The 105,282-nt window shown below is 39.4% G+C and overlaps 1 protein-coding gene across 4 annotated transcripts; it reads right to left on the bottom strand.

Annotated features, from left to right (window-relative positions):
• Positions 1-6,398: 6,398 nt before the first annotated feature.
• Positions 6,399-85,015, bottom strand: ATG10 (autophagy related 10). 4 transcript variants are annotated; one of them, XR_014619308.1, is made up of 9 exons: positions 84,899-85,015; positions 84,227-84,352; positions 78,046-78,165; positions 34,852-34,981; positions 26,735-26,832; positions 7,793-7,890; positions 7,386-7,505; positions 7,127-7,292; positions 6,985-6,997 (listed from the first exon to the last, which is right to left on the bottom strand). XR_014619308.1 is itself a non-coding variant. In XM_084305444.1 (8 exons), the coding sequence occupies exons 2-8, from the start codon at positions 84,350-84,352 to the stop codon at positions 6,985-6,987; spliced, it is 705 nt and encodes a 234-aa protein (XP_084161570.1). In that variant the 5' UTR covers positions 84,899-85,015; the 3' UTR covers positions 6,399-6,984. The 4 variants fall into 4 exon arrangements, 2 of the variants coding, with proteins under 2 accessions (XP_084161570.1, XP_084161571.1); XR_014619309.1 differs by lacking the exon at positions 84,899-85,015 and adding an exon at positions 84,590-84,719; XM_084305444.1 differs by lacking the exon at positions 7,127-7,292 and having other exon boundaries at positions 6,399-6,997.
• Positions 85,016-105,282: the final 20,267 nt, after the last annotated feature.

The following is a 105,282-nucleotide window of genomic DNA, read 5'->3' as shown; positions in this document are numbered from 1 at the left end:
GAAGAGGCAGGCTCCAGTCAGCCAGCTGAATTTAGAAACCATGCTCCTGTGTATGCTGATATTCTGCACAGCCACTGGTGTTAGGATGCCAGGTCAGCCTCTATAGGAGCTACATTACCTCACCTAAGTAAATCAGCAGCTTTGGTTTTGTTGTTCCAGCAAACCGAGTCTCTTCATTTTTATTTTGACTTGCCTTTCTTGCTTAGCAAAAAATACTAGAGTGGCTTCCTGTGATAGTGCCTTGATGCTGCAGCCAGCAAAGAGGCCTCTGTATGGTTCAAACTCTGAATTCAGTCACTCTGGCAGTAGAGAGGAGACAAAGGTTTACCTGGGGGTAAGCGGAGCTAGGCCGGTTTCAGACACGAGGGCATTGTCGTGAGGTAGCCTTGCCACTAGATGTTGCTATGAGCACGAAAAAGCTGCGGCATGGAAAGTGCCAACCATAAAGTTATATGTGCACTTCGACAAAGCAGGTCTTCGAAGTGGTAAATTTAGCTTTTAACTGATTCAGTGAGTTCTCACTAGAAAAGCGGGACACTCACTGCCTTACTGCATTTGTGTACCCAAATGGGGGATAGGATAATGCAAGAGCTTATGGAGTAAATTCACCATAAATCTTCTTAGATCAGAAACATGGAAGAGAAGAACACGGATTACTCCATCAGCCATGTGCACACTGCACAGGTTTGGTTAAATTAAGGAGCTTTTTTTAGCTTCTTGTGGTGTGTTACTAAGATGGGTGAATATTATTCATTGTAAGAAGTGAGAAAACACAGGGAACTGGGAACAGAAGTAGCCCATGAAGACATTAAAGCTAGTTGCACATCTTGAGTTGCAATTTTTGTCACTTGTTTCACAAACATGACAGCAAGTAATGTCTGGTCAGCCCTTGGGCACCAGGATTCTTCGAGGGTACGTCTGTGGGTTCTGCCACTGCCCAGGATTGCATTACCCAGTGTTGTCTGGATGATGCAAAGAAATCAAAGGAAGAAGAGCCAAAACAAACCTCATCACCAAGTCACTAGTAAAGTGGCTTGAAAGCCTAACATAAAAGTGTTGGAACTATGTGTTATTCAACCAAACCCTCTGAAGCAGAAGGCAGACTGCAGAGATCAGTGGTGAGCTTGTGCGATAGATGCAGCAGTCCCTGTTTCTTGTTCATTAACAAATGTGTATAAATATTGAAGCACTTGGCTAACCATATAAAGCCAATGATACCTGACTGCTGTATGCAGGAGAATGAACCTCAAAAACACAGGAAAATCAATATTTGGCCAAGTAAGGCTTGCCTGGAAGCCACCACAGGTCAGGATTTTGACCTGGATCAGGTGCAAAGGACAGAAGGATTAGCTGGTTTCTGCAGGTTGCCAAAGCTTTTTGTGCCTGTGCTCAGCCCACGCTCTGGGCTCAGGGCTCTGCCTGCCCCTGAAGTGGAGTGGCATCAACAGCGGCACTTGGTCAGTAGAAGCAAAAATTGTCAGGTCTCTGCTCTGCACTGTAATGTGACGTATTCCAAGAGACAGACCCAGTACCAGAGATCGTCTCTGGTGATGCAGATGACTGCTGGTGAAAATCTGCTTACTGCCAACAGCCTCATCCCAGGCTGTAACATGGGGAGGGGGGGAAACAGGCACCTGAACACCACCTCCCTCCGCCCGGTGCTGAACCCAGCGGAGCCACGGAGAAGCATGCGTCCTTGTCTCTTTAGCTGGGGCCACCTCCTCCAGTCTGCTGCACTAACATTACTGGAAAATGATACTACAGGAAAACATGCTGTTTTCCAACAGGCTCGAGGACAAAGAAGGTGTTCAAGGTGAGATTCTGTAACATCACTCCAAGCACAGCAGTGAACTCTTCTCTCACTTTACGCTGAAATTCATTGTCAGTAGGTGACAGTCACAACAAACACTCCAGTGGGTAAGTGAAAGTTTCCTTCTGGCATAGGTTTTTTCAAGCACTTTTAAGACTTTAATGCAAACCAGGACATAAAGCTAACAGGTGTAACACCATCCTAACTCCTCCTGAGCACTCAGTCCGAGGTTCTTCTCTTCAGGGCTACTCTCTTAGCATACCTTTGTATTAGCTCAGCTTTCCAAATTTAGGAATTATTGCTGCAGCTATTCAACATGCCAGCTTTGCAGCTGTGAACTCTAGCTGTACATTTTTTATTATACATGGTAAGAACTCATTGCTAAGAAATGTCTTAAACTCTTTGAAACACTTTTAAAAGCCTTATACACGATTAAAAATATGCACGGATATTCATACATACTCTATTCTCTAGAAGAGAGTACTTTCGAGGAAACAGTTATAACCTCACAGTTCACAGGAAAGAGCAATCATTTTCCTTTGTGCTGGAGCTGAAATGCTATGCAATATAAATACAGATGTCCAGGCAAACTCATTAAACTGTAGTCATAGCAAATGGTGCAAGAAAAGAGAAAAAAAAAATGAAGAACTTTCGCTGAAATTGATGGTGTTGCAACAAGAATTGATATTGATTACTTCACCATACTCAGCTTTAATTAGCTAGCTCAACACTGACTGTTGTGAAAACAAGCATGCAATTTGACCCAAGGAGTGTTTCTTTTAGGAAACAAAACCGAACAATGACAGACCTTCTGGCAGACCAGATGGGGGCTAAATTCTAACCTGATCATGCTGACACAAATGAGGGATTTTGTAGGTTGTAACTGCATTCCAAACAAAAGCACATTTTTGGCTTAGCTGAACACATAAAATTCATTCTTCTTGCTGATTCTTGTAACCAAAGGCAGGTATGAATCATTTCCCTTAAAAGAAGTCCCCAGAAGCCACGGTCCTCAATATGTCTTCCCAGATTAGCAAGGATGAATGGCTGAGCAAATCTACACAACTCTTTGGATGCAGAAATTGTCTTTCTGCTAGGCTGCAAGATTTCAGATAATGTATGTAATCAAAACCCAAGTTCAAATCTAAAAACCTTCAGTAGATTTGCTAAATAAAACTACCAAATAGTGAAGCAGAGTTAACTCGATTTTGAAATAAAACAAGATTTTTGTGCCTTTGCTTTTTTGGTAAGATATTCTGTAAATTATTACAGCATGGATGCAAATGGTGAATTACGTCCCACTTAGCCATTAGAAAGTAGATACCTAAACACAATCCTCTCACTCCTTGACCCCAAACATTTAGGTCCCCTGTGTTTGTCTCTAAGCCTAAGCTCAGAGTATTTGTACTAACTGAGCTGAATTTTTGCCTGGTGGTATTGCAGACAAATTTCAGGGAAGCATTGACACCGATGATGATGATGATACTGCTCTCTTACTTAGATGTTTATGTTGTTAAAGGTTAAGAACTGTCGCAGGGCAGGGAACTGTCAGTTTGCTCATCCACTTCATGCTCTCTATTATCATCATCACGCCCAAGAAACTGGGAACAGAGTCAAGGCACTGCAGAGGAACTTGGAGAGGTTTTATCAGCACGAAGGAAGCAAGACAGAGAGAGTTTCGGAAATGGGGAAAAAGTTTGACTTTCCAGCCTAGTGTATGCGTGGTTACAAGACACCTGGGGGTATCCTACAGTGATTACCAGGAGAGGATGTCTAGAAGCTGGAGCGTGACTGCCAGGACACTGACAGAGCAGTATCCTGCTGTGTGCAGCCATCCATTAGCAGGTGCCTAGGGTTGTCCCTGACAGGGGAAATCTCAAGTCTATAAAAATGTGCAATGCCCTGCCCAAATAATCCTCGATTTTGTTTACAAATGAAAAAATAACATAGAAAGCAAAGGGTGCTGAGAATTCCTTCATGTCAAAGAAAAGTGTTTATTTATTTCTTATCTACATACACATCCATTTTTATTGCAATCACTGAATAAAAGAAGATTATGGTGCAATGTAAGGCTGATGGGGTGGGAAAGGGGTATATTCTCCTAGACATTTCATATTTCTGTTTGTCTGCAATTACAGTCTGTTTAGGCACCAAGTCCAGTGCACAGTATCACACAGATGGGAGAGATGCTGATGTTCTGAGCAGAGGACTGATACTTAACAGACTTGCAATAAGCAGTCTTGCTGACGACAGTGAAGAAACCTGACTGGTCAAAGCCTGTTTCAAACAGTAGCATTGCACCACAGTTTCTGCTTTGGAAGCAGAAACAGCAAGAGCTGGTCTCTACAAAATGTCTGTGAAACTACGCTTGTAAACTGCACAGCGGCATCTCGGCAGCTGAAGCGTCTCAGTGCCTCACGACTAGTGGAAATGATACTCAAGGATGTTCACAGCTCTTTCAATTTCTTTTATCAAGGAACGGTTCTTGTCCAGAGTATGAAAACATTAAAACTAGCATCTGTAGGTTGTTCCAAAACCACTCGGTGTACAGGATTGCATTCTGCTTTTCATACTATTTAGAAGTGGAATTTCTTCTGTACATCTGACCTTCAGTGCAGTACCAGGTAACATCTGTGATGCTGCGGGAAAATGAGCATTAAGCGATCCTCAGATACGCTGATGCAGCATTCAGTGCTGATGGTTTGCATGAAACGTTCCATCAATTCTTTCCAGTTCCCTGATCCTAAGGACAGCAGGAGCTAATTCAGACCCTGGCTGAAATAATGCTGCCTGGGGCTGGTTCTGAGTTATACCAAGAATGAAGGTCCGAAGGATTAGCCAGGGCAGGGTGAGTTTGTCACTGTGGTGGGCAGAGGCAGCAGAAGCTGGCACAGAGCTGGCCAGCAATGCTGGGCAGGTGAGAAAAAGCTGATTGTTTTCACCCCTCTGTTCCACTGCATCGCAAATGAAGATGCAGAGCAGGGATGAACATTTAATGGCTCTCACAACTGCTCCTATCTGCTTCTTGTTTTCCCTCCTGGGCAAATCTTCCTTAAGTTTGAAAATGGGCCGTGGATGGAGTTATCAAGCATATGTTGCCAAAAGTGTGAAGCGAGGCAATATAGATGCTGTCAAAGTACAGGAATGGAAGTCCAGATTTTACAGATCTTCCATGGAAAAACTGGCTTTCAGATTGTTAGGATCCAGAATGGGATAAATGATGTGCTTTCATTACTAATTCCAAATTATTGGCAGAAGAATTGTGCACCAATGGAATTGCAAAGGGTGTACTATATTTCAATCCACCAATAACATGTGATGCAAGTTAAAAATATGCAACCAATCAAAATATCTGAAAACCTAGAATTTGAAATCCAATGCAGCTTACATCTACAGCTCTGATGTGGCATACGTTGGGCTCTGTATATAAGTGACATATTGCTGAACATATACAGTAAAATCCGTAATTCCATCTCAACTGCTTAGGACTTGTGGTCTGTTTTATACCACACATAAAATGTGATTGGGAAGGAGTCCAAGATGGCTTGTATGGAAGTTACATCTGATCTGTTTCTCGCTGATTGCACTTCTATGCGATTCCTCCTTGCTCAAACTTCAACAGCTGTCAGGGGAGGCTTGCACAAAGACTGCAGGATAGGGACTAAACGTGTAAACGATGACTAGTACAATCAGAAATACTAATTGACTACAACAGTTGCTCCCTCAGGGTATGGCAAAGCTTCCTTTGGAGGCAGTGAAGCAGGGACAGGCCAGATGTTCTCATATGATAGCATTAGGCACCTTGAACTCTAGAACCACACCTGCTTAGTCAGATGTAGGCTGTAAGTACCCTGTTTGTAGACTCCTGATCCTGTTTGCTCCCTGAAGCATGACATACACACCTTCTCAGTGTTACTCAGCCGTAGGATTAAGATATGCTATGTGTGTGGTGTGGGATATGCGGAGGGTCCATGTGTTAGGCTGTGATGGAGAAGGTGATCCCAAGGCAAAGTAGCCTCAGCCCATACACCGATTGCTGGAAGCTTAAACCACATCCTGCAAGTACTTTGCTGTACATATCCTCACACACGGTGTGGATTTTCTACAGATGTGACTGTTGTACTGGGTCTGGCTGGAATGTTAACTTTCCCGGCAGCAGCCCATTCAGTGCCGTACTCTGTACTTGTAGCTGGAACAGCAGTGTTATCACACCAGTGTTGTGTCTACTGCTGAGCAGCAGTGGCACAGCATTGGGCCTTTCTCTAACCCTCCTAGGGGGTGGGCAAAAAAGTGAGGAGAGAAACATCACTAGGGCAGCTGACCTAAACCAATCAAAGGGATATTCCATACCATGTGGTGTCACACTCAGCAATAAAAGGTGGAAACAGGAAGAAGAGGGGAGGGGTGGGCTCTCGTTGAGAAGACGTCGGTCCTCCTCTCGAACACCGGCTGCGTGCGTTGAGGCCTTGCTTCAAGGACGTGGTCAATCATCGCTCATTTGTGGGAAGTAGAGAGTAATTTCTTTCCTCTGCACTTCCATATCGCTTTCATTTATTTTGTTTGTTTGTTTTCCTCCCTTTTTCCCCTTTCCCTTTTATTTCCCCTTAGTTAAATTGTTTAGTTCATGGTAGTCTTTATTTAATTATTATAATTATTTCCCTTTAATTAAATTATCCTTATCTCAACCCGTGAGTTGTTCTTTGCTTTACTTCTCCCCCTCCTTATCTAAGGGAGGGGGAGTGAGAGAGCGGTTGTGGGGTTTAGCTGCCCAGCACGGTAAAACCACCACAACTGTCAGTAGGTAAGTTTAGAAGATCCAAATGCAGCATTTCAACTCTGTAATAGGTTTCTGCATTTGTGTGCAGCTCTATTAAGGCCACAGTCTCAGTAAAACAGAGAAAGGAAGTGAGTGACTTCAAAGGGTCAGTGCCATCACAGGTCTTGGTGGTGCTTGGGAGTTGTCACAACTGCATCCAGCTCCTAGGTCTTCAGCTGTAACCAGACATGCTCTTGACAAAGAAAGAGCCATGAACAGTTGTTTTTCCACGCTGTATTGCTTCCCAGTCAGGTAGGATTCCTCTCGTCTGTGTTTGGTTTCTTCTGTAGGGAAGTCTACAGTAGTAGACTTCCTACACTACTACAGTAGTTCACTACTGCTAACCATCAGCTGTCCTTCAATTCGTGGGTCTGAAGAGGAGATATCAAACAGAAAAAAAAAAAAGAGAAGGGATGAAACTGAAAGTTGCTGCAGCAGTTTTTCTAGATCACACCATCAACCACGTGCTGGAGGGACCACCACAAAATGCCCTTACACACCTGAGAGAGACCTCCCTACCAGGGACCTTCTGACAGTCAGGAAGGGTGTCAGCAACATGCCAAACACATCTTCCTCAGCGTACATTTTCACTGTGAAGCAGGAAAGGCAGTAAGGCAGCCATGTAAGTAAAATATCGGAAGGTGAGTCCCAAATGAATTTGAAGAGCTCCAAAGGCAAAGATAATGTTTTGACAATTCTGATCTCTTAAAATTTTGTGGGAGGACAGGAGAGAAAAATGGTGATGTAATTTTATCTTACCTTTCCTTTAAATCAGCACTTACATTCTGCTCTGGTCCTAGTTTTGCATAACTCAAAGGTAGATTTAGACCCACAACTGGGCCTACAGTACTCAGCCACAATATAATGTAATTTGTGTGTCTAGAAAAGGACAGAAAAATCCATAAACATCTTACCCAACTTTTCTGCATTGCTGATACAGTTGACAGTCACAGAAATAAAAATAAAATAAAATAAAAACAACTTCAAGTGGGGCCATTCCCTTACTTTATCTACATCAAGTGCACTTCAGCTTTCAGCGCTTAAGTGACACTACAGAATCCCTTTCTGTTTGGATAAAGGAAGTTGTTTTGATGATGTTCACTCCCTAGCTGACTTACTTTGCCTGCACCACAGCAAGCCTTGCAAAGCACAGTAGTGCTTCTTACCTGTTCTGTTTCCGTGAGCTGGCCAGTACAGAGGACATGAATTCATTAGTCCGGCAGGGGTGTAGAACAAAAAATGGTTGCCCAAGTAACGGGTGCTCCTAAGAGGGAAAATCAGTTGTTTTACTATGCAGGAAGAAAACAGAAAATATATTGTTTACCCTTGAAACAGACAAAGCAGTGTCCACTTAACGCTTGATGCAATTTTTCTCAATTCACATTGTTTTTCTACTAGCAGTGGCTGACATATCAATACTTGACAGCATATTTTCTTATCTAAAAAGAGAAATAAAAGCACCAAGCAGGCAATGCCACAGTTTAGTTCAAATGTAAAAGTTTTCAAAAGCAGCTGGAGTTACAGTCTTGTCAAACAGGTGCTGAGAAATAAATGGAGTTTAATGCGGGGCTTGTGAGAGGAAGCAGGAATGGAGGAAGAGCCCTCAGGGTGGCTTTAACTTCCACTAGATGGCATAGCCTCACATTAGGCTATTCTATGGAAAAAAAAAGAAAAAAAAAGTATCCTGAAACACAGTCGTTTGTCAAGAGCCCAATCAAAACTGTCCTGCAGGAAAAAAAAAAAAAAGCCATATAGTGACAATTAAGTTTGCAGTCATACACACTCCCTACAAGGCTTTGCTAAGGCTTTGTGTGTTCCTTTCCACCCTCACACCGCACGGGGTGCTGTTGAAAACTCAATCTGATGCTGCACAACGCTTTCACTTTCTTCTCCAACAGGCACTGAAACTAAGTACGTGCTCTGACTGAATCAAACCTGCACTCCACGCACAGCCCTAACAGTGATCTCATCTGCTCTTGCATCAGTGATACCAAGAGATCAGCACATCTGCCTCACGCACTGTGCCCCGGGGAACTGATTTTCCTTTAATGCTGCTGAGGTCACTGCTGCTGCTTCTGCACCAAAATCAACAAATCCTACCTCATCCCCACACTCAGGAAGGGCAAAAGCACTTAGTGCAGCACAGCAGGGAACAGCTAGAGAGTGGTTCCAGGAGAGAAAGATGCCCAACGTGGAAGGCTAGCATAGCCTGCTTGCAGCCAAGCCCAGACTGCTGGAGCCAGAGCCTCGACAGAGACTTACTGTGAGGACTGGGTGTTTTATTCTGGATAAAGGCCCTTTTCCCTAGCTGCACTTCTTGTGGTGGCTCTACTACGGTTGGCCAAGAAGAAACTATACTAATCTTAGTCTCCGAGACATAATCTCTTATTCCAGTCTGATAGAACTGCAGCCGGAGTCTCCTGGTTCTGTGGCTGCATTTTGTCTTAGGATTTAGCAAATTGCCTGCACTGAAGAGAGGAGGACCGCTAAATCTTCTTACAATACAGTAAAAACTCCTTTCCCAACCCCCTGCTAACAAATGAAGACAAATCCTGGCCTGTCACCTTTAGCAAAGAGGACATATCCTGTATCAATCACAGTGTCTCTTGCAGTTGAAGGACACTTGGTTCTCATGCTAAAAACACACTCATAAGGATCAATCCTTTTGTGTCTAGGAGAACTTTTAAAAACTTCCAGATGCTTCACAACATACAGAAATAATGTTCAGAAAGCTGTGTTTTTACATCGCAGTGCAAACAGATAACTTACCCATGAATGCTACCATCTGCTGTTGGTAACAGTGAACTGATGCTGTTTTCCATTGAGAAAAGCTAACAGTTTGAATAAAAGATCCATTCAAATTATCTGCTAGCTTAAATCATCTCAGATCTCTAAGCAATTCTAGAAAATACATAGGTTGTGCCAATGGTATTCCTCAAAGACAGTAAAAACAGATAGTTAACAGTATTTACAAAACTATTAAGCCAAACCAAACAAAACAAAGTACATCAAGCAGCAAGCTGAGCAATTCCCTTACGTGAAGAAAAAGTCTAAAGAGATAATACACAGCCCCAAAGAGAACGCAGAAGATCCGCTGGGCTTTGAATGTCTTAGCACTGCAAGAAAAGAACAAGGATGATTTCCAAAGATGAATGTTCAGCCTGAAGTCAATCCCAACCATCCCGTGACCTGGTATTTCATCCTATCCTGCAGTTCTTGCTATAGCAAACCTCCAATGAATGACAGCCAATGGCAGCCAGGGATGATTTTTTAAATAGCTTATTCACCTTTCTTCTTTTAGTTCTTCCTCTCCTTACAACACAACGGAGTGAGACTGAAAAAAATCCCAAACACTAACAATTACATGTCTGTATGAAAAAGCAAAGTGTATTGCTCCCCAATTTTTCGGAAGTGTCATACCCTTGATCCCATCTTTAGTGCCAACTTAAGAGCATGTGACAGTGGTGAAATCCACTCAACTTCAAACTCCCTGCAGCATCTCTTCCACTCTTCTTGAACAGTGGAAAGGCGCTTTATTCCCCTCCTGATCCAACAGATGTAAAGGGAGAGGTTTCTGCGACAGGACCCAGCCCCCGGCTTCAGAGTTGGTAGAAATACTCTGAGGACACTTGGTTTGGGTTAGTCAAACCCTCCTCCTTGCTCTTCTGAAGCAACACCAGTGCCAGAGCAGTGCAGATTTCGCTGTAATCCACCTAATTTTGAATGGCAGCAATGAAGTGACCCAGGGGTTCATTGAAACTTATGCTGCTTCTTCGCGAGGCTGTGGGCATGGCACATGCACTACAGCTGCACATTCACAGAGAGCTGCTTTGGCTTCCACTTAGGCAAGCTGAGGACTGTCACTTATTTGTATACCTCTAATCCATGAAATTTAGGTATTACACAGATTCTTAGCAAATATGGTGTCAAGAAAATAGTTGTGTATAAAATGGGAATTTTTCAATAAGCTGATTGAAACCACTTGTCTTTTTCACCTCAAATGAAAGGAATGGAACTGCAAGAATGCTACACTTTTCAGAAACATTCAAAACCTGAAAGATAGGAATATGTCACGCTCTGTACATCTGACAGGAAGCACACAGAAGCAGGAGAGATTGAAAGATTTCCTGAGCCAAGCAGGAGTTTCTAAGGAGGGAAATGGCTGAGGCACGGGGGGAAAGCTGTTGGAAGTACCGGACAGCTGCCAAAAAAAAAAAAAGAAAAAAACAAGTTATCAAAGCTCTGAATGACTTCAGAATTGATACTGGGCTATAGAGAATTTTTATTGCCAGGTCACCAGTTCAGATTTCAGCCCAGGCTTGCAGTAGCTAGAACTCACTATTGTACGACAGCTTACATGCAATTGTCGGTCAAACCAGCATTAATTAGTGCCCTTGCTGGTCATCACTGCAGATGAGTCCAGAACTGAAGGCAGTGGCTTATCTTGCCACCCCAGGGGTCCGTGCTGAGGTGCTCCATCAGGAGAAGCCAGAAAGGTGCACTTCTGTCGCTCATGGTATGCCCTGAGAGAGGGCTGCGAATTTGCAGTGTGATCACTCCCAGGTCCTTCTCAAACACTGTCCAAAGTGTACCTCATGAGAACGAGGGAGCTAGTGCTGCATCAGCTCCAGGAACCTGCTTAGTACCTGCCACAATCATTTGTTGGAATAAAGATACTCCACAGGCAATGAAATGTATCCTGGAAAAATGCTGGGATGGCAATACTAGCCTTCAGCTAGCCTCAGCTGTGCATCCCTTTTGAGAAAAACATAAAGTCCTATTGAGGTTTCATGGAAAAAAAAAAAAAAAAGACCATTTTAGGTAGTAAAAAAGAGTCTCCTCGTTCTTAATCGGTCATATAGCAATGCCTTTTACAGAGAAACGTGTGTGACTTCCAATTCAATCCCAGCAATTACTCGCTGACATTGTACAGAAAGAACCCATTTACAGGTTGCTCTCAACTCTTCCGGACAGCAATGCTTGGATAGTTAATTTGAAATCGGCTGCTTTATTTTCTTGTTGCCATCCCCACACTGGCTCACAGTGCTGATCAGCACCTGACACTGGAGTCCGTCACACACCTGCATATCTCTTGAGCCTGACCCAACTTTCACTGGAAATCAAGTTTTTACAGGCCGCAACCAGCTCCAGTGAATATGAAAGCTCCAAACCTTGCTCCATTTCCTTTCTGTAGGAAGACATCTTTTTTAGGTGACATCAAGAACAACTTCAAAGGACGATCTGCACCCGTTTCTGTCCCTGTTGCCTCAGCTTCTCTCACAAAACCACGTAAGAGATGTGAAATGTTTCACTGGTAGTTTGATAATGAATTTAGTTCTGTTTAGGGATCCTACACGTGACTGAGGAGCGTAACAGCTTCCTGTATGTTAGCTGAGCAACCACAACCATCTGTGCAGGTGTGGTGAGCTCCCTCTGATGCGAGGACAAACTGCTGAGCTTAAACCTCGTTCACCGAGGTTTTTGTTAGTGTGCCTGAACCCTCAGCAAGAACAACGACCAAAGGAATGCCACAGGCTCCCTGAGGATGAGGAAACATTTCAGTTGGGCAGCAGCTTCTTCTGTGTGGCACAAAGAGGCCTGTTTTCATAAAGCCTGTCAGGGATGCCAGTACTCGATCAACCGTCCTTCACCTGTTCTGCCCCCATTTACTGATGCAATTGGGCTGTCCTCGCAAGGCCGTGAGGTGTAAGGGGTTAAGACTAGCTTCATCTCCGGCCCTGAGCACTGCCTGTAATGCAGTGAAATGTCAGAGATGAGTCTGAACAGTGGCAAAAACTGGGTGGCCGCTAAGTGCACATATAATCGAATACAAAACTTCCACCGGGTTGGGTTATGTCACTTTACCTATCAGTGCGCGTAGGAAATACTACCCAAGTCAGATTTGAATTAAAAATAAACATTACTTCAGGTATCGGGTAATTGCCTGTAGGTAGCTGTGCTGTGCTCCGCTATTCTCTTTGCCAGCCAGCAGGTATTTTGTTGTCAGTACATCTCCTGTAACAGCACCATTTATCTTCTCTGTCATAACTGGAGCTTGTCCCGTAGTAATGGCTTCTATTTTCTCCAGTGCTACATTAACTTGCCTTAGACCATACATCATAACATTTATGGCCTCTCCGTTTACAATAGTGCAAGGGATTTGTACCTAAAACTAACTCTGCCCCGATCCAGTCTGCATGATGTTGTTTTACAAATATCATCACGGAGGGGTGTCAAAACTTTCATGCAGGATACTGCTACCAAACACCCCATGCAGCACCTACCATCTCCAGGTATTTTCCCAGCAGTGTTTGCAATCCCAATCATCAGGTCAGAAAAAGAAGGTAGGATTAATAAATCATGACCTCCATAATCTCTTCCGTTCAAGGAAATGGAAACAGTGATGCAATGAATAAGGAAGCTGCAGGCCCTTCCCTTTTCACCAGCTTTTAACCCCACTTACTGAAATAAATGCCTACTCTTATGTAAAAATCCTTCACACAGGGTTATGATGCTACAAGTATTTTATGGCCTTGAATTCACAACCTCCTTTTTCATTCCTTATTTTTTATACACACCAGTAGTAACTTACTTGTCAATAAAATCAAACTCTTCTTATTCAGAAAGACAGCAATATAATTTTTCTCTTCAGATTGACTCTATGTCCCACGACCACAACAATAACTGCACACGTGGAACCCAAAGCACGTTGAACCTGAGGTCAAAGGAAGACTTCATGCTTCGATTACACACACGCTCCAGTTTGGGTGTAAAAATCAAGTAATGTTTTTATGAATGAGGGCTAGGGGGACATTAAGCCTGAGCAGTGAAGTCAGATGAGCATATGCATGTTGTGATTACAAGGTCCAGTAATGGTACTTGTAAAGGCAACAGGACAGCAACAGCTGTTACAAGAAACATGTTCCAAACATCTCTCTCTGTTTCCTTCTTACAGATTTTCCCCTAATAATGGAATTACTGCAACAGGAACTCCATTATTATGGCACCACTGTGTTGCAGAAGCAGCATTAAGGAATTTCAATTACACCAGAAATTTCTATCATCCCGTTGGAAGGCACAGATGATAGTAATAAAGCTGCTAGAATACTAACTGTGTAGTGCTTCTCCTTTCTACCGATGTGGGTCAGAACATTTCTACTAGTGCAGCCACTTCATAAAAACAATGTTTAAGGAATAGGACTGGTATTGGTTACAGAGAAGTGATAATCAAAAAAATCTTCAGATGGGGCAAGATGGCTGGTGAAAGGAATGTGCTTGCTGTAAAAGCTGGCAAATCCAAAAAGCATTTTAAAAGCTCCTACCATCTTAGTGGGCACAGGATAGTTTATTACCTGGGACAGGTGACATATTTAGTCACCTTGATTTCGATTTACAAACAGAAGTCGAGTCATCCCACTGATGTAACTGAGGAAAGTTCCGACAACTTTGCAGTAAAACACAGAGAAGAACTCCTATTGCTAAGCGTGCTGAGGATAAAACAGCCTACTTCTGTCTGTAGCAGGTACTGGAGAATGACTCTAAAAGTGCAACTATCTCTGCTCTCCTGCATTTTCTTAGATAATCAAAATAAATCTGCAATGGTACTGAGCTAGGGAAAACCTGAAGGGAGCCTGATGAGACAAAAAAAGTGAAAATCAGACGAAAAAAGCGATTTTCTGTCATTACTGAACCACTTTTTGGAGGAGAAGGCTACAGATGGATTTTAATTCCTGCTCAAGTTCTTTGGAGAGGGACAGTTACAGTTGCCCTTATGATTTAATGTATGTGTTCCCTGTGTGTTTTCAAAGACATGCTACCTTCAGCGACATGTTTTTATTAATACTTTCACAACTGTGAACCCCACACAGTCAAATAAGCTTTCTTCTTGCATCAAGTATGAAGTCCAAGTCGAAAAAACAGTTAATCAAACTGCTGGAGTTTTTCTGAGGAAAATGGAGTTGCTTTGGCAGATTCCACAACACAAATATACGAGAATACTTGATGCAGCCAGAATTTCTGTAAAATGAACCACATTTACCACTTTGTACCTGCTGTTTCAAATCCATCATGGCCAAGACGGTGGAAATGCTGTTTCTGAAGAAACAAATTCTTCAGAGCACAAACTGCCACTCCTTTTTCCATAAAGGACATCTTAAAACCCTGCTAATGACATGAAAGCTGGCTGATCACAGCCTGAATGCAGCCTTTTGTCTACAGTTTGCAATAAAATTGTTTTTTAATTTGGACAGAGCTCTAACCACCACATTCCATGCACACATCACCTCTACATTGCTAACTTACTGTGACTTACGTTGACATCTTCAGCTTCTGCTGAATGTGACACCTGAACGTGTCTGTAGTCAAATGTCACAAAAACATCAATCTTGCTCTTCCATTTTTAAAGCTACCAGAAATAGGATGTGCATCCAAAACAGGAATGGTACCTCAATCCAAAATCTTTGAGGACAGCTTTGCTTTTCTTGTATAATGCACAGTGCAGGTTAGAAAGTCATTTAGACAAAGCCATTTACCCAGAAATAAAGTGTTTTCAAGGGCAACAGACAGAAATGTATTTAATCAGAAGTTTCACTTTCATTTACTTTACATCTTTGGGCCCTTCCTATTTCAGGTTTATTCAGAAGATAAATACATTTTCCATATAGTGGTTTCTGTAACTAACACAGTGATAACAACAGAAAAGAATGTCTTAAGATCTGACATGCTTATGCACTTTTTGTGCAGAGCTTACAATTGTATCACCTTAATACTACAGAATAAAAAATAACATAAATAACTAGATAACCAAGACCTATTTCATATTTCATCCCTGAAATTGGTTCATCTGCCTTATTCCAGAATATTTACAGTTTTAAGAGGGTGATAATCCTCTTTTGCAATTTACATATATATTTATTTTTTTTAATAATTTAACATCTAACAGAATATCTTTTAAAGGCATACCTAAGTCACGCAGGACAAGCATAACATTAAACAAGAATAGACAACACTGCTGATGCTTATATATAAAACCAGGTTTGAATTACTAAATTTAAGAAAAAGTGGAATAAAGCACTAGGTGACGCTCAGACAAAGCTATGTTTTTAAAGCCTAAACTTCCCAAAAGCATGTAACTTGCATTTAGGATTCTTTAAGAAAATTCTATAGTTAAAAATTGGCAGGTCCATAATTATATTGTCAAGAAATGGCATCTCAGCCATTTTTCCAAGAAAATAAACAGATGATTCCTCTTCCATGCTTGCCAAAATAAGATTAATTCAGTTGTCACCATTTTAGTTATGTAGCTTATAGTCTTAATTAATTACTATTTGAAATCTGTTCTTAAGTTAAGAGATTCATCTAAGGTGCAAAACTGAAAGATCCAACAAGCTGTATAAGTATGGAAAGATTTTGGGACAGATTTCCAACTCTGATTAAAAAATGTTGAGTTCAGAAAAAAAAAAAGAAAAAAAAATCCATAATGGCATTTGATAAATGTGCCCCCGAAGGGTTCACTTTATAATCCCAGGAATTTCTGGACAAGAAGATATTGGGAAGAGAGATTTTCATTGGACTTTTGAGTTTGAAATACTGTAACTAGCAAATGAGATGGCATATATTCCTACCTCCTCTATATAGTTTATCAAGAAGGAAGTATGACTAATAGCTATAATGTTGTCAGAAGACAGACAATTACTACAGGGTAATGAATGGAAAGCAAATTTCTTCTGCAGCAGAGCAGTAGAACACTAATTTGACTATATCAAATATAAGAAGGCAATCAAATGTCCGTAAAAATGTGACTCAGCCCTCATTCTGAGTTCAGGCCAAGGGAAGACTTGCACCCCATAGTGCATATTACTTGAAATACCATTTGTTGGACCAATACTCTGAATAACTACTGAAACAGCAAATTCTTATTCTTGCACAGACACTTTAAGACCATCAATATTCGTGGTAATTTTCCTGATGATAGACTCGATATAAGGCTACAAGCATTGTGCTGTGTAAAAGCCTGATCTGTCACAAGTTGCCCAAGAATCTCTATACACAGTATATGGCAGAGTAAAAAGTTTGAATTGGGATTAGCGAGCACCAAAAAAAGTGAATGCTGGCATAAGAAAGGTGGAGAACAGAAAATGCCAAAAGGAACTGAAACGGTCTGCTACGAGGCCTTCCCAGAGCTGCAGCTAAGTGCTTTGGTTACAATGGTATTCAGAGTTCAAAAAAGACTTGGAACACCTCAGTGTCTGTGACAACAAATGAGTGAAACACTGAGCTCTCTTCAGAGAGCCCAAAAGTTTACGGAAGTTTGAACATATCACTGCTGCAGGAGCCGTAACTCCCATTCTGCCAGGGCATTTTGAGCAGTCTCTCTGCTTACTCCTGAATTAGGCTGCTATGCAGCCAGAAATACAGTATACAAAATCGGAACGCAACACTGGCCTCTGTCTGACTTTCAACTTTAAGAGCTGTCAGGTGGTTTTGTGAGTCCTCAGAGTCTATACACAGCTGCATATACTGGTCTGACCATATGAAGAAAATCCATCTCCTTTGATGAGTTCACCTTCCTTTTTGAACCTCAGACTGTCTGAAGAATGTAAGAAGTGCCCTACTGGATGGGAACAGAATCCATCCAGCAGTGGGTCTGGTCTGCAACAGTGGCAGGTGGAAAAGCTGTTGTAGTAGAGCAAGAGCCCGGCTTTTTTCTGTGGTTTACTCCCTTTGTGCTTGTTGTACTACAGATGATGGAGGACACATTCATGCATGGTCTTTTTGAATCCATTTATGGACAAGTGGTCTCATGAATTTGTCTAAATGCTTTTGAACTGCTGATCTGTTAACCTGGATACTGAACCTCCATTTAAATGGCACTTTAAAAGCTTTTCTTAAATAAATAAATAAAATCTGCGGAAGGGCTTGACCAAGAGCACTTGCTGCAGAAAAAAAAAAAAGGGGGGGGAATTGTTATCAAGTTTACAACAGTTTTGTGACCATGACAGTTGTCTTTCATGTGGAGTTGAATTTGTGACATATATGATATCCATTTCCCTCACACTGTGCAATCGATATTACTGTGTACTTTAATTTTTTCTTCACAGGAACATTCAATTAGGCGGAATATTCAGTAACCAGCCTCATATCAGTAATGATTTTCTGGTTCCATACAGGCCTGCTGGAGGTCACTGCAGGGGAAGACAGAAGAGCAACCCATCTCTGCCTACAATGAGCAATGCCAGACCAGGAAAGGAATATACTATTTCATCTTCTTCTTGGGAGGCTCTGTGGAATCTCTCTTGCTAGAGAAATTGGCTGTAAAGGCAAATGCAATGTGTAGCACTGTCAAATTTTTTCTACAGAAGCAGAGAAGAATCAAGGGAATCAATACTACTACACTGTAATTCATTCAATTAATTATGTATCAGTGTAGAAATATTATTAAATCTCCATTTCAGAATAACTGATCAATTCAAGGAGCAATAACACTAAAAGTCTGTACTGACTTGTGCCCCAGAAATCAGCAAGGATCCTCCTACCACTTTTTATCTCCATATGAACATTACCCATTAAGCCTTTTCACTTATTCTATATCCTTCAATAGTGGTCCACTGTTTGGTCTTTTCCTCCTTTGAAATTAGTCAGACTAGGTTTATGCCCATAAAGTCTTACTGGGAGAAGCATGACTCAGCTGTAGGGCAGCTATACATTATTAATTAATGCTTAGTTTTCAAATAAACCTTATTGCTAGCTTGTACACCACTGTTGTGTGTTTTCAACCACAGAAGTTCAATCTATCACAGAAAAATTTAGATTGAAATAAATATTCACCCAGCTTTTCCGTTCTTAGATTTTTCCCTCTGAAACAGCCTTCCAATCCATGCTGGTAAGATTCCCTTTCCTCAGGAAGTTGTACTAATAATTTTCCAAAAATATTAGCAGGGGATCCATAGCAACTGTTGATATGAGTCAAAGTGATTTAAGAGAGATCTTAGCAACCTTCTGTTAAGATATACTGTATACAGCCTCCCCCACTTAGCAAAATCCCACAATATGGCAAGAAAGATTTGTATGTCTAAGAATAGCTACCTACACACATTTTTCAAGATGACTGAGCCATAATGATTTAAATCCTCCCTACCACAGTTTCAGCAAGATGTGCCTCTACAACACTATATCAAAGTGTTCTGTTCAGAGTTTTGAATCTTCTTCCTTTTTTAAATCACACCATTAACATCCTTGACATTTTAGAAATAATGTTTATTGATTTTTCTGTTAACATTGCTATAAATTAAGTGATGTAATGGACAGGATTATTGAAGTTCTATAAAGAATATGTCTTTCAGATTCTTAACTACATATTGAAAAAGCGCAGACTCTGGAAAAATACTGCAGTTCTGTGCTGTTCTTGGGAAGTTTTCATTTGGATGACTACTTTTTATGTGACAGAATGGACATATAACAGAGATGATATTACAACTACCTGCTAAGTACCACATGACAGGAGAAAAACATCTGATTTAGGTGAAATTGAGAAATAAACAATAGTAACAAATCAGACATAGGAGAATTCCTTATCACTTGCTGTTCTGAAATTTAATATCTGTGGGACAGGGTTGCAAATATTCCCTTTTGTAGTAGAAGTGTTGTTAGTAAATGCAAATAGCTTTCTTCATTGCAGATGAGGATTCATAAAAGGGCTGAATAGACTGAACATGAAGATGCATGCACAGTGCAGAAGGAAAACAGCACAATCATCTTCAGCCTCATTCAATTAGCATTGGTGTCAGCAGCCCACACCTTTCTATTTTAAGGGTTACACAAGGTGAGCCTGTAAGCTAAGACCTGAAACAGCGTGGAGGATCTTTTAACAGACTACCACATAGACAACAATGATCTACCACATTTAGGAATTTAATATAGCCCTGAGATTTAAGACTTGCAACTGCCCTCACAAACTACTGCATTGAGAGTCAGTATCAGAATGTCTGATGTCTTTTTTTTTTTTTTCTGGGGTGACAGCAAAGCACTAGAAGAATCAAAACACCAACCTATTGGCAGCAAAAACAGAACCGACATACCATACGTGAACCTTGTCCGCTCCCATGGTTAGGAGGAGTGCCCTGCAGGCAGAGCCCTAATTCACATTTTGGTAACAGAAGCATCTGGGTCTGAAGAGGTTTCGGTAAAACCTGCTAAGGGGCAGGGAATGAGCAAGGCAGCATGTGCTCTGTTAACTCCCATGATCTTTCAGAGTCCTGACTCAGATTAGTTTTTTAGACTGTTTCTACAGAACCTTCAAGTCACCAAGCCTTCATTCTTGTTTTATTGGGCAGTTTTTCAACTGCTGAGCCTCCTGTAATAATGCAATTCGATTTCTATCCTTGGATGTTTGATTTTACATTCCATCATCGCTGAGCATTGATTAAAACTTAGCAGATTTACTTGATTGTGTTTATGACTTTGTTTTCTCAGGGCAAGGTCAGGGTTTATGACAACATGACACTCATAAAAAAATAAAAATAAAAAAAAAATTGATGATGCTTGTTTCCTGACTGTGATCAGATTTATTCTTCAACTTTTAAAATCATCTTGTTAGTTTGCTTAAAAACAGAAAAAAGTAACTGAGACATGGACTGGCACAAATGAGAAGAAGCAAAAATGAACTTGGGCACATATGTTCAGGGATTTATATCCAAAATTCTCTGAAATTCTCACTTTGCTTACTCCTAGCCTTTGGAAGACCTGTTTCTCAGCGTGCTAAGTCCCCCCTCACAGAAGAAGAAAACATTTTTCTGCTACTTGCCATGGGCATAAACAACTATATCTGGAGAACATAAACCTCTGGCCTACACCCCAAACTGAATCCCACAGCCATCCACACAGCCAAACCTGGTAATGTACAAAACATACCAAAAAGAAAGAAGAGATGGCCGTTATACCCCGCTTTACTCTACAAGCGAGTAAAGAACTAATCTGAGACACGAGACCTAGATTCAGCTTTCTTTTCTTCTTGTTTTAGAGTAAAGCTCTTAACTTCATAGGAAGTTAGCCACACCACTGTACCACTGAGCTGCGTTTTGGAGGTGGGAATGTTTCACTCTTCCCTGCTGAAGTTGTTCTGTGCACATTTTTATAAACACCCCCCAGCGCAAAGACAGGATGAAAATGGCTAGTGCCTTCACCCATTGTCCACACCAATAAATACTCTACTATTTTGTAATAAGTTTTGGAAGGTGCCTGGAAAATAAATGGGTCTTCTTAGTTCACTTTTTAATAGGTAACTATATGCATCATCAGGCCATAATTTTGAAAAGCAAGTATCTAAAAATTAGAGGACAAAATCTGCTAGTCACAGGTACTTAATACTCTGTATTGTCAACTTCTACAAGAAGGACCAAATACCATGTAATTTCAGGACAGAAGTTCTAGCTATAAACACAGAGTTATGTTTAACTGCTGCACATCTCCCATTCATGCTGGAGAAGATTCCCAAAACGACAAAAGTTAAAATAATAGCCTTTACAGATAACCTGAAAAACTGAAACTTTGTTTTAAATTCCTGGTTGTAAAATAATGCACTACCCCGTCATAAAATATGCTCACTTTAAGATTAAGATTTCTCCACCTTCATTTCAGGTCTATTCTCTGTTCTCCACTGTTTGTTTTGGATCCTTTCTCCTGTTCTTGTGGTCTTTCTTTGCAAATTGTCTCATCATTTAGCATTTCACTATGACATGTTTGGACTTCTGCTGATTTACTACGCCTCTGGTGTATCATACCTGGATTTTAAAGCAGTGAACCTGCTGTTCATTTACACAAAGAAGGACCATTATGTTGGAGCTTTTTTATACAATACCACTATGTATCTACCTAAAACTGTACTGGACTTCTCTGCTAAATATCAGAGCATATGTGAGAGAAATGTGTCTCTCTTGCTGTCATCCCTTATCACAATGATATACTTCATCATTCCTTTGTACAGACTTTTATTCCCATTTACCGTAATTTTTTTTTAGCTGGATACTTTTGCTTGGAGGTTTTGGAGATTGCTCCTGAGTTGTTTTTTTTTTTCCTGTTATTAATTGAAATCTCTCCAGTGCTATTTTTACATTCATCCTATTTGCAGGACTCAGGAAGTGATTGTCCCTCTGTACTTGGCTCTAGTGGGGCCGCACTTCAAGTACTGCGTTCAGCTTCGGGCCCCTCACTACAAGAAGGACATGGAGGTGCTTGAGCGGGTGCAGAGAAGGGCGACGAAGCTGGTGAGGGGCCTGGAGAACAAGTCCTGTGAGGAGCGGCTGAGGGAGCTGGGCTTGTTCAGCCTGGAGAAGAGGAGGCTCAGGGGAGACCTCATTGCTCTCTACAGGTACCTGAAAGGAGCTCATAGCAAGATGGGGACTGAGCACTTCTCCCAGGCACCAAGTGATAAGACAAGGGGAAACAGCCTCAAGTTCATCAGGGGAGGTTTAGACTGGATATTAGGATAAGTTTCTTTACTGAAAGGGTTGTGTGGCATTGGAATAGGCTGCCCAGGGAAGTGGCTGAGTCCCTGGAGATCTACAAGAAACATGTAGATGTAGAACTTAGTAGCATGGTTTAATGATGGACTTGTCCATATTGGGTTAAAGGTTAGACTAGATGATCTTAGAGGTCTTTTCCAACATGAATGATTCTATGATTCACAACATTTCTGTCTTCCTTTGGAAACATCGATATTTCTTATTTGTCCTTAAGGCCAATACATAACAAGCTTAGGAAGTACGTTTAAAAAGTCAGGAAAAAAACAGGGCTGGCAGTCTGAGGTGCCCAGAAGATCCCCTAGGACATCCTAATTCATGCTGAATGGGACAAACCAGCTGAGGTGCAACTGAGGAAAGCTCTCTTTGTATTTCAGGAAAGTTACAATAGGCACTCAGAAAGGAGCTTCTTCGAAAGAGTACATTTCTAAAATCCACTAATTCAAAAATGCAAAGCAACATTCTTTCAGAATACGTAGAGAGTAATAGCTAATGCAGGATATCCTCAAAAGCATCTATGAAATTACAAGGAAGATATTCAGGACACAGACATGCCATGTCTGCAACTCCCTTTCTGACTCTTCAAAAAGAAGCTAAAATCACAGTTGGCAACAGTTCTGAAATGCAACAGTAATCCATAAATACTCCTTAATTTTCCTGTCATTGCAGAATTAAGCTACTTCCAGCTAACACAGATCTTACCAGGTGTGCTAAATTGATGTCATTAAAAGCCATCAGGAAATACCCACAGAGACCTGTAGCAACATTTAGAAGTTTTGTTAAACAGCTGTGTGTTATAATTGATTTGTATTATTTAAAACAGCTAAAGCAAGTTATCTCCGGATGTAGAAAAGGGATGACTGAAGACTCCAGGGAGATTTAACTCACAAGAAAGCCAATCACAGGAACTTCATTTGAGCATTTTAAGATTATTACTAGAGGAAGTGCAATTAAATCATCACCATTTATCAATTATCATTATAAAATACTATGCAACCTTATCATACTAATTTATTTATGAGAAGGTAACTAGTTGGCTTCTGCTTACTGCAGTAAAAATAATCTAGTCAGTAAAAATATCTAAAGACACTTTCTCTGAAAATGAATATGCCTTTCAAATAATAATCAAAAGTAACAGAAAAGTTCAAAGTTTTATTTAAATTTGTTTTCAATTATATTGGTGATATAATTGCCAAATAGCTAAACTCTTTGGAGCTCATGCTATGTTTCAGTTCCTGATCTCTGCTATATTTTGCCATACAGAGTATAAGACAAAACATAGTTGTATTACGACTCTACACTGGCATGCTATACACATTTCATAAAACACTTAGAATGTAAGTCCCAAATGTTTGGTTGAACATCCTGGGTCTGTGATTAAAAAATGGCAGTAAGAATTTGTTTCCTGATCTGTCAACTCTTGAATTAAAGTCCAAAATCAGCCTTTGTTAAAAGGTAAGTAACATTACCCTTTGACAGTTGTCTGCTCTTTTTTTTTTTTTTTTTTTTTTTTCCCCAGTGGTGAATTGCTTGTAGAAGTTTTGCTCTGTTTTGGAGCAAAATCCTGAACCTTCTCTCTCTGTTGTCCACGTGTACTGAGAGTTCAAGCCTGTTTTGGTGAGTTTGCCCAGTGACTTGCATTACATGATCTATGTCCCTGCAGGCAAAGCCTAACCCACATAGCAAAATTGGTCAGCAGAAATGCAGGAGAAAAAAAAAAAGAAAAAACACTTGGTATTTCAGTTCAGACCCCTGGCCCACTTGAGGGCAAAAAAACACTTCTTCTTGCAGACCTAACTCCCATTTTGATCTGAGCCTTGCAGGCTATTGCTTACTGTAGGTTTTTATTATCTTTTGTAATTCCTTTGAGAATGCTCTGATCTTTACTGCTGTTTTCTATTTGATCTGGCATATGTATCTCTCAATTTACAAGGGGAAGTGTTTGTTATACCAGCAGTTGTTGGCACTTAAAATACAATACTGTTGGCACTGTTAATTGTGCTGGTGCTTTGCCTCCCCTCAGACTCAGACAGAAATGTACGCACAAAACCATGAACTCCCTTTGTCTTCTTACCACCTGGCTGGATGGCCAGTGCATCCTCACTGCCCGGTGCCTGTGTGCTTTCATCTAAAATTAAAACTGTAGACCTCTTAAAGCGGCTTTCCCAGAGGCTCTCTCCCACAGCCATGTGGGAAAGTACATTTTCAATCCAGGAATGCAGCTGGGGCCTTTGGACCTGGTTCAATACTGATGTGAAGCAGGCTAACCTCCCTCAAGTCAGCAGAATTCAACAGCCATAAGCCACAGGTACATGGTATTCAGGGAAATGAGGTACATACAAAAGGCATAGGGGAAAAAAAAAAAAAAAAAAAAAAAAAGAGGTAAATTAATTCCAAATCATTCATGGAACTGCTGAAGGATCTTACCTTCTACCTGCCAGCAGTTCCAATATTATGCTATCAGCCTGAGGCACAATGTGCATTATTTTGGGAAAAAGCAGTTTAACTTAGTCTGCAATGACTTATTCAATGGAATATCACCTCGATGTTATGTCCAGTAGTGTTTTGCTGCTATAACTCTGCTAATTTCTCCAAAATGTTTTTCTTTATATCTTAGTTTCTGTCACTGGAGTCATGGGCTGAACCACTTCTGGAAAGGTGCCGCAGAGACAAGAGGCTCAGCACACCACACATTTTACCAACATAAAACCTGTTCCTGCAAGCCCCTGCGAGCATGTATCTCACACACTTACTTCCCTAGTTAACAGATGCAGGCCAGTTTTACTTTACTGTGTCTTAAGAGGCAAAAGTAATCTCCAGGTGGGAGTGACCTGCTTTTCCTTTTGGCTTCCATCACTCTGATTTTACACATTTCAAACATATTCTTTTCGCTTTATTCTCAGTAGTACTGCATTATGATTTATTACCTACACTGTGCTGTGGGTTTTTGCAGTGCTTTGCAGACAAATAGAAAGAGACAGTGCTTTCTACAGAGGAGCGTGAATGTGGCTTCAGGCCACAGTATAATGTGTAGAAGTGTAGAGGAGTAACACCTCTGGAGTGCAGATAGCAGACTCTCCTATACATTTTTGCAGGTGGGACTGTAAGCTATCCACAAGCCAGAACAGCTCATCTGGGAAATACCTGAGATGTCAGCCCCAAAGGATTCCTAGCATCTGACTGTAATTAAGAGTTACTGGTCTCTATCTACCAGCAATGGATTTTCAAATGGATTGAAAGCAAAGTTAATTGAATCTTCTGCCTTTCTATGCAGAAACTGTCATGATTTAGCTCTGAATCTTAAACTTGAGCTATGAATCACAAAACTTTACAATCTGAACTACAAAACTTTCTTGTGCAGAAAAGGGAGTTATCAGCTAATCTATTATTTTATTAAATCCAATTTTCTCATCTTCATTCTGTAGTAGACAACCCAGATAATTAATACTTTATTTAAAAGCATCTATTATGACAGAATCTGCAAACTCACAATTAGAATTCAGAAATGCACAACAAACATCTGAAAACCAATGCCTGTTAAGTTCTCAGGGAGCTATTATAATACAAATAATAGTCTGTGGCTGCAAAAACATCAACGTTGCTTGTGTTCCCATGATTGAGTGCCATTTACAAATAGACATCCTGTAATTAAGTTGTATTAGTTGAATTATGGAAACACCTGTAGACCTCAGTTGAGGTTATATTCCTGTTGCACCAGCTGCTCCTGTAAGAGACCTGTGTACCTGGAAGCAGCTAAGATCAAGAAGCCAGTGATGGAAGTGGGGAAAGAAAAGAGACATTGGTATCTTCCTCTGATGATAAAAAACCTCACACCTGGAGAGTTCCCACTCTTTGTCCAAACTTGCACTGGAGGCCTGGAGCTGAGCGGAGAACCCAGAGTGCACAGCTCAGCTCTGAGTCACATCTTCCTGGGCACAAACAGGACTGTTTTCAAGACAGCCACCATCACAATTCTACGAATAGGACATAAATTGCTGAAATAATCTAGTGACTTTAAGACCACTTCAAATAAAAGTGATTTGAATACCTCTAAAACAAGGCACTGATAACAGAGTTTACTAATCTGCTTCCTCTTGTAAAACATGGTGTTCATTAACCACTGATTCTTAAGTACATTAGTCAGTAACAACATATTATTTGATTGAGAGACTAATTTTCTCTCCTTCAATTCTTGGGATTGCAGGTCTATTTAAAATTGAAAATTACACAGTCTTTTTGGTAATTTGATTAACAGACAATCTGTGAACTATTACACCGCTATATTTTACTTAAGTAAGCAAGTAAGTCTATTTTCATAGTTGCCAAAAACCAAAATTACTTAGAAATTATCAGTTTTCAGGACTGGCTTTTGAGAAGGATTTTAAATGAGAGATATGGTCACACTAAGTCTTATGTGGTGAACATCTATGTATTCTTCAAAATCCAGGTCTGAAACTGTTGTTCATAACTGGCTCAACATACCTCAGTAAGACTTCTATATCTTTTATTTGTGTCCAGGAGAGAAATAAGGCCATTGAGGATTTGGGCATATATTGCAACCATCAATTTTGTAATGGACGAGTGGCTTCTCACCTGCTGTGTAATAGTGTCCCAGGGCCCCTCCAGCAGACGAGCCTGGTAGCACGCATGAACACTTTTCCATATTTCATCCAGAGTTAGAGGTCTTCCATCTGTGGTAGAGGGGAGGGGAAAAAGCACCCACAGTCAGAGCTCTTAAGCAGGCTGTATTAATAGAGTACAGCAAAAGAAAATCTGAGAATACTGATTATCTGCAGACAGATGGAAAAAACAGCAGAATGTGACTGAGCTGCTTCTGGCCTCAAAACTCCAGAACAGTAATGCTCAAATCCTAACTGGATGTGTGTATAAAGCTAGCCCAAATTCTCGAAACTATCCTATACTTCTCCATCCCCTGAGAGGAAAAACTCACTTTCCTGGTTGCAAGTTCTAAAGTTAAAATAACTTTGTAAAACAATGCTTGAGTAAGAGAGATTAAAAACCACAGAATAGCATCATTAACAGTTATTTCATGTAAATACATGTAATTCATAGTGAGAGAATGGAAAAAAATGCAAGGAACAAAATTATGCAGTCAAAAGTTCACTGCCCTTTGCTAACTTAGAGGACTTTTTTTTTTTTTTCTTTTTCCTTGAGACATATTTTGAGACATTTGAGACATTAAGACATTTTTTTCTTGAGCCATATTGTCACAGCACGTTTCAGTGGTGATGTTAGAATTATGCCAAGGTATTACCACTTTGAAAATAATCATGTCAATTTTTTCAGAATATTTGTTTTTGACAAATAGCAATAGGATATTTTGATATACTTTCAATAAGTTGCTTCATCGTAACATCTATTAGGTGTCAGAGACCATTATCCTGTGATAACTAGTTTTATTCTACTGACATTTTCATGTCTGTAAAATGAACAAGATTTATTCATCCAATTAACATTTGAATGCCATGTTTAGATGTAAGTTAAAAACAGCTGCCTACAGTCTCTGTTTTATCTTATCTTCTGCATGCATTGAAAAAACTGCACCAAGTTCTGCACTTACTTAAGCACCATATAACAGAAGCATTAAGATGTGCAGCAAATGAAGTATCTGCGAAGGCAACAGAATATTAAGTAGATACGCTATGCCATCCTCAGGAACATGAGACTTGCTAGACCTGCATCTCCCCTGTCCTGTGATGGCAGATATCAAAGTTGTTCTGGCTAACACTTGCTGATAAATTTGTTACTAGAGAGTAAGTGAAGTTTAGGAGGAAATATTTATGCTCAGATCATCTGTGTACAAATAATACAAAATACCATAGATACTTGCAATTTTATGTTTTCCATACAACCTGCAAAGGCAATTCAGAGTGAGCGTAAATGGAAAATCTAAAACAACATACATTCAAATGAAAAATTTGATTTACCACTCTAGATTTTGCCCTGTACATCTCTGTGAATTTTTATAGCAACACTTGAGCAAATTGAGATAGAGTGGATTACTCTGACTAACCATCTCATTTATAGAAATTATCAAATATGGGATCAAGGATTAATCACATAGTTAAAAATTACCTGAGTTTTGCCTCATGGGTCTTATTACTTCGTGTATGAAAAGCAGCATACTGTCCATCATATTTCGGTATAGAATTATTTTTGTTTCAGATAAAAATACATATAAACTAAAACCAGAAGTTTTACATCACACCAGAGTGAGATCACAGTCAGTTATACACTTCAATAGTTATTATAAACTAATTGCAGCGTTTCACATAAGAACAAAAATTGATCGGGCATTCTGACCAGGCACTTACATATTGAAATATCCTTGGATTTAAGCCTCCCTACATTCTGAATTTTCTGCACAATTATAATATATTTCACTAAGATTTAAATGAGTATAAAGTCTTTTTTTTTTTTTTTTGCTGTTGTTTTGTTTTTAGTAATCATACATACTTCATACATACTCCCAAGTATTGTATTCCTATAAATTCTCATCTAATTGACTAGCTCAGTTTCCTAGAAGATGGGAATACAAATACAGCAGGAAAGAATAACTTATCAATACTTAAAATGGACATGAGGTTTAGCTTCACAGCTGGGAACTGTAAGACCCTTGCAAAAAGACAGGTGATTAATGGGTAATTTTCCCATTGCCTTTTGCAGGATGAAGACCTCAAAGTCTGTTGTTTTCCCTCTGAATGAGACGAAATAAACAAAACAAAACTAAATAAAAGCTACACTAAGATCTCAAATGACTGATAGAAGTCCTAGTATGTTAGATAGCAGCTGGAAGTGAAGAAGAGTTTTAAGTTTTTGTAGTCTGCTTTGTTCTTCCTCCTTTCTGTATCAAAAGATAAGTATGGATGATAAAACTCATCTCAGGTAATCTGACTGGAGGTGTGTTACATGTTTTAAAAGTCCTCATTGTGTGTGAATTTGTTTACTTGTTTATCATATAATCACAGAATGGTTTGGGTTGGAAAGGAACTTAAAGATTAACTGGAACACTGCCAGGGATGGGGCATCCACAGCTTCTCTGGGCAGCCTGGTCCAGAGCCTCACCACCTTCAGAGTGAAGAATTTCTTCCTCATATCTAATCTAAATCTATGCTCTGCCATCTTAAAGCCATTCTCCCTTGCCCTATCCCTACACCCCCTGACACAGAGTCCCCCCGCAGCTTTCCTGCAGCCCCCTTTAGGCACTGGCAGGCTGCTGAGAGGTCTCCCCGGGGCCTTCTCTTCTCCAGGCCGAACAAACCCAACTCCCTCAGCCTGTCTTCTCAGGAGACATGTTCCAGCCCCTTGATCATCCTTGTGGCCCTCCTCTGGACTTGCTCATCCCTGTCCTCCTTGTGCTGGGGCCCCAGAGCTGAGCGCAGGCTCCAGGTGGGGTCTAACGAGAGCAGAGCAGAGGGGGACAATCCCCTCCCTTGCCCTGCTGCCCACGCTGCTGTTGGTGCAGCCCTGGGTACGGCTGGCTTTCTGGGCTGCAAGCACATATTGAATCATTTAGGTCGATATAACTGAAGCCATGTTAATCCCAGTCTCCCATCTTGGCACAAAACACACTTCTGTATTCTTTGGGCACTTTCAGCCCGCTGTTTTCCAGGGCTGCCAGCGTTCACGTGTCTAGGGGCTGACAGAGCGGCCTGTAATTGTTGCTGCTAGCAACAAGGGGCCACGGCGGCACCCGCTGAGCCAGGCGGCCGCTCTGCCTCTTGTGGCGCCGCTTCTTGTCACGGAGCCGAGCTCCCCACGTACAGCCAGAAAAACAAGGCGACGGCAGCAGCGAGCAAAGAGAAGTAGCAGGAGAGGAAGGCGCAGGCATCAGTTTCACCCTGCAGTGCATTTATCCACCATCCCCACAGGGTGACGCAGATGCTGAGGTGCCTGCCTAAGCCCTGAGGTGCTCATCCTAAGCCCTGTCCCAGGTATAGCTGGGAGCAGGTGTGTTGACAGAATCAAAAATTTGTGGTTATACGCCTGCTTTGTATATTTTACCTCATTAAATAATCACACCAATTGCCACAGAGAGCAAAAGGAAATTTCTACCACACTGCAGTCGGTAGCTGCCTGTGGGTCATGCCAGATTTACCCTTCCCTTGACAGACCACAAGGCTGGCGCACAACACATTATCCACTCATCAGTGCTAGGACAAAATACAACAAGAAGGGACAAAAGAGCCTGGGAGACAACCAGATGAGATACTTTTTGAGAAAGAAGCTGATGGATAAGAGTCAAGAACTCCTAATATTGGTTCTACTTCTGCCACTCACTATGGGCTTGAATCAATTAGTTCGCCTGCCATAACAGTCAGCCAAGAATAACTACAGCATTCATATCAGAAACTCTGATTTTTATTATTTAAACTGCCTTGATAATAACAAACACTTGCTTCAAAAGGCTTGGTTAAGGTCCAGTTGGGGTTAACTTGTTTTTATCACCAGAAATAAGAAATAATTAAAAAGCAGATTTTCTTTTAACAAAATGTTTTATATGTCCAAAACCATGATCCAGCCCTTTCTCACAGAACAAGGTCTTAAGAAGAGACATTTTTCTGAGAAAGGAGAGAGTGCTTTTGACTTCAGAGAGTAAGTCTGGTTTCTGGAAAGTGCATCCATCAGGCCCAGTACTGTTATGAACACAGAAAGTCATGCCTTCAGGGTTGGAGGAAGCTACATTATCTTCCAAGCTGTCTCTAACCACTGATTAGCATGGTTTTTATTGGCAGGGATCTATCTGTATTGTCAGAAAGCTAAACATATTTTGAGCAGGTCAACTTGAAAATCCCCTTTCTTCACTCTTTTCTAGGTGAGCTGGGGTGCAGTCTGTGTTGACTCCTGCTCTTTCTTTTTGGTGCTTAGTCAGTATTCGCGAATCTTTCTCTAGCTTTGCAGGAAAAAGCAGTAGCAAAGTGTGAAACAAGCTTTTTTTTTTCTTGACATACAGGGTGTTTCCTGAATGATACCTGTGTCCACCTGTGATTTTGTTGCTGCTACCTCACTGTCAATGCAAGAGGTGTTTTTATGTATGGTTTTAGATGATGACAATTCAGGAAAAAACTGAAGTTCCTTCACATCTTAAAGATGAAGAAAAGGGGAAATACTCTGCTGATTAAAGAAAGCTTACTGGACCTAGCCCAGCCCATCTGGCTGATGCCAGCACTGAAGGGGAAGGCTAATTGCCTACACCATCTGTCTCTAAGAGGGCTAATTGCTGACATCAGATCTCAGCAAGGGGTTCATGCATTTCTTCAGCTACCTCTTTGGTAATCTCGGAAGCCAGAAAAAGAAAGAAGGGTTCCTGCTTTTCAAAGGTATGGCATGCATAAGACTAATATTGGAGAAAGGACACCTAGTTCTCTGACACTCTGAGATACTGAGGACCACTGTCTGGACTTCAGAAGGTCTGAATTTAGGAATATATGCCACATGGAAAGTATCGTGAACTGGTGAAAAATGTTACTCAGATGTATATGTGTATCCTAAAAATATCTTCTTGTATCCTGTAATGTTCCCAAGCATCTTTCCAGACAGTCATCACATTTAATCATTTTCAGCTGAAGTATTTGTCCTTGCACAGAACAAAATCTTCCCTGTAAATCTATCCCCAGAGACTACCAGAAAGTTTAGATGTCTTTCAAACTGTTTTAGTCCTATTGCAATTAAAATTTCAAGCCATTACCTTGTTACTACCTTACATATCAAACTTCTTCTGACAAAAAAGAGAAAAGAGGTTTAAAGATGAATTCCAGAAAATAACTCATCCCATTTAAACAGCAGCAAGGATAAGGCTACAATTGAGCTTTTGTCTTTCTGCTGGAAGGACTGACCTGCAATGTTTAAGTGCAACCACTAGCAGAAACGAGTGAAAACCAGATGTCCTCACTGACACAAGCTCCTGAAGATGCTTACCCTGCTAAAGAGGATGGGAAAAACTCCACAGCGACCCTTTGAGAAGCCTTTTTCCTAGGAGGGACTGCTGGAGACAAGCAGTCAGTGAAAAATGGAGGGAGAAAAGAAGGATTTAATTATTCTAGAAAAGTTTTTAGAGTCTATTTGGAATAGCACAGATTTGGCCAGGCTGGCACCGGTTGCTATCATAACATACAAAGTAAGGAGTTGAATTGCATTGCAAAACAAGCAAAACTACTTAGTCAGGTTGAACAGAAGAATTATTATTTCCTAGGCAGGCCTCGAGTTATAATGGCCACTTAACATACTGCCAGAGAGGAAGCAGAGTTTTAAATTCAACCTCCATGCTCTGCTGCTGGGGAAGACAAAACAGGGCAGGGCTGTGGAAACACTGGAAGGATTATAGCTCACCTTCACCTCTTGCAACATGCTCTAATTAACATGAGGATCAGTATGGACAGGATTCAAGGGAAACCATGAGCAGCTCGCAAGAGACTTGTGAAGAACCCATTTTGTTAGTTAATCTGAAAACAATAGTAGGAATTTAGAGTGAGAAATCGATGCAGGTCTCAGAAGAAGATTCTTCTCTGAAAATTTCAGATAAGGAATGCAGCGAGTATTTCTAGTTGTCTGAGAAACAAGGTGAGAAGCCTATCACAGGAAGACTACGACCTTTCTCAGGAAAAAAAAAAAAATCTCGGGGCTTTACCTTAGAATTTTCTTCATATTAGGCTCAGGGCAAGACAAAAGATATTTCTCTGAGAGAGCTCAGGTGATTGTGATTGACTGATGTTTGCATGTTTCTGAAAAACCCACACTGGTGCCTTCAGATAGCACTGTATAGGCAGGTAAATTATTTGCAGTGATGACAGATTTTGCTGTTTTCAAAAATAAACTATCCAGAACTGAAATCAGAGAATAACAGCTGAAAATATTCTTGGAGAAGTACTTATTACCAGTATTTTGTATCCTTCTCTCTTCAAGAGTCAGAGAACGTTATATGTTAAAAGAAAGCGTTAAATGCGAAAGAGAGCCCAGGTGACTTCAGGAATTATCTCAAAAAAAGTCCTTGTTTTCCATTGTGAAAGGTTCCCAAAAAGCATTTTAAAACATAATCTCACTTGCAGGAGCAATTACATATTTGTACTGCAAGGGGAGCTGTTGGCACATAATACTACGATTGTGCATTAGATCATCCACTAGCTTCTGTAATATCCACTTCCAGATATAAGGAGTCATGTTTCAACACCTCCGATTCCCTGATGCTGACAAGCTAAACAACTTGTTTTGTCTCTGGGAGCTCTTCTCTGGTGATTAACTGCTTATGGTGAATACTAATTATATGAAAGTACAGTACAGTAGAAATAGTGTCCTATTTCTTCTACCTGCAGCATCTCCATCTCTCCTGTAGAGACTATGCACTATTAATTCAGCAAAAACCAAGATGATGACATTTTTCACGACCACGAATAGGTTAACCTGTCTCTTACAGAAAAACTTTCTTCACCCTTCTGTCTACACATAAGTTTAAAGGCAAAACACTGCACATTTCTAAATGTCTGTAATAATTCTAGAAATAAATTTGCAGCAGGATGTGTGCAAATGAGTTCTGTTGGTGGTAAAGATAGAGCAATGTCCCCAATTCCCCATGTCCCAGTTTGAAAATTTACCCCAAATTATCCGTTCCTGAAACTGCACCTCTGACTAAAATCCTTTCACCAGGGAGTCTATGAGAATTTGTTCTTCAATTTTAAATCTAAAGTGCCTTTTAAAATGCTAACACTGCAAAATTAGAAACCATTAAACAATATAAGGCAGAGAGTGATTAAATCTACCAAACACATTCAAAGCATCTTAAGCTACTTTTTAATTAAAAAGAAAAAAGATATCTCTGGCAACAGTCAGACATCTTTATCTAGATAAAGTTAGGAGATTATTCAAAACACAAAAGATGCTGATGCTACCATGCAGGAGACTGAAGAAATGACTTGAAGATTTCAGTCCCTCAGCCCTTGGTACGCAGTCTTCGGGCAGAGAGGAACAGAGCACAGCCAGTGCTGCAGTGTGATCACTCTATGTTTGCTGATTAAATAAGTGACACTAACAGTGGCCTTGGAGGAAGGCTCTGTGTTCCTCCTTCCTTCCTGACAGGATGGTGAGTAAAATCACAGTAGCTGTAGCAATTGAGTAATGGGTAACAAGATGTACATCTTAGGAGGAAAAAAAAGATCAGTTAGTGTTTCAAGAACCAGTTTTAATAGATAGAAAAAGACAATACCTTATTATTGTCATTATTTTTTAAAGCAGCTGATTTCAACAGAAAACAACATACACTTTAAAAGGTTTATTTACACCCCCAGCCTTGTGGCTCAAAGTCAGGCTTCAAAGAAGCAGACACAGTTCTGCTGAAGCACTGTAATTCTCTCCACTTATTTCATAGTCAAATTCAAACCTGCAGCTTTAAGGTTTTTGTATTCATTTAAAGGAAAGAACAAGAAAAATGATCAGCAGTTTTAGTCAACCACAGGCAAGATGCCAGGAGCCAAAGATCAGCCTCCTTCAGGCTGAGATGATATCATCTACTCCAAGGTCCTGAAGCTCTGTGTCTGGAGTATTATAAAATTTACTGGTGAACAGTCTCATCTCTTACTTTCTTATTACATACGATCATTATTTTGTTCCTCTGTTTAATATAAAATTTGTGTTTTTAACATCTGTGGCATCTGACATGTTTTTATTCATCACTTTGTCTAACAGAAAATTGGTCTTACCTAAAAAGCAAGCCCTAAAATAAAGCACGGGTACTTGGTAGCTGCTGGAGTACAAGACATGATATTCATAGCGAACCACTTCTTCTGTTGTTGCACAAGCTCCAGCTACTTGAGAATCATCCAAAGATTCCTAAAACAACAAACATGAACATAACAATATATCAACTTTTGTATTTTTATCAAGAGGAGTTAAATCACAACTGCTGTAATTAATAAACATATAGAACAGAAAAAAGCAGTGATCACCACTTTAACATCACCCTTCTAGTATTACAAAAAGAATTTTAATCAGCAAGAAAATCACAGCAGTCCAAAACCTACAAAGACATCTTGCACACTTACTTTTACACTCTGTGAACTATGTGCAGGCATTTGCAGAACTGAGGTCTTTCTAAGTGCAGGCTGCTTTTGTAAACAAAAGAAAAAAGCAAAAGCTCTCTAAAATCTTTATGGCAGAATACCTGTACAATAAGCTAACTACAGCTGCATCTCTTCTGATTAACATTACTATAAACCATTTTAAAAGTGTATCCTTAAATAATCTGGTTTTGCTTGCCAAAGGACACATCAACAGTATCCACCAGAAATTCTCTGCTCTACTGTCTTTAAAGGCTTTTTGCAAAAGGCTGGTTTTGACTATAATACTTCTAAAAGCTAAGACATTTTTCCTCCTGTTACTGTATATTTCAGGTGTAAAGTAATTAATGTATGTTGTAGACTTGAAATAAATCTGAAGAGATGGAATTTGTTGCATTGAGATATTCCCTAGCTGGTGCATAAATCTCTTAACATGTTTATCAATTTGTTAATTTCAAAATAACATTCAAATGGTGCTAAACACCCAGTTGTTTTGACTTTTCTAAAAATCGACAATTCTCAACATTTCTCAATTCTCAACATTTCTGAAAATTAAATTACTAATGCCACTAAGATTAAATGTTAGAACACACTTTCCAAGAAGACACTACGGGTGTGGACTTGTTTGGTTTTCAAACCCCCAAATTTACATGCATGAACTAAGCAACCATAATGCCCCATAGGTTGGGTGTGCACTTCACAAGTTTATTATTGCCAACCAACTTTGAATATTGGTTTACTGTCTCTGCCCAAGCAAAATGAAAAAGACTGAACAGAAAAGAAGATCCAGCATCCTCTGAACGCCATACTGGTTTAACACATGAGAAATTTAAAGCCATTTATTTTTATCTCACACCCATAACTCAGCTATCAATCAATCCATGAAGAGACTGGATAAGCTATAATGGTAAAGACACAAAATACTTTAATTTTTTTTTTTTTATATTCCACATAAAAGGTATTTTGCCCACATTTAGCATTTTAGACAACCAGATACTGTTGAAGCACATGGATAGAAGATCATGAATAAAGAGCCCAGATCATGGGAAGCAACAGACCAAGGTACTGTAAATACAATTTTGGACATTAAATGAGAAAATCACAGATGGTCATGGAGTAGAAGGCTTATGGGAGGTTCTAGACAGTTACAGCAATGCTCAATTTTAGCTTATTAGTAAAAAGATATCTAAAGTACCAAAACGGAGCAGTAAAGAAAATCCCCTCCGTGTTAACCTACTTTTAAAAAACTGGATGTGAAAGAAAACACATCAGAAGGAACAATGATGACTGCTGTATCTGAGTTCATGGGCCAGGTAAAGTTAGTTATGCCATGCCCAGTTCCCCAGTTCCTATAAAACTGTGTAACAGACTAAGAAAGCAAAGTATTTTCTTCTTCCCTCATGTTGGATCAGATGTCAACTACAGAAGAATACCATTTAAAAAAAAATCTCTTGACAAAAAGAGAGATTCTCTAAAGTAAACAACTTTCTTTAAATTGATCTGTTTTCAGTGCTTTAGTGTGAATAGTAAAAGAAAGAACATCAGCAGCAGGTGGTAAAAGAAATCAAAAAACAACTTGGCTCTCAAGTTTATAGGGGTGGGAAAGAGAAACAGTTCCAGAATGGAACCTAGATTAAAATTTAAAAAACCCTCTCAGATCAGCCTTCTGGAATCAAAACCATGCTGCTTAACAGACATTAATGCTTCATTGGGTATTATGCTTAGTCACTAGCTTAACTTGCCCTAAAAACGTATCTGGAAATGGCAGGACTACCTGGCTATGTATTAGATGATGTTGTTCTCCCCAAAAAATGCTGTCTGTATACACATACTTCTCTCTCCTGTTTTGTGTATGCAAATGACTCTAAACCATCACATAAATACCAATATCTGATTTGTGGTAATTTTAGACTGAATGATAAAGGAGTCGTATTCTTTATTACCTGCAAATACCTAGGAAAAGAAGTAACTTAATACTCAAATACGCAAAAATTAAATACTCAAAAGCTGTATACCCCTAGGGAAAACATGTTTTGTAAATACCCTACTTAATATCTCAGAAAGTCATAAATTAAGCTAAGAATAACTTTGTCATCAAGAATTCAGCCTGCTGGGTTAGCAAGGATTTCAGCTGGTAAGCAACTTCTATCTTCATTTTCTGGATTAGGAAAAGGAAAGCGAAGGAGCCAGTCAGTCCTCCTAATTTCATTGTTCCTTGATATGGCCAGTGAGAAAACTCTCAAGAGAATTTCTGCCATTACCAGAAGGATATTAGACTGTGGGCTACTTACCAAAACATCCTATTACTTCCAGAGAAAGCTGATTTTCTCCAGAAGTGGCCTTCCCAGAAGACATACACAGTTCGATGGCAGGAGAGGCAGCCGACAAGGGAAGAAGGCTGTATAAACAGCTTTACTCTAAACAAATTACTGTTTTGGAGAGCAGAATATTTGTGGACGCATTCGTTTTGCATTATCCTGGGGTTCGCTGACTGATAGTTTAAGCAGTGTCTGAAGTCAAGCACTCAGCTGAATGCAAAGCTTGAAGCAGCTTTGAAACTGACACTCTTCTGCTCTGTTACAAGATGGACTTCGGTCCACTACAAAGTTCCTATGCTCATTCACAGACAGTTTCTGATAATCAGATCTCCTTTCCTGCTATTTCTAGTGAGAAGTGGGAGCATTGTATTTGTGATCTGCATAGAAAGACAGATAGCTGAATCCTTCTTAGGGCTATTTCTAATCCCCCTTCCTTTCGTTAAACAGCAGTGGCAAGACTTTTTACATAAAAAAATACATCACTGATGTGTAATCCTGTACTTTTCTGCCTCTGTAAGTATGATGCATAGGATTTATGCCGGGAAAGTACATTTTGGAGCCGAAAAGTTCTGATGGTATCTCTCCTGCTGATGAGATGAACTTTGCTGATGATATGAATAAAGCAAGCACAGCCACTTTAGGCAATCTTTGGAACATCTAAAAATTATGCATGGCTGTATAAAGCCATGGAACCTCAGAGAGCACTACATCAACCTAAAAGAAGACATCTCTTTTTCAGTCTTTAACCAACTACTGCTAAAGCCACAAACACTAAATGCAAGTGTAATTCATAAAAAAAAAAAAAGCAGATCTTGATTTTCAGTTGCTAGCCTATTTAATTTTTTCTTCAATTAATTGTTCTACTTTCTTTTTTCACATATACTGTTGTATAGATATTCTAGATATTTTATTTTGATTATTTAGGTATTCTAACAATGACAATAGTGAAATCAACTTTTACATCAAGAAATTGAACAACTGATATAAAACATTCATACCTGTACATACACAACAAATTCATAATTTTGCTTGGATCTTGTAAAGACAAAATAAACATGCCTGAGTAAAGAAAATAAGTTTATTATTAAATCTAAACACCTTCAAAAGGTTTAGAAGGTTTAGATTTAAATTGCAATCCTTAAAACTATGAAATAATTTTATTTTATAAATAATTATTAATAATTTTGTGTGTCTGCATTGCAATTTGCTTGAATGGTTGCCATGCTTCATGTTAAAGCTGTGAATCAAGGACTCACCGACTGTTTCCTAAACAAATTGGGAAGTTGTCATCAGGAAGCATCTGCTACCCTGTTGCTCTCATGTAAAATCATTCTTGTGTTATCATAATGGACTATTGAGCAGATGTTTAAAAGCAATGTATCTATTATAAAAAGATAGGCAGCAACCACCTAATTAATTATATTAGTTCCGTCATAAATGAATTATCACTAATTTTAATTGATATAAAATTGTTCTCAACCTTTAAGTACCCCCTAAACAAATTAAGTTGATTTGTTCCTTTTTAAATGCTGAATTATTTAAATCAATAGATCAGAAGTGATGTAGGATGTCACTCTGAAAACAAAATAATGCAACTTTTTTTTTTTTTTTTTTTTTCCTTCTGATGAAGATGACAAGTTAAAATCTCGTGGTTACAAGTTAATTTGAGAGCAGGGGAGAGGTGCAGGCCTGCTTTGATCTTCTTCAGCAGTAGCTGCGCTCCGCAGGCAGCAGGAAGGCACGGGTTCAGGCAAGGTTACTTTTGGAGGAAGAGCTCCCATGGAAAGGGAAGGCCCAGGGGAGCGACAGGGTATGCTGAGAAGGGGCACAATCACCTGATGGAAAGGGGATTCTCCTCTGCTGACATTACTCCAAGCTTCTCCCTCTCCCTACCTCACACACAGGCCTCCCTGACTCAGCTCAAACTCTCTGCACCTGAAGTCTTTTCCTGGGGACAAGCAGTGGTCTGAACGGCAGCAGCAGGCACATCGTTTCTCCTGGGTATCATCCCTTCACTGCTGCCTTTCTCCCAATTCCCATGTTCCTCGTCTCTTTTTTTGGCGCCTTGACCTCTACTTCCTCCTGCTCCAGGGAGCCTCCCGAGACATAAAATGCTGCTGCAGGAGGTCGGCGTGATGGGGCCACGAGCAGGAAGGGGAGGAAAAGGGGACGCAGGCACCGCGACTGGCACTGGTTGTCCCATTACGAGGGGGAAGAGGGAGATGCAGTCCAGATCAGTAAGCAAATCTGATTTCATCGCCTTGAATACATTCACGCTCGATTCTGTTTTGGCCTCCAAGCTGGAGAACTAATGTATCATGTACGTACTCCTTCACACATTGCTCCCATGTGGTGCTCCTCTCCCTCCAGAAACGGCTGTGAGCTCCCGTGTGAAGCACAAGAGCCTTCCCGGAGCAGCTCCCCTCCCGGTTCAACACTTTCCCTTTGGCAAACGCAGAGATCTGAGCATGCAAACTGAATGGCAGGACAGCCTTCCCTTCATCAGATAGAATTAAAACCGCGCTTAATGTGGAGGGCGCGGCAGCGTGGTAGAGATTGTATCTGCGCTCTTTATTCTTCCTCCTGGGTGTTCTCCACTTTTATTTGGACCGTGCCTCACGTCTTTGCCTGCAGCCCCCGCTGTGCTAGTCTCTGCAGGTCATCCCGCGGCTGGTTTCTGTCCCTCTGGTGCCGGCTCCCAGGGCAGCCCAGCCGCCCTTCCCCTGCCACGCCGAAAAAACCCGGCACCAAGTCAGAACCGGCGGCGAGGCCTGCGAGGAGGCTCAGAGCCACCGGGGCTGCCGTCCCCTAGCAGCCATCCGGACCCTCAGACCCTCGCCACGAGCTGGGGACGGTGGCAGGAGGCACCAGCTGGGATGACAGAGCGGAGGCTGAGCTGCCAAGCAGCCGAGCGCCTGGATTGCAGTCTCAGAGCGAGCCCTTATGTGGAAATCGCGAGGCGGCCTATAAAATGCAAAAAAACACAATCCCCTTGCAAAAATAAACATCCTGGGGATGAAAAAAAAATAAATAATTAATTAAAAAAACCTTGTAGGAACCTCAAAACCGTCCTAGCACATGCTTTCTATTTTAACACAGTAAGAGAATTTCAGTTTGTATTAAGTGATTGCCAGCATTTTCCTTTCCCTATTAAATGCTCATACTATGCTAAAACTTAGAGGCCCTAATCACACTTGGCCCACTGTATCACAGCCTGTAAAAACACAAAAATGTGGACATCTTCCTGAATAATTTAAGTGCAAAACGAATGGTATACAAATGTCTCTGCCACCAGTTTCAGCTCTTCCATATAGTAAATAAATTGCTCTTTTATCGTAACTCTATATGAGGAATCCAACAATCTCTGCATGTTTTGCAGTGTGGCCATCATTAGTGACAGATGAAGCAATGCAAGGATGACAAAAGAGCCTTGAAAAATGACAAACTTACCTGATGGATTTATATTTTTATGCTGCTACACGATCCTCCCTACTATCTTGGGTTTGTTCAAATCCAATTAGCAAAGTGAAGAACCTGGTTAAATACTGCCCTCCAACAACAGAAAGAAAGTGGCCCTTAAATCACTCAAGTGATGTTACTAAACACCAAGCCCAAAGAGCCTTGTTCTGGAAGACACAGTTTCCTTGAAAAGCCACTAAGCCACCTATGGAAACCACAGACGTATGTTGAGGTAAACAATAAATGGATCCCTATGGATACACGGAGCCCTTAAATGAGTCATTTCACAAAGGAAAATCTCCTTACTACAAGTCAGCACCCTGACACTGGTAACGGCAAAGAATTCAGTGATTATTAGAATGCCTTTCTCCCGGAAAATACAGGTTACTAACAAAAAACACAGCCTTTTGTCATTCAAGGCATACCAAAAGAACAAAACCAACACTTCCACCCCAAAAAGATGCAGCACATAAAATTTTAGTAGTCCCTCATGCATTAACAATCGTTTCTAATGGTTGGAAATTAGATTTGTCTTTTGATTGCTTTAAAACTGTTATCACAAGTGAAAGCAAAATCTATTCAAGTGAAAGAAGCAATGGACCATGAAAACAGAACAGTTGTGATTTCTTTTTTTTTTTTTTTTTTTCTATGTTCATATAAAGGTGGTGAATTCTTTCAAAATCAACTCTTCATTCTTCCTCTGTTGTCACACGTAAAATGCAGAATTTGGTGGCTCTCCTCCTCCCCCAGAAGAGACATTGTTCTTCTTTTTTATGTGCTAAGTACAAGGACCCGTTCTGAACAGGGCTTCAGTGCCGGAACAATATGTCAGAAAAATCCCTTCTGGTAGAAATTACAGCTAACAGCAAAGCTAGGAAGCAAGGCAAGTCAACCAGGAGAGGGGGAAGGCCAAAGTCGAGCATGGAACGATGGGCTGGCTGACCCCAACAGCTCCTAAAACTTCTAAAAAGAAGCACAGTGTTAGTAGAGCCAACACTGAGAGCGACTTCATGGCATGACCAACGCGGCTTTTGCAGGGACCCCGGGCACATCGTGGGCTGAGAGGAGGTTCTGCGGGACCAAATTTTGGCCAGAGCTGCCATTTGCAGCCATGTCCTTCAGTGGTTGTCACCTCTACAGATTTATGGATGTCAATTTTACCATTCTAAGACTGAAACAAGAAAATTGCATTCAGTAGAAAATTTGGGAATTTTATACCCACGCTTGCATAAAAATACTTGCAAAACATGCCAGTTCCTCCACAGTGCAACCACATGAGGACAAACTACAAACATGCACTTGTATACATATATATACACACAGAGAGGTGAGTTTCAAGGTTCATGAAAAACACATCAAGTGGGTATGACTATACATGGCTGCACAGTTAGTTTGCAACAATTCTTAGAGTATAAAAGAAGTGTAAACCTGATGCGTGGACTAAGTTGTGTATCATTCAATTTTATCTGGAAAACAACAAATTGCAGCATTTTTCCATTACTTATGTTATTATCTTGCATTTGTACAAATTGTGAAAAGTTATTTCTATAATGCTAAGCACTATTGCATAAGATTATTGCTTTTTTTTTTTTTTTTTGGTCTTAAGAGCTTCCGGGATTGGGCTCTACACTTCATAATAATATGCTTTATCATAGGCAAAAAAGGAAAAAAATATTGGGGTATTAGAAGAGAAAGGTAACAGTTCAGCTGTATTTTAGGTCAGTTTTATCTTTTTAGAACATGGATTATTATTTCTGTATTGAGAATCTCAGCAGCAACCCAGTTTTGGCCACACTTAATTCAATAGGGAGACTGACAGCAAATTCCTACAGCTCTTTACTTTACAGAAGACAAACTCAAATCCTCATTAATTTCTCAGATGGGAAACTGCATGAAAATGGTGCCAAGGCTGACAGTGTTTAGCAGTAATTCAAGTGAAAACGTTACAGACAGAAATGCTCAAATTGTCACAAAATCTGGCATTATAAAAACATGAGATTTGAAGTTACAGGTTGTAATTAAAAGCGGCTGGATGGGAAACGGAGATGGTGCGGTTCAGAAGCCTGGTGCTGTGCTACGGACCCCAGGTAGCCACAGCGGGACCAGGACAAGTGTTTCGGGGGTTGCCAGCTCTAATGCCCACCCTAAACATCACAAGAAAAAGGCACAACCGGGCTGCTCGAACCACCAATGAGAGGTGAACGGTTTCCATCACACCACTCTCTGCAATCAGGGTAATTAATGGCTGCATGCTGCCTACTTGGAAAAGGAAATACTACCTGATTTCCTTTATGTCTGTCAGAACCTGGTTAAATAAACAACCTAAAAGTTACCTGAGATGCTACACTAAGCTTGGCCATAACCTATACTACACAATCACAACAATTAGAAACCATAACCATAAACAACATAGCTTAATTACAACTAGTGTATTTGAGTATGAGTATTTATTTGAGTCCAATTAAATTAACTACATGTTAAGGATGAAGCACATATGATTCTTCTATTATTAAAACAGGAAGAGAAAATTAAAATATAATGAGCTATTTCAAAATCAATCTCGATTCAAAAAAAAAACTATCATTCAGAATAGTTATCAATTTACCTGTAAGTTCTCAAAAAAAAAAGTCTCTGGATTTGTTCCTACACTTATACAAAAACTAGTATCATACTAGGATGCAGTAATGTTTTCTTTTTTAAAGATATAAACATAATAAATTTTTTTAATTCTTTTTTTGAGGAACAGGGCTGGACTTTACCAAGTCAAATGAGTTCAGCTTTTACCTGCTTTAAAAAATGGCTAATTTTATTAATATATGATGTAATACAGATGTACTTACTTTCTACTCTCCAATCATTGTTACACAGGAAACACAAAGCTCCAGATTTAGACTTGGATAGGTCAAAAGCCCTTCGGTTCATTTTCAAACAAAATGCTCTACATACTCTAAGTATTAATAACTATAATGTTATCAAATGTCATTGATCACAACTACCCCACATGTATATTGGTGACAGTCGTACTGGATGGAAAGACAGTACTGAATGCTTCTTTTATTAATGTGATCTCAAATGAAAACTGCCATGCTGTATTACATGATACTATTAATTTCCAGGAATGCAGAACATAATAGAACTCAATGCAATTTTAACCGCTAGCAGGCTTTACAAAGAAGTAATTGTAGTTTGACGAAATGTAGCTAAAATTCGCAAAATTCAAATGAGAAGGCACAATGCAATACATTCTTATAATTAAAAATAGACTGTTAGGGCATTTTCTAACAATAAAGATAGCTATACTGTATTCCTTTGTTGAGTAACAGTTAGGAGACTTTCTTTTGGGCAAATAAAGAAAACACACAAGCAGAGCAGGATCCCAACTATAACAATACACCACCAGTAGTTTTGTACAGCTCAGTACAACTGCACCTGGAAGCCAGCTGTACTCCAAAACCAAGGACTTGAAGCCAAGTAGAAAATTTGAATGAACAATTTACAATGTTCCTAACTGGAATGAATCCTCTAATAGTCTCCATCTTCAGGCAAGCTTTGTTTCAATTGACAAGAAAGCCCAGTACCAAATCAGGAACACCTAAATAGTTTTACAGCAGCATGAGGCTCAAAACACCTGTAATGGTCAACAATACTATATAAATACAACAGACAGCCAAAACCACTGTAGCAAAAGCTTTAAGAAAATCAAGAAATGTTACACACTGCACATAGGTATGCTTGGCTAAGCTCCAATACAGTGTTGCCATAGATAATTTACAGAGATGCAAAATCTAAATAATCTGTAAACAACTAAATACATCAATTTATCTCATTTAAGGGAGTTCTTCTGGTAGCTGAAGTAATTGCTCAGCAGTAGGTGGAGAGACCTGAAGAGATTCTTCTCTATACAGATGTTCCAGAAGCATATCTAAATTTCCCTTCACATTTTATAAATAAGCTATGTAAAATACTTCTGGCAATCATCAAATTGTTCAAAAAATTGTTCAAGCTTTCCTCTTTTGGGAAAAGCAGAAAACTGGAGATGGAGAAGGAGAGCGGGTATCCTCTGGATGCTGCATTCACCCATCCTGTGCCACTCCTCCTCCTGCGTGGGGAAAGCTGGATGCATTTCGGGTGACGCCTCTCCTGTCCCACCTCATACGAGCCACTAAGCATTCACTGGAGCAGGGAGCAGAGCCCAAGTATTCGTGGAGCCAGGTGAATGACACCATGCTGTGCTAACCTTTGCAGATGACTTTTGTGCTCAGAAGGCACGAACCGTGAGAGGCTCAACAGACCCAATTTCCTTGACTCGATCAGAAAGCGATTCACTCAGTGTCCCACAGGACCAGAAACAAGGCATACAGTAAGAAGAGAACTAGGAATCATATACATGTGCACAGGAAGAGCCAGAATGTAGATTTGGCTGATTGCTACACTTTACCTCCTCTAATTTCCCTCAAAAGCTATTCTCTGGCTACTGGAGCTAATTTATTCCTTCAATTTGATTAAGGTATCTCAGGGACCATTTCATATGTTTGTCCCTATTTACAACAAAAACAACTGAAATCATAGCTAAGACAATGAAGTATTTAATTGGTTAAATTGCTCTTGCTTTTCAAAACTGAGATATTCCAAGTGTCCCGAAGGCATTTAATTCCAAAACAGGAAGCCAAAGAGGAGAGCACTCAGCAATTCTAATCTTGCGCAGATCTCTTGGAAAGCATTTTCCTAAACATTTGCTGAAAGAACCATTTATTGTACTGCTTGCTGCTGCATGTACCCCAAATAGGGTCCCACAGAAACTGCAAGATATTTACTACTTAATTCATTTCTGGTTATATAAAGGAATAAATCTAGAATCAACTATGAGCATGCCTTCCTAAACATTAAACTTCATGCATTTGCAAAACAAAGGATGTAGAGGAAGAAAAAGCAACTAAAAATAAATTAAATATATTATTAACATCCTATGCTATAACTTTATTCATAAGGCAGAGCCTATGAATGATAGTGATGCACCAGAATCAAAGGCTCAATTGATTTTTTCTTAGCTCCTGTTTATAGCTTTCTGCAGCTCAACTGCAGTCCCTGAAGGTATAATTTTAGAATAAAGGCCTGGTGTCCATATGATATTTTAAACATCACCGCAGAGGTCCCTATTCCGTAACATTTCAGGTGCAAGACGACCTCTGCATTTTGACCTTGCCAAGCACGGAAATAATATGCAAGCAGATCAGGAATTTACAGTTGCAGCAATCAGTTCACAAGTACCAGGACCCTTCATATGTTGAATGCTACAAAACAGTATGCAGTTCATAGAGAAAAAAGCAAGTGTTGGCCTTTTATATTGAAGCATATGTTTTCACAAACATTTGCACACGAGTGCACATGATGACTATATATATAGATGTTTGTTCTAACAGGCTGAAGCACTCAAACAACAGGGGCACAGGAAGTGAATTTGCCTAACTAGTCCAGTTCCCTTAAACGTTACGATCTGCTTAGGTGACTTCGTAATCTCTTCTTGAAGGACTTTTATTCTTGCCATTGAGGATGCAACTTCCAAGCCACAGATCGAGACAGACGTGCGGGAAACTACTAAGTGTCCCTTCATGCCGAGACAGATGATAAAGCCCAATTTCCACAGAAATGACTCACAGATGACTACACGAGGCAGAGGAAAATGCTCAAAGAAATGAAGGTTTAATAGAACTTTTGGTGGCAGTTTTGTGACTCACTGGGATTTACCTTTTCGAGGGAAGGAAAGCGGAGGCATAATATCAGTGTTGATTATGAGATGACTTATTGATTAACTTTGTTTGGAAGCTTAGTCATTGGTAGGCAACCACATGAAACTAACTTCTCTCTACAAAAATATATCATTTGAGCTTGGGTCACTGATGTTTCCACTCAAGTCTAGTATGGCTAATAAAAGTGTTTTAAAATAGGAAATTGGAATGAAAATGCTGTGAAAGATGTCTGTTATTCAAACAGAGAATAAACCCATAAACGAAGAAACAAATATATAATTTTATTAAGAAATTAAATATATATAGAGAGAGAACTTGGGTAACGCGGAAAGAAGCAGAGACTTCTTGTGGGCTTTTGGTGCTGGATCCAAAGCAAAGTATTGAAGAAGTACCTCTCTTTGAGAATAAGTGCTTTCAGTGCCTATATTCCATCTGTGAATCATGCAGAGAAACACGAGTAACACAGATGAAGATAACTTAGTTAGGGTCAGAATCATCTGGGGGAAGAATTATAAAAACAGGGTTTACAATAGCACAAAAAGGACCTACAGGATTTTATCTGGGTAAGAATCTCTCAAATGCTGCTAAAGAGATTAGTGATGGCAGGAACTGCAGGAGACAAACTCTGTAGCAATATATCACATAATAGATGTTCCTAATATTGGCAAGACTTTTCCTTAGACATGATATTTGAATTATTTCTTCACCAAAAAGCCACTGTATTAACAACAAATGATTTGTACTTACTTTAACAAAGCTTCAAGACTATTACAGGACAGTTGTTTATGCAAAACAAGTCTGACTCAAAGACTTCAGTTGCACATAAGTACAAACAAATACGAAAGAATAGGTGTACACATGGTGTTAAGCATATTTGACTGTTATGTCTTGTTCCAACATGCAAAAACAACCAATTAGAAGATTTCAGATCAGGTGGGAATCTCCACTATCAGACTGACAGAGATCCCTGAAATTTTAAGGCCTTGCACAGTGTGGGCTCTGCTTTCTAGGATCAGCTAGGAATGTTATAAATTAAAGAAGTGGCTTTTAGTATTTTACAACAGATCTTCACCTTCTAAAATGAACTGAGAAATGCATTTTGGCCTGTAATATGCAGATTATCACAGCTTTTTTATGGATCTTCCAGTACTGAGTATTTGTTGAAATAAACTGTCCATAATAAGCCTTTCCAAATCTAGTTTTTTTTTTTTTATATATATATTTTAAATACTTGAAAAATTAAGGAAGATAATAGTTTAAATCAGCTCAGCAAAAAAAAAAAAAAAAAAAAAAAAAAAAAAGGCTTAAATGTATTTAAAAGAGAGATACAGAAACTGCCTAAAATTTACATCCTGAACCACCAAAAAAAAAAGTGCAGAATGAAGCTTAGTCTTAGCTGAGAGAATAATCACCTCAGAAAAGATGGAGGGAAAAAAAAAGCACCACACAACAGCAAACCTACAGAGAACAGAAGAATGACAAAGAAAAAAAGCTGCATCTTGAAGTCTGAGTGAGAAGAAGAATGTAAAAATTGCCAAAATTCAAGCTGAAGTTACACTGATAAATGGCAAAAAGCTCACCAAACATGAGTAAAAGAAAAACAAGGGAAAAAAAAAAAGTCATGCAAAAATGTAATCAGACTGAGGTTCAAGTAAAACAAATAAATAAAAGAACAGCCACAAACCTGATTTCAGATTTTGTCTCAGTGCACTGTGCATGCACTCAGTGTGCTACTGCAGAAGATGGGAACATCATGTAATTGTTAATGAGGATGAGGGCACACTCATCCCATGACACAAGAAGTATACGTACAGCAGCAAGGGTTGTGTTTTTATAACTGAATCCTATTGGAGTGAAAATACCTGAATGAAAAATAATAAATGAAGTATCTGCACCTAAGAAAAGGGGAAGGGGGGAACACAAAAACTATCTAGATAGCTGTTTTCTGACTTCAGTGCTTACAGGGGTTAGAATAATTTCTGAAGGAAAGAGTAATTAAACATACAGAGCTGTATTGAAACACTAGCAAAATGTATGTAACACAGGTTTACCAAATAAAGACCATGGCAGACTAACTTGATATCTTTCTCTGATAAGATAACTAAATTAGTGGACAAGGAAATGCAGGAGACCTAATCTGCCTGGATTCAGTAAAACACCCAATACTGTGCCAAACGGAAAATTATTATTTAAACTGGAGAACATGAGGAATATATTAAAAAGTAATGTATAAGAAACTGGAAAAAAAGGGAAGATAATAATGGGATATGCTCAAAGGAGAATTACTGTCCAGAACACAGTTGATTAGCTGGGTACCTCCAAAACTTATCTGCAAAGTAATCTTGGTTAAATTTTTCCTTAATAACCTGAGCACAAAAGCAAGAGATTGTAGACAATTTTTGCTGATTATACAAAGTTGTGAAGCACTGTCAATAGAGCAGGGATAGTGTTACAGGAAATGGAGTTTATAGCACAAGTGTTGCCACATCAAGATCATCCACAAGCTGATCTCAGCTCTTCTCTCCCTCTTTGTCACAGAAGTATTGACAGTATCAACAAAACGAAAGAAAAATGCCCCTCGTTCTCATATTGCAACTATGGGTTCTGCCTACATTTCACAGATCTCATTTGCTCTTTTTACAAGAAAAGAGAATTTGGACTGCTGACATCCAAGCAAATCCTGCAATTTCCATCCCACGAGAAACTCCTGAATTTTAGTATTTATGGTTTTGTTTTTTCCTTTATTCAACACAAAAGTTAAATGTGAGCATTTTTCACTCAACAAAAACTTTCTGGTTAGAAACACTAAAATATTAAGAATGAAAGCATATTTCCAAATTACAGTGTGCTGAACTGACTGACTTAGAACCAGCTGGACACTGAATTTGATAACCCTTGAAGTGTACACAACCTAATGCAATTCTGATTCTCAGCCATAAAACAGGGCTTCTATCTCTACCAGGAGGCATTCATAGGTACTTCACTACTCTGCTGGCTACACAGTCAAAGGAAATACTACACTCTACCAACACAACCATAACACAGTTTTCCCCAGCAGAGCACTGGTGGGGAATGATGCAAAAAAAAGAAAAAAAAATACAGCTATGCTGGGCAATGCAGCATATTGTTGAACTACTATTAAAAAAAAAAAAAAAACTTTCAGAAAAGTTTAATACATTGTGACACCTCCAGTGGGATTAAGCTGATCCTATGTAAGCTACTTTGTTTTCCTTTGTCTAATTAGAAAAAAAAAAAAAAAAGAGAGAGAGAGAGAGAAGAAAAAGTTGACTTTGTAAAGAACAATTTTTCCATTAAAAAAATCTCTAACACCTTCACCTCTGCTGCAGTACTCATATAGCACTAAGTAAAAAGAGAATTACAGGCTTATAAACTTGACTGTAATTATAACTCAGAAAAAAAAAAAAAAAAAAAAAAAAAAGAGAGAGAGAAAAGAATAGAAAAAGGCCACTTACTAGTCAAAGAAAATTCATTTACTTCACATTGATACCAGGGACACATCAAATCGTTCCATAAAGCTTTTACCATGTAACAATAGTGAGCACACTGACAAAGTGCTTCATGAGCCAAAGCATGCATTTACATGACAGACTGCAAAGCCAAAATCAATTTATTGCAGCTCACCACGTACGAACCTCTTATATCGGTTTTGCCCCTTGCCTCTGCCAACAACAGGCTGCAAACAAACAAATGTGTTAAGATAAAAAAAAAAAAAAAAAAAAGGCCTAACTTCAAAACAGCCCGGTCCCCAGCAGGGCACCAACCAGAGCAGGCATGGTGCTCGGTGATGTGGAGGAGCAAGATGGCAGCCTCTTCCACAGGCAGCACTGCTGTCCTGTCACCAAATCCCAGGCTTCATTATCCAAATTGATCTCGTTTGGGGCAGGGGATGGTCCTAGAAGGAGAAATGTCTAGCTGCAGGTTTGGCCTGTGTGCCCACCAGCAGCACTGTGCTGGCACGGCCTGCTGGTTGAGCACGTGTGGGGCACACTTGGCTCACCACTGAGATGCGTTCAAGTCATTTCTTACATCCTTCTAAAAGAGCTTTCTAAAATGTCTGTACTTCAGTGGAATTAGAAACAATGTTCCTGCTTTTCCCTCAAGTATAAATGTTCATACCAACCCATTCCACCCTTCCCAGCAATTACAACACATTTAGTAAGGAAAAAATGTATTTTCCTCCCACTGCCATTAGAGACCCAGACCTCCAACAGGAAGTCGTATTTCAAACTAAATTCAAGGATAGAGGGGGTTAAGCTAGCCCTCCGGTCTTGCTCTAATGCCTTATCTTTCTCTTCATTTTTGAATTGTCCTCCAATTGCTCAGAGATATGGGTCACCAGAGAAATGTGTAACTACTTACAGTACAATATGCTAGTACTCGAACAGAAAACATGGTTGCTACTCAAGCCGAATAAACAACCTGCAGCGGGGGAATCTGTAATGATATACACGCTCTCATTACTGCAGAACATGCAGGAGGAATTCCTCACATCACACCCTGCGTTTCATTTGGACAACGTAATGTTTCCCCTCTCCCCTGCTCAGGGAAAACTGCAAAATTAAAATTGGATGACAATAAAAACAAGACAAATGGGGTCAAATTTATCGCTTGCTTAATTCCACAGATTTTAATGTGTCGCATGGAAGAAGAATGTGGATCACTGCAATAAACACTGGTTATGTACAGCTTTATTGTGAAATAGTTTGGTCTAAAGTTAGGTCGATCATCTGTAACATAAATATTAAACGGCTCGGTTCTGAGATTTTTATCCTCACAGTCTTTATGTACACAATGTTTTAAGTTGCACCATTTTGGATTATTCTACAGCTCCAGCTTAACAAAAAAAAAAAAAAAAGGCAAAATTGTCATTTTTCATAGTGGCATTACAAAATATACTCCTTATTCTGTATTGCAATAACTCTTTACGAAGTTATTTTATTTTGTTAACTTCTACCCCCTACAAACACAAGCTATTCTGTGAAGAAAGTCAGAAAGGTAAAGCACTTTGATCAATCTTACACGATAAATTCACAAGAAAACTGACGGTACAAATTAATTACTGACTCCTTACGCCAAAATGCTGTGTTATTTCCAGACCCTCAAAACAACTACCTACCTTAGAACACTGTATTTTAGCTAAAAAACTTTAAATCCAGTTCTGAAATTGTCTATGAATATCAGCAACCCTTAAAACAGTGGTAAAATACGTGACAGTAAAATACTTAAGATATCTTAAAGAATATTTTTGTTTCCAAAGCAATCAAGCATTCCAAAATAAAAAGCACATATTATTCTCTGGTAAAATAACAATGAGTTTGGAAAGCCCTTTCTGTAATAAATTTAAACTGAAATCAGCACTAGCCATGCTTAACCATTTATCAACAGTCTGTACTGCAATCACAAGACAAAAATAACATAACCCTGCCTTAGTAGACTTTTGTATACATCTTCAAACCTTCACAGCTTTAGTCACTACTGAAATCATGCTTCGAAAAGAACCTAGCAAACAACTTAAACAGGAATTATGAGTCTCTGTATTATACAATTAAGTTTAAGCACAAAAAAAAAGACTGCCAAATGGTTCTGTAAACTATTAGATTATGTTATTTCCAAAACTGGATCCCCCTATATCAGGGAAAGTAAAATTAAGTTTTCAGCAACCTTGAAGAATTAAATGGAAAAATACTTGAACCTGAAGACACCAAACCCTGTGAATACCCCAGCTGGCAGAAGATAATTACTAGATATAACCAAGAAAAAGCATATCACTGTACCTGTAAATTCTAGCATGGTAAACCCAGGCACAGAATTTGATGCCAGAGAAAGAACAATACAGGCAAGATATGTTTGTATCTTTAACTTGAACTATAACTTTAAGACAGTTAGCTCTTTCCCAAATTTGTCTTCTATTCAGATACAGGTTAATCACAGAAATAGGTGTTGTAAGCATACTTAAAACATAGTTTACACACTCTGATTTATAATTCTCTTCCCATTTTCCTCTGTTAGAATTCCTGTTAGCTCTTCAATCATAGAGTTCTTCCCATGGCAAAGGATCTTAATTTTTTAACACAAAACAGTAGCAGAAAATCTCAAGTCTTGATATAATCTTTGGAGGAAAAATAAAATAGAAAGAAAAAAATGAATTTACAAGAACTAAATAAGAACATATTACTTATAACTATGAAACTGAACTTTGTATGCTAGTTTGAGCTTTCCAAAACTGACTGACCAGTCACAGCACACATTCTTGCTGTTAACTACTGACTCCATTGGTGATTTTCTTTGTTTCATTCACTGTGGCAGTTGTGCATGAGCATCCTTCCTGATACATGGCAGTTTTACACAAATCCAGCTGATTTGGAATAAAAAGGAAAAAGCATACAAGTACGTGCAGAATACCTGAATCATGCTAGCCTGGCAGACTGAGGTCCAGGTTTTACAAAATGAGGATGTGTTAGATAAAAATCACGTCCACACATTAACTGAAATACTCATTGTGAGTTAGATGATCATGCACACAGTAACAGCACACAGCATCAAGCCTAGTACCTGCCTTATACAGCAATTTTGCATCATATACTCCCTTTCAGATGCTAGTTCCATCCCAAAACCATCTTGCCTCATTCCTCCTCCTAGCCTTCTTAAAACATCACTGTGAGAAACAACCTAACTTTCAACAAGATTTCTGCAGCTTTCACCCCTTTGATATCAGATGCTCTAAAAATAACTAACTTTCTCCAGCTTATATCTTAATCGCACTGGCATTGAGGGAATTGTTGATATTACAGATATTAAATAACATACATATTACTGAGCCAAAAGATATATGCCTTTTGGAACACACAAAAAAAATCAGATGCTAGAAAGAAAGCATGTAACTTGGCAAACTGCAAATGAAAGAGTTATACTTAATCCTTTGTTATGGAGATAAGACTCAAGAAAACAGAAAAAATCATATACCCTGCTGGGAACCTAAAAAATTTATTATAGGTTTTATTTTGGTTTTAAGGTTTAAGGTTAGAGTGTGTTGAGAAATACCAGTAACATAAGTTATCCTACTTTATAAATTCTAAAACCCTTTTTTCTCTTCCTAAAAGATCATGCATGTATGTACCTAACACTGTTCTAGTTTCATGTTAACAAGCCTCTCTGAGATGCCACACACAAGCTCCATTCTGTTTCAGATTTCTAAAGGGTATTTATATGGTATGTCATTAGCTACTGCTGTATATGTTGAGCCTGACTTTTTTTTTTTAATGTCCGTACTGTTTTATATTTATGCTTTCCTATTTTTATATAAGCCTTTGTCTCTGGTACGCTACACATTAATTTCTTCAGCCCCCATGAACACATTCTTTAGAAAAAAGCAGAGCAATCATGTCTCTATCTGTGCAGAAAAGCAAACAATTATACTGTCTGCTCTGAGGCTTGTCATTTTGATGAAGAAACATGACTTAGTGCTCATATTATTGCTATTGATTGCCAATCACAATTGGGAACTGTCTGAGTCACTCAGACAAAATTAACCTAAAAAGAGCACATTAATATTAGATTTTCTGGTATAAAACCATAATTCTAGTATCAAGGTTAATTTTTTTTTTCCCGTACAAACCTCTACTAAGAGGATGAGTACACAGATGATATATCTCTTCCACACTTGTGCCAGCATGAACGTACAGGCACACCCCATCAGTGAAAGAACAGTCCTCCACAGGTCCCTATGGAATATGTACAAACCTTACATGTCCTGGGAATCCTTCTGTGGCTTACAGCAGGGGAAGAACGCTAATAGAGGACAAGAGAACAGTGCCTACACACAGCCAGAACTACCAGCCTTACTTCTAATATGGACATAAAGGCTGCTGAGCAGTCAGCTAATGAAAATGAAATAGCAGTGAAGATAATACCTCTGCAAAAATGCAAAATGCTCCTCTAGTTTACCAAACGGAAATGGAAATTCAACACATTTGTAGATGACATCCTCTATTCAGCCTTAGTTTTATCACCATCAAAAAAGTATTCACCTCAAACTCTCTACTATGTATTGGCTCATTTTTTTCTAACATGAAAGTAAAATAATAAGGTTGAACCAAGATCGTAAAGATGTGCAGGGTTGAGAACAAGGGCAAGGGAAGTTAAGAACAATGCTAATATTCAAAGCTCATCTATTTCACTAGGGCAAGCTCTCAGCACAGATATGTAAAACGGCACTTTCAAAAACATTTGCTTTTCTTCCAAATGACTGCACCTTCAACCAGTAGCAGGTAAGTAACATGGACTATTTAATAGCACATATGCTTCAACCTGTAGCATGCTTCCTGAATACCAGTAATTTCTATGATTGGTCAAAAAATGCTTTTCAGAAGCTGGAAGCGTGCAGAAGTGTGCGATGATCTGGGGGATTGCCCAGGGCTCTGCTTTAATCCACCTGTAGCTTGCCTGCCAGGACACTTCCTATCAGTAAGCAGCTGATGCCAGGTGCACATGGACCACTCCAGTTGGCAGGAGTTGTGCCCAGCTCCAGAAAATCTCTGCTTTCTCTCAGGTTGTAGATCCCTGCTGACTGACAGCGTTACGTGCTGCTTTCCTAGGATTCATCTCCGGAGAAGAACGTTTGTCAGTTCTGTTCATTTTTAACACTAGATGACTCCAAAAATGAAAACAAATTTCATCTAGCAAAGCAAAAGATTATGTTCTTGGCTACAAAGTTGGAAACAAGGTTGCCAAGAAGAAAAAAAAAAAAAAAAAGTAAAAAGCTAAAGCTATGTATAATCTGAAATTGTATTTCATTAAAAATAGCATTCTTAACTACCAGAGTGTTTCCTTGCTTAAAGGCAAAGCTCAGCTACAGAGGTGAAGCCAGTGATGAACTTTGCTGCATCCTTCCTCCCTCTTTAATCCACCAGAACTCAGCTCTGAAGCTACACTGCAGGAGTAGAGAGCAAGTTTTCATCCTGTGAGGCCGCTCACCCAGTAATCACTTCCTGCTTGTTTTTATCAGATAGGAATGCAGCTTTTAGACTGAGGAACTACAATTGAATACAACAACTTACATGTCCAATACTAAGGAAAAAAAAAAAAAAACAAACAAACACACACACACACACGCAAAAACAGTAACCAAAGGGATTTAAACTTTTTTTTTTCTTTGGTCCCATCCCACCACAATTACTAAATGCTCATTACAGAGGTGGACATAAGCTACCTGAGGCCCACAGGACTGCTTAGCATTACTGACAATAACACTTGGCGGTAGTGGTCTTTGTTCCAAGCCACAGAAACACGGAAGCTCCCAGTCCAGGAACATAGGGAAAAACAAGAAATGTACACCAAAGAGAAGTTTTAGCAGGGAACAGTATCTATTTGTTCTGATGACTGCCATCTTATCCCAAGCTTTCTCCACATGTCCCATTCACGTCCTTCCTCTGCAGCTTCCATCTGTAGGAAATGCTCCTGCGCCCCTGCTCACACCTACAGAGGGTGTGAGCATGCAATCCCACTCTTCAATTCTCATCCCACTGTCTCTCACTAAACCAAATTCTCCATCCAGGCCTAAGCAGCTATAGGCAAGAAGAGCTACCCACGGATTTTGGGTAGTTTTGGATCCTCTTGAGAGGTGAGTGAGCAGCAGGAGGAGCAGACATGGTTTGGGCCCAGTGGACCTGTCAGGAGCTCCTCCAGCTGATTCCACAAACCCTCAACTTTATCCTTTTTTGCTGATCTAACACAGGCCTAGCTGCTCCTAGAGACCCCCTCCAGCACAACACAGGTGATGTGAGGAAGAAACACCTCATTCGGGTTCTCAGAACACGTTTCGTTTGAAAACCAAGTAGAGATGGGTTCGGGGGAAAGGAGCCTTCGATTCCCCCATCCATGTTTCAGTAAAGGAGGAGGTTTCCCTGCTCTGCATCCTATTGCAGGCTCTGTAGGCAAAAAGGACTGCCACTTGTTTAGCCAAGTGTCAAAGTCATTAGGACATCCTAAAATGTATATTCCCCACAGTATGTTGGTGTCTCAGTAATAAAGGAGAACTCCAAACATAAAGGGAAAAATGCTTGAACAGTGAACGATTAGGTTAATTCTTGATAACCTCCCCATATTTTCTTCCTGCTGATTCTTCTATGGTAAAAGTAGGTATCTCTCTGACTTGTTTTTGGGAAGGGCATACAGAAAGAGGAATCCCTAGCTCAACCTCACATGAAAACAGAAGCCAGATTTTAGAAGAATAACATCTGAGAAATTTTGAGGATAACGGTTTCTCAAAATAAGTTTTTTAGGACCCTTTACCAAGAGCAAAAGTGAAAACTTCTCTTACTTAGATACTATAAAGATGAGGCTTCTACTTTACAACAGAAAACATGCATTCTTGTGCAAGCTGTGCTCTCATTTCCAGACCCTCCAAGCAGTCTTCCAACATCTAACAACAGCACTAACTTCAGGCTTTAGCCACAGCCATGGATAACAACAAATGACTAAAAATAGCGTATGAAACAGGAGGGGAAGGAACCTTCTGGGTCATTAAGTCCAGCCCCATTATCACAGGTATCCAACATCATATTATGCCTTATACTAAATTTGTAGCTTTACCTGAAAAGTAACTGGCTCCAGGGCAGTACTCTTCCTTTTGGAAACCTCCTGCATCATCTTACTTCTTCACTGACTCTAGTGCACATTTATCCATGTTTGGTTTATAAATTTTAATTCCAGTGCCAACATGCTAGTTGGGCTTAAATAGCTCTTTCATTCACAGGCATTTCAAACCTCTTTTGACCAATGTATTAACAGGGATAGACCCTATTCTTTGTCAGGCTGTGTTTTTTTCCAGGCTACATAAGATAGATACTTCTCATTGCTTCTCGATTTTGCAGGCTTTTCCCAACTGCAGTTGAACTAGATGATCTCTGAAGGTCCCTTCCAACTGAACTATTCTATTCAATCTCATTTTTCTAACCACCAAAACAATTCCACCTTTTTTTTTTTCCTCAGTTCCCTTATTTGTTGAGAGTGAGTAGCTGAAACTCGAGATGTACAGCACTACAGATGAGCTTTCAACAGCCCTCTTGCTGTACAATGCCTATTTCAGTTGAGAGCACCACCTAGACAGAACCTTTATGTCCGTTATCAGCTCACAACAATCCTATGATCTACTAAAACACTTCTTTCTCCTCCTCCCTCATTTCCAACTAACGAGTCACAAGCCTCTCAAATGGAACTATCCTCTCCTTTTACCCTAAGTGCATGATCTTATACTTTGCACCAATAAATTCCATCCCATTTCTGTTATATCAGTCTTCAAGGCCCTCTGGTTCTCTCCACAGGAATTTCTTATCTTCTGCTACATTAGCAATGCCTCCAGATTTTTTGCCATCAGCAAATTTAATTAACCCACTCCTACATCCTGTACTATAATTACAAGTTAAAATATAAGATCTACCCAAAGACCAGTTTTTGTGGTATTATCACTCACTTTTATTTTCCTCTGTGCTATTAATACAAAATGTTCTATTAACTCCACATGGATTAGAAGCAATGTATTTTTCTTTCCCCAACAAATGAGTAATTTTGCCAAATAATGCATTATGGTTCAGTATATCCACTACCTTCTGTGAACCCACATTGCATTCCATCCTATATTCATTTTCAACATTTAAATATTTCTTAAAACTTCTTTCAACAATCTTGAATACTACTTATGTCAGGTTAATAAACCTATAGCTTTTTGCCTTTCTAATTTTTTTTTTTATTTTTTTTTTTTGTATTTCGAAACTATGTCCCCAACAAGACAGACACCTGACAAGAATTCTAGGATGGAAGTTAATCTGTTATGTTCTACCTTACTATCATCTCTCAGATTTTGCTTTCACCTTGATCGAAATAATTCCTGTCTATATACAACCCCATTCTTAGTAGTTATCCTACCTTCTATGAACTAGTCTATACTGAAAATGGGAATTTATTTTCATTTATTTGGAGAAGAGAGTAAAATATAATTGTCTGCGATCTTTCCCCTGGGCTTACTTCTTTTCCTTTGATCTTTCTATACGTACAGTTAAATAACCTTTTGACATTTGTCTTAGCATCTTTTCAGATCTATTTTCAAGATATAATGTAGGCTCACTTTCTGGAAATTCTCATTTCTTATCTAGAAATTCGAAGCCATATCTTTACTCCATTCCTTAAGGTTGCATTATTTTCCTGCAAATCTTACTACAATGGCTGAGTTTCAGAGTACCGTGTGCTTTCAATTCAAGGGAAGTAAAAGCCTATTTCAACCAAAATCATTAAACATATTTAGTAAACCAAAAAAAAAAAAAAAAAAAAAAGTTTGACCTTTTGAAATTAAGAAACATATAAAGTTGGTTATCTACTTATTTAAACAGAATCAATTCATGATATATCCATACAAGTTTGTTTTCCCAGGCCAGCTATTCTGTAAATCTAACTAAATGCTGAAACAAGATTTGAAAGAGTTTTTGTTCATTAAGAAACCCAATTGATGAAAAAAATTCACCAGCTGTTACACCTAGAAGACTTATCATTTTTAGAAATAACAACCAAGTAATAATTAAATTTAGTCATACCATAATTATGAACAAACCACTTCCAATAGATAGTGGGAGAATACAATCCTACAAGCTTGCTTCCAAATGTTATTATTGACATGGTGAAAACTTTCAACTGTTATTTTAACCAAAAAAGTTATAGATATAGATATAGAACTGATTTCTAGTTCTATAACATTTTTCCTAACCTATTTTTATAGAGAGAGGGGTTGTAGCTCGTTTTCTATTCTTTCAAATATTATTTATATGATTGCTATTTATCTACCACTATTGAAAAATACTCAGTAAAAATATTACCCATAAAATGTAGTAACAGGAAAGATGAAAAATAAGGAGAGAGAAAGGACTACATGTATTCCTGTTTATTTTAGAGTAAGATTCAAAGAATAACACAGTACTGCATACAAATACCAAAAGGTATGGACAGATGGAAACTATTCAGTGTATGCAGTCCGTTTATTATATTGTTTGGTTTCCTGACATTATCAGTATGAATCATCTGTTCTAGCAAAAGCATTTTCACAACTTCTAGAGATATATGGTTCAGGTACCAGAAAAAAACACAGCTACATTAGTATGATACTCTGCTTGGGCAAACATAATATCCTACTTCTCTATGAGGCTAATTATGTCTAACAACGCAATGCAATAATAACTACTCTGTTTCCAGGAGCAAGCCCTTGTAACTCCTTCAAAAATAGAAGAAATAGAAGGTCCCTAAAAAAACAGCTTACAATCTAACTTAATTCCTGGTTACAGCCAGATTTTGAAATACCTGAAAATGTTTTATCTCTTCTGTGTTCTTTTCAGGATACAATAACTATGCAAGTGTATTGGGACAATGCATTCACAGTGGTTTTTCCCACTCTCTAATTCAATTATCTTTTATAAAATTTAATTAATGCTTTGAATTTCTATCATTTTACTAAATTATTAAGATAATTTTATTTTGGAGCCAGCTGAACACAACTGTATTTCACCTAGTCAGAGATAAGATATTTTAAAATAACTGTTCTTTGATACTGCTAGGTGAGAATTTAAGAGAGACCAAAAGAAAAAAAATAAAACAGGGGGAAAACACCATTCTGCTCTCCTTTCCACTTTCCTGATGCTGAAAATGAAACTACTCTTAATCAAACTTCTGGCATTCTGAAGCTGCTCTAAAATTAGTCTCCAAATGACTAGAATGGGTTCATCCCCTTCTCTACCAACGTATTGCATCAGCTCATTTCCCTCCTACTCATAACACTTGTTTATATTCATCCACTCACTCCTTGTAAGTACATCTACATATTATTAGCAAGTTCAGTTCAAAGTGTAAGTACTCATTTCTTAATAATTATTATTTAAAAATTTCCTAGGCACTTGATTTTGATTTGCTTAAGCAAATTGTTATATTACTCATTACTTACTAAATGTTCTTTAATCACTAAAAAAAAATGATTAAGCTTTCTAATTGCCTATTATTTACTTCTTTAAAAAGCGGTGTCCTTTAAGAGGGACTTCACACATATAAGGGACCAACTTGCCACAGAAAGATTTCTAGGCCATACTAAAAAAACAATACACCATTCACTGTAACACCTACAGCACAACCAGCTGTCAACACACTGGAGTCTTGGAAAAAATGGTGCTTACATGCAGTTATGAGACCTATGATAAAGGGTTGCCTTTGGAAAACAACTGGCAGAAGTTAATTCTCAAAGACACGGCTTACAGTAACACCAACAGGTGAGATCTGAAATTACTAGCTACGAAAAAAAAATGAGAACACCTCCCAGAAAAAAGTGTATCGGATTACAACAGGGCTTTTGATTGAAGACAGTAAGGTTCACCAAGTAAAAGACATAAATAACAACCCCCCTCATGTTGTTTTTCCATTGCTTCCCTTTTACCAATATTTTCATCACAGTGGTATCAGCAGTTCTGAGAAAATGACTTTTTTTTTTTTTAATGGCATTAAAGTAACTATTTTAAGAGATACTTGTCGAGATGGGTTTGAAATAAAACTCTGTAACAAGACTCTACTGCAGCAGAAAAATGCCCTTTTCATGCAGAGACAAAATATGTAATGGTAGTAGAAGAGGTAATATATATATATACACACACACACACACACACACAAAACAGTGGAAAACATGAAGCAGTAAATCAAGTCTAATACTAAAATCTGATCAGCAGTGGTAAAAAATACCCTGTTAAGATTACTGACAGCCAGGCTACTTTAGGTGCCTAGAACAACACTATATCAAAATTTAGACTGGCTACAATGTTTGAAAACATGGTTTAGAATTCTCTTCACTTCATCAGTATGTTTATGATTCATTTTGATTCAAAAACTTGGATATTAGAGAGCTTTGCATCTCTGGCTACTAATTCTGTTATCTACAAAGCAGGATCAGATACAGTTCACAGTAGTGTGAGTCCTTATATTAGCTTCAGCGAAAGCTGGGTAGGATTTCAATACACCCTTGCTCTGAAATCTCCTACAGCTACCAATGCCCATGCAACATTATAGTTATAAAGTTATGAAATCAACCAGAAAAAAAAAAAAAATCACAAAATAAAGAAGACAGGGAAAGTAAGTACTCATCATATTGCATTAAAAAAAAATTTAAAAAAAAAAAGAGTATTTCCAGTACATTTTCCTTTCAAAGATGGTCACGTACCATAAGCATGATATGCAGCAATGCACAGTAAGTCTAATGTTTTCCCTGGAAGCATTAAGACTTTTTGCAGTTATGAAGAACTGAGTAATAAAGCTTAGTGGAATTACTGGGGTTTCTGCACAGATCCTGGATTTACTTTGCATGTAAATTCACTAGTATACACATGCATAGCAGCTTTGGCTACGACCATGTATGTCCAGAAATTCAAGTCAGATTTACCAAGACCTGAGCATCTGTTTAACACAGGATCAAAAAATGCTACCAGAGAGGTTCAGCACAGTTTTGTTCCTCAGAGACACTCAAATCTTCCATTCCTGGGGACAGGGGCGCCATCAATTATGGCACAATGGGGGTTTAATATCCATATACTCAGCGTACTGCCACGGGGCTGCTCATCAGGTGGGCCATACACACTGTCCTCCCAAAGCATAAGTTTTTGAGGAAAGATGAAAAAAGTCTCAGTAGCAAAAATAAATAAATAAATAAAATAAAATTTATGTCACCGTAGTCCTTTAATCAACTCGTGTTTGTTTTTCCATATTGCATCAAATCCACATGACAAAACATTTTGAAATTACTCATCAAATTGCTTGTTAAATAGTGTACACTCAGAATTACCTTGAATTATTTTGCAATGGTTTGCCTGATTGATTTTCTTTCCTTCAGATTTGAATCTTGTGGTCAACCGAGTGTTAGGTCCAAGGAAAGGCAGGGCTTTTGCTTCAGCTGGGACATTTACAAGGTCTTTCTCGTGTGGATTGCCTGGCACACTGCAAGTTATCAGCACATGTTGTAACTCTGCCCTCAAGCAGAGAATTTTTATGGTCTCTGTCCTCCACTCAGCCATTTAATTTCACAAAACTTACAGGAATTTAATTGTCTTTAAAAACCTCTACCTTGCTCAAATGCAGTTAACATCCCTCCACTGATGGAAGAATTTTTGAGCAGAGGCAAGGGCAGAGATAAATACTACAGAAAATCAAAACAGTTTTTCTAAAACAAGTGAAGAAGAGTGGCATACTTTGCTAATTCTTAGAATATCAGACAATTTGCATTCTCATCTTCCCAATGTTTAAAACTTTTCTTAGAATTTTGTAGTTATGGTTTTCTCAGAAACTTGAGCAGTTACAGTTTACAAAGAAATTGCATCTTTGATTTTTAAATGGCAAATATGTTTCTGTCCCTTCAAAGTGTGGCGAAAAAAATGGGAAACATGAATACTAAGCATCTATTAACAGACAGAAAGTAAGAATAGTTTAAAAAATCATGGGAATTTCTACCATTTACACTCAACTGGTTGCAGTTGTAATGCTTGTTTGGGAAAGCAAAATAATTCTAGCTAATACCACACTACAGGATCAAAGTTTTGATCACATGCACTTTCTGTTGTTCTTTAATTGCATTTCTACATCTTCTGTACTATGAGTAACCATTTTTGGTTGATTTCCTACAGCAGCAGGCAAACAGTTCCTCACCTGTATTTCTAGACCAGTGATAACTGGACTGGTTGCAACTTTTCCAGCATAAAGACAGATGTTGAGACACTGCTGAAGCACAAGAACCCTAGAAAAATAAATATTTAAATGCATGCCACATGTCCTGCCTCGGATTCAGGAATTCATATAGGAAATTTTTACTTGCTCTTGTGTTCATATCTGCAAATCTATATAACTACTCAAAACTAAAACTAACCTTACCTTACCTCATGAGCCTTGGACAAGACTCTTACAGTCAGAAGTTAGCAGGTTTCCATTTAAGCACCTATCTGCTTTTTTTTCAAAGAACTATGTACTCAGAGGCTTCCACTAAGGGCAGCTGAAGGACTTACCACTGCTAAATACCAGGTCTGTTCAGAAACCTACACTTAGCTTCTAGGGATTACCGAAGCTCCTATGGTCCAGATGAAGAAAAAAAAAAAAAAAGGGATAATCTTTAGTTATTTTTAAATAATTCTTTTGACACTCCTCACTTCCAACATGATCTGTATTATCTGCTAACACCTGAAAAGGAGGAAAATCAAAGATTTCATGAGCAGAAGATGGAATTCCATTTGCTTAAGCTAGATCCTTAATTCAGGTTTGCTCTGCACTTAGTGGCACAGTACTCTTACAGGGCCTAAATTTCAGTTTATCTGTTTCAATTACTTACAGGGCCTAAGTTTCAGTTTAGACCTAAGATGTCCCTCATTCTGCACAAAAGTGACAAATTTAGCAACCCCAATACTGCCCCCAGTTGGCAACGAATAAGGAAATAACAAGGTACGTTTCAAAATAAAGTTGTCTCCTTTTGTTACTAGGATTGAAAGAAGCCAGCTCCAGCTTTTCCCCATCTTTTTAGTTCAGAAAACTGTTCTTCCCTCACAGAGTGACACCTTCCAAGAGCTATTTCGCATCCTGAAAATTAACTAGTCCAGATGTAACAAAGAAAATAACTATCGACTCTCTAAGAAAGAAAGAAATTTTAAGGCTAGGATGTTATTTAACACAAGCCAGGAAATTTAAAACAGAAATTGAAATTTCAGTCTAAGACAGACATTTTGGCACAGACAACGCATGATTTTCCTTTGAGTATTGTCAGTCAAGATCCTCTCTCCTAGGACTACACCTTCACAGTACATTCCAAATACATACAACATGCGGAGATGTTTTAAATTTCGGTGGTATTTGCATTTGGACTGACATCTTCTTGTAATATGTTTGACACTAAGCACTTCTGCAACAAAGAACTGAGCCGATTTCAACCCAAGTCTTTTCCAAAGAATAACGGGCAGCCACACATGAATGAATAAGTGAACAGTTTGCTACAGTAATGAATGCCTCTGAAAACAGCAAGTTTGCAGGCACCAGATGGAAGAAGAACATTATTGCAATTCCTGCATCCCATTGTGCAACAGCCAACAGAGCCGTTAATGCTTTCTGGTGATTTCTAAGCTTTTTAATGTGCTTTCCTTTGAAGGTGTTTTTTTGTTCCCTGTCAGTCTGCAAGCTAGGTTCAGCTGTCTTGGAAAGAAATTTTATTGGCAAGCCATCAAATAGGGAAAAGTACAAAATATGGATGGAAATAAATACTATTAATTGTATTACAAAAATCACTAGTTGAACACAAAGCTTACACTATAAAAATACGACCTATTACCTACAGCACGAATCTTTCACCTCCTGCAAGCCACAGCTTTCTCCCTCCTGTGCTAGAGCCATCTCTCTGCATCTTAGTTTATCACTGATCCCACAGAAATGTCTATACCATGATTGTGAAGAGTCTTTACTCTTTACTGTTTTCTTTTTCTCAGAAAGCAAACTTAAATCCTATTAAGCCTATGACTTTAAGTTTTTTCTCCAGAATTCAGGGCAGAATGGTAAAAACTCTTCGAATCCAATTCATATTATTTAATTTCATTGCTACCACCACAGATCAGCCAGAGAAAGCTTCTCATTGAGCAAAATGAAATACGCCCAGTTACAGACATGAGTTTACACTCGGCAATACACTTTCCCATCCCCAAACATATATGATCATTTAAACAATCTTCCCTTTGCTTGGAATGTACAAGTGAGAGTGTCTCACAGAAATTGTCAATAAACATGTCTAAGCAATGTCTGAACTAGTTCCTGGCAAACCAGGGCAGAAAGATTACACAACATTAACAAGCTGAATTCAAGCAAAATATACTTGCTATTATTTAAGATATATTGCCTTATTCATTCAGGAAAACACCTGTATCTTATACAAACTCACAGAACCAAATTCATTCCTGCTATGAACTGGAATAGTAATTTTGAAATTGGTGCATTCACAATCCCATCAGTACTAAGTTTTAACATACTGCCTTGGTAATACTATGTTGAGTACCAGCCCAATATAGAAGAAAAAGAAAGCAAAACCCAACCTTATTTTTACAGCTATGTTTTTATAGGACATTTGCTACAAGTTGGCTATTATGAGACAGAAAAGCAGTGTCTCCTCATTGTGTGTGTCTTTATGATGCTAGGTAAGTTACTGTTGTTATTGATATTGACATATTTCATAACTACAGAAAACGCAACTACCTAAATCTCCATCAACTTCAATGCTATTTGGTTACAGCTAGGAAGGATTAGACCTCAGAATCACACACAGACTACACAGCATGTATATAGTATACATGGGGGACACTTTGCATTCTGACCTTGAGAAGAAATGTAAATCACTATATTGACAACGCTAACAACAAACCAGCAGTGACTACTTTTTCTTTTTTTTTTTTTTTTTTTTTTTAACTAATAAGGCTAACAAAATTGACAGTGTAGAAAGATTTAAAACATAGGGGGAAAAAAAAAAAAGAAAAAAAAATATGGGACTGCGAATTTTTCCAGAGTAGGAAATAATGACAGTGCTTTGTAACACAGGAGAAAAACAGTGTTTCATGTACCTTGAGAGTGACCCATATTAGCAGTTCAGAGACAATGATGGTGAGATGGTTTTGGGGTAAAAATCTGAAAACCCACAATGAGACCTCACAGCAAAAACAACTGTATCAAAGACTAGAGACTGTTAAGGCAGAGTAACTGAAATGACAATGACAAATTGAGTTCATCTTCTTAACTTTCAAGATAATTTGCTGCTTTACACTTTTGGTAGATGTAAATTTTCAGTGGTGTAATTTCAGCACCCCTAAGTTGGGATCAGGTCCTGGATCCCCACCACCAAAAGCAGAGTTGCCAGGGTTGCTTGCTGGGCTGCAGTCCATCGTACAGGACTTAAACACAGCTAGAGGGACAGTAACCTAGGACTCTTCTTACAAGTAGTAAAATAATTTTCAGAAAGAAATAAAATGAGCAATCTAAGAGCTTCCTGACTCTGGTATTTTCTACAGTGCAGCACCATGCAGAAGTTCATCCATTTCGCCTGGTTCTCAGGAAAACACTGCTCACTGTACGGCCCTAAACCTCCAACACTCACTTCATGCCAACATGACCTGTATGCTGCAGGTGAATAGTGCAGATACACTAACGTGAAAAATGAAGCATATGATGCTGCTACAGAACACAGGCACTTAGCCAAAATCAGAGTATTGATCCAACAGATGAGCATTTTCCCTAGAAAATTAGAGCATAACACTGTACCAGTGTAATTTAATTTAAAAGAAAAAAAGGAAGGCATATATGCAAGGCTTGCAACATCAAGTATTTGGAGGTTCACCATAAAAAGCAAAATGTTAACAACTGACTAGACTGTGATTTTGCTTCCTTTGTGGTAGAACAGTATTGACAAATACTACAGTGTCATGTTTCTCGTTTGTGAGCTGATGTCACAAGCATTTGACAAATACAGCCTGCACAAAAAGACAATGCTCTGCCCTGCGTTAGAGCAGCACATCATCAGACTGCCCCCCCGCCCCTGGCCAGCCAAAAAATCGTGATCAGAGAGTACTGCAGCTTCCCCCAGGACTCCTTTCCACTCTGGGAGGGAGCAAACTAATTACACCTGGCACAACACACACTGCCCAACGTGCTGATGCAGCAATGCCACACGGAGTGCTGGGAGCAAGCTTCATTCTTCTTCACGCTGTCCGACCCCATGCACCACTGTCACTAACTCATGACATAAATATGGGCAGAAAACAGAAGCACGCTTTAAAATCCAGGCCTCCAAAATGCTACTCATGATACAGGCAGCTCTCTTATCTCTCTCTACCTTATACTAGTCAATCCAGAATGTAGTTGTGCATCAACTATTTTCACAAGTACTCCTATTCCTCTGAACTACCTTATCTTTACCTTCACGAGGCCAGATTATTCCAAACGCACGACGTGACTGTTTTTTAGGAACACAAAGATTTTACCATTAATCCCCTTTTTATTATATTTAACATCACTGTCAGTTTCGATGTATATGCTCAGAGCATATTCCTTTTGCATTGGGCATATCTCAGTGATTAATCAGTTCTGAACAACCACCACCAATTTGTATCATGCATTCTTCTGAATTTTGAAGCGCAGAGTCTTCATATACAAACCCATACAATTAAGAGATAAAGCAAGCTGTTAGAGTAAAATTCAGCGTAACAAAAATGGGTCTTTTATTCTTTCTAGTGAGCTGTTAACCACATGCCTGTTCCCACTTATGAGCTGTACTGAGTAAAAACACTCTAGCATAGAGCTTTTTTCAACTACTGAACACAATTTTGGAGACTTAGATGGTAAAGTGCGTGGTATCTACCTGCTCATATATGAGGAAGAATTGGTGTTTTCTCCTGGTATGTTCCTCCAGTCTCTTCATTCTCATTATCCCCAAGCAGAGCAATGCTCAGGAAATGAATGCCACAATGGTGCTATGAGGAGAGGCTGAGAGGGTTGGGACTTTCAGTCTGAAGTGGAGGAGGCTCCAGGGGATGTCATCTGTATCTATAAATACCTGAAGGGAGGGCGCAGAAAGTACCGAGCTAAGGTCTTGTCAGTGGTGCCCAGTGCCAGGACAGGATGCTGTGGGCACAAACTGGAGCACAGGAGGTTCCCCTCAGCACTAGGAGCACTTCTGTGCTGTGCGGGTGGCTGAGCACTGGCACAGGCTGCCCAGAGGCTGTGGGGCCTCCTCCTGGGGGGATCTCCAAGAATTACCTGGATACAGGCCTGGGCACCCTGCTCTGGGTGGCCCTGCTGCAGCAGCGGTGGGACCAGATGGCCTCCAGAGGTCCCTCAGCCATTCTGTGATGTTACACAGCTGTAATATTTTTAATAATGGAATCTGATGCGATGGTGTTTACCATAAGCACCATTGGTATGTCCATCACTTGAGTATGTCTTCAACCTACAGTAGCTCATATCAGACTTTCTGGTTTTGGAGGAAAAAAGATGGGAGAATTATTTAAAAAAAAAAAAAAAACATAACAAAAAAGATCTATTTTTATAATAGGTTTTACTTAATAAGACTATTAAAGTTATATCATTAAATTGAAAATAGAAAAACAGATTTTAATTTCCCACAAGCCCTGCAACTTACAAAACTGTAGAAGCTGGGCAAACATCAAGGCACGTCAAGCATATCACATCAAAGCTATGAACTGTGGGTATCAACCTATCTGACGCAAAAGTTACCAAGCCTTGTAATAAATAAATAAATTATAAAAGACATTACCCTAGAAGACAGAGAGGGGAAACAGAAAGGCCAGGTAGGTTTACAGTCTAAATCTGTATCCTGCATACCTCTAAGACTTCTGTACGTGCAACTACAAGCAGTTTTAAGGTAACTTTGGCCACATAATTTACAGGGCAAAGACAACTGTTACTGAAGTATACTCTGGCACCATTTAAAAAAATATTATTTATGACTTAATAATAATGACTGATTAAAAAGGCACATAAAAATGCAGTCTGTACTCTTATGAAATTACTTCATACTTGAAATTTACGTAATAAAATCTGAACTTCAAAAATTTTTTAAAAAGTTCCAAGGTCTCAGTGTAATTTTTCTTTTCTAGATTCAAAAAAAAAAAAAGAAAAAGAAAAAACAGAAAAAACGTGGGTTTTTTTTTCAGAACAACTTTCTAGATGTCAGTAAACAATGCACTGAAGTAGAAACAAAACAACAATATTTCTTTCCAATATCTGTAACACATGATCACGGGCCAAATGAATGAACTTATAAATAATTTTGTCAGTGGCGCTATTAGTCTCTCAAAGTTCAGGCTCTGGGAAAACCGTCTTCACTTACTAGTCTCAACGTGTGCTTCAAAGGAAATGGAGGTTTATTTATTGCAGAAAGAAGACATTCTGCTGGGATTATGGCATGCCTTCAACCACTGTAACTCTAAGTGAACTGTCGCATCCAGTTACCCAAGCTGAATTAGAAGATTTTTTTTCCCAGTGCTTGATGTAGAATTCATTTGCTAATATTATGTGATGACTTTGAATACTAAGCACACAAAAAGTTGAAAACGCTTTGGACTAACATCTACACCAAAAAGAAATTACATTTAAAGGTCATACAGTGTGCTTCTTCAGTTCTCCCAAAAGCTTCGTAATTAGTTTGTATTTGCTTTGATATCATTTCTAAGGTTTGTAAAAACACACTAAGTACATTCTAGTGGGTAAAACCGAACAGCAATCAAAGAATGTGTAAAATGGAGAATACAGATTACAGTCCTACCACACACAACAACAGCCAAACCAACAGCATGTCATCAAAGCTGTTGAAAACTAAATGTAACTACTGTTAAAAAGATTTGCCAGGGTACAGAAGTCACACACAGAAAAGTGATCTGCAAAGGTATGGGGGGGAGAGAGAGAAACTTCCCATGCCTCTAGAAGTTCCTAAGAGGAGAAACATTTAGCCTCTTTCATGAAGACTGAAACATCCCACCATAAAAGAGTCCAGAAGCAGGATTTATCTTGGACTCAGATGACTTCTGTCACCATCGCATTCCTCCTCTATTGAGGTTTTCCCAGCTCATGCAAGGGGAGTAATCTCTCCTGAAGCTTCTTTCAGCTTTAGTATTTCTAAACAATGTCATTCTTTTGCCAAGCTTTTTAATCTAAAACAAAGTTAATAAAATCCACACCAGATTTTTTTCATGTGTCTTAATAATTCAATTTTTAGATTAATATAGTTTTAAGCAAAATCACAAGCATCTTTGCTGCATTTTGCAACTCACTTTAGATCTCCTTAGAACAGGTGGTTTCTTATATATATATATATATATATTTTATTTTTTTTTTTATTTTTTTTTACTGGTTTCCATCACCAGTTTGGGTTTTCTTCCTGTGATCTGGCATTTTAAAAGGCTTGTGGTACTATGCCAGAAAATGAAGCATCGAGAGAATTTGGAAGATAGAGCCAAACAGTGGCCAGGCTCATGCAGAATTATGGGGCACAGACATGTACTATGGCACAATTAAGGCTGCCCAGCAGCATTTGGGCACAAGCATTAAAGGAAGAGCCAGTTCCAGGGAGACCCGATGGCAGAGGAAGCCCAGCGTGCTGAAAAGAATCTGAGTTGAACTGAAATTAGAATTCCTTCTTCCTGTCAAAACTACCAAACCTTCTTCCATCAGGTTTCGGAGGAAACATAATTTGGGTTGAGTACATATGCAGCATGACCTACTCCCTCCTCAGAGCATCAGGGTAAGTATGGGAAAGACTGTGGGTAAACTCACCTGCTTCTGGAGCAGCTGCACCGCTCTTCAGCTGGGATCATTCACTAAAAAATGATGTTTGGGGGCCGTATGTAATACTTGATTGTCTCCCTGTGTACTAAGGACCTTTTATTATTTTCTCCAGTGAGAGCTGGATTCCATTAAATATATTTACATTTTTCTCCCTAAGTACTTTTGCTGGGTTTTTACTTCACATTTTTTTAACCATCCAACAAATACTGTGGTTCTGCCTATGTTTACACTGAGCTCATGCTATTTACTTTTGCACAAAAAAATGAGTTGTTCTTAATTCTAAAAATACCGGAGTTGTTTAGAGAGAAAATGATTAATAATTACTAAGATTTATAATTTTCTAATTGTTATAAACTGAACAGAACAGCTGAACAGCAAATCACACAGCATTATGAAGTACAAGAAAGATGTCAGGCTCACTCCCACACCCTTCATCAGGAAAATCTTCACTTACACTAATGAACATCTGCCAGCAAAGGTATGAGTCGATGTAGAAATAAATATATAACTTAACCGACATGTTAGTGAAGCTCAGAGCTCATTTTCCAAAGGCAACATCGGTTACTAACAGACCTTCTACATTCCCAACCTGCCCACTCCTACATAAAGCAGCAATGGCTGTAGCTTCAGAAATGGTTCCACGCTGACTCACTACTTCTGCAATACCGAGAAGAGCTGAGACAAACCACACACAGAGAATTATTACTCCAAGTTATTGCTTCCCTTAAGCTATTTGAATAATAAACAGAAAGAATGCATAAGTGAATCCAGATTTTCCCATTTCACTCTTTCAGTATGTAAGCTCTTTGAGGCATGAGGACTGTCCTCATTTCAAATTTTGTACAGAATTTTTCATCTTGTCAACAATCCACGTAATAATATGTGGTAGTAATTGTTCTGTCTTGCTTAAGAGGTATCTACACTGCACTTAACAAAGGCTGGAGTGGGATACAGTTGATGGTAAATATTAATGTCCAGAATGAAAGCCAGTGTTTCAGTGCAATAGGCTGATAATAAAATATGCGATATATGACTTCATAGCATTCAAATAGCTTCAACTATAGGAAGGAGAAAAAAAAAAACATTCTGTTTGCTATGATTTGCTTAGAAAAAAAGAAGGATGACTGAAAAAGAAAAAAAAAAAACACAAATGTAGAAGGATCAGTTTCCAATTTTAGATGAAGAGGAACCTATGGCCTCAGTCAAGATATTACTGTCCCAGTATACCTCAAAATCAAGCACGGTTTAAGTTCATCAAACTTATTACTGCCTTTGCACTGCTGGTCATCGTTGCATTTAATTTCAGTGAACAGCTTGTGATGCAAGACATCTATGAATCTCAGTTATAAAATCGGTTAACATAAGGGCATCAACACAGAAATATTTTAAACACACATTCTCTATATATAGTAAATTATACAAAAGATTATACAATTCCACGTTCCTTGGTACAGACCCTGACAGATCTCCCAGCGGAACAGATTTGATCTGGATCAAGAAAGAATATACACCAAATATTGGTGTAATAATAGAATAATAGCCAGAATACAGTATGGTGGTTTCTGCTGTCTGCAGAAAAGTATAGATGAATAAAGTCAGGATAGTCCAGAAAGACAACTGACTCAATAAAAATCTAACCAGACCAAAATTGCAACTTTAAAAATTTACAATAGCACCATGCATTTGTATCAGTTCTTGCTTTGCATCTCATGCTATTTTTCAATCTATTGAAAGATGCTGCAGAAGATTTATGATCTCTCTATGAGCTGTTACCCCAAGGACTGAATCCCATCTCATTAGTTAGAAGGGAGTGCCCTTCACCAACTTGGTCAAAAATTTGTATATAGTTAGCCACAATGTCGTTAGCAGTTTCAGTTTACCAATCTGGATGCGTATACTACCGCATGGAGCTGTGGATGTAATTCTTCCAGAAAAGGAGCAAACGTCCCTTTCACATGTGAAAACAAACATTTTGGTTAAACTAAACCCACAGAAATCAGAGAATGGCCTTCCAGAGAAACATTCTCAATTCCTTTCTAGGAAGAAAACAAATGGAAAGAGAGAGGGTCTGCATAAAACAGGACAACCAGGCAATGGTTAGAAAAATGGCTTGACATCTCAGTTACTGACAGGTACAAAGAGAAAAACATTCTGAAACTGCTCTTAGAAGGTATTAGCATTTAAGCTTACCTGTCTCCAAACATCCTGTGTTTAAAGTTTCAGTGTCTATGAAGATGTAAAACCTTCTTCATATTTATCTTAACCTAAGCTTGCTCTAAGGGTCATTTGAATACAATGAACAAAATCCAACTCATGGCTCTAACACTGTACCTACTTAAAAAGCAGGGCACTGTACCCTCTCCCAACACCCTATGCAGCCCTCATATGAGTTCATGAAACAATTCCTCTACTGCCTAGGACAGCTCAGGAATTAGCAAGAGTGTGTCTGGAAACTCGCAGATGTCAAAGGCTCTCTGTCATGTGAAAGGATAACGAGGAGACAGCCTGAATCCTGCAGCCTTGCCAACGAGCTGAAGCAACCATCAATTAACTACTATGTGCATGGCAGGAGCCTTCAAGTTCCAGAAAAGGGAAAACCTGCTTTGTAATAGATAGCATGCCAACTTGCAGCACAGTGGCTCCCAAACCTGTTCTTAGCTTCTGCTGTATTTCTGCAGGTGCAACGGAGCAGGCAGCCTCACCTTACAGAAACCTCCTGCCAATCAGCTTGTCATTAGTAACTCACAACACCTGCAACACAGGAACCTCCGTGAAAGCAAGGAGCTGGAATACAGCAATTTGCCCCCCCTTAAAATGGTGATGAGCCACCAGAAGTACTTTGCCACACCAGTATGTACGGCTCCATCACACGTGCCAACTGTGCCTGCCTGTTCTGACTGCTGGTATCACAAGGGCAAGAGCATCCTACTGTAAAAAAAAATGAAGTTTCCAGCTGCAGTCAAGCATGCCAGTCTCGATGCAAAGACTCAATTCAAGCTGCTCCAAGGGCTGATCCTTCGAGCCCTGAATGAAGTACAAGCTTTACTGTCCAAGTGAAATCTCAGTGAAATCAACAGCAACAACTGCTGTGGCCTTTAATGAGCATTCATCCATACTTTGTTGTATAAAATTCGTATGACAAAACGCAGGCACCGACATCCAAGTTAACCATCTTCTAGCTCTCCTTGACCAATGAAGAAAAATAGACTCTTCTACATTCATCCTCCCCTAAAATAGGTTGACTGATTTATACAGAAAACTGCTTTTTCACCTCCTCAGGCTGAAAAAAAAAAGATGTAAGTGACAAGCTTTATGTTGCATCTATCTAAAAACAGCAAAAAGAAACCTACACAGGATTTTATTCTTGGTCTTCAGATGCTTTTTCTTCTCTGTCTTAAAACACAAGTTGTGTAAATGGAACCACATACACCACGTAATACAGACCGCTGTGCAGAACAGACCAGAGTACATAGCTATTCATTACTCCCTCACCACGAAGACTCCAAATATTTAGATAGCAGAGAATGAGATGGAAAGTTGAAAAAGTTTACTGTCCATGACCAATGAACTGAAATAAACTTTTCAAATAATTTGATCAGTTTCCCTCAGGATCCCATGATATTAGCACATTTTTGATAATATGATATCCAATCACTGATTTTCTGTTTTAATAAGGTTACTTTAATTCAACTATTCCGCATATCTTTTGCACTGTATCATTATACTTTAGTATCTCTTGACAGATTAAAAACAAACAGAACAGTAACTATTTTGTTTCTCTGTAGTTTCAACACTGTATTTATCATCTTCGCTGTAACAGGATACACCCACTGGATTATTCAATGTCTCCTCTGGTTCAATTACTTAAATGGGAGTTTTACCCTTATTATGGATAGCTTTCCTATATTTTCATCCAGCTTCAAAATTTTGTCTTCTTTATCTTCCTCCTATTTTTCACTTTGCCTGCCAAAACCAACATTCCATTCGTAATCTCTGAACTGGACTTCCCAGGAACACTCTGGAGGGAAATCTTGTGGCCTTTTATGACATGCCATATACTTCAATACATTTTTGCCTTGTCTTTTGTCAGTGCTTGTTGTTCCTAACAATGGATATTGATTACAAGGACTTTTAATTTCCTAATTTTTCCTTTCTGACTGTTCCTAATTAACTACCTAACATAATACTGTGTCCTACCTCCAACCACACGCTGCAGGAGAAGATTGGATGAAAATATCTCAGTGACACACAAACAGTAGAGATATGATATAGCAAAGATCTAGATCACAACAGTAATTTGAAAATTGAAAATTCTGAAATGCAAAACTATCAGTCAACAGCCACATGTTTTGCAAAAGCAACTGTAATTCTTACTTAGAGCTCCCTTAGGTTTCAAGTATATAAAAATACATTTTCTAAAATATACTAAAAAAAATATTTTAAACACTGACTGCATATAACCATGGAGGACTTCCCTAGTTCTATCAAAACTCCCACTTTTGTTCAAGTCTACTCATCAGAATCTATTTCAATAAAGTGTTTTAAAAGACTGTAGTAGCTCTGTAAAACCATGTGATTTATGGGTGCAATGTGTACTTTTGCAAAACAAAACCTGTTTAAACAATAGACTGTTAGTGCAACAAGGCTCTCACAGTCTTCACCTGTGGAAAAAAAGCATACCTTTCATGCATGCACTGGTTTCTTGAACAAATTCATCCCCCTTGCAGTCACAGCTTCTATCTTCCTGCTTAGCCTTCAATAAATAGTTTTACTTTACATGTCCATAGCAAATTTCATTCTCTAACTGATCAGTTTGCTTCTACAAAATTCTAGATTAAATAGCTACGCTTTGAACAGTCTGGTTACCCTTTAGTTCAATGAAGAATATATATTTGACATAATCTCTATTGGGCAACTAATATTTTGGAAAGGAGACAATATTTTCTTATGCATACTATTAGGTTTTATAACCTACATCACCTTCTAAGACCTCCCCTCTGCTTGATTCTTCATCTTTATTGCTACTCTGCAACATGAACAAAGATTTCTCCTCAAAGAGGACCAATTGATGTTCAAGGTCCCCTCCAACCTAGACACAACTATGATTCAAGATATATAAATCTGTCACAATATTTCAAGATAAACCATAGTTTGACCTAAAACTATATTGCAGTACATTAAAGACTGAAGCCTTTTCTTTTGTTGTGACATGCTTTCTATAGCTGATACCATTTTCTAGAGGAAGAACTAAACAGCTTTACAAGACGCTCTTTTAAAATATATTCTGTAATGAAGTCTTGATTCATTATTAAAACAGTTGCAATAATAAAAAGCAATTTTGAATATAAACAGTAATCTGTTCTTACAAGCCAGAAGTAAAGTACACAAACCTTGTTGTAATGACAGCTAAATAACAACCTCTGAAGCACTGATACTAGCTTAGAAACAGTAGAATTTAAATTAAAGGAAAACCTAAAATGCTTAAGATGCACTAATGCTATTAATTTGCAACTATCAAACAAATGCTATTAATTTGTAACTATCAAACAAAGATAAGGTAATGATTTTAAAGATGATATGGATTTCAATTTATATCAAAGCTGGTGTACCAGCAATGGGGTTGTAAAGTTTCCCAATTTTTTTCAGAGTACTGAACAAGCTGTCTTAACAGCAACAGGATCAAGTCTTGTTTGCAACTTATTGGGTCATTTGAACCCTAGCTGCTCCTTGTGGTACCCTGAGGGACCAAGGTGCTGCTTCAGTCCAGTCCTGTACTTGCACAGATCAGCCAAACAGAGCATGAAGATCAGCCTCCTACCTACCAGTAAAAGTCATATTTCACCTATTCAGACATCAGTTCTCACAACATTTTTAGGATCTGAAATATCTATCCCTCTTCTACCCACAGCTGAAATCCATGAGTGAACTGAAAAATCAGTAGAAACAACTACCTAGCAGACGGTATGATTGTTTTAAGTGGCATTTCCTTAGAAATCAGGCCAAAAGAATACTTATCTAAGACCTTGTACCTGAGTCTCTGTGGGGAAAAAGAAAAAAAAAAATCAGTGTGATGATGAGAAAAGAAAAGGAATTGTTACAGGGAAAGGTAACTGGAAAATACACTCTGTCAACCTATTCAGTGGTTTATAATGTAAAGAATCCATTGTTTTCAGTCAATTATAATCTGAAAGTTCTTTTCATATGTATGATAACACAAAAACAAGTGAGTGAACTTCTGCTGTTTATATCTTGATTAGTCAATAATCTGGAGGTCTAATGCAGAGTCAAACAAGCGAATAATTATTCTAATCAGTCACCCTCAGTTTAATGAACAAGATTCATTTTCTGGAAGAAATCAGTTTATTTTCCTCAAAGAACACCCAATCTATTTTCCTTCCCACTACTGGTTTCAAAAAATTACTCAATATTTTTAAGATTTGGTAAGAATTCTCACAGCAGGAAATAAGTATACAAGTATAAAACGCTTCTACCCATCTTATTTCTTCAGAATATCACTTCAAATGAACATAAACCTGAAAGTTTTCTTTGTTTTTTTATTTTTTGCCTCTAAGATAACTAAATAACGATGCCTTTTTCAAAAAAAACAGGTTTTTTTTTTGATGTTAGTGAATTGATGTACTAAGAAATATTATCCTTCCACGATGAAACTATACATACATGTATGTGTATATACAAATATACATGCTAGAGCCTTTCCATTTCCTGCCAGTTTCCACTTCCAAGTTAGCTGCACACATGAACGAGAACTGAATGAAGAATAACCAAAAGCCACTGCAAACCATAACTTCAGATCTGAAATCTTTCTGGAAGGACTTAATTTAATAACATAGTATTTTAAAAAATCCTGTTCATGATTTCTTTTATTAACTCAGAAGTCTAAAATCTCTACTTACTTCAACATGCAGAAACAGAGCTTGTTCAGTGTTATCACTGTTTTCCTCCTTGAGATCTGGTGGGATGCCTCTGTTTGCTATTCGGAACTGTGTTTTACTGAGATAACCATCAGCAAGGTCCTGTGTTCAGAAAAATAAAAATAAAAAATAAAAGATCTGTAACCAAAATGCTGAATGCTATCACTGTTCTAGAAAATAAACAGCTACCAAAATGCTATCATTTAGGCACAAGCTCCAAGTCTTTTTACAGGAACCAACCACTGCATTGTTTTTCGGCACCTTCTCACAGATAGTTTACGCTAGTTCTCAGTGTTAAAGGAAGTTATAGATTTGAAAAGTGAAAATAAATTTCAATATAGTAATAAATTGAATGAGATAACTGATACTTTAGGAGAAAGGGTGACTGCCAAGGAATCAGAAGACAATGCACGAAGGTCATGAAAAGATGGGCAGCCAATAGCTTGCAAGGCATTGATCATACCAGTATAAATTTCCCAATTCTTAGTAGTTTGTTTTACTTTAGGACTTTATGAAAGTTACATGGTAAACAGAGCTCAAAAAAAAGAACAAAAACAACTTCAGAATTTGAATGTGTAGAGTGACAGCTTTTTTTCCCTCCTCTTGATCACTTCTGAGGGTCAAATATAAAAGAAAACAGCAAAGCTTTACCTTCTCCCAATTCCCTTTTTATCGTTCTGCTTCCCAGACCACATGGTCTACTGTTGTAAAAGGCCCTTGTGCAATTCTGAGTAGTAGGAGAAGCTTTTAGGAGCTTTCCCTCTGCTGACTTGACTATCTGCACACATATATATATATTTTTTTTTTTCCAATTCAAAGAAGAGAGAAAAAACTTTACTAACAGATCACTGGAAAAACATACACTCTGAAAGGGAGAAAGGGTATACAGAACACAAAGAACAGTAGTTGCATGTTAAGAACATATTTCTCAAAGGAAACAAATAAATTGGGGTTTTATGAGCTGTTTCATTACATTTTATTTTAGACAAACACAGAAAGCACATGTGCAACATCTGATGAAAAAGGATTCTATTCAAAACAGTCTCTCTACAGAATTCATTAATGTAGCATTAAATTGCTTGACAAGGCCACAAATTTAACCATAATTTAACTCTTTGGTTAATGTATCATTTCTGACACAGTTTACTTCATGTATTTTGACCTTTAAATCAACACAGGTTTTATTTGGACATGCTAGCTCTCTCCTTTCGGTGACACTGCAGTACATAAGTACCTGCAACATCTGTTAAGCCTATACATGTACTTTGCTCTTATCAAGTTTCACGCCTTAAATAAAACAATAATGCCATCTATATTGTGTTTTTCCCTGTGAATTTTTAAGCGTGAATCATATTATGAGCAATTATATTGCTCATCGAGAGGATGAATCTGCCAAACTTTGCTGGATGTCCTGGTTGTACAACCAACCAACTGTATCCTGGCTCTGAAGAACCAGAGGACAATAGAGGTGGAAAAAATTAGGCATATCTTGGTGATACAAAAGCCACTCCATTCATTCTCAACACCCTCTCAAGTCTCTCCCTGGGGAGTTTCATGCAAGCATAAGCAGGAGTACAGCTACCTACACTGGTATTTATCACCCTAAGAGCAGCAAAGAAAGGACTACCACCACCCACAGAGGTGAAACACCCCAAGGCACAATGAGCTTTGCCAGAGAAGGGCTGGATATAACATCCACCTCCCTGAACCAGTTTTTCCAGTGAGGGGAAAGGAGCCAAAGCCATATAGTCTTTGTGCTCTATAGTATTTGAATGCCATGCAAAGTAGTTAGATACAGCTGGAAACCCGGAGTTAGAAGTCTCCATATTTGACAGAGGTCAGTGGAGAGGTGGCTGGAAAGAGGAGCATCCTTCCCGTTGCACTCTGTGTAAATAATTTGTACACTTCTGCCCTATAAATCAATACTTTAGTAAGGATTTTGATCATCATGAATGTGGAAAAGGAGTCCCTTTCTTTTCCATCTGTCTTTTAAATACCATAAACAAAAGTGAACCGATACAGCCTTTGGTATGACCACCCAGATTAACCTAGCTAAATACAATTTGTAGTATTTAAAACAGAGAAAAAAAAAAAAAAAAAGAAAAAAAAAAAGAAAAGAAAACAGAAAGCAAACAGTGGGACAGCCATCACAGATGAGATTTAATTATCCATCCCTAATAAAAGTCAGTGTTAAAATCTAAATTGAGGTCCAGCAGATCCCACATCGGAGGCTCTCTTAGCTTTTTATACAGCCTTCTTTCTGGGGGAAAAAGAGAGATTATAAAAATGACACAATTTAGAACATTTCACTTACAGCTAAGAATACAGGATTCTGCTTGGGTCATGCAAGCCTATGCCACAAGAGCAGCTTGGCAAAACAATGAGCATTTCATCACCTAAGTTTAATCTCTACTGAAAACATGGGAACACAAGAACACAGTTCTACAAGTCTGATTTACTTGTGTGGTCTTATTGCCATCAATGGGTCTATTCACGTGAGCATGGAATGAGGAATGGGATCCAAGTGCATTACATCAGCAAAACTGAGTGCCCCAAACTGCCCGTAACACGTACATTGTTAAAAAAAAAAAAAAAAAAAAAAAAAAAAAAAGGCAAAAAGACAATGAGATACTTTCCTTCACAGATGCTATTGAATAAATGAATGGTCTCAGTGCCCAGGTTTTTATCACACTCTGAAATCACAGTCGCCAACTTGGTCCATTAAAAAAAAAAAAATCAACTCTCACAATTTTTTTATACATGAGAAGAATCTATCTTATTTTGCTATTTCCAGCAGAGGTTCATATTTCACAGAAAGTTCAAACTTTGACCTATGTATTGAATTCCCAATAGAGGCTCATAGCATCTTTCTTTGTTGAATAAATCCCTCATAAATAGAACCTTGGACCAAAATCTAAAGTTTCAAATGGTTGCCTACAAGAAAGGGTACATTGTAACACTTGGCTAATAACTGCACTGTTTTAAAAACATCTGAAAAGAATGTATCTAGGGCCAAAATCCCACTTCTTACTGGAATTGTTTTATCTGTGATGAAGGGGTTACAAATGGTAACCCCGCCATACAATTACATGGAAATTATATTACATATTTACTCTGGAAATTCCTGCATTTCAAAACGGTACAAGCATGATTTTTCTTCCCAAAATTCATGAAAGGATAGGGAACAAGACATTAAAAAATAACAATAAAAAAATCCTAGAGAAGTAAATTCCATACAGCAAAGAGAAGAAATACTAAGATAATGAGTATCTCAAACCATCCATTACTGAACACCGATCACAGAAGCAAGAAAATATAAGAAAGCAAGCAGAAAAAAATGAAGAAAAAGGAAATCTTAAAACAGCATAGCCTTATTATTAGGTGGAAAATAATAGAAGCATTCAAAGTAAAAAAAAAAAAAAAAAACAAGCATTCAAAGTATTTCTGTTGTACTGGAGATAAAATACAAACAGTGTAGCCATGTGCTATGACTACTACAAATTCTTCATGTCAGGAGTAGGTAAGCAGGACATTAGCATGAAGTGGCTATAATTAGGTATTCTCAAATCAGCACGTAAGAACTGCTGATGTACTTCAAGTCTTCAAGCCCTGTGGAAGTTTCAGAGAACTTGGGAGAAGGCCAGCACATAGCCATGTTTCTTTAGAAGTATGTATTTACAAAGTTGGGTAGCTATACACACATTAGCTTTACATCATGCCAAGCAAAGACTTCGTATGGAATTCAATCATTAATGAAATATATTCATTAACTGGAATTACTTAAGAAAAATAGATTTTTGTTATGGTAACTTAAAAAGATGAGATCGCTTGATAAATATTATACAAGACACATGCAGACTTCTGTAAATTTGCCATTGATTCCAAAAGCAGAAATTAAAAATTAAAATAATCCCAAACTAATCTGACACCGACTAAAGGATTAAAAATGATTAATTCAGAGATCTCAAACGCAACCTAAAAAATGGGGAATCATCATGAAGAAGTGATTCTAATGGGGTCCTGTGAGACTAGTCTATTTCAAATTTTGGTTAATGACCTAGAAACAATATGTAATTGTTATTGGTGAGGTTTAAAAATGATGGGGAAGCAAAAAATAATGAGGATTGATCACTAATACAGATTCTTCTGGTTGCTGTATGCAAGTAATTAACATGTATTTAAACACAAAATATATTAAGTCGCACATCTAGAACAAAGACTGCAAGATGAAGGATTAGGTCCTTAGGTGCAAAATCCCTGCATTTGGTTTATGGATAATTAGCTGAACAGGAATACTCCATGTGATATTTTAGTTTAAAAGGTTAAAGTCATCCTTTAGTACAAAAATCTGGACTTCACAATGATACAGTATCAATTATCTAGTTCTGACCATAGCCGAAGAACAATGTAGACATATTGAAAGGATTCAAAGATCCACAGGAACACTAGAAAACATGCCAAACAGTCAAGGAGGTCAATGTGCTTTGCTTAAGACAAACAAGGTTAAGGGGTGAATCGATCTGAATTTGCCGTACAAATTTGGTGGCCTTCTAAAATGAGGTTACAGCATTGGTGGATAGCGGAAGAGCAACTGGAGCCATCTACCTGGACCTGTGCAAAGCATTTGACACTGTCCCCATGGCATCCTTGTCTCCTAGCTGGACAGACATGGACTTGATGGATGGACCACTTGATGGTGGGTGAGGAATTGGGTGGATGGTCACACTCAAAGAGTTGTGGTTAACAGCTCAACGTCCAGGTGGAGACCAGTGATGAGTGGTGTTGCTCAGGGGTAAGTAGCGGGACATCTTTGTCAGTGACACGGGCAGTGGGACCAAGTGCATCCTCAGCAAGTTTGCTGATGACAGCAAGCTCTGTGATGCGGCCAACACGCCGGAGGGAAAGGATGCCATCCAGAGGATTGCACCTGGGCCGGGGCAATCCCGAGCACAAATACTGGCTGGGTGGAGAATAGACTGAGAACAGCTCTGAGGAGAAGGGGCTGGGGGTGTTGGGTGACAAGAAGCTCAACATGGGCCAGCAATGTGTGCTGGCAGCCCAGAGAGCCACCCGTACCCTGGGCTGCACCAACAGCAGCGTGGGCAGCAGGACGAGGGAGGGGATTGTCCCCCTCTGCTCTCCTCTGTGAGACCCCACCTGGAGCCCTGTGCTCAGCTCTGGGGTCCCAGCACAAGAAGGACAGGGAGCTGTTGGAACAACAGGAAGGGCCACAAGGATGATCAAGGGGCTGGAGCATGTCTCCTGAGGAGACAGGCTGAGGGAGTTGGGTTTGTTCAGCCTGGAGAAGAGAAGGCCCCGGGGAGACCTCTCAGCAGCCTGCCAGTGCCTAAAGGGGGCTGCAGGAAAGCTGCAGGGGGGCTCTGTGTCAGTGGGTGTGTGGATAGAACAAGGGGGAACAGCATTAGACTAAAAGAGAGGAAATTTAGATTACATATGAGGAAGAAATTCTTCACTCTGAGGGTGGTGAGGCTCTGGAACAGGTTGCCCCATCCCTGGAGCTGCTTCGGACCAGGCTGGATGGGGCTTTGGGCAACCTGGTCTGGTGGAGGGGTCCCTGCCCATGGCAGGGGGGTTGGAACTAGATAGTGCTTAAGGTCCCTTCCAACCCAAACCATTCTATAATTCTGTGACTCTGTGAATCTCGAAGTACTAAAACAGGAAGAATTCTGATAAAAGATGGGTCCCCAGCTTCGAAGACAATGTACAAATTCCAGCTGCTGGAAGCCGAAGCTAGGCAGTTCAGATTAAAAGTATTTTTTTCAGATTTCAAGCAGTCAGCCACTAGATAGGCTTGTTGATAATTGTAATTGTTTCCTCATCTTTGGGAATTCTGAAAATGGAGACAGAATAACGCCTTAAAAAGCATTTTGTCATCAAAGCAGCAGTCATGAGATTATCCTACCCCTTTGTTACATAAGAGGTCCATCCCAGCAGTTGTTTCTGGATCCATGAGTCCTATTCAACAGATGCCTTGGCCTAAATCCTCAGATAAACCACCTCTGCTGTTGGATCAGCTCAATAAAATGCCATTTACTTCATGCAATACAAACCACCCAAAAGGATGTTCTAGCTCCTAGTGGTTGCCAACAGCTCAAAAGGGCCGGCAAGGGTATCTAAAAATTAACACTTTGGTTATTTTTACCTTGGTAGTTCTCCACTCCCAGCCATCTCCTATTTGCTCCGAATGCTTAACAAATTCTTCGCAGTGCTGCCTGAACCTTTTTTCTTCCAGAAAAAAGTCCTCTTCGACAGCCATGCTACAGGACATCTGCAGAGCAAACCGAAACGTCAGTACTGACAGACGCGGGCTAAAAATAACTCGCATTGATTTACAGCGACTGAATAGCGAAATAACAAAGGCACGGGGGCACATTTCGCTCCTTTGGCACAAAAGCCCGTCCCTTCAGCTGGAGGATCGCAGGGCGGCCGGGGCTGGGGGCTCTCTGCAGCCCACCCAGCCCAACCACCCTGCTCAGAGCATCGCTTCCAGCTGGGTCACCATTACCTCCGAGGAAGGGGCTGCCACAGCCCCTTCTGGGGGACCTGTCCCAGCGCTTGGTTACCATAGCAGTCAATATTTTTATTTATTTTTCTTTTTTTTTTTCTTTTTTTTTTTTTTGCGTTGAAACATTAAGAAATAAGTCGTTTTGCGTGCCGCGTGTTGGCGTCTCATAGGGCAGCGCTGCGGAAAGCCTGGCTCCTCCTTCCTTCCTTCCTTCCTCCCCACCTACCCAGTGGGTTTTTGCACCCACTGCCGAGACTCCCCCCCCAAAAAAAAAGCGCCCCCAGCCCTGCGGGGACGAGTGCGCGTTACCTGGGGCAGGGGGCACGGGAGATTTGGGGACAGGACAAGACAGGATGGGGCTGCCCTGCCCTATCCTGCCCTGTCCTGCCCTGCCCCAGCCTGTCCCGTCCCGTCCCGGGTGCAGGGGGTCAGCACCGGGTCCCCCCCCCCCAGCACCGGGCAGGGTCCCCAAGGGGGGGGTGCGCGGCGCGGGGTTGGGGGGGGGGGGAGCGAGAAGGGGGCCCCGCCCACGTGGCAGCGCCCCGCCTGCTGCGCATGCGCGCCATGCTGGCGGGCAGCGCTGCGGCGCTGGGGAGGGAGGGGAAAAGGGGGGGGGGAGGAGAGGGCGCGCATGCGCGGAGCGGGGCTGGTGGCCCAACGAGTGTGGGCGCCTCAGTGGCGGGTGGGTGGGGCTGGGGTAAGGGGGGGTTGTCTGTCTGTCCGTCAGTCCGGCTGTCCAACCCCCCCCCCACGTTCAGCTCGAAGCTTCTCGAGGGTTTTGTTTTCTTAAAGGAATGTTCCTTGACGGGAGCACTAAAAGTAAAAGAAGGGAGATTTAGGTTAGACGTGAGGTGGAAATTCTTCCCTCAGAGGGTGGTGAGGGCTGCCCTGAGGAGCTGTGGGTGCCCCAGCCCTTGGGGTGCTCAAAGCCGGGCTGGATGGGGCTTTGGGCAGCCTTACCTAGTGGGAGGTGTCCCTGCCCACAGCAGAGGGGTTGTAATTCAATAGTCTTTAAGTTCCCTTCCAACCCAAGCCATCTAAATTTCCAAAATTCAATGATTACTTTTTTCCTCAAAAGTCCCTCTTCCAGTCGGCAAGGTGTGGCTCCACAGGGGAAGATGAAGACTCTGACTGCCACAGCACAACCAGGCAGAAACAGCCAGGGGTGAAACACCGTGTGCCAGTCTCCAGCCCCTCGCACCTACACGTCTTCTGGTGGCCTGGGTGATGCAACAGGCATCAGGCTCTGCAGCAGAGGCATAACTCTGGAGAGCCTTCCCTTCATCAAGCTCTTCCCTCTCTCAGACCCCTCCTCCCACCATCCGAAAAAGAAGAGATGTTTGAGCAAGATAAATTTAGTTCAGGCTGGCCTTGTGCCAGAAGCTCAACAATGCCAGTTTTATTTGAATGTTTCTAATTAGTTTTGCAGACTTAATCTGAGTTCTCTGCCTGCAATATAAATATATAATTGTACATTATGACTTTTCTCTAATGAAAACAAGGAGGGGGGATCATGAAATTAAAATGGCCAGATCACCTGAGCAGCAGTAAAAAAAGTCATGCAAAATGGCTATATAGTTTTGTGGATGAAAACACGAAGAAATGCACGGTCTCACCCAGACTGGAGTCTTGGGCTATGTTCAGGAGTTACCTAACGCAGATTCCTGTAATGATTTTGTTACTTTAGCTGTGTTACAGGACAGAGTGCAATGGTTCAGTTGACGGGAACCTTCAAAGACAATCAAGTCCAACTGCCTGACCACTTCAGGGCTAAACAAATGTTAAAGCATATTAATGATGGCATTGTCGAAATGCCTCTTGAACACTGACGGGTCTGGGGACCTCAACCACCTCGCTAGGAAGCCTGCTAGACAGATAATGTGCACCTCCTGGGCTAAATGTGCATCTATCTGTGCTGGACAAATGCTGGAAGAATTACTTTTAAGCTCTCGAGTATCAGACCAAACATTTTTCAGTAGTGAGGTCTTGTCCGGCATGACTAAACTATCTAAACAATAGTAATTACAGAATGCACAATATTTTGATAGGCTTAAGTAGAACATTAAAATGTTGGCTTTACCAATTTGGCTGTAAACTAGTATTATAAAGAGTTCTTTAATTGTTGTAGAAAAATAAATGAGCTGTCCCATCACCATTGGAGCCCACAGCGTTCAGCATAGAGGCTCCTTATGCAAAAATGCATTGCTCTAGCTGGCTAGGATGTGGCGTTCTCCAACTGTGCAGTTCCTCGTTTGCTTGTAATTTGCTGGGCGAGGAAACCTCATGAGGGCCAAAGCTTTTTGCTGGAATATTCTGAGGTAAACCACTTCTCTTTGTTCTCAAAATTCCATTTGCTGGATTTTGGCTGTTAGCAGCCTACTTCTTCAAATATATACCATGATTCATATTTAAATATAATTTTCACAGCTCTTCATGAAAAATGAAATGTTCCATGTAAGTCCATAATTTTAAACATTAGGTATATTTGAGAAAAGATTTGTTCCACTAAACCATTATTCTGGAGAACATTTAATTGTGTGATGTGCTTTGAACAGATTACTGTACCCCCATAGATTATTATTTTGACTGAATATATTAATTTTGAAAGCAGTTGTATAGCTGCTTGGCTTCTAATGGCTTGGGTGATGCCATCAGAACTACAAGTTGTGATCATATAGTCATTACTTAATCATTATTAGAATTACTTATTTGTATTGATCTTGGCTGTTTCTTTCAAAATGTTGGGGTTTTGAAATTAGGTAAATAAACATCATGTTGTCCTCCAGCCCTGAGATTTGAAGGAAGATTTTACATTGTGCAATATATTCTGTAAGCCATTTTTGCTAACAGAGAATGCCTGTGTTATTGAAAAAATGTCACGTAATGTGCATTGCCTTGGAAGCTAGAGCTCCTGATTTCTAATTTTAGCTTTGTTACTGTCTCTTTGCATTTTCTCAGGCAGAATCATAGGTTTAAGACATACCGCATTGAAAAAGTGACTGTTGGGGCCCCAGATTTTGCATTGAATTTAGCAGAGTAGCTGCCATGACTGGCAGATTCTAGAAAACAAAGCCGTAATTTCTTTATATTTGGATTCATTTACTTAAACTAGAGTTTATGTAAGCATATATTCACGTACAGACCCTGTAAAAATCAAGGACAGCCAGCAATGAGGTACTTGCCACTCAAGGTGATTTTTGAAGGTAAGTAGGCTTTCGCTATACTGTGCACGTATCTCAGACGGGTAGTATTACCCTGGACCTGGAACTGAACACACACAGTGTTAAGTAATTTGTGTATTAATTAACATAAGAATGAACAGTGTACCTGAATATCCCCGTCCAGGGCTCACAAGCTTACTCATGTTAGGCATAGCCAACTCTTCAGGTTGAGTTAAGGTCTAAATTGCTTAACTTTAAAAACTGCTGATATCCATAAACTGTGCTTGGCAGTATCAATGAAATACTGTGAATCTCTTAGTAGACAGGATACTGTAGGGGTGGATTCCAATCCTGTTTCTGGTATTGACAAACTGGGGCTAGCAGTTTCGTTTTCACATCCGTTTCCCTTTTTGGCTGTCTTCAAAGTAGATCGGACTCATAGTATATTCTCACGGTGTCTGGGATCAGCTGGGTCATTTCAGTAAACTGTAGTGAGTGCCTCTTTATCAAAGGAAACGTGTTTGCCATAGTTCTAAAATTACTTTAAAACAGGCCCCAGTGTGCCAGTTTCTGTCCTTTGCCTTCCTTCTCTTGCCTGAATAAATGCCCATTTCCTCTCTCGTTGCTGCCATGTGAAAGCATTGAGCCTTGTTCCTTGTGTTGCTACCTAGACGTTGACGTATTTAGAACAGAGATACAGGTCATCAGGCCATTTTTTACTCTAAATACATCAGTATGTATAAATATATAATTACAAAATTATCGAATGTTGATAATTTTTGAGAGCAAAAATAAAGGACTTAAATGTTGGACTTAAAGAACTAATGTGAACAAAGATCATGAAGAATAATCTTTCTTCAGCTAGGAGGTGGACTGAATGGTCTCTGGAGGATCTTTTTCATCTCTTCTTCCTGGATTTTGGTTCCAAAAAAGACAACTTCCTCCACAACTAATTGATCACTCAAGCAATTCAGGCAACGCTCTGCTAGTAATGTTTTCTACAGAAAAAAAGATAACATTGCACCTCTAGAACTGATGGAATTAACATGATATCCTTTCAGTTTCACAAATCCTGCTTAGCTTGATTCAATTCTAATGTTATTTCTTCCACTTTGGTTTTTGATTGCCTTTAATTTTGAATGGTGAGCAATATACCTGGGGTGCACAGTGTTACAACAAAGGAATATCGCGAGATAAGCCAAGTAAGAAATGATGGATTAGCCAAAGAAAAATGGTCTTGAAAATCACAGGAGGCTATTTGGCAGCATGTTCAAAATCAAAATGTCATTTGTGCTCTAACAAATCCTTTCCTCATTTGCTCTACAGCTATGGCCGCAGGAACAAATGTCCCTTATTTACAATTAAGGATTGCATGTGCAGGCAACATCTGCAAGAGTGAAATGCTGGACTTCTTTCCAGTTGAAACTAGTGTTAGCAAACGGTAACCAGGGCGGATCACTTAATTTAAATCTCTTCATTAGGTTAATAGACCTCATAGAGATTCTGCACCCATAATACGTAATAAGAATTAAAAATATGACCATCTGCATAATTCTATTTGGTTTGTTTTGGAGACTTCAGAGTTGAAATTTCCCTGATAGAGATTGTTAGGTGAGAGTCACTATTTTGAAATTGCTAATGGAGGTACAAACCTATTTTTCAGTAATAACTGTAATTTCTATAACTTCCAGTGCCCTTACGAGGTAGGCAAGTAGTGTTATTTTCCTTTTGCTGGTAGAAAAAGAGGAATTAACTTGTTAAAGGCTGTGGTGACTCATATTTAGGTTGGCGACTGGAGCTAAATTTTGTAGATCCATGGTCTCTGCCTTCAACATATTTACCTTTTCGGTACTATGATTATTCTGAGAGAAAGTTCAAAAGGAAACAAACAGGGAAATATACAAACAGCATGCATTTTTCATGGGTATTTTTATTTTACTTGAGCAGCCATGAACCAGCACTGAAAAAAAGGACTGATATAATGCAGTAGTTCTTGCATTTTTCTGGTTTTAGCAATTTTTCTACTTTTTCTTATTCTTTTTACTCTAAGAGCTTAATCATTCTTTCATTTTTCAGATTTTTTTCCCATGTGTTTTGTATATTCTTTTCTTTTGTTTCTGTTACTCATGTTCCACTCTTGTTTTATTTCATTTTTTTCCTATTAGACCAATAGATACTGAAAACAATTTGAGACAGGCTGCATAGGAAATTATCGTGTCATTAATACAGAAGATAATAGCAGTTGAAGGCCTCAAAAATGATGCTCCTAAACAGGGAATTGGATTTCTGGGACTTTGAGAATAATGAGGAGGACTAATTGATATAGAAAGATAAATTTTTAAATTGGCTTACAAGTTCTTCGTCAAAATGGCATTAAAATATCTGCAGACAGTAGAGCAAAGGTCATTATAAAAAATGATTATATGATTACTGTTAGAACATACAGTAAATATATACATACGCGTAAAAAATAACAAGGTACCATCTCTCTCTCCTGTGTTATTAAGCCAGCAAAGCTGTGCTACCACTGTCAGCTGAAAACACTGTTACTGAAATCAGTAAATCAGAAATCATTTCTGAATACAACATCTGAAATTTGTTCAGGCTGCTAGCTAGAAAAGAACTAGAATTCATTCTACGTGTGAGGGGTAAATAAAGCCGAGTGTAAAGCTCCAGAATAAATTATTCCAAAGACATAGTTTATCTGGTACAGCTCTGCAGGTCCACATCTCATAATTAACACTGAACTGAGTCAAAACTGACAGATATTGATGCTGTGGAAGGAACATTTTATTCTTGATTCCTACAGTATATTGTGAACCTACAATTTTATAATGTAACGTACAATGCTGTGTTGAAAATATTTTCCATGGATAAATCTGAAGGTCAGGAAGAAAGCTTTCTGGATAGAAAATGACAGGCAAGAGCAGACCAATTATCATCTACCTCATATGGAGGAGAGGCTCTGGGCCTAACAACAAGATTTACTGCAAAAGTTAAGAACTCTGTTATTTAATGAGACTGACTGAATTTGGAATAGGAGAGAATTTCTTCATGAATGAAGAACAATGAATGACAGTTTTTACTTTTTTTTTTTTTTTTTAAATTCTTCAAGAATAGATGCTATCTAAACTAGGAATGAATGAATGAATAAATAAATAAATTTTGCACCATCCACTGTCATTTTGCAGAGGAAAATATATGTATAAATTGTCCATTTAGGAGCAAGACAACAAACTATAAAGGTGGTAGTGGACATCATATAAAGTTAGTGATCATTGGTCAAAATTGCAAATTAATTCCTATAATTATAACTCGGATAATTTTGAGTAGATTAACAGCAGCAAGAATTAAATTCCACCAAAATGCATAGGAGTTGCTTCTTCTAAGTTGATCAACCAGAAGTCATAACACAAGTATAACACCCAGTCATATTTACAAACATATTTTTTGGCACCTTTCTGACCAATCTGATTAAGGTAAAGAACCGTCCTACTGGAAAGGACATCGAGTGACCATCCTGTCTGTCATGGCAAATTCCTGGCTGCAGATGTGCACCCTCATCCAGCGAGGTTTGTATCAGTAAACGCTGCATTCTTAACAGATGCTGCAGAGGTATCCACTGAAACGTACTCCAAATCCTGCCTGTGACACAAATTGCACAATGAATCAGGACATTAGCGTTACCTGTACTGACAGTGCAGCTAAGTGAAAGAAAACAGAGGAGGCACGAGGCCACCTTTCCTCATTCCAGGCTGCCTAGGAGACAAACTTTCCCTTGGAGTTGTTCTAATTGACTCTGAATGAAATAATCCCTTCAGGGCAGTACTCCAATCCGTATCAAACCCCTTTCCTAGCCTGGGACCCCATCTGAGCTTTTAGCCTACAGTCAACAAACAGCATAATGAGAGAAAATGCCTTTTGAAAACTCTGAATTCAAGTTTATGTTGTGTCCCAGCGAGTTATTCATGTCACAGCACTGCATGCACACAGGGTCCTGCACACTGGGGATGTATTTGATGATCTATAGGTTTGATTTCGGGATTTATAGGGATCATCAGACGTGCCTTTCCAGGAACTAGATTTTTTCTTGGTTTTCATTTTGCTTTGCAAAACCTACTTTTTCCCCTTATGGTCCCAAAGGGGGAAACCAATGTCTGCCAAATAATGCTTTTATAGCTGAGCAAGGTCCCAGATACTTCTGGAGGTACTAAGGGACTGCAGATGTCCCTGGTTAGTGCTCAAAGAGTTATGCCAGCCAAGAGTGATGCACTGTAGTTCAACAGAGGCTTGATGGATGATAAGAACAGAGTTTTGAACATCAATGTGGAAAATATATCATCAAGGTCTGTGACACCAAAGTAACGAAGCCTAATGCTTGAGCTCATAGACAAAATTAGGTCCTTCCCAGTAATGTTGTTGCCCATGGAGTATTACTGCTCTCTATTATTTTAGTAACAACTAATTTCTCTTATTAAAGATCATGAAATCCTTCTCTAACTGCATAGGTCCCAAGAGAAAAGTGAGTTACATACCTAGCCGTGGAACAGTAGGACTGGAGCATGCGTTTGGTTAACTGAAGACACACTGGTGCTGCAAAAATAAGTTACGAGGTCAAATAGCTAAAAGCTGTTGGTGTGACCGTGGACTGCTGTACCCTAAAAATGTTTGTGGGGCTATGGATGTAGACCTACAATACTAAAACCAAACTGATTTGTGCATTCAGAAAACAAACCCGTTAACACCGGTGCGAGATTATGAATAGTAGATTGGAGATATTTCTGTAAGAAAAAAGGGTTTACTTGGAAAAAAATGCTCATAGCTCAGATGTCAATCCAAGTGCATATCATGTGCTGATTATGCTCCCGTTAACAGTTCAAAGCCATCTTTTGAAATGTAAGCTAAATGGGTGCAGAAACAAAGTGAGCTGAAACACGAAACTTAAAGTTACAGTGCAACAGTGCAATGAATACATGAAAACACAGCCAGATGTAATGATAATTGTTTGCAGCCTGGTCTGTCCCTTTTCTGTAGTTCCTGATGCCTCATCTCGCATCCGTGATATTGGTTCAAGCAGAGGGTCAAGTATGTTGGCCTTCCCTATGCCAATGCTGAAAGCCTCTGTTGCATGAGGTTTCAAATTCCCATACAGCATCTGTACAGCTCGGATGTGCACAGCTCTTGCATAAACACCTGTAGAGCTAGCACTCCCTGAGATCCACTCTGGATATATGCAGTGGCCACGCAGCTCTCCTTCAGACCTCTTCACCCTGAGGTTAAGGCTTTTTTTACGTTTTGTTGCTCTCTAGCATCCCTAATACAATTGTGGATGCTGAGGAGTGGCCCAGAGGTGGTGGTTAGACTCGCTTGTTTTCCTGAAGTGGCCTCTCCTGCTGCTAGTCAGCCGCTGGGCTACTCAGCTGCATGGGCGCTTGGGCTGACCACCTAGGCTGCCCCCTAAGTTTTTAATTTCAGCTCCAGTTCCCTTTCGTGGCTGCCGAATCCACCTCTATTTCTCACTTGGTATTGATTCTCAAACGCTGTCTATTGTTCTTATTTTCTGAACAGCTGGACCATTCACTTGTTTACTGCTCTGAATGGTGTATCTGGCCATTCTCATTTGAAAGTGCCAGCCAATGAAATAGGAAAAAAAAAAAAAAAAAAAAAAAAAAAAGTCTGTTTATCTGATTTGATGTAAAACGCTGGAGAAGAGCCCAATACTTTGTCATCTTCATCAACATAAGGTCATGGCTTTTAACATGACATTCCTGGTGTATCTCGTTCTCCCATTTACAGTAAATCTAGAAAGTGAGTATCCTCAGCATAAGAGTGTAACAGTCCTTTTAAAAATTACATGTTTCGTATCATTATGGCATGTACCATAAGTAGGTGAAAATAATGTTGATTCTTACATGTTGCCTTTTATTGCCATCAGTCCTGTTTCCAGGCTTACTACCAAAATTCTACACGTGCTGAATGTTTCTGAATGCAAGGCAAAAAATTCAGTTCAGCCAGTGATGGTGTTCTCGTCAGGATAGGCAAATGAGATTTGCAGAAGCCCAGTGGAAGATCAGCGTATCAATAAACGGAGAGTTTAACATGTTAGAGAAGTCAGTCATCTGCAGAGTTTCGTTTCTTTATCAGTTTGAACTGACAAAATTCTGGTTTCCTGAAAAATACAGATAGGTATCACCTGTCAGGACTGGAAAAATCAGAGGCCATACTGATAAAATGATGAAGTGAGCAGTGAGCAATTGACTGTTCAACTGACATTGAACTATTAATGAAAAAAATCAGAACAGAAAGAACAAACGTCAAAGCAGCACGGTATGGATATCAGGCACTATATTATCTCTTGCTGTTCTTCTGCCTTTTCAGAGTGCTTTTGGCTTTGTCTTCACATGGGTCCTAGGTAAGCCTTGGCTGGGACAAGCCTGAGCAGAACAGCGTATGAGCTGGAACACCTTGCCTAGCAGGTTGTTCCTGGTTAAACATCGTTTAATTTGGGTTGCCCCCAGTCTGCTCCCAAGACTCCATTTTGAGACCATCCTCTATCTCAGAGATCCTGAGTGGGAAAACGGCCCCTAAGGAAGTATGGCCTCATCACTGGGAATTCCCAGAAGGGTAAGTAAGAATACTCCTGGAAAGGATGTAGGAATCCTTCAGCATGCCCACAGTGAGGTGGTTTTGGACACTACAATATGAGAAGGACGTAAAACTATTAGAGAATGTCCAAAGGAAGACTGTTAAGATGGTGGAGGGTCTAGAGGACAAGACAGATGAGGAGTGGCTGAGGTCCCTTGGTTTGTTCAGCCCCGAGCAGAGCAGGCCGAGGGGAGGCCTGATGGCGGCCTGCAGCTGCCTCATGAGGGGAGCGGAGGGGCAGGTGCTGAGCTCTGCTCTCTGGGGACAGCGACAGGACCCGAGGGGACGGCATGGAGCTGGGACAGGGCAGGGTCAGGATGGGGGTGAGGGACAGGGTCTGCACCCAGAGGAGGTCGGGCACTGGGACAGGCTGCCCAGGGCAGTGGTCATGGCACCGAGCCTGACAGAGTTCAAGAAGCGTTTGGACAACGCTCTCAGACATAGGGTCTGATTTTTGGGTGGTCCCGTGTGGAGCCAGGAGTTAGGCTGAATGATCCATGTGGGTCCCTTCCAACTCAGGATATTCTGTGTTTCTCTATGGACCCGTTAGTTATGCTCTGTGTCTGTGCAGATCTGAGGAAACTTGCCTATATCCTCTGTTCTGACAACTGCACAGTCAGAAGAAAGCTTCTCTGAAGGAAAATATTACAGCAAGATGTTAAACAATGTGGAAACAATACAAAAGTTGGCTGTAGACAAGAACTCTCACTTTAAAATGTGCTAAACTGGGTAACATAAAAATCACTCTTATTCCTTGTCTTTAAAATGAACCAGTTAGCCTGTGCTAAATATCGTCTGTATACTGGATTTCACAAAATTCTCTGTACTAACACTAGCTAATATACGACACTGATGCTTTTGTTTATCCTTATTTGCACAGTCAAAGGCTTTTTTCAGTTATTTGAATTATACTCCAGAAATTTACCAGATCTCCAGAATTCAAATCAGATGTTAAATTACAGAGATATTATCAACTCCAGCGTGTAGGGTTTTTTTTTGTTGTTGTTTGTTTGTTTGTTTGTTTGTTTGTTTTCCAGAAAAATTGCACATTTATTCAGATAGAATTTACCTTATAAAACATGAAAGCATTGAGTGTATCAAGTACAACAGTAAGTTGAACAATACTGGGATACTTTGCTGAACCTGAAACTGCTGCTGATTGCCACTGAAGAAATAAGTGCAAAAGAAAAGAAGATCTGTAGGGGATCCAATCCCATAAACCTCTTGTCAGTAGAATTCAAAATAAATTACCACGAGAGCTCAGTTCTCTTTTTCACCCTAGTATACCCCTTGTAATTTTTTACTTTTTATCTGTGATTCTCAAGTGCATTGACCCAGTTCACCAAACTCACCCTGGCACAGGAGGCTGCAACTCCTCTTCTTTCACTGAAGTTGTATTTACCTATAACACAGTTACGCTTTGCTGGAATATTTCCTGCAGGGAAGGTGTAGAGGTTAACCAAACCACTTCCAGTCCTGAACTTCAGCCATCATACTTAAGAGTCACATGCAGCATTTTTACAAGGTAAATAATACAGTAAGAGTCAAAGTCAGGAGCTCAAGAGGATGAGGAGCAGACCGTCACTGAAATCGGAATGATTTATTTAATAACACTGTGAAATAGCACACTTCAGCTTCACCAACTCATCAGCGTCAGCTGCCTTCATCTGTACATGGCACTGGCAGCTTCTTAATATAACGATGAAATCCATGGGCCAAATTCGCCTCTGCTGCACCTCTGCAGAAGTTGATGAAGGTATGCCAGAATTAATGTTGTCTGACAATTACTCTCCATTTCCTGGAATAATGGGGGGGCTGCAACACCTGACTAATGGAAAAACAGAATGATGCAGGTACTGTGGCACACAGTTGACAGCATCAAAGTGACCCTGCTTGGAAATAACCAAGTCCAAGGGTAGGCAGTGCAGGCCCAGATCTGGAGGCAAAAGTGACTTCTGCAGAACTCCTTAGACATGGTGCTCCAAAATGCTGCAGGTGAAGGACACATTTCAGAGCTACTGAGTTTTCCCAGAGCGCTGAGAAGCATAGTGCAAAGGCAGCCAAGTGCAGGAACCACATCCACTCCACACAGATTTTTTAGGTTCATTTCAGCATCAGCCAGATCGGTTCACACAGAACCACAAAAGCAACTGCAGCCCAGCGTCCAGGTAGCTGGAGGACAACACTGAGGCACTGAGGCTGGATCTGCACAGAGCTGACTTGGGTTCGTAGGGGTTTCTAGCTTATATATAAGCCAAAATATGTCTTGCAAGCATTTAGCTTGCATATATCTCCATAACAAAATGGGCCACATCTGGCACCTATTGTCCATGGTAACTGATTGAACTGGGTACGATACAAACTAAATCATGTGTAAGAGACAGATTTCTGTTCCTAGGAATTTTCATGAAAACAGCCAAATTCAAGAAGCAAAGCCAAAATAAGATGTAAATTTAAGTTGTTGATCCCTAATGTACAATGTATACATATTGTATCTGACTTGTAATTTAGAGGCCAGAGGAGTAGTAATTTTGTATGTAACAATGCTGGAATGTACCCCCAAGCACAAATTCAAATGAGACCCACCCAGTACAAGTGAACTGGAGCACTGTGTCTTCCCAGCCCTGTTTCTTTTGTCTACCATTGGGAAGGCTTATTCAAATTCAGGTCACTTTGTCTGATCCCCTTTATCCCAAAACTTTGTAACTTTTGCTGCCTTTATACCTGCTCCTGGTCAAGCAATATTGCTTTATTGATGAATGCATTTTGTTACACAAAAACATTTTAATTTATGTTTTCAATAGCATTCACAAATGTTGTCTGTCTAGTAAATGTCTTCCTTTTTTTTTTTTTTTTTTGAGGGAAAGTGTTTAGACACAGAAGCAGCTAAAAACGGTGGTTAGCACCCTGGGAGATGACAGCTCTTCATAGGTATCCAGCAGTTTAGAAACAGCTGCTGTATTTTATTTTATCAACTACAGGATTACTGGGGGCTAATGATGAGGGTGGTGTCATCTGCTTTCAGCTCACATCTGCTTTCATCTCTGCCACTAACTCTATTACCTTTGGCAGGTTACTTCTTGCTGTCATTTTCATCTATTCGTAGAATGAGGATGAGGATGATAATGTAACAGGTGTTTTGAAGATTAACTCAACAGTACTTAAGGCCCTTTCAGATACTCAAGTGAAAACATGGGTGTATAGAAAATCAAAGTATAATTATTATGAAAATGTACATTATTGTTTGGAGGAAAAGGGAATCGAAGACAGGATGATGAGATAATCAGACCACTGGAACTGAAGGATTTTGAGACTTGCTATTAAGTAAGTAAAAAAGCAGAACTCTTAATTGAGCTTAGAGAGGATTTTCCTAGCAAGCACTGTTCATTTTCTTTTCTTTTCTTTCTTTTTTTTTTTTTTTCTTTGGCGGGGGGGGTGAGTATTGCTGTCTTATAGGAAGTTGTAAAATAGCATTCTAAGGACCCAATCCTGTAACTATATTCACAGGCCCAGTGAATACGATATTAACAAGGTAAGTCCTGATTTAGGTCCCTGTTGTTTTATTATTATTGGTTACATCATCAGATAAAGGGCTACCGGAGACAGTATGAGTTTATTATAATTGCAGGACTTTTGAAGAATTATATAATCAGAAAGTACCCAAAGGTTTACTGTATTTCTATTTATTGGAGACCAAAGGTCTGAACTAACCCATGTTGCCATCAAGTCCCTAGGCTGCTCCTAAGAAGCCAATGTTACTTCTGCAACTAATGTGTTTTTTTTTTCAGAGAATATTTAGTACTTCATGAAATGTATTATCTACAACTCAATCCAGAAAAGGCTAAAGGGATGACATTTATAAAGCTCGGGTTGCCACAAATCAGATTTAACTATAACTGTACTACAAATGATGTAAAGTCAGACATAAATGAGATATAACACTAAGAGAGTGGAAGTTATATTACCCTACATTTCATTTACTGAACTTTCTTTAATTTATCGGCTTGTTTGGATTATACAGTATCATGAGCACTCCAGTAGCAACCCTCCGTTTGGGATTTCTATTTATAGCATTCTCTCTCTTCATTGGATGCCCCTCCACATTAGTTTCAATGAGGCAGTAATTAGGCCCTTAAAACAGAATTAAGATATCTCTTGTAACTGAAATTAGATAGAAAGTTTACCCAGTATTTTTTCAAAAAACATTTTTATAATTCTTTGAGACTATGACAAAAGACACATTCCTAAATGTTTCTTTTTAAAATTTTCTCATGCTTTTCTTTTATTTTTTTTTATGTATTTTGGGGCTAAGCAGCCACCATCTCCACAAATTTCAGATTTCACACATACGCTTATTTAGCCATAAGGCGAATCTGAACTTTCGAAATTAAGCATAAAGCTATTCCCTGTAGGGTAGATTTCTTTTGCATTCTAAATAAATCCTGTGATGATAGCCAGGGGAACTACTTAGCTCTTCATGATGCTTAACTAGAGCTGGACCACAATTTGAAAGGAAAAATAAAACAAGAAGTATTCACAGCCCTAATCCTGAGTATACTTGCCAGTGCAGCCCTACGTGCAGCTTTCATTGTTGTAGTTGGTGCTATTAGAAGTGTCAAGAGTGGTATTACAGAAAAGAATTTCTTCCTCACCATCTATTGTCTGATATTAAGTAAACACAGTAGTGTTCAGTATGTCATGCATGCAATCTGCACCAACTGCACTCATCATCAAAACTAATTGTACAATCAGCGTACGTGTTCCGGTGAAGAAGGCTGCACGTTGGTTGCTTAAGGTATGGGGGTTCAGTATGTCACCTGCGGATGGTGGGAAAGACATGGCAGAGGTTTAGGAAGGAAAGTGATGGCTGTATGTGCAGCTGAATGACACAGCTGTGTATTTCTTTTCTCTGACTTTGGGTTGTTTTTTCAGTGTGGAAACGTTACTCCAAAACTACCTTTTTTAGTGTGTGGGAATTAGACAGATAGCAATTTTGAGTATGTCTTGAGGGAGCAAGTTGATTTGAGTGATGAGACTCATAAGCCTTGTAATTACAGTAATTATGAGGCCATACCTTTACAGGTAAGAGCTCATAAGCAACAACATTAGCATGACCATTTAAGAAGCTCAATAATTCATTCCAGGGCATGTGGTTGCAGTGCAATGCTTAACATAACCTCCGTGACTGCATTGGCACCTGGTCTTACCTCTGAAACATGTACCCATCTTCTTAGCATATATCCCTTTGTGCTGTACTATTTGTATGTAGTCTTTTTAAGATGAGTTGAGAGTATCTAGCAGCTGCTGGTTACAGGTGGTCAAACCCTACCACTTGTTTTAGACATCATTTGTCCTGCAGCCTTACAAAGAAATCACCTGAAACACTGGAATGTTCTGACTCAGCCAGATTTTACTCAGAGAAATGCATATTGGAAAAAGCATTCCCTCCACAAAGGGAACTTTTTTTAATTTTTTTTTTTTTTTTTTGTCCTACATGTGCTTTACACTGGCCCTGACCTGCTGGCTAATGGGATGGATGAGCAGGGAAAATTTGGTAGTATGAGGCATGCCTCCTTCCTAGTCAGACTGTCATCGGTTTTTGATTTATTTGCTCAGCACTTAAGTACCAGGTATATCTTCTGTGACTGTGAACTAAAACGCTACAAACCTTTTGAATGGTACTGGGAGAAAGGCTTGTTAGGAAGAAGAAAGCTTCTCATTAAGTAGACATGCTGAGACAGAGAATATAAAAAAACATGGGGTCATTAGATGGGATATTGTTAATATTCTTCAAAGTTTGTATCCATGAGCTATAGCAATAAATGCCAGTCATAAAATGATGGTATCATATGGAAACTGCAGAAGAGCCTTTTGATCGCAGCAGTATATAATATTTCTTGAAGGTGTGTGGAGGACAAGTTTGTACAAATCTGAGCTTGTTTCGCTTTTTATTTAGTTTCATATTGCTTTGTTGAATTTCACTCTCATTGGGGAATGCCTGCATTGTTCATCATTTATATTTATGAAGCTAATAAACACATTTTATCATCCAGTGAATTTTGTATTTCATTGTTACAATTTTGTTTGGAATTGAGAGCATTCTGGTCATGCAAAATTACTGCTCCATACTAAAATAATTTTTTATCCCAATCAGTTTCAGCTGCAGCTGAACTTCTGTATCTCCTTAAAATGCTTTCAGCAGGGAGTAAGAAAAAATATTTGCAATCCAATTAAAACATGCGTTTTAAAAATACTGTGGGCCTAGGCTGAAACAAGAGAGGGCCTGGCTAGATACCAGGAAAACACTTTTTCATCATGAGGACAGGCAGGGTTGCCTGGAGAGGCTTTGCAGTCTCCAGCCTTGAAGGCTTTCCAGACCCAACTGAGAAAAGCCCTGAGCAACCTGGTCTGATTTCACAGCTCATCCTGCTTTGGGGAGTAGGTAGAACTAGAGAAGTCCTGAGGCCCCTTCCAGCCTGTGGGTTATTTTGGTTATATGAAATGGTTGTCAACAGTGTCAGCACTCAGAACAACGGGTGTGGATTACACTTCTGAACCACCACCAGAACAGTTGGGCGTTTTAAGACTTCTGTCACAGAGCTCAGTTTTACTGTACACTTACACATTATGCAATTAAACCGTAATTCCTAAAAAAAGCTTCCATTTTCAATCAAAAACAAAATCAATGCATGTCTTACCAAAACCTGTGATATGAAGCAAAACCAGCCTCATAATGTTTGCATTATCCATTTCTTTACATTTGTGCTGTCTTGCATTAAGATATAAGGTTGCAAAAACTACTCTCCAGATAAGGTAAGAATTTGTTGGTTGTTTTTTTTAATATAAACTTGTTTTTAAGCATTATCACCTCTCTGGCCTCTTCAGCCTTTGTGTAATAAAACAACTCTCCCTAAAACTTTGCATCCTTTCTCATCTCCAGATATGCTTATACATGAGAGTTTGGTAAAATACATAAAATAATATCCTGAATTACACTGTTGTGAAAACATGCTGAGAATTCTTCTGTGTTTTATTTTGGCTGAGCTTTTCTCTGGAATATTTGCTTTGATTTTTGTTATGTTGGCCTCATTAAGTAGAAGTGTCCTTTAGTATTTTAGAAAGACTGCTGAGGGATTAAAAATATTTACAGAGTTATTTCTTCATGAACTTTTATGTTTATTATTTCTTTGGTATTATAAAAGGGGGATTTATCCAGGACTCTCCCACTAGTAAAGCGGCCCTCTAAAAAGCAACATTTAAATTAGGAATACTATCTGCATTTTTACGTATTGTACACAAAAGTATATGCTAAAATAATATTATTACAATTGCAAAGTCAAGTACTCAAAAGTCAGGCAGAATGGGTGGTGTTCCTTTGATGAGCAACAATACATTTTTTACGCTTTTTCTCATTCTCTATTATGTTGTTGCAGGCCTTATTTACTGTACTTAATGTAAACCGTGTTTGGAAGACTGAACTACTAATTGCTTTTTAGGGCATCTCATTAAGAAAGCCTGGAGTTTCATCAGATGAATCTCCATTGTTCCTGTGTGAGATGGGGCAGAACCCCTTATGACTGTACACTGCTTTCCAGAAGAGCACTGCAGTGCACAGAGGGAAATCGGAGATACCTGATAATTTGGTATGCCTAGGACTTTATTTTTTTCAGAGAACTTACATGTGCCATGGGCAGTCCCTGCTAATTTTCTTTGCAACCATGAGGACTCAGAAATTCCACAAATCAGAGTTTCCGGTCAAGAACCTAGAAAAAGAGGAGGACACAGTTAATGAGCACCTGTGGTAAATTTGGTTAAATGACTTGCTTCTTGTCACACATGAATCCTGCAACAGGGACATAATCCAATCTTCCAGAACAGCATTCAACTGTATTAATTAAAACATCCTTTCTGTGTCAGCAATATCCTGACTCACCAAATACGTTCCAAGTTGTTAGGGTTGTTAGACATTGGAACAGGCTGCCCAGGGAAGTGGTGGAGTCACCATCCCTGGAAGTCTTCAAAAGACGTTTAGATGTAGAGCTTAGGGATATGGTTTAGTGGGGACTGCTAGCGTTAGGTCAGAGGTTGGACTCGATGATCTTGAGGTCTCTTCCAACCTAGAAATTCTGTGATTCTGTGAAGTTCTAGACCAAATAAGTTAGAGGTCCTACAGAAAACATTCACCCTCCTTACAAGCCATCATTCATGAAAGCAGGTCCCCCCTGGCCATTTATGAGGGAAGAGTGCTGTGAAAAATGCTGCATGATCATGTAACTTCAATATGTGACTGTGTTTACAAGTCTAATTTGGACGTGGACAACTGGCCTGGAAAATTTCAGCCAGGAGGCTCACAGAGTTATTATCAACTGAACACCCATTAGCAGGAATTGTGTCTGAGTAACAGAAAGTAACTCAGGTTATCAATACCACTCACAATAAACTTTTAGTTAACAAACACTGATGGAATAAACAGCTTAACACTCACTCCAGGATTACCAGAACACATGAACCAAGTCTGTTAGGTCTGGGCTGGGACACACGGGGAAATTGAGAAGGGACAGAATACAGCAGAACACAAAGCTCGGAGCAGACAGACTTGAAGAGATGTATACGGGCAAACGGAGATGCTGGGCGCACAGCAGGCAATTCTCACAGATAAAGGATTGAGTAATCAAAGGAAGGGGCTGGTTTGAAACATTCTCCACAAACACAAAGGTATTAGGTAAATTAGAGAGAGAATTGACGCTTGATTGAATTGCAGCAGCTCCTTGGTCCTTCAAGCACCAGAGCTACGTGATGAGACCAGGAGAACAGCGGTGGTAGGACATAAGCAGGCAGGTAACTTGAACCCCGGATCTAGAAGGAGCAATCCCACTGTCCCTCTGGGAGCTGTTTTGTCATCGCCAGCCTATCTAAATTGCTGAGTACCTCCTCGTGGATTTCAAAGAAATGTGCCCTGTAACCTAAAAATGCATAAACACTTTCACAGGGGGACATCTAAAATCAGGATATGCTCTTCTGGTACAATTGTCACTCTTTCACAAAGACACAACATAAGTCAGAGCTAGCTGAGCGTGCGTGATCCCAGGTCCCTCTTTTATTTCTGTCCTCCTCAAAGTACAAGAAATAACTTCTTGATATTCAGCAAGAGGATTTGTCTTTCTAGGAAGAAGAACAGCATTTATAACTATTCCCTTTTAAAAAGATAGATAAATAAAAGAACTGATTTATTCTTTCTTTCTTCTTTCTCAAATAAAAGTTGTCCAAACATTCTTTCATTCTTTCTCCAAATTCCTCACACGCCCTATTTTAAAAAACAGAAGCACCAGCTCTGCTTTAGTTTCACTTCTTCCTCTTCAGCCCTCAGAAATGAGTCTGTGATTAGAGCACCCCACTCAGCTAATTTGTTTTAAAGGGACGACAGCCTACACTGTACAGCTGAGTAATCTGCTTGTTGAACCCTGGCTGTACAGTCTTTCATTGCTCACACTATTCCCACCCGCCTTACAACACGTACATTTTTAGAATACTTGCATAGGTCTATGCAAGTCTGATGATGTTACGGCCATTTATCCTCAGCAGCCAAAAATACTAGTATCTAGACGTGTTGCTGTCACAGTAGCAGTAACCATTTCCCTCCCCAGAACCCGAAAACATGAAGGGCACACAACACGGTCCACACAAATTAGCGGTAACATGCAATAGCAGAAAAAAATAGCATGTTAGTCAGCAATACCTCCTTAACCACATAATCAACCTTGGTCCTAGTACCAAGTGGGTCAATCAGTTCAATTCTGTGTATAAAAAAATTCCTTTACTCCTCTAGCTGCTCCCAGCAGAAGTGCACCTGCAAGCTAAACTGATATACATTAATATCCTCCGGAGACAGGTTTCCTTCTACATCTATGCCACGTCTACCTAATGGTACACAAAATAACCAGGATAAATTGTTTTAGTACCAGAGAACAGTAAATTACAGTTAGGTTGGGGGCGCAGCCAAGGATGAACACTTGCGAAGCTCAGGCAAACAGGTTAGCTCTCATGAGACTTTTGTAAACAGTTGTGTCAACACTGTAAATTGTTGGTACATATTTGTCACAAAAACATCATACTACATTTGCTGGCTAGCTGAACACCGCATCCTTGTGTTATCAAACTCAGCCCTTAGGTGACAGATTTAATCTTCCTCATTATCAGTGGAGACGATTTTAATTCGGGGACCTACTTAATACACCGTCTGAGAGCATCGCCGTGTTGCTTTAGCAGGCACAGGTAAATGAAAACAGCCATTTCGCACTGCTCTGAAATAACCTTTCCCAAACTGCTCCAAGGGAGAGGTTCGTTTGCTCCTCCTCAGCTGAAGGCTGGTTGCTATTTCGCTACCAGTTAGCGTGTGGTGATACTGACATGGGCCACGACGACCGCCGAAGGCTAACACTCTTGGCTGTGCTGTCCTTATCCATGTTGCACCACAACAATCTTTTCCCCGTCTGGCACCACCTGAAGTCAGCGCAGAGGTCACCCACATCGCACCACCAACACGTTCTCCTTCTCCCGAGCAGCCGTGTGCTGACTGCGACCTTTTCTTTTGGCAGTGGAGACGCTCTCAGGACCGATCTATCAGTTCTCAGGCATGGAGTGCATCCGAGCACAGAGGTGCAGTAGGGTTTGAAATCACGGGGCACGGATCAAGATTTGCCCCCCGATGGCTGATCAGAGCAACCAAGCATCCCCAAAGCATCACCCTCACTCAACAGTAGACAAGACAGGATCCAGACTAAAATACTCAGACAAATGTTGCTTATTGAAATGTTTTAAACCATCAGAAGACCTACTTGGCAGAAGCTGCATCTTGATAGCTCCAGGATTCACCTCCTTTCTGGTTTT

Source organism: Netta rufina (genome assembly GCF_964035555.1).
Source record: "Netta rufina genome assembly, chromosome: Z".
NCBI lineage: Eukaryota > Metazoa > Chordata > Aves > Anseriformes > Anatidae > Netta > Netta rufina.
This window is presented reverse-complemented; position numbering and strand designations above follow the sequence as displayed.

Coding starts and splice junctions, on each gene's coding strand:
- ATG10 (XM_084305444.1), bottom strand. CDS start 84,352: ATGTCCTGTAGCATGGCTGTCGAAGAGGACTTTTTTCTGGAAGAAAAA. Junction 78,166..84,226: donor GGGAGTGGAGAACTACCAAG/GTAAAAATAACC, acceptor TTCTGAACACAG/GACCTTGCTGATGGTTATCT. Junction 26,833..34,851: donor TTTTAGGGCTTGCTTTTTAG/GTAAGACCAATT, acceptor CCTCTACCACAG/ATGGAAGACCTCTAACTCTG.